At 48.9% G+C, this 106,937-nt stretch overlaps 1 protein-coding gene across 2 annotated transcripts; it reads left to right on the top strand.

Annotated features, from left to right (window-relative positions):
* Positions 1 to 44,060: 44,060 nt before the first annotated feature.
* LOC135559535 (A-kinase anchor protein 13-like) lies at positions 44,061 to 102,356 on the top strand. 2 transcript variants are annotated; one of them, XM_065015364.1, is made up of 10 exons: positions 44,061 to 44,253; positions 46,896 to 47,067; positions 52,692 to 52,759; positions 52,947 to 53,025; positions 58,468 to 58,615; positions 67,378 to 67,493; positions 71,121 to 71,267; positions 80,237 to 80,487; positions 101,474 to 101,599; positions 101,748 to 102,356. In XM_065015364.1, exons 1-10 carry the CDS (start codon positions 44,185 to 44,187, stop codon positions 101,904 to 101,906), a joined length of 1,335 nt encoding a protein of 444 aa, XP_064871436.1. In that variant the 5' UTR covers positions 44,061 to 44,184; the 3' UTR covers positions 101,907 to 102,356. The 2 variants fall into 2 exon arrangements, with proteins under 2 accessions (XP_064871436.1, XP_064871435.1); XM_065015363.1 differs by having other exon boundaries at positions 101,745 to 102,354.
* Positions 102,357 to 106,937: the final 4,581 nt, after the last annotated feature.

Raw genomic sequence — 106,937 nt, 5'->3', positions numbered from 1 at the left:
TGTGAGTTTCGTCCTACCCTCCTCCGTATCCCTCCTTCAGCCACCGGACGGACCAGACACAGGAGGAGAATCTCCTTCTCTTTCAACCTCTCTCATTCTCCCAAATCTAAATCGATCCTTTCTCTGGCCTCGTCATCTAGTGATGATGAGGACTCTTTAATGTAAGCACCCTTAGATATCTAGGGCGCTTATAGTAAGTACACTAGGATAGAGGGCTCTTCGAGTTAGTACACTGAGGTAGTTATCCCCAGTTGACTGCACCAGTACCCTCTTAGTATTGTAGCTACAGGATCCGTGTTAATCAACAGATGTCACCTAGAACTCTGGGATTGCGGTTGATGTAGTTGCTAACCAGCTGTGGGTCCTTCAGTGAGCTAGACAGCTGAAGTATAAAAAACCTGTTGTTGACCCATCCTCTTAGCAGGTCAGAGCTAGCATCCTAGGAATCAACCCCTGGATACTGTAGGTAATACTAAATAATATAGCATGGCTTTCCACTGGTAGAAACCATGTTGTTACTATAGCTGTTGATATACTGTCCTTCACCAGCTCTCCGTCTATATTTCGGTGTGAAAGCTCATTGACTGAGCTATATACAGTATTTAAGACCAACATTTATCCCTGATTGGGAGAAGACTTGGGGCTGTGTGATTATGAGAAGACCTGGTGGGTCTGTGTGATTGGGTGATTATGAGAAGACTTGGGTCTGTGTGATTATTATGAGAAGACTTGGGTCTGTGTGACTATTGGGTCTGTGTGATTATGAAGACTTGGGTCTGTGTGATTATGAGAAGACTTGGGGCTGTGTGATTATGAGAAGACTTGGGTCTGTGTGATTATGAGAAGACTTGGGTCTGTGTGATTATGAGAAGACTTGGGTCTGTGTGATTATGAGAAGACTTGGGGCTGTGTGATTATGAGAAGACTTGGGTCTGTGTGATTATGAGAAGACTTGGGTCTGTGTGATTATGAGAAGACTTGGGGCTGTGTGATTAGGTGAAGACTTGGGGCCGTGTGACTATGAGAAGACTTGGGTCTGTGTGATTTTGAGAAGACTTGGGTCTGTGTGATTATGAGAAGACTTGGGTCTGTGTGATTATGAGAAGACTTGACTTGGGACTTGGGTCTGTGTGATTTTGAGAAGACTTGGGTCTGTGTGATTATGAGAAGACTTGGGTCTGTGTGATTATGAGAAGACTTGGGGGCTGTGTGATTAGGATAAGACTTGGGTCTGTGTGATCAGTAGAAGACTTGGGTCTGTGTGATTAGGAGAAGACTTGGGGTTGAGTGCTGATTCAGGAAAATTGTAGCCTTTTAGATCATAATGAATTAGATTACATGGACAGGTGGGGACCTGAACCTAGACCCGATCCTAGATCACCACTCCTACCCTGAGACCTGATCCTAGACCTGATCCTAGACCACCACTCCTACCCTGAGACCTGATCCTAGACCACCACTCCTACCCTGAGACCTGATCCTAGACAACCACTCCTACCCTGAGACCTGATCCTAGATCACCACTCCTACCCTGAGACCTGATCCTAGATCACCACTCCTACCCTGAGACCTGATCCTAGACCACCACTCCTACCCTGAGCCCTGATCCTAGATCACCACTCCTACCCTGAGACCTGATTCTAGACCTGATCCTAGACCACCACTCCTACCCTGAGACCTGATCCTAGACCTGATCTTAGACCACCACTCCTACCCTGAGACCTGATCCTAGACCTGATCCTAGACCACCACTCCTACCCTGAGACCTGATCCTAGATCACCACTCCTACCCTGAGACCTGATCCTAGACCACCACTCCTACCCTGAGACCTGATCCTAGACCTGATCCTAGATCACCACTCCTACCCTGAGACCTGATCCTAGATCACCACTCCTACCCTGAGACCTGATCCTAGATCACCACTCCTACCCTGAGACCTGATCCTAGACCACCACTCCTATCCTGAGACCTGATCCTAGACCTGATCCTAGACCACCACTCCTACCCTGAGACCTGATCCTAGACCACCACTCCTACCCTGAGACCTGATCCTAGATCACCACTCCTACCCTGAGACCTGATCCTAGACCACCACTCCTACCCTGAGCCCTGATCCTAGATCACCACTCCTACCCTGAGACCTGATCCTAGACCACCACTCCTACCCTGAGACCTGATCCTAGACCTGATCCTAGATCACCACTCCTACCCTGAGACCTGATCCTAGACCTGATCCTAGACCACCACTCCTACCCTGAGACCTGATCCTAGACCTGAACCTAGACCACCACTCCTACCCTGAGACCTGATCCTAGATCACCACTCCTACCCTGAGACCTGATCCTAGACCACCACTCCTACCCTGAGACCTGATCCTAGACCTGATCCTAGATCACCACTCCTACCCTGAGACCTGATCCTAGATCACCACTCCTACCCTGAGACCTGATCCTAGATCACCACTCCTACCCTGAGACCTGATCCTAGACCACCACTTCTATCCTGAGACCTGATCCTAGACCTAGACCACCACCCTACCCTGAGACCTGATCCTAGACCACCACTCCTACCCTGAGACCTGATCCTAGACCACCACTCCTACCCTGAGACCTGATCCTAGATCACCACTCCTACCCTGAGCCCTGATCCTAGATCACCACTCCTACCCTGAGACCTGATCCTAGATCACCACTCCTACCCTGAGACCTGATCCTAGATCACCCTCCTGAGACCTGATCCTAGACCACCACTCCTATCCTGAGACCTGATCCTAGACCTGATCCTAGACCACCACTCCTACCCTGAGACCTGATCCTAAGACCACCACTCCTACCCCCCTGAGACCTGATCCTAGATCACCACTCCTACCCTGAGACCTGATCCTAGATCACCACTCCTACCCTGAGACCTGATCCTAGACCACCATCCCCTGAGCCCTGATCCTAGATCACCACTCCTACCCTGAGACCTGATCCTAAGACCACCACTCCTACCCCCTGATCCTGACCTGATCCTAGATCACCACTCCTACCCTGAGACCTGATCCTAGATCACCACCACTCCTACCCTGAGACCTGATCCTAGATCACCACTCCTACCCTGAGACCTGATCCTAGACCACCACCTAGACCTGACTCCTACCCTGAGACCTGATCCTAGACCTGATCCTAGATCACCACTCCTACCCTGATCCTAGACCCTGATCCTAGATCACCACTCCTACCCTGAGACCTGATCCTACCCTGAGACCTATCCCTAGACCCCCTGGATCCTAGACCACTCCTACCCTGAGACCTGATCCTAGACCTGAACCTAGACCACCACTCCTACCCTGAGACCTGATCCTAGATCACCACTCCTACCCTGAGACCTGATCCTAGATCACCACTCCTACCCTGAGACCTGATCCTAGACCTGATCCTAGATCACCACTCCTACCCTGAGACCTGATCCTAGATCACCTCCTCCCTGAGACCTGGATCACCACTCCTACCCTGAGACCTGATCCTAGACCTGATCCTAGACCACCACTCCTACCCTGAGACCTCCTAGATCCTAGACCACCACTCCTACCCTGAGACCTGATCCTAGACCTGATCCTAGACCACCACTCCTACCCTGAGACCTGATCCTAGACCTCCTACCCTGAGACCTGATCCTAGACCTGATACTAGATCACACTCCTACCCTGAGACCTGAGACCTCCTACCCTGAGACCTGATCCTAGACCACCACTCCTACCCTGAGACCTGATCCTAGACCCTACCACTCCTACCCTGAGACCTGATCCTAGACCTGATCCTAGATCACCACTCCTACCCTGAGACCTGATCCTAGACCACCACTCCTACCCTGAGACCTGATCCTGACCCACTCCTACCCTGATCAGACCTGACCTAGACCCTACCCTGAGACCTGATCCTAGACCTGATCCTAGACCACCACTCCTACCCTGAGACCTGATCCTAGACCTGATCCTAGACCACCACTCCTACCCTGAGACCCTGATCCTAGACCTGATCCTAGAGACCATCCACTCCTACCCTGAGACCTGATCCTAGACCACTCACCCTGACCTCCTACCCTGAGACCTGATCCTAGACCTGATCCTACCACCACTCCTACCCTGAGACCTGATCCTAGCACCACTCCTACCCTGAGACCTGATCCTAGATCACCACTCCTACCCTGAGACCTGATCCTCACCACTCCTACCCTGAGACCTGATCCCTGATCCTAGACCACCACTCCTACCCTGAGACCTGATCCTAGACCTGAGACCTCCTAGACCACCACTCCTACCCTGAGACCTGATCCTAGATCACCACTCCTACCCTGAGACCTGATCCCTTCCTAGATCACCACTCCTACCCTGAGACCTGATCCTAGACCTGATCCTAGACCACCACTCCTACCCTGAGACCTGATCCTGATCCTCCTACCCTGAGACCTGATCCTAGACCACCACTCCTACCCTGAGACCTGATCCTAGACCACCACCTCCTAGATCCTGGACCTGATCCTAGACCACCACTCCTACCCTGAGACCTGATCCTAGATCACCACTCCTACCCTGAGACCTGATCCTAGATCCACCACTCCTACCCTGAGACCTGATCCTAGATCACCACTCCTACCCTGAGACCTGATCCTAGACCACCACTCCTACCCTGAGACCTGATCTAGACCTAGATCACCACTCCTACCACTGAGACCTGATTCTAGACCTGATCCTAGACCACCACTCCTACCCTGAGACCTGATCCTAGATCACCACTCCTACCCTGAGACCTGATCCTAGACCACCACTCCTACCCTGAGAACCTGATCCTAGACCACCACTCCTACCCTGAGACCTGATTCTAGACCACCACTCCTACCCTGAGAGACCTGATCCTAGACCTGACCAGACCTACCCTGAGACCTGATCCTAGACCTGATCCTAGACCACCACTCCTACCCTGAGACCTGATCCTAGACCACCACTCCTACCCTGAGACCTGATCCTAGATCACCACTCCTACCCTGAGACCCACCACTCCTACCCTGATACCTAGACCACCACTCCTACCTGAGACCTGATCCTAGACCACCACTCCTACCCTGAGACCTGATCCTAGATCACCACTCCTACCCTGAGACCTGATCCTAGATCACCACTCCTACCCTGAGACCTGATCCTAGACCACCACTCCTACCCTGAGACCTGATCCTAGATCACCACTCCTACCCTGAGACCTGATCCTAGATCCTACCACTCCTACCCTGAGACCTGATCCTAGATCACCACTCCTACCCTGAGACCTGCCTGATCCTAGACCTGATCCTAGACCAACACTCCTACCCCTGAGACCTGATCCTAGACCTGATCCTAGATCACCACTCCTACCCTGAGACCTGATCCTAGATCACCACTCCTACCCTGAGACCTGATCCTAGATCACCACTCCTACCCTGAGACCTGATCCTAGACCACCACTCCTACTCTGAGACCTGATCCTAGACCTGATCCTAGATCACCACTCCTACCCTGAGACCTGATCTCACCACTCCTACCCTGAGATCCTGATCACCAACACTCCTACCCTGAGACCTGATCCTAGACCTGATCACCACTCCTACCCTGAGACCTGATCCTAGACCATCCACTCCTACTAGACCTGAGACCTGATCCTAGACCACCACTCCTACCCTGAGACCTGATCCTAGACCTGATCCTAGACCACCACTCCTACCCTGAGACCTGATCCTAGATCACCACTCCTACCCTGAGACCTGATCCTGGATCACCACTCCTACCCTGAGACCTGATCCTAGACCTGATCCTAGATCACCACTCCTACCCTGAGACCTGATCCTAGACCTCCTACCTGAGACCATCCTGGATCACCACTCCTACCCTGAGACCTGATCCTAGACCTGATCCTAGACCACCACTCCTACCCTGAGACCTGATCCTAGACCTGATCCTAGACCACCACTCCTACCCTGAGACCTGATCCTAGACCTGATCCTAGACCACCACTCCTACCCTGAGACCTGATCCTAGATCACCACTCCTACCCTGAGACCTGATCCTAGACCTGACCACCCTACCCTGAGACCTCAGCTCCTACCCTGAGACCTGATCCTAGACCACCACTCCTACCCTGAGACCTGAACCTTAGATCACCACTCCTACCCTGAGACCTGATCCTAGACCTGATCCTAGACCACCACTCCTACCCTGAGACCTGATCCTAGACCTGATCCTAGACCACCACTCCTACCCTGAGACCTGATCCTAGACCTGATCCTAGACCACCACTCCTACCCTGAGACCTGATCCTAGACCACCACTCCTACCCTGAGACCTGATCCTAGATCACCACTCCTACCCTGAGACCTGATCCTAGATCACCACTCCTACCCTGAGACCTGATCCTAGACCACCACTCCTACCCTGAGAACCTGAACCTAGATCACCACTCCTACCCTGAGACCTGATTCTAGACCTGATCCTAGACCACCACTCCTACCCTGAGACCTGATCCTAGATCACCACTCCTACCCTGAGACCTGATCCTAGACCACCACTCCTACCCTGAGAACCTGAACCTAGATCACCACTCCTACCCTGAGACCTGATTCTAGACCTGATCCTAGACCACCACTCCTACCCTGAGACCTGATCCTAGACCTGATCCTAGACCACCACTCCTACCCTGAGACCTGATCCTAGACCACCACTCCTACCCTGAGACCTGATCCTAGACCTCCTACCACCACTCCTACCCTGAGACCTGATCCTAGACCACCACTCCTACCCTGAGTCCTGATCCTGATCCTCCTACCCTGAGACCTGATACTAGACCACCACTCCTATCCTGAGACCTGATCCTAGACCTGATCCTAGACCACCACTCCTACCCTGAGACCTGATCCTAGACCACCACTCCTACCCTGAGACCTGATCCTAGATCACCACTCCTACCCTGAGACCTGATCCTAGATCACCACTCCTACCCTGAGACCTGATCCTAGACCACCACTCCTACCCTGAGACCTGATCCTAGATCACCACTCCTACCCTGAGACCTGATCCTAGATCACCACTCCTACCCTGAGACCTGAACCTAGATCACCACTCCTACCCTGAGACCTGATTCTAGACCTGATCCTAGACCACCACTCCTACCCTGAGACCTGATCCTAGACCTGATCCTAGACCACCACTCCTACCCTGAGACCTGATCCTAGACCACCACTCCTACCCTGAGACCTGATCCTAGATCACCACTCCTACCCTGAGACCTGATACTAGACCACCACTCCTACCCTGAGACCTGATCCTAGACCTGATCCTAGATCACCACTCCTACCATGAGACCTGATCCTAGATCACCACTCCTACCCTGAGACCTGATCCTAGATCACCACTCCTACCCTGAGACCTGATCCTAGACCACCACTCCTATCCTGAGACCTGATCCTAGACCTGATCCTAGACCACCACTCCTACCCTGAGACCTGATCCTAGACCACCACTCCTACCCTGAGACCTGATCCTAGATCACCACTCCTACCCTGAGACCTGATCCTAGATCACCACTCCTACCCTGAGACCTGATCCTAGACCACCACTCCTACCCTGAGACCTGATCCTAGATCACCACTCCTACCCTGAGACCTGATCCTAGATCACCACTCCTACCCTGAGACCTGATCCTAGACCACCACTCCTACCCTGAGACCTGATCCTGGATCACCACTCCTACCCTGAGACCTGATCCTAGACCTGATCCTAGACCACCACTCCTACCCTGAGACCTGATCCTAGACCTGATCCTAGACCACCACTCCTACCCTGAGACCTGATCCTAGACCTGATCCTAGACCACCACTCCTACCCTGAGACCTGATCCTAGATCACCACTCCTACCCTGAGACCTGATCCTAGACCTGATACTAGATCAGCACTCCTACCCTGAGACCTGAACCTAGATCACCACTCCTACCCTGAGACCTGATCCTAGACCTGATCCTAGACCACCACTCCTACCCTGAGACCTGATCCTAGACCTGATCCTAGACCACCACTCCTACCCTGAGACCTGATCCTAGACCACCACTCCTACCCTGAGACCTGATCCTAGACCTGATCCTAGACCACCACTCCTACCCTGAGACCTGATCCTAGACCTGATCCTAGACCACCACTCCTACCCTGAGACCTGATCCTAGACCTGCTCCTAGACCACCACTCCTACCCTGAGACCTGATCCTAGACCACCACTCCTACCCTGAGACCTGATCCTAGATCACCACTCCTACCCTGAGACCTGATCCTAGATCACCACTCCTACCCTGAGACCTGATCCTACACCACCACTCCTACCCTGAGACCTGAACCTAGATCACCACTCCTACCCTGAGACCTGATTCTAGACCTGATCCTAGACCACCACTCCTACCCTGAGACCTGATCCTAGACCTGATCCTAGACCACCACTCCTACCCTGAGACCTGATCCTAGACCACCACTCCTACCCTGAGACCTGATCCTAGATCACCACTCCTACCCTGAGACCTGATACTAGACCACCACTCCTACCCTGAGACCTGATCCTAGACCTGATCCTAGATCACCACTCCTACCATGAGACCTGATCCTAGATCACCACTCCTACCCTGAGACCTGATCCTAGATCACCACTCCTACCCTGAGACCTGATCCTAGACCACCACTCCTATCATGAGACCTGATCCTAGACCTGATCCTAGACCACCACTCCTACCCTGAGACCTGATCCTAGACCACCACTCCTACCCTGAGACCTGATCCTAGATCACCACTCCTACCCTGAGACCTGATCCTAGACCACCACTCCTACCCTGAGACCTGATCCTAGATCACCACTCCTACCCTGAGACCTGATCCTAGATCACCACTCCTACCCTGAGACCTGATCCTAGACCACCACTCCTACCCTGAGACCTGATCCTAGACCTGATCCTAGATCACCACTCCTACCCTGAGACCTGATCCTAGATCACCACTCCTACCCTGAGACCTGATCCTCAGATCACCACTCCTACCCTGAGACCTGATCCTAGACCTGATCCTAGACCAACACTCCTACCCTGAGACCTGATCCTAGACCTGATCCTAGATCACCACTCCTACCCTGAGACCTGATCCTAGACCACCACTCCTACCCTGAGACCTGATCCTAGACCACCACTCCTACTCTGAGACCTGATCCTAGACCTGATCCTAGAACACCACTCCTACTCTGAGACCTGATCCTAGACCTGAACCTAGACCACCACTCCCTACCCTGAGACCTGATCCTAGATCACCACTCCCTACCCTGAGACCTGATCCTAGACCACCACTCCTACCCTGAGACCTGATCCTAGACCTGATCCTAGATCACCACTCCTACCCTGAGACCTGATCCTAGATCACCAGTCCCTACCCTGAGACCTGATCCTAGACATGATCCTAGACCACCACTCCTACCCTGAGACCTGATCCTAGATCACCACTCCTACCCTGAGACCTGATCCTAGACATGATCCTAGATCACCACTCCTACTCTGAGACCTGATCCTAGACCTGATCCTAGATCACCACTCCTACTCTGAGACCTGATCCTAGACCTGATCCTAGACCACCACTCCTACCCTGAGACCTGATCCTAGATCACCACTCCTACCCTGAGACCTGATCCTAGATCACCACTCCTACCCTGAGACCTGATCCTAGACCTGATCCTAGACCACCACTCCCCTACCCTGAGACCTGATCCTACCCTGAGACCTCCTGACCACTCCTCCTACCCTGAGACCTGATCCTAGATCACCACTCCTACCCTGAGACCTGATCCTAGACCTGATCCTAGACCACCACTCCTACCATGAGACCTGATCCTAGATCACCACTCCTACCCTGAGACCTGATCCTAGATCACCACTCCTACCCTGAGACCTGATCCTGAGAGACCTGATCCTAGACCACCACTCCTATCCTGAGACCTGATCCTAGACCTGATCCTAGACCACCACTCCTACCCTGAGACCTGATCCTAGACCACCACTCCTACCCTGAGACCTGATCCTAGATCACCACTCCTACCCTGAGACCTGATCCTAGATCACCACTCCTACCCTGAGACCTGATCCTAGACCACCACTCCTACCCTGAGACCTGATCCTAGATCACCACTCCTACCCTGAGACCTGATCCTAGATCACCACTCCTACCCTGAGACCTGATCCTGAGACCACCACTCCTACCCTGAGACCTGATCCTGGATCACCACTCCTACCCTGAGACCTGATCCTAGACCTGATCCTAGACCACCACTCCTACCCTGAGACCTGATCCTAGACCTGATCCTAGACCACCACTCCTACCCCTGAGACCTGATCCTAGACCTGATCCTAGACCACCACTCCTACCCTGAGACCTGATCCTAGACCACCACTCCTACCCTGAGACCTGATCCTAGACCTGATACTAGATCACCACTCCTACCCTGAGACCTGATCCTCCACCACTCCTACCCTGAGACCTGAACCTAGATCACCACTCCTACCCTGAGACCTGATCCTAGACCTGATCCTAGACCACCACTCCTACCCTGAGACCTGATCCTAGACCTGATCCTAGACCACCACTCCTACCCTGAGACCTGATCCTAGACCACCACTCCTACCCTGAGACCTGATCCTAGACCTGATCCTGAGACCACCACTCCTACCCTGAGACCTGATCCTAGACCTGATCCTAGACCACCACTCCTACCCTGAGACCTGATCCTAGACCTGATCCTAGACCACCACTCCTACCCTGAGACCTGATCCTAGACCACCACTCCTACCCTGAGACCTGATCCTAGATCACCACTCCTACCCTGAGACCTGATCCTAGATCACCACTCCTACCCTGAGACCTGATCCTACACCACCACTCCTACCCTGAGACCTGAACCTAGATCACCACTCCTACCCTGAGACCTGATTCTAGACCTGATCCTAGACCACCACTCCTACCCTGAGACCTGATCCTAGACCTGATCCTAGACCACCACTCCTACCCTGAGACCTGATCCTAGACCACCACTCCTACCCTGAGACCTGATCCTAGATCACCACTCCTACCCTGAGACCTGATACTAGACCACCACTCCTACCCTGAGACCTGATCCTAGACCTGATCCTAGATCACCACTCCTACCATGAGACCTGATCCTAGATCACCACTCCTACCCTGAGACCTGATCCTAGATCACCACTCCTACCCTGAGACCTGATCCTAGACCACCACTCCTATCCTGAGACCTGATCCTAGACCTGATCCTAGACCACCACTCCTACCCTGAGACCTGATCCTAGACCACCACTCCTACCCTGAGACCTGATCCTAGATCACCACTCCTACCCTGAGACCTGATCCTAGATCACCACTCCTACCCTGAGACCTGATCCTAGACCACCACTCCTACCCTGAGACCTGATCCTAGATCACCACTCCTACCCTGAGACCTGATCCTAGATCACCACTCCTACCCTGAGACCTGATCCTAGACCACCACTCCTACCCTGAGACCTGATCCTAGACCTGATCCTAGATCACCACTCCTACCCTGAGACCTGATCCTAGATCACCACTCCTACCCTGAGACCTGATCCTCAGATCACCACTCCTACCCTGAGACCTGATCCTAGACCTGATCCTAGACCAACACTCCTACCCTGAGACCTGATCCTAGACCTGATCCTAGATCACCACTCCTACCCTGAGACCTGATCCTAGACCACCACTCCTACCCTGAGACCTGATCCTAGACCACCACTCCTACTCTGAGACCTGATCCTAGACCTGATCCTAGACCACCACTCCTACTCTGAGACCTGATCCTAGACCTGAACCTAGACCACCACTCCTACCCTGAGACCTGATCCTAGATCACCACTCCTACCCTGAGACCTGATCCTAGACCACCACTCCTACCCTGAGACCTGATCCTAGACCTGATCCTAGATCACCAGTCCTACCCTGAGACCTGATCCTAGATCACCAGTCCTACCCTGAGACCTGATCCTAGACATGATCCTAGACCACCACTCCTACCCTGAGACCTGATCCTAGATCACCACTCCTACCCTGAGACCTGATCCTAGACATGATCCTAGATCACCACTCCTACTCTGAGACCTGATCCTAGACCTGATCCTAGATCACCACTCCTACTCTGAGACCTGATCCTAGACCTGATCCTAGACCACCACTCCTACCCTGAGACCTGATCCTAGATCACCACTCCTACCCTGAGACCTGATCCTAGATCACCACTCCTACCCTGAGACCTGATCCTAGACCTGATCCTAGACCACCACTCCTACCCTGAGACCTGATCCTAGACCTGATCCTAGACCACCACTCCTACCCTGAGACCTGATCCTAGACCTGATCCTAGACCACCACTCCTACCCTGAGACCTGATCCTAGATCACCACTCCTACCCTGAGACCTGATCCTAGATCACCACTCCTACCCTGAGACCTGATCCTAGACCTGATCCTAGACCACCACTCCTACCCTGAGGCCTGATCCTAGACCTGATCCTAGACCACCACTCCTACCCTGAGACCTGATCCTAGACCTGATCCTAGACCAACACTCCTACCCTGAGACCTGATCCTAGACCTGATCCTAGATCACCACTCCTACCCTGAGACCTGATCCTAGATCACCACTCCTACCCTGAGACCTGATCCTAGATCACCACTCCTACCCTGAGACCTGATCCTAGACCTGATCCTAGATCACCACTCCTACCCTGATACCTGATCCTAGACCTGATCCTAGAACAACACTCCTACCCTGAGACCTGATCCTAGACCTGATCCTAGACCAACACTCCTACCCTGAGACCTGATCCTAGACCTGATCCTAGACCACCACTCCTACCCTGAGACCTGATCCTAGACCTGATCCTAGACCACCACTTCTACCCTGAGACCTGATCCTAGACCAACACTCCTACCCTGAGACCTGATCCTAGACCTGATCCTAGATCACCACTCCTACCCTGAGTTGCTAGATAGGTTGATCTAACTGACCCCTGGGGGTTATAACTGGTCCTTTCCATCTCCTCTTCCTCTTCAGGTACCAGGTCATTCTCCAGTACTTCTGGCTATCTGGCTTACAGGTGAGGAAGGACTACTGCATTACTCATTACAGAGTTACAGCACATGTGGTGTGTAGTGTGTTGTGTGTAGTGTGTAGTGTGTAGTGTGTAGTGTGTAGTGTGTAGTGTGTAGTGTGTGTGGCTTGTCGCATGCTTATATTACTATACTGGTGGTACCTGGAAATCCCCACAAGGACAGTAAAACAAGGACTTTAAGGGTTTAGGGTTAGGTGTTAGGTTTAGGGTTAGGTGTTAGGTTTAGGGTTGGGGTCAGGTTTAGGATCAGGGGTTATGGGTCAGGTTTTAGGATTAGGGGCTAGGTTTAGGGTTGGGGTTAGGATTTGAGTTGGGGTCAGGTTTAGGATTAGGGGTTATGGGTCAGGTTTAGGGTTGGGGTTAGGTGTTAGGGGTTAGGATTTCAGTTGGGGTCAGGTTTAGGATCAGGGGTTATGGGTCAGGTTTTAGGATTAGGGGCTAGGTTTAGGGTTGGGGTTAGAAGTTATGGCTAAAATAATAGAAATCAATTTTAGCTCCCCACAAGGACAGTAATACCAGATGTGTGTGTTTGTCTGTGTGTATGTATGTGTATATACAGTTGAAGTCGGAAGTTTACATACACTTAGGTTGGAGTCATTAAAACTCGTTTTTCAACCACTCCACACATTTCTTGTTAACAAACTATAGTTTTGGCAAGTCGGTGCCTTTAAACAGCATGGAAAAATCCAGAAAATCATGTCAAGCTTTAGAAGTGCATGTGCATTCATGCGGACGTGTGTGTGTAAGCATGTGTGTGTGTGTTTGTGTGTGTGTGTAAGCATGTGTGTGTGTGTGTGTGTGTGTGTGTGTGTGTGTGTGTGTGTGTGTGTGTGTGTGTGTGTGTTTGTGTGTGTGTGTATGCATGTGTGTGTGTGTGTAAGCATGTGTGTGTGTGTGTGTGTGTGTGTGTGTGTGTGTGTGTGTGTGTATGTGTGTGTGTGTGTGTGTGTGTGTGTGTGTGTGTGTGTGTGTGTGTGTGTTTGTGTGTGTGTGTGTGTTTGTGTGTGTGTGTGTGTGTGTGTGTGTGTGTGTGTGTGTGTGTGTGTGTGTGTGTGCGTGTATGAACCTCTCTGTCCTCTGTGTGTCAGTATATCTGAGGAGGACATAGCGGGTCCCCTGAGGACGGACTTTGATTACTATGGGAAGAGTGGAACCAAGGTTATTACCTAACCTTCAGCTACCTCAAGAACAAGATATACAAGAAGACCAGGGTGAGTACTACTACACTACTGCATTATTACTAAACTACTACTACATTACTATTACACTAACAATACATTACTACTACACTACTGCATTATTACTAAACTACTACTACATTACTATTACACTAACAATACATTACTACTACACTACTGCATTATTACTAAACTACTACTACATTACTATTACACTAACAATACACGACTACTACATTACTACTACACTAACAATACATTACTACTACACTACTGCATTATTACTAAACTACTACTACATTACTATTACACTAACAATACACGACTACTACATTACTACTACACTAACAATACATTACTACTACACTACTGCATTATTACTAAACTACTACTACATTACTATTACACTAACAATACACGACTACTACACTAACAATACATTACTACTGCATTACTACTACACTAATAATACACTACTACTACATTACTACCCTACTACTACATTACTACTACACTACTGCATTATTACTAAACTACTACTACATTACTACTACAGTACTGCATTATTACTAAACTAATACTACATTACTATTACACTAACAATACATGACTACTACATTACTACTACACTAACAATACATTACTACTACATTACTACTACACTAACAATACATTACTACTACACTAATAATACACTACTACTACATTACTACTGCATTACTACTACACTAATAATACACTACTACTACATTACTATCCTACTACTACATTACTACTACACTACTGCATTATTAATAAACTACTACTACATTACTACTACACTAACAATACATTACTACTACATTACTACTACACTAATAATACACTACTACTACATTACTACTACACTAATAATACACTACTACTACATTACTACCCTACTACTACATTACTACTACACTACTGCATTATTGCTAAACTACTACAGCATTACTATTACACCAACAATACATTGCTATTACATCACTACTACACTAACAATACATTACTACTACACTACTGCATTATTACTAAACTACTACTACATTACTATTACACTAACAATACATGACTACTACACTAACAATACATTACTACTACATTACTACTACACTAATAATACATTACTACTACATTACTACTGCACTAATAATACACTACTACTACATTACTACTACACTAATAATACACTACTACTACATTGCTACTGCACTAATAATACACTGCTACTACATTACTACTACACTAATATACTACTACTACATTACTACTGCACTAATAATGCACTGCTACTGCACTACTACTATTAATACACTAATACTACTACTATTACTACTACACTAATAATACACTACTACTGCATTACTACTACACTAATAATACACTACTACTACATTACTACTACACTAATAATACACTACTACTACATTACTACTACACTAATAATACACTACTACTACATTACTACTACACTACTGCATTATTGCTAAACTACTAGCTACATTACTACTACACTAACAATACACGACTACTACACTAACAATACATTACTACTACATTACTACTACACTAATAATACACTACTACTGCATTACTACCCTACTACATTACTACTACATTACTACTACACTACTGCATTATTGCTAAACTACTACTACATTACTACTACACTACTGCATTATTACTAAACTACTACTACATTACTACTACACTAATAATACACTACTACTACTTACTACTACACTACTGCATTATTACTAAACTACTACTACATTACTACTACACTAATAATACACTACTACTACATTACTACCCTACTACTACATTACTACTACACTACTGCATTATTGCTAAACTACTACTACATTACTACTACACTACTGCATTATTACTAAACTACTACTACATTACTACTACACTAATAATACACTACTACTACATTACTACCCTACTACTACATTACCACTACACTACTGCATTATTGCTAAACTACTACTACATTACTACTACACTACTGCATTATTGCTAAACTACTACTACATTACTACTACACTACTGCATTATTACTAAACTACTACTACATTACTACTACACTAACAATACATTACTACTACATTACTACTACACTAATAATACACTACTACTACATTACTACCCTACTACTACATTACTACTACACTACTGCATTATTGCTAAACTACTACAGCATTACTATTACACCAACAATACATTGCTATTACATCACTACTACACTAACAATACATTACTACTACACTACTGCATTATTACTAAACTACTACTACATTACTATTACACTAACAATACATGACTACTACACTAACAATACATTACTACTACATTACTACTACACTAATAATACACTACTACTACATTACTACTACACTAATAATACATTACTACTACACTACTGCATTATTACTAAACTACTACTACATTACTATTACACTAACAATACATGACTACTACATTACTACTACACTAACAATACATTACTACTACATTACTACTACACTAATAATATACTACTACTACATTACTACCCTACTACTACATTACTACTACATTACTACTACACTACTGCATTATTGCTAAACTACTACAGCATTACTATTACACCAACAATACATTACTACTACATCACTACTACACTAACAATACATTTCTACTACACTACTGCATTATTACTAACCTACTACAACCTTACTACTACACTAATAATACATTGCCACTGCATTACCACTAAACTACATTACTACTACACAAAAATACATTACACTACATTACTACTAAACTAGTACTAAACCACTATTATATCACTACTACTAAACTACTACTACAACACTACTACTACATTACTACTACTACAACACTACTACTAGTACATTACTACTACTTTAACTACTACTAGTACATTACTACTACTACACCATATTACCACTAAACCACTAATGGATTACTACTACACTACTACTAAACTACTACTACATTACTACTACATCACTACTAAACTACCACTACATTACTACTACAACTACAACACGATTACTACTAAACTACAACTAAACTACTACTAAACTACTGCTACATAACTACTAAACTGCTACTAGGTTACTACTACCACTACTGCTGCAACTACAACATTACTACTACATTACTACTAAACGACTACTACATTACTACTACATTAATGCTACATAACATTTTATTGCAGATTTCTTTTAGGGGGTAGTTCAGCTTTAATATTTAATGTAGAATGTAGCTTCCATCAATGTAATTGTCTGCATCACTTCCAATCCCCCATATATACATACACACATACACTACAGGTGAAACATTTTAGAACACCTGCTCATTCAAGGGTTTTTCTTTACTTTTGTTATTTTCGGCATTGTAGAATAATAGTGAAGACATCAAAACTAGGACATAACACATATGAAATCATGTTGTAACCAAACAAGTGTTAAACAAATCAAAATGTATTTTATTTTTGAGATTCTTCAAAGTAGCCACCCTTTGCCTTGATTACAGCTTTGCACAATTTTTGCATTCTCTCAACCAGCTTCACCTGGAGTGATTTTCGTCTTGTAGGAGTTCTCACATATGCTGAGCACTTGTTAGCTGCGTTTCCTTCACTCTGCGGTCCAACTCATTCCAAACCATCTCAATTTGGTTGAGTTTGGGTGATTGTGGAGGCCAGGTCATCTGATGCAGCATCTGATGCAGCACTCCATCACTCTCATTCTTGGTCAAATAGCCCTTACATAGCCTAGAGGTGTTTTGGGTCATTGTCCTGATGAAAAACAAATGATAGTCACACTAAGCGTAAACCAGATGGGATGGCATATCACTGCAGAATGCTGTGGTAGCCATGCTGGTTAAGTGTGCCTTGAATTCTCAATAAATCAAAGACAGTGTCACCAGTAAAGCATCCCCATACCATAACACCTCCTCCTCCATGCTTCACGGTGGGAAATATACATGCGGAGATCATCCATTCACCTACTCTGCTTCTCTCAAAGACACAGAGGATGGAACCAAAAATCTCAAATTTGGACTCCAGACCAAAGGACTGTTTTCCACCGGTCTAATGTCCATTGATCTTGTTTCTTGGCCCAAGCAAGTCTCTTCTTTTTATTGGTGTTCTTCAGTAGTTCTTTCTTTGCAGCAATTTGTCCATAAATGCCTGATTCACACGGTTTCCTCTGAACAGTTGATGTTGAGATGTGTCTCTTACTTGAATCAGTGAAGAATTGATTTGGAATGCAATTTCTGAGGCTGGTAACTTTCTTTAAAAAATGGTCTTTAGTTCAGGGCCCACAGACAAGTTCCTTACTTTTTCTCCCTTCCACTTTCCTCTTCCATTTTTGCTGCAATTAGTTGGTTGTATTTTGGGGATCAGACATTTCCATATGATTTTGTTAGCTGCATGTGCTATTTTTGATATCATTTTTGAAGACTTTCTTTAAAAAAGTAATGTTTTTTAAAAATCAATTAGTATATTTTCGCTGTATTATTTCTTCTTTCTTTTCTGGTGGGTTAAATTAAAATTGTTTCCAACTTTCCAAGGCTTGTTTTTAAAAATAGCGATATTTGGGAGATGATTTTCTTTACAACATCTCACTTTCAGTTATTTGTAATCTGAATAAAGGGAAAAGGTCATTCTTTAACATGGGGACATTCTTACTAATCTGCTAGAGAACCAGTTTGGATTTATGCATACGTTTTGTACGACTGATGCTTTTAGTGAGGGTCGAATGCTTTAATATTTAATCATTTCTACCCTACGAAATTCATATTCATTATATAAATAGGTGTCATGTTCTGACCTTAGTTCTTTTGTTTTGTCTTTGTTTTAGTATGGTCAGGGCGTGAGTTGGGCTGGGAAGTCTATGTTCTTTTTTTCTATGATTTGGGATTTCTGTGTTTGGCTGTCAATCGTTGTCCCCGATTGAGAACCATACTTAGGTAGCCTGTTTTCACCCTTGAGTTGTGGGTGATTATTTTCTGTTCTGTGTATTCACCATACAGGACTGTTTCGTTTAGTTCATTGTCAATATATATTTGTGTTCTTTAGTGTTCTGAGTTATAATAAATATCATGAACACTTACCCAGCTGCGCATTGGTCCTCCAATCCTTCCTACTACTAGCAAGACATCCGTTACAATAGGCCTTTCTGTCTCTCCCAGCGGTCCATGGTCTGGACAACGCGATCCATCATAGCACCAAGATGTTGTAACATGGTCGACTCCTCTAACCGAGGTGCCTGCTCCTGCTGACTCCATTGAAGGTGTGTAATTCTGTCAACGGGTGTATTGGTGGCGAAGTCAGGTGCAGGAGAGCAGATACAATGAACAGGCGCACTTTTATTATAGTTCCAAAAAACGAGAGCACTACATGAAACAAACGCAATCAAAAAACAGAACATAAAAGTAGACTAACACTACATAAACAATTACACACATGATGGGAAACACAGGGTTAAATACAAGTCGCTTAATTGGGGAAATGTAAACCAGGTGTGTGGAAACAAGACAAATGGAATTACGAAAAATGGAGCGGCGAAAAAAGCCGGTGACGTCAATCGCCGAACGAACAAGGAGAGGGGATGACTTCAGCAGAAGTCGTGACAGTTTTAGTCCGGAGAGGTTATAAAAAGTATCTAGATCCTCGTTGAGGCTGTGGAGGGATCCAAGTTGTGGATTTAAAAGAAAGGATTCAGATTGTGGATTTAAAAGAACATGAATCATCAGCCTACAGTGACAACTTTGTTTTTAAGCCCTGGATTTCTAATCCATTGATATTATTGTTGGATCTGATTTTAACAGCGAACATTTAGATGGCCATAATAAATAGATATGCTGATAGTGGACAACCTTGTTTTACTCCTCTTGACAATTTAAAACTTTCTGAGAAGTAGCCATTATTTACTATTTTACACCTATGGTTACTATACAGGATTTTAACCCATTTTATGAGAGATTCTCCAAAATTAAAATGTTCCTGGCCTGGTTTCCCAGATTTTTCATAGTGTTCTATTGTTTCAGTACTTCTCTTATATTGTCCATGTTAAAAAAAACTGTTTGATTAGGATGAATAACGTCAGACTAAACCTTTTTTTTTATTAGAATGAATAGTGTCAGACTAAACCTTTTTTTTGGTTAGAATGAATAGTGTCAGACTAAACCTTTTTAATTCTATATGCTATACATTTTATACGTCATTTTGCTAGAGTTTTTGCATCACTGAAGTGCAAGTGGCCTCCAAGTTGTTTTAATGAACTGGATCTTTATATTTACCACTTGGATCCTGTTTCAGGAATAATGAAATCAGACCTTCTTGTTGAGTGTCTGATAATCTACCATTTACATAGGAAACATTTATTTTAATTACATTTTTTATTACACCTTGATTTTAAACCTACACTACTTCAAATGCTACACTAATACTGAACACAAAAAAAAGATGTGTAAAAATGTAACATGTGTAAACATTTGTATGAACATAACAAGATTCAACAACTGAACTGAACAAGTTCCACAGCCATGTGACTGACAGAAATGGAATAATGTTGAACAAAGGGGAGATCAAAATCAAAATAAGTCCGTATCTGGTGTGGCCACCAGCTGCATTAAGTACTGCAGTGCATCTCCTTCTCATGGACTGCATCAGATTAGCCAGTTCTTGCTGTGAGATGTTACCCCATAGTTCCACCAAGGCAACTACAAGTTCACGGACATTTCTGGGGGGAATGTACCTAGCCCTCACCCTCCCAACCAACAGGTCCCAGATGTGCTCAATGGGATTGAGATTCAGGCTCTTCGCTGACCATGGCAGAACACTGACATTCCTGTCTTGCAGGAAATCAAGCACATAACGAGCAGTATGGTTGGTGGCGTTGACATGCTGGAGGGTCATGTCAGGATGAGCCTTGCGGTATGCTGTGACACACCGTCCCAGACCATGACGGACCCTCGACTTCCAAATCGATCCCGCTCCAGTGTACATGCGAATCCGACCATCACCCCTGGTGAAACAAAACCGTGACTCGTCAGTGAAGAGCACTTTTTGCCAGTCCTGTCTGGTCCAGCGACGGTAGGTTTGTGCCCATAGGCGACGTTGTTGCCGGTGATGTCTGGTGAGGACCTGACTTACAACATGTTTACAAGCCCTCAGTCCAGCCTCTCTCATTCTATTGTGGACAGTCTGAGCACTGATGGAGGGATTGTGCGTTACTGGTGTAACTCGGCAGTTGTTGTTGCCATCCTGTACCTGTCCCGCAGGTGTGATGTTCGGATGTACCAATCCTTTGCAGGTGTTTTTACACGTGGTCTGCCACTGCGAGGACAATCAGCTGTCCGTCCTGTCTCCCTGAAGCGCTGTCTTAGGCGTCTCACAGTACAGACATTGCAATTTATTGCCCGGGACACATCTGCAGTCCTCATGCCTCCTTGCAGCATGCCTAAGGCACGTTCATGCAGATGAGCAGGGACCCCGGGCATCTTTCTTTTGGTGTTTTTCAGAGTCAGTAGAAAGGCCTCCTTAGTGTCTTAAGCTTTCATAACTGTGACCTTAATTGCCTACCATCTGTAAGCTGTTAGTGTCTTACTGACCGTTCCACAGGTGCATATTCATATAAATTGTTTCTGGTTCATTGAACAAGCATGGGAAACAGTGTTTAAACCCTTTACAATGAAGATCTGTGAATTTTTATTTTATTTGTTTATAATCTTTGAAAGACAGGGTCCTGAAAAAGGGAAGTTTCTTTTTATGCTGAGTTTACTACTACTAATACCACTACTATTATAGGAGCAAGATGTACAAGAAGACCAGGGTGACCATTATCATCTACTACTACTACTAATACCACTACTATTATAGGAGCAAGATGTACAAGAAGACCAGGGTGACCATTATCATCCAATAATCTCATCATCATTAATCACAAGGTTAATTCTCAGGATTAACCAAAGCTGTTTGCAGTCCTCTGCTGAAATACAGATGTCATATCTTAATTTGATCATACTGTCGTTGATGGATTTTTCCTGTGTGTATAGTAGGTTTAAAAAGTTTGTAATTTCCCCATTTCAGACTTGATTTTCCCTCATGAAAAATGTATCAACCCCTACAAAAATATGTCCATTAATTATAATCCACATAACAATTCACATTTCCTGTTGCTGCAGGATTATTTTGCTGCCGTGTGAAACTGGCTCAAATGAAGATACGACATCTGTACTTGACATCTTACCATTGTCACAGTCACTGTTCAGAACCCCAATCTGTTTCCACAAATAAACATTTCAACTCTGAAAAACTTCAGTGAAGGTGATAAATCCCTTGCTATGGGTTTTAACCACGTTGACATATTATTATTAAGAGCTTCGGTGGTGTTACACCAAGAGGTCTGTTTTCACGTTTCACCGTGACATGACCCTAATTTGAACTGACTCAGTTGAGGACGTTTGTGATAATGATACAGTGTTGTGTTGCAGAGAGAAGAGATGAGAGATAGATACCAGAGAAACAGAATAGTATTAGTAGCGAAAGCAGCAGCGCTGAGCGGTAAGAGAAGTAGAACAGGAAGTGGACATTCTCTCTATGGACTCCAGCTCTCTCTCTCTGTCAACACAGCAGCTAGAAAGTCGCTTTAAAGGGCCAACAGCTTTAATGACAGACCTTAGCCACGACCAGCGGCTAAGACAGACCTCAGCCACGACAGACCTCAGCCACGACCAGCAGCCACGACAGACCTCAGCCACGACCAGCAGCTAAGACAGACCTCAGCCACGACCAGCAGCTAAGACAGACCTCAGCAACGACCAGCGGCTAAGACAGACCTCAGCCACGACCAGCAGCTAAGACAGACCTCAGCCACGACCAGCAGCTAAGACAGACCTCAGCCATGACCAGCAGCTAAGACAGACCTCAGCCACGACCAGCAGCTAAGACAGACCTCAGTCACGACCAGCAGCTAAGACAGACCTCAGCAACGACCAACTGCTAAGACAGACTTCAGCCACGAACAGCAGCTAAGACAGAACTCAGCCACGACCAGCAGCTAAGACAGACCTCAGCAACGACCAACTGCTAAGACAGACCTCAGCCACGAACAGCAGCAAGACAGACCTCAGCCAGACCAGCAGCTAAGACAGACCTCAGCCACGACCAGCAGCTAAGACAGACCTCAGCTACGACCAGCGGCTAAGACAGACCTCAGCCACGACAAGCAGCTAAGACAGACCTCAGTCACGACCAGCAGCTAAGACAGACCTCAGCAACGACCAGCTGCTAAGACAGACCTCAGCCACGAACAGCAGCTAAGACAGACCTCAGCCACGACCAGCAGCTAAGACAGACCTCAGCACGACCAGCAGCTAAGACAGACCTCAGCTACGACCAGCAGCTAAGACAGACCTCAGCTATGACCAGCAGCTAAGACAGACCTCAGCCACGACCAGCAGCTAAGACAGACCTCAGCCACGACCAGCGGCTAAGACAGACCTCAGCCACGACCAGCAGCTAAGACAGACCTCAGCCACGACAGACCTCAGACCAGCAGCTAAGACAGACCTCAGCCACGACAAGCAGCTAAGACAGACCTCAGCCACGACCAGCTGCTAAGACAGACCTCAGCCACGACCAGCAGCTAAGACAGACCTCAGTCACGACCAGCAGCTAAGACAGACCTCAGTCATGACCAGCAGCTAAGACAGACCTCAGCCACGACAGACCTCAGCAACGACTGACCTCAGCCACGACAAGCAGCTAAGACAGACCTCAGCCACGACCAGCTGCTAAGACAGACCTCAGCCACGACCAGCAGCTAAGACAGACCTCAGCCACGACCAGCAGCTAAGACAGACCTCACCAGCTCAGACCAGCCACGCCAGCTGCTAAGACAGACCTCAGCCACACCAGCGGCTAAGACAGACCTCAGCCACGACCAGCGGCTAAGACAGACCTCAGCCACGACCAGCAGCTAAGACAGACCTCAGACCAGCGACCAGCAGCTAAGACAGACCTCAGCCACGACCAGCACTACGAGAGACCTCAGCTACGACCAGCTGCTAAGACAGACCTCAGCCACGACCAGCGGCTAAGACAGACCTCAGCCACGACCAGCAGCTAAGACAGACCTCAGCCACGACCAGCAGCTAAGACAGACCTCAGCCACGACCAGCAGCTAAGACAGACCTCAGCCACGACCAACTGCTAAGACAGACCTCAGCCACGACCAGCAGCTAAGACAGACCTCAGTCACGACCAGCAGCTAAGACAGACCTCAGTCACGACCAGCAGCTAAGACAGACCTCAGCCACGACAAGCAGCTAAGACAGAACTCAGCCACGACCAGCAGCTAAGACAGACCTCAGCTACGACCAGCTGCTAAGACAGACCTCAGCCACGACCAGCGGCTAAGACAGACCTCAGCCACGACCAGCGGCTAAGACAGACCTCAGCCACGACCAGCGCTAAGACAGACCTCAGCCACGACCAGCTGCTAAGACAGACCTCAGCCACGACCAGCAGCTAAGACAGACCTCAGCCACGACCAACTGCTAAGACAGACCTCAGCCACGACCAGCAGCTAAGACAGACCTCAGTCACGACCAGCAGCTAAGATAGACCTCAGTCACGACCAGCAGCTAAGACAGACCTCAGCCACGACCAGCAGCTAAGACAGACCTCAGCCACGACCAGCAGCTAAGACAGACCTCAGCCACGACCAGCAGCTAAGACAGACCTCAGCCACGACCAGCAGCTAAGACAGACCTCAGCCACGACCAACTGCTAAGACAGACCTCAGCTACGACCAGCGGCTAAGACAGACCTCAGCCATGTCAGACTTCAGCCACAACAGACCTCAGCCATGAAAGACGCGCCACAACAGACCTCAGCCACGACAGACCTCAGCCACGACATACCTCAGCCACGACAGACCTCAGCCACGACAGACCTCAGCCACGCAGACCTCAGCCACGACAGACCTCAGCCACGACCAGCAGCTAAGACAGACCTCAGCAACGACAGACCTCAGCAACGACAGACCTCAGCAACGACAGACCTCAGTCACGACCAGCAGCTAAGACAGACCTCAGCCACGACCAGCAGCTAAGACAGACCTCAGCCACGACCAGCAGCTAAGACAGACCTCAGCCACGACCAACTGCTAAGACAGACCTCAGTCACGACCAGCGGCTAAGACAGACCTCAGCCACGACCAGCGGCTAAGACAGACCTCAGCAACGACAGACCTCAGCAACGACCAGCAGCTAAGACAGACCACGACAGACCTCAGCGACCAGCAGCTAAGACAGACCTCAGTCACGACCAGCCTAAGACAGACCTCAGTCTCGACCAGCAGCTAAGACAGACCTCAGCCACGACCAGCAGCTAAGACAGACCTCAGCCACGACCAGCGGCTAAGACAGACCTCAGCCACGACCAGCGGCTAAGACAGACCACAACCACGACCAGCTTCTAAGACAGACCTCAGCCACGACCAGCGGCTAAGACAGACCTCAGCCACGACCAGCGGCTACGACAGACCTCAGCCACGACCAGCGGCTAAGACAGTTCTCAGCCACGACCAGCGGCTAAGACAGACCTCAGCCAAGTCAGACTTCAGCCACAACAGACCTCAGCCATGAAAGACCTCAGCCACAACAGACCTCAGCCACGACAGACCTCAGCCACGACAGACCTCAGCCACGACCAGCAGCTAAGACAGACCTCAGCAACGACAGACCTGAGCAACGACAGACCTCAGCAACGACAGACCTCAGCAACGACAGACCTCAGCCACGACAGACCTCAGCCACGACCAGCAGCTAAGACAGACCTCAGCCACGACCAGCAGCTAAGACAGACCTCAGTCACGACCAGCAGCTAAGACAGACCTCAGCCACGACCAGCAGCTAAGACAGACCTCAGCCACGACCAGCAGCTAAGACAGACCTCAGCCACGACCAGCAGCTAAGACAGACCTCAGCCACGACCAGCAGCTAAGACAGACCTCAGTCCACGACCAGCAGCTAAGACAGACCTCAGCCACGACCAGCAGCTAAGACAGACCTCAGCCACGACCAGCAGCTAAGACAGACCTCAGCCACGACCAGCAGCTAAGACAGACCTCAGCCACGACCAGCAGCTAAGACAGACCTCAGCCACGACCAACTGCTAAGACACACCTCAGCTACGACCAGCGGCTAAGACAGACCTCAGCCATGTCAGACTTCAGCCACAACAGACCTCAGCCATGAAAGACCTCAGCCACAACAGACCTCAGCCACGACAGACCTCAGCCACGACAGACCTCAGCCACGACAGACCTCAGCCACGACAGACCTCAGCCACGACCAGCAGCTAAGACAGACCTCAGCAACGACAGACCTCAGCAACGACAGACCTCAGTCACGACCAGCAGCTAAGACAGACCTCAGCCACGACCAGCAGCTAAGACAGACCTCAGCCACGACCAGCAGCTAAGACAGACCTCAGCCATGACCAACTGCTAAGACAGACCTCAGCTACGACCAGCGGCTAAGACAGACCTCAGCCACGACCAGCGGCTAAGACAGACCTCAGCAACGACAGACCTCAGCAACGACCAGCAGCTAAGACAGACCTCAGCCACGACAGACCTCAGCAGCAGCTAAGACAGACCTCAGTCACGACCAGCAGCTAAGACAGACCTCAGTCTCGACCAGCAGCTAAGACAGACCTCAGCCACGACCAGCAGCTAAGACAGACCTCAGCCACGACCAGCGGCTAAGACAGACCTCAGCCACGACCAGCAGCTAAGACAGACCTCAGCCACGACCAGCTTCTAAGACAGACCTCAGCCACGACCAGCGGCTAAGACAGACCTCAGCCACGACCAGCGGCTAAGACAGACCTCAGCCACGACCAGCGGCTAAGACAGACCTCAGCCATGTCAGACTTCAGCCACAACAGACCTCAGCCATGAAAGACCTCAGCCACAACAGACCTCAGCCACGACAGACCTCAGCAGACCTCAGCCACGACAGACCAGCCACGACAGACCTCAGCCACGACCAGCAGCTAAGACAGACCTCAGCAACGACAGACCTCAGCAAGACAGACTTCAGCAGCGACAGACCTCAGCAACGACAGACCTCAGCAACGACAGACCTCAGCCTACAGACCTCAGCCACGACCAGCAGCTAAGACAGACCTCAGCCACGACCAGCGGCTAAGACAGACCTCAGTCACGACCAGCAGCTAAGACAGACCTCAGCCACGACCAGCAGCTAAGACTGACTTCAGCCATGAACAGCAGCTAAGACAGAACTCAGCCACGACCAGCAGCTAAGACAGACCTCAGCAACGACCAAATGCTAAGACAGACCTCAGCCACGAACAGCAGCTAAGACAGACCTCAGCCACGACCAGCAGCTAAGACAGACCTCAGCCACGACCAGCAGCTAAGACAGACCTCAGCTACGACCAGCGGCTAAGACAGACCTCAGCCACGACAAGCAGCTAAGACAGACCTCAGTCACGACCAGCAGCTAAGACAGACCTCAGCAACGACCAACTGCTAAGACAGACCTCAGCCACGAACAGCAGCTAAGACAGACCTCAGCCACGACCAGCAGCTAAGACAGACCTCAGCCACGACCAGCAGCTAAGACAGACCTCAGCTACGACCAGCAGCTAAGACAGACCTCAGCTATGACCAGCAGCTAAGACAGACCTCAGCCACGACCAGCAGCTAAGACAGACCTCAGCCACGACCAGCGGCTAAGACAGACCTCAGCCACGACCAGCAGCTAAGACAGACCTCAGCCACGACAGACCTCAGCAACGACCAGCAGCTAAGACAGACCTCAGCCACGACAAGCAGCTAAGACAGACCTCAGCCACGACCAGCTGCTAAGACAGACCTCAGCCACGACCAGCAGCTAAGACAGACCTCAGTCACGACCAGCAGCTAAGACAGACCTCAGTCATGACCAGCAGCTAAGACAGACCTCAGCCACGACAGACCTCAGCAACGACTGACCTCAGCCACGACAAGCAGCTAAGACAGACCTCAGCCACGACCAGCTGCTAAGACAGACCTCAGCCACGACAAGCAGCTAAGACAGAACTCAGCCACGACCAGCAGCTACGAGAGACCTCAGCTACGACCAGCTGCTAAGACAGACCTCAGCCACGACCAGCGGCTAAGACAGACCTCAGCCACGACCAGCGGCTAAGACAGACCTCAGCCACGACCAGCCGCTAAGACAGACCTCAGCCACGACCAGCCGCTAAGACAGACCTCAGCCACGACCAGCGGCTAAGACAGACCTCAGCCACGACCAGCGGCTAAGACAGACCACAACCACGACCAGCTTCTAAGACAGACCTCAGCCACGACCAGCGGCTAAGACAGACCTCAGCCACGACCAGCGGCTAAGACAGACCTCAGCCACGACCAGCGGCTAAGACAGACCTCAGCCATGTCAGACTTCAGCCACAACAGACCTCAGCCATGAAAGACCTCAGCCACAACAGACCTCAGCCACGACAGACCTCAGCCACGACAGACCTCAGCCACGACAGACCTCAGCCACGACAGACCTCAGCCACGACCAGCAGCTAAGACAGACCTCAGCAACGACAGACCTCAGCAACGACAGACTTCAGCAACGACAGACCTCAGCAACGACAGACCTCAGCAACGACAGACCTCAGCCACGACAGACCTCAGCAACGACCAGCAGCTAAGACAGACCTCAGCCACGACCAGCGGCTAAGACAGACCTCAGTCACGACCAGCAGCTAAGACAGACCTCAGCCACGACCAGCAGCTAAGACTGACTTCAGCCACGAACAGCAGCTAAGACAGAACTCAGCCACGACCAGCAGCTAAGACAGACCTCAGCAACGACCAAATGCTAAGACAGACCTCAGCCACGAACAGCAGCTAAGACAGACCTCAGCCACGACCAGCAGCTAAGACAGACCTCAGCCACGAACAGCAGCTAAGACAGACCTCAGCCACGACCAGCAGCTAAGACAGACCTCAGCCACGACCAGCAGCTAAGACAGACCTCAGCTACGACCAGCAGCTAAGACAGACCTCAGCTATGACCAGCAGCTAAGACAGACCTCAGCCACGACCAGCAGCTAAGACAGACCTCAGCCACGACCAGCGGCTAAGACAGACCTCAGCCACGACCAGCAGCTAAGACAGACCTCAGCCACGACAGACCTCAGCAACGACCAGCAGCTAAGACAGACCTCAGCCACGACAAGCAGCTAAGACAGACCTCAGCCACGACCAGCTGCTAAGACAGACCTCAGCCACGACCAGCAGCTAAGACAGACCTCAGTCACGACCAGCAGCTAAGACAGACCTCAGTCATGACCAGCAGCTAAGACAGACCTCAGCCACGACAGACCTCAGCAATGACTGACCTCAGCCACGACAAGCAGCTAAGACAGACCTCAGCCACGACCAGCTGCTAAGACAGACCTCAGCCACGACAAGCAGCTAAGACAGAACTCAGCCACGACCAGCAGCTACGAGAGACCTCAGCTACGACCAGCTGCTAAGACAGACTTCAGCCACGACCAGAGGCTAAGACAGACCTCAGCCACGACCAGCGGCTAAGACAGACCTCAGCCACGACCAGCCGCTAAGACAGACCTCAGCCACGACCAGCCGCTAAGACAGACCTCAGCCACGACCAGCAGCTAAGACAGACCTCAGCCACGACCAACTGCTAAGACAGACCTCAGCTACGACCAGCGGCTAAGACAGACCTCAGTCACGACCAGCAGCTAAGACAGACCTCAGTCACGACCAGCAGCTAAGACAGACCTCAGCCACGACAAGCAGCTAAGACAGAACTCAGCCACGACCAGCAGCTACGAGAGACCTCAGCTACGACCAGCTGCTAAGACAGACCTCAGCCACGACCAGCGGCTAAGACAGACCTCAGCCACGACCAGCGGCTAAGACAGACCTCAGCCACGACCAGCCGCTAAGACAGACCTCAGCCACGACCAGCCGCTAAGACAGACCTCAGCCACGACCAGCAGCTAAGACAGACCTCAGCCACGACCAACTGCTAAGACAGACCTCAGCTACGACCAGCGGCTAAGACAGACCTCAGTCACGACCAGCAGCTAAGACAGACCTCAGTCACGACCAGCAGCTAAGACAGACCTCAGCCACGACCAGCAGCTAAGACAGACCTCAGCCACGACCAGCAGCTAAGACAGACCTCAGCCACGACCAGCAGCTAAGACAGACCTCAGCCACGACCAGCAGCTAAGACAGACCTCAGCCACGACCAACTGCTAAGACACACCTCAGCTACGACCAGCGGCTAAGACAGACCTCAGCCATGTCAGACTTCAGCCACAACAGACCTCAGCCATGAAAGACGTCAGCCACAACAGACCTCAGCCACGACAGACCTCAGCCACGACATACCTCAGCCACGACAGACCTCAGCCACGACAGACCTCAGCCACGACAGACCTCAGCCACGACAGACCTCAGCCACGACCAGCAGCTAAGACAGACCTCAGCAACGACAGACCTCAGCAACGACAGACCTCAGCAACGACAGACCTCAGTCACGACCAGCAGCTAAGACAGACCTCAGCCACGACCAGCAGCTAAGACAGACCTCAGCCACGACCAGCAGCTAAGACAGACCTCAGCCACGACCAACTGCTAAGACAGACCTCAGCTACGACCAGCGGCTAAGACAGACCTCAGCCACGACCAACTGCTAAGACAGACCTCAGCTACGACCAGCGGCTAAGACAGACCTCAGTCACGACCAGCAGCTAAGACAGACCTCAGTCACGACCAGCAGCTAAGACAGACCTCAGCCACGACCAGCAGCTAAGACAGACCTCAGCCACGACCAGCAGCTAAGACAGACCTCAGCCACGACCAGCAGCTAAGACAGACCTCAGCCACGACCAACTGCTAAGACAGACCTCAGCTACGACCAGCGGCTAAGACAGACCTCAGCCACGACCAACTGCTAAGACAGACCTCAGCTACGACCAGCGGCTAAGACAGACCTCAGCCACGACCAGCGGCTAAGACAGACCTCAGCAACGACAGACCTCAGCAACGACCAGCAGCTAAGACAGACCTCAGCCACGACAGACCTCAGCAACGACCAGCAGCTAAGACAGACCTCAGTCACGACCAGCGGCTAAGACAGACCTCAGTCTCGACCAGCAGCTAAGACAGACCTCAGCCACGACCAGCAGCTAAGACAGACCTCAGCCACGACCAGCGGCTAAGACAGACCTCAGCCACGACCAGCGGCTAAGACAGACCACAACCACGACCAGCTTCTAAGACAGACCTCAGCCACGACCAGCGGCTAAGACAGACCTCAGCCACGACCAGCGGCTAAGACAGACCTCAGCCATGTCAGACTTCAGCCACAACAGACCTCAGCCATGAAAGACCTCAGCCACGACAGACCTCAGCCACGACAGACCTCAGCCACGACAGACCTCAGCCACGACAGACCTCAGCCACGACAGACCTCAGCCACGACCAGCAGCTAAGACAGACCTCAGCAACGACAGACCTCAGCAACGACAGACTTCAGCAACGACAGACCTCAGCAACGACAGACCTCAGCAACGACAGACCTCAGCAACGACAGACCTCAGCCACGACAGACCTCAGCCACGACCAGCAGCTAAGACAGACCTCAGCCACGACCAGCGGCTAAGACAGACCTCAGTCACGACCAGCAGCTAAGACAGACCTCAGCCACGACCAGCAGCTAAGACTGACTTCAGCCATGAACAGCAGCTAAGACAGAACTCAGCCACGACCAGCAGCTAAGACAGACCTCAGCAACGACCAAATGCTAAGACAGACCTCAGCCACGAACAGCAGCTAAGACAGACCTCAGCCACGACCAGCAGCTAAGACAGACCTCAGCCACGACCAGCAGCTAAGACAGACCTCAGCTACGACCAGCGGCTAAGACAGACCTCAGCCACGACAAGCAGCTAAGACAGACCTCAGTCACGACCAGCAGCTAAGACAGACCTCAGCAACGACCAACTGCTAAGACAGACCTCAGCCACGAACAGCAGCTAAGACAGACCTCAGCCACGACCAGCAGCTAAGACAGACCTCAGCCACGACCAGCAGCTAAGACAGACCTCAGCTATGACCAGCAGCTAAGACAGACCTCAGCCACGACCAGCAGCTAAGACAGACCTCAGCCACGACCAGCGGCTAAGACAGACCTCAGCCACGACCAGCAGCTAAGACAGACCTCAGCCACGACAGACCTCAGCAACGACCAGCAGCTAAGACAGACCTCAGCCACGACCAGCTGCTAAGACAGACCTCAGCCACGACCAGCAGCTAAGACAGACCTCAGTCACGACCAGCAGCTAAGACAGACCTCAGTCATGACCAGCAGCTAAGACAGACCTCAGTCATGACCAGCAGCTAAGACAGACCTCAGCCACGACAGACCTCAGCAACGACTGACCTCAGCCACGACAAGCAGCTAAGACAGACCTCAGCCACGACCAGCTGCTAAGACAGACCTCAGCCACGACAAGCAGCTAAGACAGAACTCAGCCACGACCAGCAGCTACGAGAGACCTCAGCTACGACCAGCTGCTAAGACAGACCTCAGCCACGACCAGCGGCTAAGACAGACCTCAGCCACGACCAGCGGCTAAGACAGACCTCAGCCACGACCAGCCGCTAAGACAGACCTCAGCCACGACCAGCCGCTAAGACAGACCTCAGCCACGACCAGCAGCTAAGACAGACCTCAGCCACGACCAACTGCTAAGACAGACCTCAGCTACGACCAGCGGCTAAGACAGACCTCAGTCACGACCAGCAGCTAAGACAGACCTCAGTCACGACCAGCAGCTAAGACAGACCTCAGCCACGACAAGCAGCTAAGACAGAACTCAGCCACGACCAGCAGCTACGAGAGACCTCAGCTACGACCAGCTGCTAAGACAGACCTCAGCCACGACCAGCGGCTAAGACAGACCTCAGCAACGACCAGCGGCTAAGACAGACCTCAGCCACGACCAGCCGCTAAGACAGACCTCAGCCACGACCAGCCGCTAAGACAGACCTCAGCCACGACCAGCGGCTAAGACAGACCTCAGCCACGACCAGCGGCTAAGACAGACCACAACCACGACCAGCTTCTAAGACAGACCTCAGCCACGACCAGCGGCTAAGACAGACCTCAGCCACGACCAGCGGCTAAGACAGACCTCAGCCACGACCAGCGGCTAAGACAGACCTCAGCCATGTCAGACTTCAGCCACAACAGACCTCAGCCATGAAAGACCTCAGCCACAACAGACCTCAGCCACGACAGACCTCAGCCACGACAGACCTCAGCCACGACAGACCTCAGCCACGACAGACCTCAGCCACGACCAGCAGCTAAGACAGACCTCAGCAACGACAGACCTCAGCAACGACAGACTTCAGCAACGACAGACCTCAGCAACGACAGACCTCAGCAACGACAGACCTCAGCCACGACAGACCTCAGCCACGACCAGCAGCTAAGACAGACCTCAGCCACGACCAGCGGCTAAGACAGACCTCAGTCACGACCAGCAGCTAAGACAGACCTCAGCCACGACCAGCAGCTAAGACTGACATCAGCCACGAACAGCAGCTAAGACAGAACTCAGCCACGACCAGCAGCTAAGACAGACCTCAGCAACGACCAAATGCTAAGACAGACCTCAGCCACGAACAGCAGCTAAGACAGACCTCAGCCACGACCAGCAGCTAAGACAGACCTCAGCCACGACCAGCAGCTAAGACAGACCTCAGCTACGACCAGCGGCTAAGACAGACCTCAGCCACGACAAGCAGCTAAGACAGACCTCAGTCACGACCAGCAGCTAAGACAGACCTCAGCAACGACCAACTGCTAAGACAGACCTCAGCCACGAACAGCAGCTAAGACAGACCTCAGCCACGACCAGCAGCTAAGACAGACCTCAGCCACGACCAGCAGCTAAGACAGACCTCAGCTACGACCAGCAGCTAAGACAGACCTCAGCTATGACCAGCAGCTAAGACAGACCTCAGCCACGACCAGCAGCTAAGACAGACCTCAGCCACGACCAGCGGCTAAGACAGACCTCAGCCACGACCAGCAGCTAAGACAGACCTCAGCCACGACAGACCTCAGCAACGACCAGCAGCTAAGACAGACCTCAGCCACGACAAGCAGCTAAGACAGACCTCAGCCACGACCAGCTGCTAAGACAGACCTCAGCCACGACCAGCAGCTAAGACAGACCTCAGTCACGACCAGCAGCTAAGACAGACCTCAGTCATGACCAGCAGCTAAGACAGACCTCAGCCACGACAGACCTCAGCAATGACTGACCTCAGCCACGACAAGCAGCTAAGACAGACCTCAGCCACGACCAGCTGCTAAGACAGACCTCAGCCACGACAAGCAGCTAAGACAGAACTCAGCCACGACCAGCAGCTACGAGAGACCTCAGCTACGACCAGCTGCTAAGACAGACCTCAGCCACGACCAGCGGCTAAGACAGACCTCAGCCACGACCAGCGGCTAAGACAGACCTCAGCCACGACCAGCCGCTAAGACAGACCTCAGCCACGACCAGCCGCTAAGACAGACCTCAGCCACGACCAGCAGCTAAGACAGACCTCAGCCACGACCAACTGCTAAGACAGACCTCAGCTACGACCAGCGGCTAAGACAGACCTCAGTCACGACCAGCAGCTAAGACAGACCTCAGTCACGACCAGCAGCTAAGACAGACCTCAGCCACGACAAGCAGCTAAGACAGAACTCAGCCACGACCAGCAGCTACGAGAGACCTCAGCTACGACCAGCTGCTAAGACAGACCTCAGCCACGACCAGCGGCTAAGACAGACCTCAGCCACGACCAGCGGCTAAGACAGACCTCAGCCACGACCAGCCGCTAAGACAGACCTCAGCCACGACCAGCCGCTAAGACAGACCTCAGCCACGACCAGCAGCTAAGACAGACCTCAGCCACGACCAACTGCTAAGACAGACCTCAGCTACGACCAGCGGCTAAGACAGACCTCAGCTACGACCAGCTGCTAAGACAGACCTCAGCCACGACCAGCGGCTAAGACAGACCTCAGCCACGACCAGCGGCTAAGACAGACCTCAGCCACGACCAGCCGCTAAGACAGACCTCAGCCACGACCAGCCGCTAAGACAGACCTCAGCCACGACCAGCCGCTAAGACAGACCTCAGCCACGACCAGCAGCTAAGACAGACCTCAGCCACGACCAGCTGCTAAGACAGACCTCAGCCACGACCAGCGGCTAAGACAGACCTCAGCCACGACCAGCAGCTAAGACAGACCTCAGTCACGACCAGCAGCTAAGACAGACCTCAGCCACGACCAGCAGCTAAGACAGACCTCAGCCACGACCAGCAGCTAAGACAGACCTCAGCCACGACCAGCAGCTAAGACAGACCTCAGCCACGACCAGCAGCTAAGACAGACCTCAGCCACGACCAACTGCTAAGACACACCTCAGCTACGACCAGCGGCTAAGACAGACCTCAGCCATGTCAGACTTCAGCCACAACAGACCTCAGCCATGAAAGACGTCAGCCACGACAGACCTCAGCCACGACATACCTCAGCCACGACAGACCTCAGCCACGACAGACCTCAGCCACGACAGACCTCAGCCACGACAGACCTCAGCCACGACCAGCAGCTAAGACAGACCTCAGCAACGACAGACCTCAGCAACGACAGACCTCAGCAACGACAGACCTCAGCAACGACAGACCTCAGTCACGACCAGCAGCTAAGACAGACCTCAGCCACGACCAGCAGCTAAGACAGACCTCAGCCACGACCAGCAGCTAAGACAGACCTCAGCCACGACCAACTGCTAAGACAGACCTCAGCTACGACCAGCGGCTAAGACAGACCTCAGCCACGACCAGCGGCTAAGACAGACCTCAGCCACGACAGACCTCAGCAACGACCAGCAGCTAAGACAGACCTCAGCCACGACAGACCTCAGCAACGACCAGCAGCTAAGACAGACCTCAGTCACGACCAGCGGCTAAGACAGACCTCAGTCTCGACCAGCAGCTAAGACAGACCTCAGCCACGACCAGCAGCTAAGACAGACCTCAGCCACGACCAGCGGCTAAGACAGACCTCAGCCACGACCAGCGGCTAAGACAGACCACAACCACGACCAGCTTCTAAGACAGACCTCAGCCACGACCAGCGGCTAAGACAGACCTCAGCCACGACCAGCGGCTACGACAGACCTCAGCCACGACCAGCGGCTAAGACAGACCTCAGCCACGACCAGCGGCTAAGACAGACCTCAGCCATGTCAGACTTCAGCCACAACAGACCTCAGCCATGAAAGACCTCAGCCACAACAGACCTCAGCCACGACAGACCTCAGCCACGACAGACCTCAGCCACGACCAGCAGCTAAGACAGACCTCAGCAACGACAGACCTGAGCAACGACAGACCTCAGCAACGACAGACCTCAGCAACGACAGACCTCAGCCACGACAGACCTCAGCCACGACCAGCAGCTAAGACAGACCTCAGCCACGACCAGCAGCTAAGACTGACCTCAGCCACGACCAGCAGCTAAGACAGACCTCAGCCACGACCAGCAGCTAAGACAGACATCAGTCACGACCAGCAGCTAAGACAGACCTCAGTCACGACCAGCAGCTAAGACAGACCTCAGCCACGACCAGCAGCTAAGACAGACCTCAGTCACGACCAGCAGCTAAGACAGACCTCAGTCACGACCAGCAGCTAAGACAGACCTCAGCCACGACCAGCAGCTAAGACAGACCTCAGCCACGACCAGCAGCTAAGACAGACCTCAGCCACGACCAGCAGCTAAGACAGACCTCAGCCACGACCAGTAGCTAAGACAGACCTCAGCCACGACCAACTGCAAAGACACACCTCAGCTACGACCAGCGGCTAAGACAGACCTCAGCCATGTCAGACCTCAGCCATGAAAGACCTCAGCCACGACAGACCTCAGCCACGACAGACCTCAGCCACGACAGACCTCAGCCACGACAGACCTCAGCCACGACAGACCTCAGCCACGACAGACCTCAGCCACGACCAGCAGCTAAGACAGACCTCAGCAACGACAGACCTCAGCAACGACAGAGCTCAGCAAGACAGACCTCAGTCACGACCAGCAGCTAAGACAGACCTCAGCCACGACCAGCAGCTAAGACAGACCTCAGCCACGACCAACTGCTAAGACAGACCTCAGCTACGACCAGCTGCTAAGACAGACCTCAGCCACGACCAGCGGCTAAGACAGACCTCAGCCACGACAGACCTCAGCAACGACCAGCAGCTAAGACAGACCTCAGCCACGACAGACCTCAGCAACGACCAGCAGCTAAGACAGACCTCAGTCACGACCAGCGGCTAAGACAGACCTCAGTCTCGACCAGCAGCTAAGACAGACCTCAGCCACGACCAGCAGCTAAGACAGACCTCAGCCACGACCAGCGGCTAAGACAGACCTCAGCCACGACCAGCGGCTAAGACAGACCACAACCACGACCAGCTTCTAAGACAGACCTCAGCCACGACCAGCGGCTAAGACAGACCTCAGCCACGACCAGCGGCTAAGACAGACCTCAGCCACGACCAGCGGCTAAGACAGACCTCAGCCATGTCAGACTTCAGCCACAACAGACCTCAGCCATGAAAGACCTCAGCCACAACAGACCTCAGCCACGACAGACCTCAGCCACGACAGACCTCAGCCACGACAGACCTCAGCCACGACAGACCTCAGCCACGACAGACCTCAGCCACGACCAGCAGCTAAGACAGACCTCAGCAACGACAGACCTCAGCAGACAGACTTCAGCAACGACAGACCTCAGCAACGACAGACCTTAGCAATGACAGACCTCAGCCAAGACAGACCTCAGCCACGACCAGCAGCTAAGACAGACCTCAGCCACGACCAGCGGCTAAGACAGACCTCAGTCACGACCAGCAGCTAAGACAGACCTCAGCCACGACCAGCAGCTAAGACTGACCTCAGCCACGACCAGCAGCTAAGACAGACCTCAGCCACGACCAGCAGCTAAGACAGACCTCAGTCACGACCAGCAGCTAAGACAGACCTCAGCCACGACCAGCAGCTAAGACAGACCTCAGCTTAAGACAGACCTCAGCCACGACCAGCAGCTAAGACAGACCTCAGCCACGACCAGCAGCTAAGACAGACCTCAGCCACGACCAGCAGCTAAGACAGACCTCAGTCACGACCAGCAGCTAAGACAGACCTCAGCCACGACCAGCAGCTAAGACAGACCTCAGCCATGTCAGACCTCAGCCATGAAAGACCTCAGCCACGACCAGCGGCTAAGACAGACCTCAGTCACGACCAGCAGCTAAGACAGACCTCAGCCACGACCAGCAGCTAAGACAGACCTCAGTCACGACCAGCAGCTAAGACAGACCTCAGCCACGACCAGCAGCTAAGACAGACCTCAGCCACGACCAGCAGCTAAGACAGACCTCAGCCACTACAGACCTCAGCCAAGACAGACCTCAGCCACGACAGACCTCAGCCACGACAGACCTCAGCCACGACAGACCTCAGCCACGACCAGCAGCTAAGACAGACCTCAGCAACGACAGACCTCAGCAACGACAGACCTCAGCAACGACAGACCTCAAGACAGACCTCAGCCACGACAGACCTCAGCCAGACCAGCAGCTAAGACAGACCTCAGCCACGACCAGCAGCTAAGACAGACCTCAGTCACGACCAGCAGCTAAGACAGACCTCAGCCACGACCAGCAGCTAAGACAGACCTCAGTCACGACCAGCAGCTAAGACAGACCTCAGCCACGACCAGCAGCTAAGACAGACCTCAGTCACGACCAGCAGCTAAGACAGACCTCAGCCACTACAGACCTCAGCCACGACAGACCTCAGCCACGACCAGCCACGACAGACCTCAGCCACGACAGACCTCAGCCACGACCAGCAGCTAAGACAGACCTCAGCAACGACAGACCTCAGCAACGACAGACCTCAGCAACGACAGACCTCAGCAACGACAGACCTCAGCCACGACAGACCTCAGCCACGACAGACCTCAGCCACGACCAGCAGCTAAGACAGACCTCAGCCACGACCAGCAGCTAAGACAGACCTCAGTCACGACCAGCAGCTAAGACAGACCTCAGCCACGACCAGCAGCTAAGACAGACCTCAGCCACGACCAGCAGCTAAGACAGACCTCAGTCACGACCAGCAGCTAAGACAGACCTCAGCTACGACCAGCAGCTAAGACAGACCTCAGCCACGACCAGCAGCTAAGACAAACCTCAACCACGACCAGCAGCTAAGACAGACTTCAGCCACGACCAGCAGCTAAGACAGACCTCAGTCCCGACCAGCAGCTAAGACAGACCTCAGCCACGACCAGCAGCTACGACAGATCTCAGCTACGACCAGCAGCTAAGACAGACCTCAGCCACGACCAGCAGCTAAGACAGACCTCAGCCATGACCAGCAGCTAAGACAGACCTCAGCCACGACCAGCAGCTAAGACAGACCTCAGCCACGACCAGCAGCTAAGACAGACCTCAGCCACGACCAGCAGCTAAGACAGACCTCAGCCACGACCAGTAGCTAAGACAGACCTCAGCCACGACCAACTGCAAAGACACACCTCAGCTACGACCAGCGGCTAAGACAGACCTCAGCCATGTCAGACTTCAGCCACAACAGACCTCAGCCATGAAAGACCTCAGCCACGACAGACCTCAGCCACGACAGACCTCAGCCACGACAGACCTCAGCCACGACAGACCTCAGCCACGACAGACCTCAGCCACGACCAGCAGCTAAGACAGACCTCAGCAACGACAGACCTCAGCAACGACAGAGCTCAGCAACGACAGACCTCAGTCACGACCAGCAGCTAAGACAGACCTCAGCCACGACCAGCAGCTAAGACAGACCTCAGCCACGACCAACTGCTAAGACAGACCTCAGCTACGACCAGCGGCTAAGACAGACCTCAGCCACGACCAGCGGCTAAGACAGACCTCAGCCACGACAGACCTCAGCAACGACCAGCAGCTAAGACAGACCTCAGCCACGACAGACCTCAGCAACGACCAGCAGCTAAGACAGACCTCAGTCACGACCAGCGGCTAAGACAGACCTCAGTCTCGACCAGCAGCTAAGACAGACCTCAGCCACGACCAGCAGCTAAGACAGACCTCAGCCACGACCAGCGGCTAAGACAGACCTCAGCCACGACCAGCGGCTAAGACAGACCACAACCACGACCAGCTTCTAAGACAGACCTCAGCCACGACCAGCGGCTAAGACAGACCTCAGCCACGACCAGCGGCTAAGACAGACCTCAGCCACGACCAGCGGCTAAGACAGACCTCAGCCATGTCAGACTTCAGCCACAACAGACCTCAGCCATGAAAGACCTCAGCCACAACAGACCTCAGCCACGACAGACCTCAGCCACGACAGACCTCAGCCACGACAGACCTCAGCCACGACAGACCTCAGCCACGACAGACCTCAGCCACGACCAGCAGCTAAGACAGACCTCAGCAACGACAGACCTCAGCAACGACAGACTTCAGCAACGACAGACCTCAGCAACGACAGACCTCAGCAATGACAGACCTCAGCCAAGACAGACCTCAGCCACGACCAGCAGCTAAGACAGACCTCAGCCACGACCAGCGGCTAAGACAGACCTCAGTCACGACCAGCAGCTAAGACAGACCTCAGCCACGACCAGCAGCTAAGACTGACCTCAGCCACGACCAGCAGCTAAGACAGACCTCAGCCACGACCAGCAGCTAAGACAGACCTCAGTCACGACCAGCAGCTAAGACAGACCTCAGTCACGACCAGCAGCTAAGACAGACCTCAGTCACGACCAGCAGCTAAGACAGACCTCAGCCACGACCAGCAGCTAAGACAGACCTCAGCCACGACCAGCAGCTAAGACAGACCTCAGCCACGACCAGCAGCTAAGACAGACCTCAGTCACGACCAGCAGCTAAGACAGACCTCAGCCACGACCAGCAGCTAAGACAGACCTCAGCCATGTCAGACCTCAGCCATGAAAGACCTCAGCCACGACCAGCGGGTAAGACAGACCTCAGTCACGACCAGCAGCTAAGACAGACCTCAGCCACGACCAGCAGCTAAGACAGACCTCAGTCACGACCAGCAGCTAAGACAGACCTCAGCCACGACCAGCAGCTAAGACAGACCTCAGTCACGACCAGCAGCTAAGACAGACCTCAGCCACTACAGACCTCAGCCACGACAGACCTCAGCCACGACAGACCTCAGCCACGACAGACCTCAGCCACGACAGACCTCAGCCACGACCAGCAGCTAAGACAGACCTCAGCAACGACAGACCTCAGCAACGACAGACCTCAGCAACGACAGACCTCAGCAACGACAGACCTCAGCCACGACAGACCTCAGCCACGACCAGCAGCTAAGACAGACCTCAGCCACGACCAGCAGCTAAGACAGACCTCAGTCACGACCAGCAGCTAAGACAGACCTCAGCCACGACCAGCAGCTAAGACAGACCTCAGCCACGACCAGCAGCTAAGACAGACCTCAGCCACGACCAGCAGCTAAGACAGACCTCAGCTACGACCAGCAGCTAAGACAGACCTCAGCCACTACAGACCAGCAGCTAAGACAGACCTCAGCCACGACCAGACCAGACCTCAGCCCGACCAGCAGACCTCAGCCAGACAGACCTCAGCCACGACCAGCAGCTAAGACAGACCTCAGCACGACCAGACCTCAGCAGACCTCAGCAAGCGACAGACCTCAGCCACGACGAGCAAGACAGACCTCAGCCACGACCAGAGCTAGACAGACCTCAGCCACGACCAGCAGCTAAGACAGACCTCAGCCACGACCAGCAGCTAAGACAGACCTCAGCCACGACCAGCAGCTAAGACAGACCTCAGCCACGACCAGCAGCTAAGACAGACCTCAGCCACGACCAGCAGCTAAGACAGACCTCAGCCACGACCAGCAGCTAAGACAGACCTCAGCCACGACCAGCAGCTAAGACAGACCTCAGCCACGACCAGCAGCTAAGACAGACCTCAGCCACGACCAGCAGCTAAGACAGACCTCAGCCACGACCAGCAGCTAAGACAGACCTCAGCCACGACCAGCTGCTAAGACAGACCTCAGCCACGACCAGCAGCTAAGACAGACCTCAGCCACGACCAGCAGCTAAGACAGACCTCAGCCACGACCAGCAGCTAAGACAGACCTCAGCCACGACCAGCAGCTAAGACAGACCTCAGCCACGACCAGCAGCTAAGACAGACCTCAGCCACGACCAGCAGCTAAGACAGACCTCAGCCACGACCAGCAGCTAAGACAGACCTCAGCCACGACCAGCAGCTAAGACAGACCTCAGCCACGACCAGCTGCTAAGACAGACCTCAGCCACGACCAGCAGCTAAGACAGACCTCAGCCACGACAGACCTCAGCCACGACCAGCAGCTAAGACAGACCTCAGCCACGACCAGCTGCTAAGACAGACCTCAGCCTCGACCAGCAGCTAAGACAGACCTCAGCCACGACCAGCAGCTAAGACAGACCTCAGCCACGACAGATCTCAGCCACAACCACCAGCTAAGACAGACCTCAGCCACGACCGGCAGCTAAGACAGACCTCAGCCACGACCAGCAGCTAAGACAGACCTCAGCCACGACCAGCAGCTAAGACAGACCTCAGCCACGACAGATCTCATCCACAACCACCAGCTAAGACAGACCTCAGCCACGACCGGCAGCTAAGACAGACCTCAGCCACAAACAGCAGCTAAGACAGACCTCAGCCATGACCAGCAGCTAAAACAGATCTCAGCCACAACCAGCAGCTAAGACAGACCTCAGCCACGACCAGCAGCTAAGACAGACCTCAGCCACAAACAGCAGCTAAGACAGACCTCAGCCACGACCAGCAGCTAAGACAGACCTCAGCCACGACCAGCAGCTAAGACAGACCTCAGCTACGACCAGCAGCTAAGACAGACCTCAGCCACGACCAGCAGCTAAGACAGACCTCAGCTACGACCAGCAGCTAAGACAGACCTCAGCCACGACCAGCAGCTAAGACAGACCTCAGCCACGACCAGCAGCTAAGACAGACCTCAGCTACGACCAGCAGCTAAGACAGACCTCAGCCACGACCAGCAGCTAAGACAGACCTCATCCACGACCAGCGGCTAAGACAGACCTCAGCCACGACCAGCGGCTAAGACAGAACTCAGCCACGACCAGCGGCTAAGACAGACCGCTAGAGTTCTATGTTATTCTATGAATACCCGTCTCTTACTACTGGAGATGGTGGATAAGTCAGAAACACTACCCCCTGTACACTGTTGCATCACTTCCTGGTGCTCTCTGTCTCTCTCCCTACTCTGATAGGAACTGGGCACCCCCTGTACACTGTTACATCACTTCCTGGTTCTCACTGTCTCATTCCCTACTCTGATAGGAATTAGTGTTGTGAAGTGCTGTGGTACTGTGGTGTTCAGTCAGTGGAGGCTGTGGTTTAGATGGTTGTAGCATTGTAAGGTTAGATATCAGCCTGTCTGGGGCTCACAGTCACTGAAAGTAACAGAGATGTTCTATCGAAGGTTCTTTGATGTCAAAGGTCTCTCCATGAAGTTAAAGTGTGGGCGAGGACTAGAGGTAGGTACAGTAGGAGGACCGGGGTAGATACAGTAGGAGGACAGGGGTAGATACAGTATGAGGACAGGGGTAGAGGACAGGGGTTGGTACAGTAGGAGGACAGGGGTAGATACAGTAGGAGGACAGGGGTAGAGGACAGGGGTAGGTACAGTAGGAGGACAGGGGTAGAGGACAGGGGTAGGTACCGCAGGAGGACAGGGGTAGAGTACAGGGGTAGTGGACAGTAGGGGACAGGGGTAGAGGACAGTTGGAAGACAGGGGTAGAGGACATGGGTAGAGGACAGGGGTAGGTACCGCAGGAGGACAGGGGTAGAGGACAGGGGTAGGTACCGCAGGAGGACAGGGGTAGAGGACAGTAGGATACAGATGGGTTTGGTAGGATACAGATGGGTTTGGTAGGATACAGGTGGGTTTGGTAGGATACAGATCGGTGTGGTAGGATACAGATCGGTGTGGTAGGATACAGATCGGTGTGGTAGGATACAGATGGGTTTGGTAGGATACAGATGGGTTTGATAGGATACAGATCGGTGTGGTAGGATACAGATGGGCTTGGTAGGATACAGATGGGTTTGGTAGGTCTGGGAGAAATGAACAGTGTGATTCTGGTCTTGTTAGCATCTCCATTTCCAATAGGTGTAAAATATATCCTGTTAATGTAGCCTGTTTTCAGCTGTTTATCTATTTTTGATATTGTGTTTAACCAATCAAAATGCCTCTGCATTGACAACATTCAGAGTTTCATTCAGTTTGTTTAAATAGCAGATTTGTCAGAGGATAACCCATGTATTGTGTGCTGACCTCTACCTCTACCTCTATTGACCAGGATCTGTTACTCTCTATGGTAGGCTACCCTGCCGCCCTCTACCCTGGGGTAGCCTAGTGGTTAGAGCGTTGGACTAGTAACCGGAAGGTTGCAAGTTCAAACCCCCGAGCTGACAAGGTACAAATCTGTCGTTCTGCCCTTGAACAGGCAGTTAACCCACTGTTCCTAGACCAGTTAACCCACTGTTCCTAGACCGGTTAACCCCACTGTTCCTAGACCAGTTAACCCACTGTTCCTAGGCCGTCATTGAAAATAAGAATTTGTTCTTAACTGACTTGCCTAGTTAAATAAAGGTAAAATAAAATAAAATATTCAGGTTGTATAAATAGCAGTAAATAACCCATGTATTGTGTGCTTAGTTTTGAGAACCAGCTACTGGAAGTGTTTTATGTTTTAAACACGCTTGACCTTGATTTTTTGAGAAAAGTTGTTGAGATGACCAAGTTGTTATTCTGTATTGGAGAGTTTTTATGCTGTTCAGCTGCGTGCAACTTCCTGAATGTAAGGGGAAGTGAGCGTAAAGGGGAAGAGGCGATGTAAGCTAGATTCCAACGTGGTCGGGAGGCGCTGTAGGGAGGGTGTGATGTAATACTGTCAAATTGTGTAACAACGTGGAGGGCTCCATATGACTCCACATTGAAGTGATTGGTCGACGGTAGGTGGGGGTGCGGGAAGTCTTGTGTAAACACAAATTCACTTCCTCGACAACTTCCTTGACAACAGCTCTGTGCATACTCTGCGAAACACAGGTTGTATGAATGGCCCTGACTTCTGCAGAGGAAGATGATTGAAACGCTGTACGGTCAACTCAGACGTCGGATTATATAAGGACTAGTTACCATGGAGATCCTGGTCAGTACAGGTCATCTGTGGTCTATATAAGGACTAGTTACCATGGAGATCCTGGTCAGTAGAGGTCATCTGTGGTCTATATAAGGACTAGTTTACCATGGAGATCCTGGTCAGTAGAGGTCATCTGTGGTCTATATAAGGACTAGTTACCATGGAGATCCTGGTCAGTAGAGGTCATCTGTGGTCTATATAAGGACTAGTAACCATACAGAGTAACAGATCCTGGTCAGTAGAGGTCATCTGTGGTCTATATAAGGACTAGTAACCATAAAGAGTAACAGATCCTGGTCAGTAGAGGTCATCTGTCGTCTATATAAGGACTATCATTCTGTTTCTAGGCAGGGAAAGGAGGAACGGAGAGAGAGGGTAGCTGTACTGTCTGACCTCATTCTGTTTTTAGGCAGGGAAAGGAGGAACGGAGTTTCTAGAGGGAAAGGGTAGCTGTACTGTCTATTCTGTTTCTGACCTCATTCTGTTTCTAGGCAGGGAAAGGAGGAACGGAGAGAGAGGGTAGCTGTCTGACTGTTTCTGGCAGGGAAAGGAGGAACGGAGAGAGAGGGTAGCTGTACTCATTCTGTTTCTAGGCAGGGAAAGGAGGAACGGAGAGAGAGGGTAGCTGTACTGTCTGACCTCATTCTGTTTCTAGGCAGGGAAAGGAGGAACGGAGAGAGAGGGTAGCTGTACTGTCTGACCTCATTCTGTTTCTACCTCATTCTGTTTCTAGGCAGGGAAAGGAGGAACGGAGAGAGAGGGTAGCTGTACTGTCTGACCTCATTCTGTTTCTAGGCAGGGAAAGGAGGAACGGAGAGAGAGGGTAGCTGTACTGTCTCACCTCATTCTGTTTATAGGCAGGGAAAGGAGGAACGGAGAGAGAGGGTAGCTGTCTGACCTCATTCTGTTTCTGGCAGGGAAAGGAGGAACCTCATTCTGTTTCTACTCCTAATCCCCCTTCTTCCACCTGCAGGAAAAGGATGGAGAGAAGAGTCGAGACAAAGACGAGAGGAGAGAGGCGAAGGCCAGAGAGAGATGTACGCTGAACGGACATCACTTCAGCATGGTCTCCTCCCAGACACAATCCTCCTCCTGCCACCAATGCAGCAAAACCATCAACACTAAGGATGCCTTTCTCTGCACCAGTAAGACATCATCAGTCAATACAACTGTAATAAAACCAACTATTAGCAGGTTTAGTAGATACACACCATATCGCTCAAGATGGCGCCGACAGAGAGGGCTGCCTTGCTTCTAATCCTTAGGATACATTTCAGTATTTTCATTTTATTTTGATGTATTATTTCTTACATTGTTAGCCCAGACAATCTTAAGTTTTATTACATGCAGCCGGGAAGAACTACTGGATATCAGAGCGATGTCAACTTACCAGCACTACGACCAGGAATACGACTTTCCCGAAGCGGATCCTTTGTCCGCAACACTCGGGGCAATTGAACTGATTCCAGAGGCCGATCCAAAACAACTCTGCCGGAGAAGAGGCAGACAGATCAGTCTTCTGGTCAGACTTCGGAGGTGCGCACACCACCCACCACTCCCAAGTATATTACTCGCCAATGTCCAGTCCCTAGATAACAAGGTCGATGAAATCAGGGCGAGGTTTGCTTTCCAGAGAGACATCAGGGATTGGAACATACTCTGTTTCACGGAACCATGGCTCTCTCGGGATATGCTGTCGGAGACGGTACAACTACCTGGTTTCTCAGTGCGTCGCGCCGACAGTAATAAACATCTCTTTGGGAAGAAGAAGGGCGGGGGTTTCATATTTAATGACTCATGGTGTAATTGTAACAACAGGAATTCAAGTATTTTTATTCACCTGACCTGGAATTCCTCATAATCAAATGCCGACCATATTATCTCCCAAGATAATTATCTTTTGTTATTGTCACAGCCATGTATATCCCCCCTCAAGTCGATACCACAATGGCCCTCAAGGAACTTCAATGGACTTTATGGAAACCTTAAATCCTGAGGCTGAATTTATTGTAGCTGGAGATTTTAACCAAGAAAATTTGAGGACAAGGCTACCTAAATTCTATCAGCATATCGACTGTAGCACTCGCACTGGAAAACCAACTGGATCATTGCTACTCTAACTTCTGCGATGCTTACAAGGCCCTCCTCCGCCCTTATTTCGTCAAATATGAACACATCTATTTTGCTCCTCCATTCCTATAGGCAGAAACTTAAACAGGAAGTACCCATGCTGAGGACTATTTAACGCCTGTCTGACCAATCGGGAATCCACATTTCAAGATTGTTTTGATTACAAGGACTGGGATATGTTCTGGGTCAGAGAATAATACGGACGACGCTGGGCCAATTGGGCTTTGCACAATTGGCTCAGCGTCGTCCGGGTTTGGCCGGGGTAGGCCGTTATTGTAAATAAGAATTTGATCTTAACTGACTTGCCTAGTTAAAGGTTAAAATAAATAAAAAGTTCAAATTAAATCAAATCATCCAAATGTCGACAAAGTGGAGTCGCAATTCAACGGCTCAGACACGAGAAGATTGTCTGCAGACAATCACGGACTGTAAAAGGTAAACCAGCCACGTTACGGACACCGACGTCTTGCTTCCAGGTAAACTAAACACGTTCTTTGCCCACTTTGAGGATAATACAGTGCCACTAACGTGGCCCGCTACCAAGGACTGTGGAATCTCCTTCTCCGTGGCTGACGGAGTTCCTCTGCGTACACATCACTGACAATCTGAAATGGTCCACCCAAACAGACAGTGTGGTGAAGAAGGTGCAACAACGCCTCTTCAACCTCAGGAGGCTGAAGAAATGTGGCTTGTCACCTAAAACCCTCACAAACTTTTACACATGCACAATCGAGAGCATCCTTTCGGGCTGTATCACCGCCCGGAACGGCAACTGCACCGCCCACAACTGCAAGGCTCTCCAGAGAGTAGTGCGGTCTGCACAACGCATCACCGGGGCAAACTACCTGCCCTCCAGGACACCTACACCACCCGATGTCACAGGAAGGCCATAAAGATCATCAAAGACAATAACCACCCGATCCACTGCCTGTTCACACCACTACCATCCAGAAAGCGAGCTCAGTACAGGTGCATCAAAGCCGACACTGAAACAGCTTCTATCTCTAGGCCATCAGACTGTTAATGGAAGCCTCTCAAACATAATCCAGGTAGAATCAGGAATTCCCCAGGGCAGCTGTTTAGGCCCCTTGCTTTTTCAACCTTTACTAACTGAATGCCACTGACTTTGAGTGAAGACAGAGTGTCTATGTATGTGGATGACTTACGGTTGAGTTGACGTTTTGACGTTAGACAACAATCTGAATGAGTTTGACGTTAGACAACAACCTGAATGAGTTGTGACGTTAGACAACAACAACCTGAATGAGTTGTGACGTTAGACAACAACCTGAATGAGTTGTGACGTTAGACAACAACCTGAATGAGTTGTGACGTTAGACAACAACCTGAATGAGTTGTGACGTTAGACAACAACCTGAATGAGTTGTGACGTTAGACAACAACCTGAATGAGTTGTGACGTTAGACAACAACCTGAATGAGTTGTGACGTTAGACAACAACCTGAATGAGTTGTGACGTTAGACAACAACCTGAATGAGTTGTGATGTTAGACAACAACCTGAATGAGTTGTGACGTTAGACAACAACCTGAATGAGTTGTGACGTTAGACAACAACCTGAATGAGTTGTGACGTTAGACAACAACCTGAATGAGTTGTGACGTTAGACAACAACCTGAATGAGTTTGAGTTATGGAATTGAAGTGGTATACAAGGTAACAATTTAGTTTTTCTTCAGTTGCTTTATGACTAAAAACTAATCAAAATAAACATATTTAAACCCAAATGAATATTCTATCAAGGAGATGGAGTTGACAGTTGATTGTTGTGACAATGGTGATTTCAATATTTTTTGTTTTCATCTATTAAAAGTAGGGAACTTTCCAGAGTGGTCTTCTTGTACTACATAGAATAAGGACATACAGAAGGGGTCCTTATGGTATAGCTGTCCCTGCTCATCCCTGATTCATTTAGGATTTAAGAGCAATCTGATGGAGTTCACCATATCTCCAGGCACATCTTTTAAGACTATTTCTCTTAAAGGCAGAGAGGGCTCTCACAAGAAACTACAACATATTTATTTTAAAACTATAAAAATATTATTGCCGGTTTATAGAATAAAACATATATAATTGGAGAGTTGAAACTGGTATAATTTGTTCCAGACAAGGGCATGTGTAGGCATAGAGCCAATATGAAAATGTATAAATAAAATATTTAGAAAATTACAAAAGCAAATCTTTCCTAAATAAAATTCCACTAAATGCAATTTAATCTGAATTAAAACAACAAAAGAAAAACAAATTGACTATAAATATAAAGTTTCCCAACAAGGATTGTCCCAACTTTCAAGAATCCCTGAAGGACTATGGTGTCATTCTGGATATACGCCAACTCTCTAGTTCTGTAGACCAGTCCAACTCTCTGGTTCTGTAGACCAGTCCAACTCTCTGGTTCTGTAGACCAGTCCACTTCTCTAGTTCTGTAGACCAGTCCAACTCTGTAGACCAGTCCATCTCTGTAGACCAGTCCACTTCTCTGGTTCTGTAGACCAGTCCAACTCTGTAGACCAGTCCACTTCTCTGGTTCTGTAGACCAGTCCAACTCTCTGGTTCTGTAGACCAGTCCAACTCTGTAGACCAGTCCACTTCTCTGGTTCTGTAGACCAGTCCAACTCTCTGGTTCTGTAGACCAGTCCAACTCTGTAGACCAGTCCACTTCTCTGGTTCTGTAGACCAGTCCAACTCTCTGGTTCTGTAGACCAGTCCACTTCTCTGGTTCTGTAGACCAGTCCACTTCTCTGGTTCTGTAGACCAGTCCAACTCTCTGGTTCTGTAGACCAGTCCAACTCTCTGGTTCTGTAGACCAGTCAAATCAAATCAAATGTATTTATATAGCCCTTCGTACATCAGCTGATATCTCAAAGTGCTATACAGAAACCCAGCCTAAAACCCCAAACAGCAAGCAATGCAGGTGTAGAAGCACGGTGGCTAGGAAAAACTCCCTAGAAAGGCCAAAACCTAGGAAGAAACCTAGAGAGGAACCAGGCTATGTGGGGTGGCCAGTCCTCTTCTGGCTGTGCCAGGTGGAGATTATAACAGAACATGGCCAAGATGTTCAAATGTTCATAAATGACCAGCATGGTCGAATAATAATAAGGCAGAACAGTTGAAACTGGAGCAGCAGCACGGTCAGGTGGAAGTTGAAACTGGAGCAGCAGCACGGCCAGGTGGACTGGGGACAGCAAGGAGTCATCATGTCAGGTAGTCCTGGGGCATGGTCCTAGGGCTCAGGTCAGTTGAAACTGGAGCAGCAGCACGGCCAGGTGGACTGGGGACAGAAAGGAGTTATCATGTCAGGTAGTCCTGGGGCATGGTCCTATGGCTCAGGTCCTCCGAGAGAGAGAAAGAAAGAGAGAAGGAGAGAATTAGAGAACGCACACTTAGATTCACACAGGACACCGAATAGGACAGGAGAAGTACTCCAGATATAACAAACTGACCCTAGCCCCCCGACACATAAACTACTGCAGCATAAATACTGGAGGCTGAGACAGGAGGGGTCAGGAGACACTGTGGCCCCATCTGAGGACACCCCCGGACAGGGCCAAACAGGAAGGATATAACCCCACCCACTTTGCCAAAGCAAAGCCCCCACACCACTAGAGGGATATCTTCAACCACCAACTTACCATCCTGAGACAAGGCTGAGTATAGCCCACAAAGATCTCCGCCATGGCACAACCCAAGGGGGGGCGCCAACCCAGACAGGATGACCACATCAGTGAATCAACCCACTCAGGTGACGCACCCCTTCCAGGGACGGCATGAGAGAGCCCCAGTAAGCCAGTGACTCAGCCCCTGTAATAGGGTTAGAGGCAGAGAATCCCAGTGGAAAGAGGGGAACCGGCCAGGCAGAGACAGCAAGGGCGGTTCGTTGTTCCAGTCCACTTCTCTGGTTCTGTAGACCAGTCCAACTCTCTGGTTCTGTAGACCAGTCCAACTCTCTGGTTCTGTAGACCAGTCCAACTCTCTGGTTCTGTAGACCAGTCTAACTCTTTGGTTCTGTAGACCAGTCCAACTCTGTAGACCAGTCCAACTCTCTTGTTCTGTAGACCAGTCCAACTCTGTAGACCAGTCCAACTCTCTGGTTCTGTAGACCAGTCCAACTCTGTAGACCAGTCCAACTCTCTTGTTCTGTAGACCAGTCCAACTCTCTGGTTCTGTAGACCAGTCCAACTCTCTGGTTCTGTAGACCAGTCCAACTCTCTGGTTCTGTAGACCAGTCCAACTCTCTGGTTCTGTAGACCAGTCTAACTCTTTGGTTCTGTAGACCAGTCCAACTCTGTAGACCAGTCCAACTCTCTTGTTCTGTAGACCAGTCCAACTCTGTAGACCAGTCCAACTCTCTGGTTCTGTAGACCAGTCCAACTCTGTAGACCAGTCCAACTCTCTTGTTCTGTAGACCAGTCCAACTCTCTGGTTCTGTAGACCAGTCCAACTCTCTGGTTCTGTAGACCAGTCCAACTCTCTGGTTCTGTAGACCAGTCTAACTCTTTGGTTCTGTAGACCAATCTCCCCAGTCACAGTTCATAACATGTGAAATAACCCCCCTGGAAGATTATTCTGTGGAAGTTTTTACTTTAAGATTTAGTTGCATTTTATTTTGTATTTTTCAGATTGTAATGCACATGTTCATAAGAGTTGTCGAGAAAGCCTGCCTGTCTGTGCCAAGGTGAAGATGAAGGTAAGGAAACATTGTATTTAAAACTATTTTCAGACCGTTTTGTCAGCCTATAAATTGAGTAGCCGACAAGGACATCATGTTTTTATGTACTAGATAATTTTGTCAGCCAATAGGATGAGTAGCCAACAGGACATCAAGGTCATGAACTTATTTACACTACTGAAGTCCTGGATTGTTTTCCCTCCAGACGCCCAGACAGCAGTTTGCAGTTCCAGATTCAGCCACCATTCCTGTTGTCACCCGGAGACCAAAACGAGGGTTAAACCGTGAGTCCATCTTAAATATACTCAATAGTCATACTGTTGGTGTTAACCAGAGCCACCACAGCCCTGTCCTGGTCCTAGATATGTTGGTGTTAACCAGAGCCACCACAGCCCTGTCCTGGTCCTAGATATGTTGGTGTTAACCAGAGCCACCACAGCCCTGTCCTGGTCCTAGATATGTTGGTGTTAACCAGAGCCACCACAGCCCTGTCCTGGTCCTAGATATGTTGGTGTTAACCAGAGCCACCACAGCCCTGTCCTGGTCCTAGATATGTTGGTGTTAACCAGAGCCACCACAGCCCTGTCCTGGTCCTAGATATGTTGGTGTTAACCAGAGCCACCACAGCCCTGTCCTGGTCCTAGATATGTTGGTGTTAACCAAGCCACCACAGCCCTGTCCTGGTCCTAGATATGCCACCACAGCCCTGTCCTGGTCCTAGATATGTTGGTGTTAACCAGAGCCACCACAGCCCTGTCCTGGTCCTAGATATGTTGGTGTTAACCAGTCAGAATACAATCCAAGTCTGCATGTCCTCTGGTCCCTATAGAGTCCTACAGGGCTGGATGTATCTGTTCCCTATAGAGTCCTACGGGGCTGGATGTATCTGTTCCCTATAGAGTCCTACAGGGCTGGATGTATCTGTTCCCTATAGAGTCCTACAGGGCTGGATGTATCTGTTCCCTATAGAGTCCTACAGGGCTTGATGTCTCTGTTCCCTATAGAGTCCTACAGGGCTGGATGTATCTGTTCCCTATAGAGTCCTACAGGGCTGGATGTATCTGTTCCCTATAGAGTCCTACGGGGCTGGATGTATCTGTTCCATATAGAGTCCTACGGGGCTGGATGTATGTGTTCCCTATAGAGTCCTACAGGGCTGGATGTATCTGTTCCATATAGAGTCCTACGGGGCTGCATGTATCTGTTCCCTATAGAGTCCTACAGGGCTGGATGTATCTGTTTCCTATAGAGTCCTACAGGGCTGGATGTATCTGTTCCCTATAGAGTCCTACAGGGCTGGATGTATCTGTTCCATATAGAGTCCTACGGGGCTGGATGTATCTGTTCCCTATAGAGTCCTACAGGGCTGGATGTATCTGTTCATTATAGAGTCCTACGGGACTGGATGTATCTGTTCCCTATAGAGTCCTACAGGGCTGGATGTTTCTGTTCCCTATAGAGTCCTACAGGGCTGCATGTTGTTTGTTCCCTATAGAGTCCTACGGGGCTGGATGTGTCTGTTCCATATAGAGTCCTACAGGGCTGGATGTATCTGTTCCCTATAGAGTCCTACAGGGCTGGATGTATCTGTTCCCTATAGAGTCCTACAGGGCTGCATGTTGTTTGTTCCCTATAGAGTCCTACGGGGCTGGATGTATCTGTTCCATATAGAGTCCTACAGGGCTGGATGTCTCTGTTCCCTATAGAGTCCTACAGGGCTGGATGTATCTGTTCCCTATAGAGTCCTACAGGGCTGGATGTATCTGTTCATTATAGAGTCCTACGGGACTGGATGTATCTGTTCCCTATAGAGTCCTACAGGGCTGGATGTATCTGTTCCCTATAGAGTCCTACAGGGCTGGATGTATCTGTTCCCTATAGAGTCCTACAGGGCTGGATGTTGTTTGTTCCCTATAGAGTCCTACGAAGCTGCATGTATCTGTTCCCTATAGAGTCCTACAGGGCTGCATGTATCTGTTCCCCATAGAGTCCTACAGGGCTGGATGTATCTGTTCCCTATAGAGTCCTACAGGGCTGGATGTATCTGTTCCCTATAGAGTCCTACAGGGCTGCATGTTGTCTGTTCCCTATAGAGTCCTACAGGGCTGGATGTATCTGAGTCCTACAGGGCTGGATGTTGTCTGTTCCCTATAGAGTCCTACAGGGCTGCATGTTGTTTGTTCCCTATAGAGTCCTACGGGGCTGGATGTATCTGTTCCATATAGAGTCCTACAGGGCTGGATGTATCTGTTCCCTATAGAGTCCTACAGGGCTGGATGTATCTGTTCCCTATAGAGTCCTACAGGGCTGCATGTTGTTTGTTCCCTATAGAGTCCTACGGGGCTGGATGTATCTGTTCCATATAGAGTCCTACAGGGCTGGATGTCTCTGTTCCCTATAGAGTCCTACAGGGCTGCATGTTGTTTGTTCCCTATAGAGTCCTACGGGGCTGGATGTATCTGTTCCATATAGAGTCCTACAGGGCTGGATGTATCTGTTCCCTATAGAGTCCTACAGGGCTGGATGTATCTGTTCCCTATAGAGTCCTACAGGGCTGCATGTTGTTTGTTCCCTATAGAGTCCTACGGGGCTGGATGTATCTGTTCCATATAGAGTCCTACAGGGCTGGATGTCTCTGTTCCCTATAGAATCCTACAGGGCTGGATGTATCTGTTCCCTATAGAGTCCTACAGGGCTGGATGTATCTGTTCATTATAGAGTCCTACGGGACTGGATGTATCTGTTCCCTATAGAGTCCTACAGGGCTGGATGTATCTGTTCCCTATAGAGTCCTACAGGGCTGGATGTATCTGTTCCCTATAGAGTCCTACAGGGCTGGATGTTGTTTGTTCCCTATAGAGTCCTACGAAGCTGCATGTATCTGTTCCCTATAGAGTCCTACAGGGCTGCATGTATCTGTTCCCCATAGAGTCCTACAGGGCTGGATGTATCTGTTCCCTATAGAGTCCTACAGGGCTGGATGTATCTGTTCCCTATAGAGTCCTACAGGGCTGCATGTTGTCTGTTCCCTATAGAGTCCTACAGGGCTGGATGTATCTGTTCCCTATAGAGTCCTACAGGGCTGGATGTTGTCTGTTCCCTATAGAGTCCTACAGGGCTGGATGTATCTGTTCCCTATAGATTCCTACAGGGCTGGATGTATCTGTTCCCTATAGAGTCCTACAGGGCTGGATGTATCTGTTCCCTATAGTGTCCTACAGGGCTGGATGTATCTGTTCCCTATAGATTCCTACGGGGCTGGATGTATCTGTTCCCTATAGAGTCCTACAGGGCTGGATGTATCTGTTCCCTATAGAGTCCTACAGGGCTGGATGTAACTGTTCCCTATAGAGTCCTACGGGGAATCATGTATCTGTTCCCTATAGAGTCCTACAGGGCTGGATGTATCTGTTCCCTATGGAGTCCTACAGGGCTGCATGTTGTCTGTTCCCTATACAGTCCTACAGGGCTGGATGTATCTGTTCCCTATAGAGTCCTACATGGCTGCATGTATCTGTTCCCTATAGAGTCCTACAGGGCTGCATGTATCTGTTCCCTATAGAGTCCTACAGGGCTGGATGTATCTGTTCCCTATACAGTTCTACGGGGCTGCATGTTGTCTGTTCCCTATAGAGTCCTATGGGGCTGGATGTATCTGTTCATTATAGAGTCCTACGGGACTGGATGTATCTGTTCCCTATAGAGTCCTACAGGGCTGGATGTTTCTGTTCCCTATAGAGTCCTACGGGGCTGGATGTATCTGTTCCCTATAGAGTCCTACAGGGCTGGATGTTGTTTGTTCCCTATAGAGTCCTACGAAGCTGCATGTATCTGTTCCCTATAGAGTCCTACAGGGCTGGATGTATCTGTTCATTATAGAGTCCTACGGGACTGGATGTATCTGTTCCCTATAGAGTCCTACAGGGCTGGATGTATCTGTTCCCTATAGAGTCCTACAGGGCTGGATGTATCTGTTCCCTATAGAGTCCTACAGGGCTGGATGTTGTTTGTTCCCTATAGAGTCCTACGAAGCTGCATGTATCTGTTCCCTATAGAGTCCTACAGGGCTGCATGTATCTGTTCCCCATAGAGTCCTACAGGGCTGGATGTATCTGTTCCCTATAGAGTCCTACAGGGCTGGATGTATCTGTTCCCTATAGAGTCCTACAGGGCTGCATGTTGTCTGTTCCCTATAGAGTCCTACAGGGCTGGATGTATCTGTTCCCTATAGAGTCCTACAGGGCTGGATGTTGTCTGTTCCCTATAGAGTCCTACAGGGCTGCATGTTGTTTGTTCCCTATAGAGTCCTACGGGGCTGGATGTATCTGTTCCATATAGAGTCCTACAGGGCTGGATGTATCTGTTCCCTATAGAGTCCTACAGGGCTGGATGTATCTGTTCCCTATAGAGTCCTACAGGGCTGCATGTTGTTTGTTCCCTATAGAGTCCTACGGGGCTGGATGTATCTGTTCCATATAGAGTCCTACAGGGCTGGATGTCTCTGTTCCCTATAGAGTCCTACAGGGCTGCATGTTGTTTGTTCCCTATAGAGTCCTACGGGGCTGGATGTATCTGTTCCATATAGAGTCCTACAGGGCTGGATGTATCTGTTCCCTATAGAGTCCTACAGGGCTGGATGTATCTGTTCCTATAGAGTCCTACAGGGCTGCATGTTGTTTGTTCCCTATAGAGTCCTACGGGGCTGGATGTATCTGTTCCATATAGAGTCCTACAGGGCTGGATGTCTCTGTTCCCTATAGAGTCCTACAGGGCTGGATGTATCTGTTCCCTATAGAGTCCTACAGGGCTGGATGTATCTGTTCATTATAGAGTCCTACGGGACTGGATGTATCTGTTCCCTATAGAGTCCTACAGGGCTGGATGTATCTGTTCCCTATAGAGTCCTACAGGGCTGGATGTATCTGTTCCCTATAGAGTCCTACGGGGAATCATGTATCTGTTCCCTATAGAGTCCTACAGGGCTGGATGTATCTGTTCCCTATGGAGTCCTACAGGGCTGCATGTTGTCTGTTCCCTATACAGTCCTACAGGGCTGGATGTATCTGTTCCCTATAGAGTCCTACATGGCTGCATGTATCTGTTCCCTATAGAGTCCTACAGGGCTGCATGTATCTGTTCCCTATAGAGTCCTACAGGGCTGGATGTATCTGTTCCCTATACAGTTCTACGGGGCTGCATGTTGTCTGTTCCCTATAGAGTCCTATGGGGCATCATGTATCTGTTCCCTATAGAGTCCTACAGGGCTGGATGTATCTGTTCCCTATAGAGTCCTACAGGGCTGGATGTATCTGTTCCCTATAGAGTCCTACAGGGCTGGATGTATCTGTTCCCTATAGAGTCCTACAGGGCTGGATGTATCTGTTCCCTGTAGAGTCCTACAGGGCTGGATGTATCTGTTCCCTATAGAGTCCTACAGGGCTGGATGTATCTGTTCCCTGTAGAGTCCTACAGGGCATCATGTATCTGTTCCCTATAGAGTCCTACAGGGCTGGATGTATCTGTTCCCTATAGAGTCCTACAGGGCTGGATGTATCTGTTCCCTATAGAGTCCTACAGGGCTGGATGTATCTGTTCCCTATAGAGTCCTACAGGGCTGCATGTCAACATGTGCACTTTGTAAGGATTAGGGTGCCATGTGGGACGCAACCCAATACCATCCTACCGCATTCCTCTGTTAACGCTGGCCCTCTCTTATGACATCACAGCGGGTGCATCGAGGGAGCGACCCTGGTCAGCCATCTTGTCTCCAGAAGACCACTCCTCATTGGTTGTTCCCTCCCGAAGACACACCTCCATCATACCCTTCCACGGCTCCAACCTGTCAAAGAGCATCTCCATATCCAACATCGCTGGGTGAGCAAACCAACCCAAACCTATCCCTAACCCTAACCCTGAGCCTGTTCTTAAACCTAAACCTATCCCTAACCATAATCCTAACTCTGACCCTGACCCTGTTCCTAACCATAACCCTGACTCAAACCCTGACCCTGTTCCTAACCATAACCATAACCCTGACCCTGGTCCTAACCATAACCCTGACTCAAACCCTGACCCTGTTCCTAACCATAACCCCAACCCTAACCCTGACCCTGTTCATAACCATAACCCTGACTCAAACCCTGACCCTGTTCCTAACCATAACCCTGACTCAAACCCTGACCCTGTTCCTAACCATAACCCTGACTCATACTCTGACCCTGTTCCTAACCATAACCCTGACTCATACCCTGACCCTGTTCATAACCATAACCCTGACTCAAACCCTGACCCTGTTCCTAACTATAACCATAACCCTGACCCTGGTCCCAACCCTGACTCTAACCCAAACCTAACCCAACCCTAACATCCCAGCCCTAACCTGACCCTAACCTGACCCTATCCTGACCCTGACTCTAACCCAACCCCAACCCTAACTCTAACCCAACCCTAACCCTGACTAACCTGACCCTAACCTAACCCTGACTCTAACCCTGACCCAACCCTAACCTGACTATGACCCTAACTTGACCCTAACCTGACCCTAACCCTGACCCAACCTGACCCTAACCTAACCCAACCCTGACTCTAACCCTGACCCAACCCTAACCTGACTATGACCCTAACCCTAATCTAACCTAACCCTGACCCTCACCTGACCCTAACCCTGACCCTGACCCTAACCTAAGCCTGACTCTACCTCCCAGAGCATCTCCATCTCCAACATGGAGTAGATTCAGCATCTCCATCTCCAATATGGAGTTGATTCAGCATCTCCGTATCTAACATGGAGTTGATTCAGCATCCCCAACATGGAGTTTATTCAGCATCTCCAACATGGAGTTGATTCAGCATCTCCAACATGGAGTTGATTCAGCATCTCCAACATGGAGTTGATTCAGCATCTCCAACATGGAGTTGATTCAGCATCTCCAACATGGAGTTGATTCAGCATCTCCAACATGAAGTTGATTCAGCATCCCCATCTCTAACATGGAGTTGATTCAGCATCCCCAACATGGAGTTGATTCAGCATCTCCAACATGGAGTTGATTCAGCATCTCCAACATGGAGTTGATTCAGCATCTCCAACATGGAGTTGATTCAGCATCTCCAACATGGAGTCGATTCAGCATCTCCAACATGGGGTTGATTCAGCATCTCCAACATGGGGTTGATTCAGCATCTCCAACATGGAGTTGATTCAGCATCTCCAACATGGAGTTGATTCAGCATCTCCAACATGGAGTTGATTCAGCATCCCCAACATGGAGTTGATTCAGCATCTCCGTATCCAACATGGAGTTGATTCAGCATCTCCAACATGGAGTTGATTCAGCATCTCCAACATGGAGTTGATTCAGCATCTCCAACATGGAGTTGATTCAGCATCTCCGTATCCAACATGGAGTTGATTCAGCATCTCCATATCCAACATGGAGTTGATTCAGCATCTCCATATCCAACATGGAGTTGATTCAGCATCTCCAACATGGAGTTGATTCAGCATCTCCGTATCCAACATGGAGTTGATTCAGAATCTCCGTATCCAACATGGAGTTGATTCAGCATCTCCAACATGGAGTGGATTCAGCATCCCCAACATGGAGTTGATTCAGCATCTCCATATCCAACATGGAGTTGATTCAGCATCTCCGTATCCAACATGGAGTTGATTCAGCATCTCCATATCCAACATGGAGTTGATTCAGCATCTCCATATCCAACATGGAGTTGATTCAGCATCTCCAACATGGGGTTGATTCAGCATCTCCGTATCCAACATGGAGTTGATTCAGCATCTCTAACATGGAGTTGATTCAGCATCTCCGTATTCAACATGGAGTTGATTCAGCATCTCCGTATCCAACATGGAGTTGATTCAGCATCTCTAACATGGAGTTGATTCAGCATCTCTAACATGGAGTTGATTCAGCATCTCCGTATCCAACATGGAGTTGATTCAGCATCTCTAACATGGAGTTGATTCAGCATCTCCGTATCCAACATGGAGTTGATTCAGCATCTCCGTATCCAACATGGAGTTGATTCAGCATCTCCAACATGGATTTGATTCAGCATCTCCGTATCCAACATGGAGTTGATTCAGCATCTCCAACATGGAGTTGATTCAGCATCTCCAACATGGAGTTGATTCAGCATCTCCAACATGGAGTTGATTCAGCATCTCCGTATCCAACATGGAGTTGATTCAGCATCTCCAACATGGAGTTGATTCAGCATCTCCAACATGGAGTTGATTCAGCATCTCCGTATCTAACATGGAGTTGATTCAGCATCTCCGTATCCAACATGGAGTTGATTCAGCATCTCCAACATAGAGTTGATTTTGCAGACATACTTGTTTCCTAATGGTCCTCTCTTTGTAGCCGTGATTTATTTTCACTGAGCCTCCGTCTCTGACACTGGCACCTCTACTTCTGTCTGAGCCTCCGTCTCTGACACTGGTACCTCTACTTCAGTCTGGGCCTCCGTCTCTGACACTGGCACCTCTACTTCAGTCTGGGTCTCCGTCTCTGACACTGGCACCTCTACTTCTGTCTGAGCCTCCGTCTCTGACACTGGCACCTCTACTTCAGTCTGGGCAAAGTGGTTTTCTTAGCCTTTTTTTAGGTTGTGCCGTTGTATTTCATGGTACGGCGTTGTATATTCCCACCAGATTTAAACGGCCGATGTTGACCATATATGGTTCATTAGGGGTTGAAATGCAAATAGTCAAAGTCATGGACGAGCACTGATGCTGAGAACAGTATTTACCAAGGGTTATTTCCTGTGGGTGTGAGTACGACGCTCGCAGGATTGTTACAAAAATCACACTTTTTATATGCGTACGAACATTCAAAGTTTCTGTTCTTAATAAGTTTTATATATATAAAAAATATATATATAGAATATAGTAGTATTTATATATATATATATATATATACAATTATATATATATATATATATATATATATATATATATATATATAAAAATTGTCTTTATATGTAGATATATATATACACTACCGTTCAACATTTTGGCGTCACTTAAAAATGTCTTTGTTTTCCATGAAAACATACATGAAATGAGTTGAAAATGAATAGGAAATATATAGGAAATATAGTGAAGACGTTGACAAGGTTATAAATAATGATTTTTCGTTTAAATAATAATTGTGTCCTTCAAACTTTGCTTTCGTCAAATAATCCTCCATTACAGCCTTGCAGACCTTTAGCCTTCGAGTCGTCAATTTGTTGAGGTAATCTGAAGAGATTTCACCACATGCTTCCTGAAGCACCTCCAAGAAATTGGATTGGCTTGATGGGCACTTCTTATGTACCATAAGGTCAAGCTGCTCCCATAACAGCTCAATAGGGTTAAGATCCGGTGACTGTGCTGGCCACTCCATTTCTAGACAGAATACCAGCTGACTGCTTCTTCCCTAAATAGTTCTTGCATAGTTTGGAGCTGTGCTTTGGGTCATTGTCCTGTTGTAGGAGGAAATTGGCTCCAATTAAGCGCCGTCCACAGGGTATGGCATGGTGTTGCAAAATGGAGTGATAGCCTTCCTTCTTCAAGATCCCTTTTACCCTGTACAAATCTCCCACTTTACCACCACCAAAGCATCCCCAGACCATCAGATTGCCTCCACCTCCCCCAGACCATCACATTGCCTCCACCTCCCCCAGACCATCACATTGCCTCCACCTCCCCCAGACCATCACATTGCCTCCACCTCCCCCAGACCATCACATTGCCTCCACCTCCCCCAGACCATCAGATTGCCTCCACCTCCCCCAGACCATCAGATTGCCTCCACCTCCCCCAGACCATCAGATTGCCTCCACCTCCCCCAGACCATCACAGTGCCTCCACCTCCCCCAGACCATCAGATTGCCTCCACCTCCCCCAGACCATCACATTGCCTCCACCTCCCCCAGACCATCACATTGCCTCCACCTCCCCCAGACCATCAGATTGCCTCCACCTCCCCCAGACCATCACATTGCCTCCACCTCCCCCAGACCATCACATTGCCTCCACCTCCCCAGACCATCACATTGCCTCCACCTCCCCCAGACCATCAGATTGCCTCCACCTCCCCCAGACCATCAGATTGCCTCCACCTCCCCCAGACCATCACATTGCCTCCACCTCCCCCAGACCATCACATTGCCTCCACCTCCCCCAGACCATCAGATTGCCTCCACCTCCCCCAGACCATCAGATTGCCTCCACCTCCCCAGACCATCACAGTGCCTCCACCTCCCCCAGACCATCAGATTGCCTCCACCTCCCCCAGACCATCAGATTGCCTCCACCTCCCCCAGACCATCAGATTGCCTCCACCTCCCCCAGACCATCACAGTGCCTCCACCTCCCCCAGACCATCACAGTGCCTCCACCTCCCCCAGACCATCAGATTGCCTCCACCTCCCCCAGACCATCAGATTGCCTCCACCATGCTTGAGAGATGGTTCACTCCTCAGGCATCTTTCTGCGTGTCACGAATGTTCTTCTTTATGATCCGAACACCTCAAACTTAGATTCATCCAAAACACTTTGTTCCAATCTTCCTCTGTCCGGTGTCTGTTATTTTACCCATCTTAATATTTTATGTTTATTGGCCAGTCTGAGATATGGCATTTTCTTTGCAACTCTGCCTAGAAGGCCAGCACTGCGGAGTCGCCTCTTCACTGTTGACGTTGAGACTGGTGTTTTGCGGGTACTATTTAATGAAGCTGCCAGTTGAGGACTCGTGAGGCGTCTGTTTCTCAAACTAGACACTCTAATGTACTTGTCCTCTTGCTCAGTTGTGCACCGGGGCCTCCCACACCTCTTTCTATTCTGGTTAGAGCCCGTTTGCGCTGTTCTGTGAAGGGAGTAGTACACATCGTTGTACCAGATCTTCAGTTTCTTGGCAATTTCTCACATGGAATAGCCTTCATTTCTCAGAACAAGAATAGACTGACGAGTTTCAGAAGAAAGTTCTTTGTTTCTGGACATTTTGAGCCTGTAATCTAACCCACGAATGCTGACCCTCCAGATACTCAACTAGTCTAAAGAAGGCCAGTTGTATTGCTTCTTTAATCAGAACAACAGTTTTCAGCTGTGCTAACATAAAGGGTTTTCTAATGATCAAGTAGCCTTTTAAAATGATAAACTTGGATTAGCAAACACAATGTGCCATTGGAAAACAGGAGTGATGGTTGCTGATAATGAACCTCTGTACGCCTATGTAGATATTCCATAAATCAGCCGTTTCAAGCTACAATAGTCATTTATAACATTAACAACGTCTACACTGTAATCCTGATCAATTTCATGTTATTTTAATGGAGGGAAAATGTGCTTTTCTTTCCACAACAAGGACATTTCTAAGTGACCCCAAACTTTTGAACGGCAGTCACGGAAAGTCAGACTTTTTCCACATTTGTTTACATTACAGCCTTACTATAAAATTGATCAAATAAAACATGTCCTTATCAATCTACACACAATACCCCATAATTAACACAAGATGGCGCCGACAGAGATGGGCACCTCTTTTCTCTTAGGAAACTATGCAGTATTTAGTTTTTTTTAAATATATTATTTCTTACATTGTTACCACAGCAAATCTTAAGTGTTATTACATACAGCCGGGAAGAACTATTGGATATAAGAGCAACGTCAACTTACCAACGACCAGAAATACAACATTTCCTGAATCGGATCTTCTGTTTGGACCTCCACCCAAAACAACGGCAGAAGGGGCAGACGAAGCGGCCACCTGGTCAGGCTCTGTAGATGTGCACATCGCCCACCGCTCCCGAGTATACTACTATCCAATGTCCAGTCTCTTGACAACAAGGAAGACGAAATTCGAGCAAAGGTTGCCTTCCATATAGACATCAAATCAAATGTATTTATATAGCCCTACTTACATCAGCTGATATCTCAAAGTGCTGTACAGAAACCCAGCCTAAAACCCCAAACAGCAAGCAATGCAGGTGTAGAAGCACGGTGGCTAGGAAAAACTCCCTAGAAAAGGCCAAAACCTAGGAAGAAACCTAGAGAGGAACCAGGCTATGAGGGGTGGCCAGTCCTCTTCTGGCTGTGCCAGGTGTAGATTATAACAGAACATGGCCAAGATGTTCAAATGTTCATAAATGCTAAGATAGACATCAGGGATTGTAACATTCTCTGCTTCACGGAAACATATATTGTTGGAATCGGTTCAGCCACAGGGCTTCTCCATGCATCGCGCCGATAGAGATGAACACCTGTCTGGCAAGAAGAAGGGTTTGGGTGTATTCTTTATGATTAACGACTCATTGTGTAATCATAACAACATTCAGGAACTCAAGTCCTTCTGCTCACCCAAATTCCTTACAATCAAATGCCGGCCATTTTACCTACCAAGAGAATTCTCTTCAGTTAGGTCACAGCTGTGTAGATTTCCCCTCAAGCAGACAGCAAGGCGGACATCACGGAACTATGTAAACTGGAAACCATATATCCTGAGGCTGCATTTATTGTAGCTGGGGATTTTAACAAAGCAAATTTGAGAACAAGTCTACCTAAATTCTTCCAACATATTGATTATGCTACATGCAAGGGCAAAACATCCGCAATGCTTACAAAGCCCTCCCCCGCCCTCCCTTCGGCAAAACCGACCACGACGCCATCTTGCTCCTATCGTCCTATAGGCAGAAACTCAAACAGGGTGTACCAGTGACGAGAACCATTCAACGCTGGTCTGACCAATCGGAAGCCACGCTTCAAGATTGTTTTGATCACCTGGACTGGAATATTTTCCGCTCAGCCGCAGAGAACAACATCGACCTATACGCTGACATTTATAAAGAAGTGCATTGGAGGTGTTGTACCCACTGTGACTATTAAAACCTACTCTAACCAGAAACCGTGGATGGAACCTCGGCATTTGCACAAACCTGAAAGCGTGATCCACCTTATTTAACCATGGAAAGAGGTCTGGAAATATGACTGAATATAAACAGTGTAGGTACTCCCTCCGCAAGGCAATCAAACAAGCGAAATGCCAGTACAGCAACAAGGTGGATTCTCAATTCAATGGCTCAGACACGAGAAGTATGTGGCAGGGTCTACAGGAAATCACGGACTACAAAAAGAAAACCAGCCACGTCACGGAAACCGACGTCACGCTTCCAGACAAACTAAACAACTTCTTTGCCCGCTTTGAGGATAATACAGTGCCACAATCCCGGCCCGCTAACAAGGACTGCGTCCCCCACCCCCTTTCCTTCTCCATGGCTGACGTGAGGAAAACATTTAAATGTGTTAACCCTCACAAGGCTGCTGGCCCAGACGGCATCCCTAGCCGCGTCCTCAGAGCATGTGTGGCTGGTGTGTTTACGGTGCGTTTACAGACATTTTCAACCGCTCCCTATCCCAGCCTATTGTCCCTACATGCTTCAAGATGGCTACCATTTGTTCCTGTACCCACAAAGGCAAAGATAACTGAACTAAATGACTACCGCCCCGGCACTCAATTCTGTCATCGATAAACACGAATCCGACCATCACCCCTGGTGAGACAAAACAGTGACTCGTCAGTGAAGAGCCAGTCCTGTCTGGTCCAGCGATGGTGGGTTTGTGCCCATAGGCGACGTTGTTGCCGGTGATGTCTGGTGAGGACCTGACTTACAACAGTCCTACAATCCCTCAGTCCAGCCTCTCTCAGCCTATTGCGGACAGTCTGAGCACTGATGGAGGGATTGTACATTCCTGGTGTAACTCGGGCAGTTGTTGTTGCCATCCTGTACCTGTCCCGCAGGTGTGATGTTTGGATGTACCAATCATGTACAGGTGTTGTTACACGTGGTCTGCCACTGCGAGGACGATCATCTGTCCATCCTGTCTCCCTGTAGCGCCGTCTTAGGTGTGTCTCAGTGCGGACATTGCAATGTATTGCCCTGGCCACATCTGCAGTCCTCATGCCTCCTTGCAGCATGCCTAAGGCACATTTACACAGATGAGCAGGGACCCAGGGCATCTTTCTTTTGGTGTTTTTCAGAGTCAGTAGAAAGGCCTCCTTAGTGTCCTAAGTTTTCATAACTGTGACCTTAATTGCCTACCATCTGTAAGCTGTTAGTGTCTTAACGACCGTTCCACAGGTGCATGTTCATTAATTGTTTATGGTTCATTGAAAAAGCATGGGAAACAGTGTTTAAATGCTTTACAACGAAGATCTGTGAAGTTAATTGGCGTTTACAATAGTATTATTTTTTAGAATAGCTTCTAGTATTAATAAATGAGCTCCCAGGTGTTTGATGACATGCCTATCAAGGGTATACAGTACCTGTCCCATTCTACTGACTCTCTGTCCTCTCTCTCTGTCCTCTCTCTCTGTTTCCTCTCTCCAGTCACCAGGTGTTTGAGGACATGCCTATCAAGGGTCTGCGGTACATGTCCCATTCTACTGACTCTCTGTCCTCTCTCTCTCTCTGTGTCCTCTCTCTCTGTGTCCTCTCTCTCTCTCTGTGTCCTCTCTCTCTATGTCCTCTCTCTCTCTGTCCTCTCTCTCTGTGTCCTCTCTCTCTCTCTGTGTCCTCTCTCTCTCTCTGTGTCCTCTCTCTCTATGTCCTCTCTCTCGGTTTCCTCTCTCCAGTCACCAGGTGTTTGATGACATGCCTATCAAGGGTCTGCGGTACCTGTCCCATTCTACTGACTCTCTGTGCAAGACCAACCTGGTCAATGAATCTACAGAGTCACTCACAGACGAAGGTTCGTAGGTTACTAATCTCTCTCAACAGCTATGGATAGAATGAACAACATGCTTTGTGTCTTTAAATGCATCTCAAATGGCACCCTTTTTCCTTTTTAGTTCCCTACTTTAGACCAGACCACTACTATAGACCAGACCACTACTATAGACCAGACCACTACTATAGACCAGACCACTACTATAGACCAGACCAGAACACTACTATAGACCAGACCACTACTATAGACCAGAACACTACTATAGACCAGACCACTACTATAGACCAGACCACTACTATAGACCAGACCACTACTATAGACCAGAACACTACTATAGACCAGACCACTACTATAGACCAGACCAGAACACTACTATAGACCAGACCAGACCACTACTATAGACCAGACCACTACTATAGACCAGACCACTACTATAGACCAGAACACTACTATAGACCAGAACACTACTATAGACCAGACCAGACCACTACTATAGACCAGAACACTACTATAGACCAGACCACTACTATAGACCAGACCACTACTATAGACCACTACCACTACTATAGACCAGAACACTAGACCAGACCACTACTATAGACCAGACCACTACTATAGACCAGACCACTACTATAGACCAGACCACTACTATAGACCAGAACACTACTATAGACCAGAACACTACTATAGACCAGACCAGAACACTACTATAGACCAGACCACTACTATAGACCAGACCACTACTATAGACCAGAACACTACTATAGACCAGAACACTACTATAGACCAGACCAGACCACTACTATAGACCAGACCAGACCACTACTATAGACCAGACCAGACCACTACTATAGACCAGACCACTACTATAGACCAGACCAGACCACTACTATAGACCAAAACACTACTATAGACCAGACCACTACTATAGACCAGACCACTACTATAGACCAGACCAGACCACTACTATAGACCAGACCAGACCACTACTATAGACCAGAACACTACTATAGACCAGACCACTACTATAGACCAGACCAGACCACTACTATAGACCAGACCAGAACACTACTATAGACCAGACCACTACTATAGACCAGACCACTACTATAGACCAGACCACTACTATAGACCAGAACACTACTATAGACCAGACCACTACTATAGACCAGACCACTACTATAGACCAGAACACTACTATAGACCAGAACACTACTATAGACCAGAACACTACTATAGACCAGACCAGACCACTACTATAGACCAGAACACTACTATAGACCAGACCACTACTATAGACCAGACCACTACTATAGACCAGACCAGACCACTACTATAGACCAGACCAGACCACTACTATAGACCAGACCACTACTATAGACCAGACCACTACTATAGACTAGACCAGACCACTACTATAGACCAGACCACTACTATAGACCAGACCACTACTATAGACCAGACCACTACTATAGACCAGAACACTACTATAGACCAGACCACTACTATAGACCAGACCAGAACACTACTATAGACCAGACCAGAACACTACTATAGACCAGACCACTACTATAGACCAGACCACTACTATAGACCAGACCACTACTATAGACCAGAACACTACTATAGACCAGAACACTACTATAGACCAGAACACTACTATAGACCAGACCAGACCACTACTATAGACCAGAACACTACTATAGACCAGACCACTACTATAGACCAGACCACTACTATAGACCAGACCACTACTATAGACCAGACCAGACCACTACTATAGACCAGACCAGACCACTACTATAGACCAGAACACTACTATAGACCAGACCACTACTATAGACCAGACCACTACTATAGACCAGACCACTACTATAGACCAGAACACTACTATAGACCAGACCACTACTATAGACCAGACCACTACTATAGACTAGACCAGACCACTACTATAGACCAGACCACTACTATAGACCAGACCAGACCACTACTATAGACCAGACCACTACTATAGACCAGAACACTACTATAGATCAGACCACTACTATAGACCAGACCAGACCACTACTATAGACCAGACCAGAACACTACTATAGACCAGACCACTACTATAGACCAGAACACTACTATAGACCAGACCACTACTATAGACCAGAACACTACTATAGACCAGACCACTACTATAGACCAGACCAGAACACTACTATAGACCAGACCACTACTATAGACCATCACCATCAGTCACCATCACAGTCACCATCACAGTCAGCACCATCACACAGTCACCATCACCATCACACAGAGACCATCACCATCAGTCACCATCACACAGTCACCATCACCATCACAGTCACCATCACACAGTCACCATCACCATCACACAGAGACCATCACCATCAGTCACCATCACACAGTCACCATCACACAGTCACCATCACAGTCACCATAACACAGTCACCAACACCATCACAGTCAGCATCACACAGTCACCAGCACCATCACACAGAGACCATCACCATCAGTCACCATCACACAGTCACCATCACACAGTCACCATCACCATCACACAGTTACCATCACAAAGTCACCTTCACCATCACACAGTTACCATCACACAGTCACCATCACACAGTCACCATCACCATCACACAGTCACCATCACCATCACACAGTCACCATCACCATCACACAGTCACCATCACCATCACACAGTCACCATCACCATCACCATCACACAGTCACCATCACAGTCACCACCACCATTACCATCACACAGTCACCATCACACAGTCACCATTACCATCACACAGTCACCATTACCATCACACAGTCACCATCACCATCACACAGTCACCATCACCATCACACAGTCACCATCACCATCACACAGTCACCATCACCATCACACAGTCACCATCACCATCACACAGTCACCATCGCCATCACACAGTCACCATCACCATCACACAGTCACCATCACTATCACACTCTCACCATCACACAGTCACCGTCACCATCACAGTAGCCATCACACAGTCGCCATCACACAGTTGCCATCACACAGTTGCCATCACACAGTCACCATCACCACACAGTCACCATCACCACACCATCACACATAGTAAACACACACTTTACCCAGTCACCATCACACAGTCACCATCACACAGTCGATAGTAAACACACGTTACCCCCAGACCCCAGTAAACACACTTTACACCCAGTAAACACACGTTACCCCCAGACCCCAGTAAACACACTTTACACCCAGTAAACACACGTTACCCCCAGCCCCCAGTAAACACACGTTACCCCCAGACCCCAGTAAACACACGTTACCCCAGACCCCAGTAAACACACGTTACCCCCAGCCCCCAGTAAACACACGTTACCCCCAGCCCCCAGTAAACACACGTTACCCCCAGACCCCAGTAAACACACGTTACCCCCAGCTCCCAATAAAGGTAAAGCGTCAGGTAGCCTAGAGGTTAGTGTTGTGTCAGTAACCGAAAGGTCGCTGGTTCGAATACCCGAGCTGAGCGAGGCACTTAATCCTAATTGCTCCGGTAAATGTGTCTGGATTACAGTGTCTACGATAATGTCTAGATAAATACCTGTGAATGCTGAGTGTTGTGTTTCATAATCTAGGCACAGAGATGATTGACAGTCAGCTGATGGGGGAGTTTGAGGAAGACCTGAAAGAGCTGGAAGCAGACTCCTGGAGCAACGTTATGGACAGCAACTTCCTCAAACATCTGAAGAAGGACGTCATCAAGAGACAGGAAGTCATCTACGGTACCTACCACTGCTACTGTACCTACCACTGCTACAGTACCTACCACTGCTACAGTACCTACCACTGCTACTGTACATACCACTGCTACAGTACCTACCACTGCTCAAGTACCTACCACTGCTACAGTACCTACCACTGCTACAGTACCTACCACTGCTACACTACCTACCACTGCTACTGTACCTACCACTGCACCTACCACTGCTACTGTACCTACCACTGCTACTGTACCTACCACTGCTCCAGTACCTACCACTGCTACAGTACCTACCACTGCTCCAGTACCTACCACTGCTACTGTACCTACCACTGCTACACTACCTACCACTGCTACAGTACCTACCACTGCTACTGTACCTACCACTGCTACAGTACCTACCACTGCTACAGTACCTACCACTGCTACTGTACCTACCACTGATACAGTACCTACCACTGCTACTGTACCTACCACTGCTACTGTACCTACCACTGCTACAGTACCTACCACTGCTACTGTACCTACCACTGCTACTGTACCTACCACTGCTACTGTACCTACCACTGCTACAGTACCTACCACTGCTACAGTACCTACCACTGCTACTGTACCTACCACTGCTACAGTACCTACCACTGCTACAGTACCAACCACTGCTACAGCGCCTACCACTGCTACAGTACCTACCACTGCTACAGTACCTACCACTGCTACAGTACCAACCACTGCTACAGCACCTACCACTGCTACAGTACCTACCACTGCTCCAGTACCTACCACTGCTACACTACCTACCACTGCTACTGTACCTACCACTGCTCCAGTACCTACCACTGCTACACTACCTACCACTGCTACTGTACCTACCACTGCTCCAGTACCTACCACTGCTACATTACCTACCACTGCTACCCTACCTACCACTGCTACTGTACCTACCACTGCTCCAGTACCTACCACTGCTACTGTACCTACCACTGCTACTGTACCTACCACTGCTACAGTACCTACCACTGCTACAGTACCAACCACTGCTACAGCACCTACCACTGCTACACTACCTTCCACTGCTACAGTACCTACCACTGCTCCAGTACCTACCACTGCTACACTACCTACCACTGCTACTGTACCTACCACTGCTACTGTACCTACCACTGTTACTGTACCTACCAATGCTACGGTACCTACCACTGCTACAGTACCTAGCACTGCTACAGTACCTACCACTGCTACACTACCTACCACTGCTACACTACCTACCACTGCTACTGTACCTACCACTGCTACTGTACCTACCACTGCTACTGTACCTACCACTGCTACAGTACCTACCACTGCTACTGTACCTACCACTGATACAGTACCTACCACTGCTACAGTACCTACCACTGCACCTACCACTGCTACTGTACCTACCACTGCTACTGTACCTACCACTGCTACAGTACCTACCACTGCTACTGTACCTACCAATGCTACTGTACCTACCACTGCTACTGTACCTACCACTGCTACTGTACCTACCACTGCTACTGCACCTACCACTGCTACACTACCTACCACTGCTACTGTACCTACCACTGCTACAGTACCTACCACTGCTACAGTACCTACCAATGCTACTGTACCTACCACTGCTACTGTACCTACCACTGCTACTGTACCTACCACTGCTACTGTACCTACCACTGCTACTGCACCTACCACTGCTACACTACCTACCACTGCTACTGTACCTACCACTGCTACTGTACCTACCACTGCTACAGTACCTACCACTGCTACAGTACCTAACACTGCTACTGTACCTACCACTGCTACAGTACCTACCACTGCTACAGTACCTACCACTGCTCCAGTACCTACCACTGCTCCAGTACCTACCACTGCTACAGTACCTACCACTGCTCCAGTACCTACCACTGCTACTGTACCTACCACTGCTACTGTACCTACCACTGCTACTGTACCTACCACTGCTACAGTACCTACCACTGCTACTGTACCTACCACTGCTACTGTACCTACCACTGCTACAGTACCTACCACTGCTACACTACCTACCACTGCTACTGTACCTACCACTGCTACTGTACCTACCACTGCACCTACCACTGCTACACTACCTACCACTGCTACTGTACCTACCACTGCTACTGTACCTACCACTGCTACAGTACCTACCACTGCTACAGTACCTACCACTGCTACAGTACCTACCACTGCTACTGTACCTACCACTGCTCCAGTACCTACCACTGCTGCTGTACCTACCACTGCTACTGCCTGCCACTGCTACTGTGCCTACCACTGATACAGTACCTACCACTGCTACTGTACCTACCACTGCTACTGTACCTACCACTGCTACAGTACCTACCACTGCTACTGTACCTACCACTGCTACTGTACCTACCACTGATACAGTACCTACCACTGCTACTGTACCTACCATGGCTACTGTACCTACCACTGCTACAGTACCTACCACTGCTACTGTACCTACCACTGCTACTGTACCTACCACTGCTACAGTACCTACCACTGCTACAGTACCTACCACTGCTACAGTACCTACCACTGCTACTGTACCTACCACTGCTACAGTACCTACCACTGCTACTGTACCTACCACTGCTACTGTACCTACCACTGCTACTGTACCTACCAATGCTACGGTACCTACCACTGCTACAGTACCTACCACTGCTACTGTACCTAACACTGCTACTGTACCTACCACTGCTACAGTACCTACCACTGCTACACATACCACTGCCACTGTACCTACCACTGCTACTGTACCTACCACTGCTACTGTACCTACCACTGCTACTGTACCCTACTCTACCTTGAATTATACCAGGCACTACTACCCCTCTATCTAGAGTTACAATACACTACTACCCCTCTATCTAGAGTTACAGCATACTACTACCCCTCTATCTAGAGTTACAATGCACTACTACCCCTCTATCTAGAGTTACAATGCACTACTACCCCTCTATCTATAGTTACAATGCACTACTACCCCTCTATCTAGAGTTACAATGCACTACCAGCCCTCTATCTAGAGTTACAACGCACTACTACCCCTCTATCTAGAGTTACAATGCACTACTACTCCTATCTAGAGTTACAGCATACTACTACCCCTCTATCTAGTTACAATGCACTACTACCCCTCTATCTAGAGTTACAGCATACTACTACCCCTCTATCTAGAGTTACAGCATAATACTACCCCTCTATCTAGAGTTACAATGCACTACCACCCCTCTATCTAGAGTTACAGCATACTACTACCCCTCTATCTAGAGTTACAATGCACTACTACCCCTCTATCTAGAGTTGCAGCATACTACTACCCCTCTATCTAGAGTTACAATGCACTACTACCTCTCTATCTAGAGTTACAATACACTACTACCTCTCTATCTAGAGTTACAATGCACTACCACCCCTCTATCTAGAGTTACAGCATACTACTACCCCTCTATCTAGAGTTACAATGTACTACTACCCCTCTATCTAGAGTTACAATGCACTACTACCCCTCTATCTAGAGTTACAGCGCACTACTACCCCTCTATCTAGAGTTACAATGCACTACTACCCCTCTATCTAGAGTTACCAGGAACTACTACCCCTCTGTCTAGAGTTACAATGCACTACTACCCCTCTATCTAGAGTTACAATGCACTACTACCCCTCTATCTAGAGTTACAGCGCACTACTACCCCTCTATCTAGAGTTACAATGCACTACTACCCCTCTATCTAGAGTTACCAGGAACTACTACCCCTCTATCTAGAGTTACAATGCACTACAACCCCTCTATCTAGAGTTACAGCACACTACCACCCCTCTATCTAGAGTTACAGCATACTACTACCCCTCCATCTAGAGTTACAATGCACTACTACCCCTCTATCTAGAGTTACAATACACTACTACCCCTCTATCTAGAGTTACAATGCACTACTATCCCTCTATCTAGAGTTACAGCATACTACTACCCCTCTATCTAGAGTTACAATGTACTACTACCCCTCTATCTAGAGTTACAATGCACCACTACCCCTCTATCTAGAGTTACAATGCACTACTACCCCTCTATCTAGAGTTACAATACACTACTACCCCTCTATCTAGAGTTACAATGCACTACTACCCCTCTATCTAGAGTTACAATGCACTACTATCCCTCTATCTAGAGTTACAGCATACTACTACCCCTCTATCTAGAGTTACAATGTACTACTAACCCTCTATCTAGAGTTACAATGCACCACTACCCCTCTATCTAGAGTTACCAGGCACTACTACCCCTCTATCTAGAGTTACAATGCACCACTACCCCTCTATCTAGAGTTACCAGGCACTACTACCCCTCTATCTAGAGTTACAATGCACCACTACCCCTCTATCTAGAGTTACAATGCACCACTACCCCTCTATCTAGAGTTACAATGCACCACTACCCCTCTATCTAGATGTAACAGTACTCTTCTGGCGTTGTGTACATCAGTCATCGACACGGAACTCCAATATGTAGCACCAGTCATGTAGCTGTATTCTGTTAGGAACGGCACAAAATTGCACGTCATGCAATGCACGTCTCACCATCCAACTCTGCACTCACGCACGCTGGTTTGGTGCTTGTTCACTGGGACGATTCTAACTGGAACATACCCCCTCGTAAGCAAGCTACGCAAACCAGGCAATAAGATGCCATGTTGAGTAGGTGAAGGCAAGACAAACTCAAACCAAAAACCCATTGGCTTAACAATAAAGTGGCAAGGGGAATCACCAATATAACCCTGTTACATAGAGTTACAGCATACTACTACCCCTCTATCTAGAGTTACAGCATACTACTACCCCTCTATCTAGAGTTACAATGCACTACCACCCCTCTATCTAGAGTTACAGCATACTACTACCCCTCTATCTAGAGTTACAATTCACTACTACCCTCTATCTAGAGTTACAGCATACTACTACCCCTCTATCTAGAGTTACAATGCACTACTACTCCTATCTAGAGTTACAATACACTACTACCCCTCTATCTAGAGTTACAGCATACTACCACCCCTCTATCTAGAGTTACAGCATACTACTACCCCTCTATCTAGAGTTACAATGCACTACTACCCCTCTATCTAGAGTTACAGCATACTACTACCCCTCTATCTAGAGTTACAATGCACTACTACCCCTCTATCTAGAGTTACAATGCACTACTACCACTCTATCTAGAGTTACAGCATACTACTACCCCTCTATATAGAGTTACAATGCACTACTACCCCTCTATCTAGAGTTACAATGCACTACTACCCCTCTATCTAGAGTTACAATGCACTACTACCCCTCTATCTAGAGCCCCCTCCTAACCTTTAACCCCTCCCTGTATCTCCCCCTCCTAACCTTTAACCCCTCCCTGTATCTCCCCCCCTGTATCTCCCCCTCCCTGTATCTCCCCCTCCTGTTTCTCCCCTCCTAACCTTTAACCCCTCCTGTATCTCCCCCTCCTAACCTTTAACCCCTCCCTGTATCTCCCCTCCCTGTATCTCCCCCTCCCTGTATCTCCCCCTCCCTGTTTCTCCCCCTCCTAACCTTTAACCCCTCCCTGTATCTCCCCCTGTATCTCCCCCTCCTAACCTTTAACCCTCCCTGTATCTCCCCCTCCCTGTATCTCCCCCTCCTAACCTTTAACCCCTCCCTGTATCTCCCCCTCCTAACCTTTAACCCCCTCCCTGTATCTCCCCCCTAACCTTAACCCCTCCCTGTATCTCCCCCTCCTGTATCTCCCCCTCCTAACCTTTAACCCTCCCTGTATCTCCCCCTCCTGTATCTCCCCCCCTGTATCTCCCCCTCCTAACCTTTAACCCCTCCCTGTATCTCCCCCTCCTAACCTTTAACCCCTCCTGTATCTCCCCCTCCTGTATCTCCCCTCCCTGTATCTCCCCCTCCCTGTATCTCCCTCCTAACCTTTAACCCCTCCCTGTATCTCCCCCTCCTAACCTTTAACCCCTCCCTGTATCTCCCCCTCCCTGTATCTCCCCCTCCTAACCTTTAACCCCTCCCTGTATCTCCCCCTCCATGTATCTCCCCCTCCCTGTATCTCCCTCCTAACCTTTAACCCCTCCCTGTATCTCCCCCTCCCTGTATATCCCCCTCCTAACCTTAACCCCTCCCTGTATCTCTCCTCCTAACCTTAACCCCTCCCTGTATCTCCCCCTCCTAACCTTTAACTCCTCCCTGTATCTCCCCCTCCTAACCTTTAACCCCTCCCTGTATCTCCCCCTCCTGTATCTTCCCCTCCTAACCTTTAAACCCTCCCTGTATCTCCCCCTCCTAACCTTTAACCCCTCCCTGTATCTCCCCGTCCCTGTATCTCCCCCTCCCTGTTCTCCCCCTCCTAACCTTAACCCCTCCCTGTATCTCCCCCTCCCTGTATCTCCCCCTCCCTGTATCTCCCCCTCCTAACCTTAACCCCTCCCTGTATCTCCCCCCCTGTATCTCCCCTCCTAACCTTTAACACCTCCCTGTATCTCCTCCCCTGTATCTCCCCTCCCTGTATCTCCCCCTCCCTGTATCTCCCCCCCTAACCTTTACCCCCCTGTATCTCCCCTCCCTGTATCTCCCCCTCCTAACCTTTAACCCCTCCCTGTATCTCCCCCTCCCTGTATCTCCCCCTCCTAACCTTTAACCCTCCTGTATCTCCCCCTCCCTGTATCTCCCCCCCTAACCTTAACCCCTCCCTGTATCTCCCCCTCCCTGTATCTCCCCCTCCTAACCTTTAACCCCCTCCTGTATCTCCCCTCCTAACCTTAACCCCTCCCTGTATCTCCCCCTCCCTGTATCTCCCCCTCCTAACCTTTAACCCCTCCCTGTATCTCCCCCTCCTAACCTTTAACCCCTCCCTGTATCTCCCCTCCTAACCTTTAACCCCTCCCTGTATCTCCCCTCCTAACCTTAACCCCTCCCTGTATCTCCCCTCCCTGTATCTCCCCCTCCTAACCTTTAACCCCTCCCTGTATCTCCCCTCCTGTATCTCCCCCTCCTAACCTTTAACCCCTCCCTGTATCTCCCCCTCCTAACCTTAACCCCTCCCTGTATCTCCCCCTCCTGTATCTCCCCCCCCTGTATCTCCCCCTCCTAACCTTTACCCCCCCTGTATCTCCCCCTCCCTGTATCTCCCCCTCCTAACCTTTAACCCCTCCCTGTATCTCCCCTCCCGGTTATCTCCCCCTCCTAACATTTAACCCCTCCCTGTATCTCCCCTCCCTGTATCTCCCCTCCTAACCTTTAACCCCTCCCTGTATCTCCCCCTTCTAACCTTTAACCCCTCCTGTATCTCCCCCTCCTAACGTTTAACCCCTCCCTGTATCTCCCCCTCCCTGTATCTCCCCCTCCTAACCTTTAACCCCTTCCTGTATCTCCCCATCCCTGTATCTCCCCCTCCTAACCTTTAACCCCTCCCTGTATCTCCCCCTCCCTGTATCTCCCCTCCTAACCTTTACCCCTCCCTGTATCTTCCCCTCCCCTGTATCCTCCCTCCCTGTATCTCCCCCTCCTAACCTTTAACCCCTCCCTATATCTCCCCCCCTCCTAACCTTTAACCCCTCCCTGTATCTCTCCTCCTAACCTTTAACCCCTCCCTGTATCTCCCCTCCTGTATCTCCCCCCTCCCTGTATCTCCCCATCCCTGTATCTCCTCCTCCTAACCTTTAACCCCTCCCTGTATCTCCCCTCCTAACCTTTAACCCCTCCCTGTATCTCCCCCTCCTAACCTTAACCCCTCCCTGTATCTCCCCTCCCTGTATCTCCCCTCCTAACCTTTAACCCCTCCCTGTATCTCCCCCTCCTAACCTTTAACCCCTCCTGTATCTCCCCCCCCCTCCCTGTATCTCCCCCTCCCTGTATCTCCCCTCCTAACCTTTAACCCCTCCCTGTATCTCCCCTCCTGTATCTCCCCCCCCTAACCTGTAACCCCTCCCTGTATCTCCCCTCCCTGTATCTCCCCTCCTAACCTTGAACCCCTCCCTGTATCTCCCCTCCTAACCTTAACCCCTCCCTGTATCTCCCCCTCCTAACCTTTAACCCCTCCCTGTATCTCCCCCTCCCTGTATCTCCCCCTCCTAACATTTAACCCCTCCTGTATCTCCCCCTCCTAACCTTTAACCCCTCCCTGTATCTCCCTCCTAACCTTTAACCCTCCCTGTATTTCCTCCTCCTGTATCTCCCCCTCCCTGTATCTCCTCCTCCCTGTATCTCCCCCTCCTAACCTTTAACCCCTCCCTGTATCTCCTCCTCCCTGTATCTCCCCCTCCTAACCTTTAACCCCTCCCTGTATCTCCTCCTCCTAACCTTTAACCCCTCCCTGTATCTCCCCCTCCTAACCTTAACCCCTCCCTGTATCTCCCCTCCTAACCTTTAACCCCTCCCTGTATCTCCCCCTCCTAACCTTTAACCCCTCCTGTATCTCCTCCTCCCTGTATTTCCCCCTCCTAACCTTTAACCCCTCCCCCTGTATCTCCCTCCTAACCTTAACCCCTCCCTGTATCTCCCCCTCCTAACCTTTAACCCCTCCCTGTATCTCCCCCCCTAACCTTTAACCCCTCCCTGTATCTCCTCCTCCTAACCTTTAACCCCTCCCTGTATGTCCCCCTCCTAACCTTTAACCCCTCCCTGTATCTCCCTCCTAACCTTAACCCTCCCTGTATCTCCCCCTCCCTGTATCTCCCCCTCCTAACCTTTAACCCCTCCCTGTATCTCCTCCTCCTGTATCTCCCCCTCCTAACCTTTAACCCCTCCCTGTATCTCCCCCTCCCTGTATCTCCCCTCCCTGTATCTCCCCCTCCCTGTATCTCCCCCTCCTAACCTTTAACCCCTCCCTGTATCTCCTCCTCCTAACCTTTAACCCCTCCCTGTATCTCCCCCTCCTAACCTTTAACCCCTCCCCTCCTCCAGAGTTGATGCAGACAGAGATGCACCACGTGAGGACCCTGCTGATCATGATGGAGGTGTACAGTAAGGGTCTGGTGAAGGAGCTGCAGCTGGAACCTCAAACAGTAGACAGGCTGTTCCCTGCCCTGGGGGAGCTCCTGGACCTTCACGCCTCCTTCCTGACACGTCTCCTGGAGAGGAAGAGAGAGAGCCAGCAGGAGGGAGAGGACAGAGGATTCATCATCAACAAGATAGGAGACATCCTGGAGACACAGGTTAGAGGAGGGAGAGAGCCCACACTACAGAACACCACACTACACCACAGAACACCACACTACAGAACACCACACTACAGAACATCACACTACACTACACTACAGAACACCACACTACAGAACATCACACTACACTACAGAACACCACACTACAGAACACCAAACTACAGAACACCACAGTACAGAACATCACACTACACTACACTACAGAACACCACACTACAGAACACCACACTACACTACAGAACACCACACTACAGAACATCACACTACACTACACTACAGAACACCACACTACAGAACACCACACTACACTACAGAACACCACACTACACTACAGAACACCACACTACAGAACACCAAACTACAGAACACCACACTACAGAACACCACACTACACTACAGAACACCACACTACAGAACACCACACTACAGAACACCACACTACACTACAGAACACCACACTACACTACAGAACACCACACTACACTACAGAACACCACACTACACCACAGAACACCACACTACACCACAGAACACCACACTACACCACAGAACACCACAGAACACCACACTACACCACAGAACACCACACTACAGAACACCACACTACAGAACATCACACTACACTACACTACAGAACACCACACTACAGAACACCACACTACACTACAGAACACCACACTACACTACAGAACACCACACTACAGAACACCACACTACAGAACACCACACTACAGAACACCACACTACACTACAGAACACCACACTACACACCACACTACAGAACACCACACTACACTACAGAACACCACACTACAGAACACCACACTAGAACACCACACTACAGAACACACTACACCACAGAACACCACACTACACCACAGAACACCACACTACACTAGAACACCACACTACACTACACCACACTACACCACAGAACACCACACTACACCACAGAACACCACACACACACAACAGAACACCACACTACAGAACACACACACACTACACTACAGAACACCACACAGAACACCACACTACAGAACACCACACTACAGAACACCACACTACACCACAGAACACCACACTACACCACAGAACACCACACTACAGAACACCACACTACAGAACACCACACTACAGAACACCACACTACACAGAACACCACACTACAGAACACCACACTACACTACAGAACACCACACTACACTACAGAACACCACACTACACTACAGAACCACACACACCACACTACAGAACACCACACACACTACAGAACACCACACACACTACAGAACACCACACTACACTACACCACACACCACACTACACCACAGAACACCACACTACACCACAGAACACCACACTACACTACAGAACACCACACTACACCACAGAACACCACACTACAGAACACCACACTACACTACAGAACACACTACACCACAGAACACCACACTACACTACAGAACACCACACACACTACACTACAGAACACCACACCACACCACACTACAGAACACCACACTACAGAACACACACTACAGAACACTACACTACAGAACACCACACTACACTACAGAACACCACACTACACTACAGAACACCACACTACACCACAGAACACCACACTACACTACAGAACACCACACTACACCACAGAACACCACACTACAGAACACCACACTACACCACAGAACACCACACTACACCACAGAACACCACACTACAGAACACCACACCACTACAGAACACCACACTACACTACAGAACACCACAGAACACCACACACCAGAACACCACACTACAGAACACCACACTACAGAACACCACCACAGAACACTACACTACAGAACACACACTACAGAACACCACACACAGAACACCACACTACACACCACACTACAGAACACCACACTACACTACAGAACACCACACTACAGAACACCACACTACAGAACACCACACACTACAGAACACCACACTACAGAACACCACACTACAGAACACCACACTACACTACAGAACACCACACTACAGAACACCACACTACACTACAGAACACCACACTACACTACAGAACACCACACTACAGAACACCACACTACAGAACACCACACTACAGAACACCACACTACAGAACACCACACTACAGAACACCACAGAACACCACACACTACAGAACACCACACCACACTACAGAACACCACACTACACAGAACACCACACTACACCACAGAACACCACACTACACCACACTACAGAACACCACACTACACCACAGAACACCACACTACAGAACACCACACTACACTACACACCACACTACAGAACACCACACTACACTACAGAACACCACACTACAGAACACCACACTACAGAACACCACACTACACCACACACACTACACTACAGAACACCACACTACACACACACAGAACACCACACTACAGAACACCACACTAGAACACCACACACACTACAGAACACCACACTACACTACAGAACACCACACTACACAGAACACCACACAGAACACCACTACAGAACACCACACTACACTACAGAACACCACACTACAGAACACACACTACAGAACAACACACACACACCACAGAACACTACACACAGAACACCACACTACAGAACACCACACTACACCAGAACACACACTACAGAACACCACACTACACCAGAACACACACACTACAGAACACCACACTACCACACTACACCACACTACACCAACACCACACTACAGAACACCACACTGCAGAACACCACACTACAGAACACCACACTAGAACACCACTACAGAACACCACACTGGAGACACCAGAACACCACACTACACACACACACACCACCACTACACCACACCACACACCACACTACAGAACACCACACTACACTACAGAACACCACACTACACTACAGAACACCACACTACAGAACACCACACCACAGAACACCACACTACAGAACACCACACTACACTACAGAACACCACAACTACACACTACAGAACACCACACTACACACCACACTACAGAACACCACACTACACACCACAGAACACCACACTACACCACAGAACACCACACTACAGAACACCACACTACAACACCACACCACACTACTACAGAACACCACACTACAGAACACCACACTACAGAACACCACACTACAGAACACCACACACAGAACACCACACTACACCACAGAACACCACACTACAGAACACCACACTACAGAACACCACACTACACACCACAGAACACCACACTACAGAACACTACACTACAGAACACCACACTACAGAACACCACCACACTACAGAACACCACACTAGAACACCACACTACACTACAGAACACCACACTACACTACAGAACACCACACACCACACCACAGAACAGAACACCACACTACACTACAGAACACCACACTACAGAACACCACACACCACACTACAGAACACCACACTACACAGAACACCACACTACAGAACACCACACTACAGAACACCACACTAGAACACAGAACACCACTACACTACAGAACAACACTACACTACAGAACACCACACTACAGAACACCACACTACACCACAACACCACACAGAACACCACACTAACACAGAACACCACACTACACCACAGAACACCACACTACACCACACTACAGAACACCACACTACAGAACACCACACTACAGAACACTACACTACAGAACACCACACTACAGAACACCACACTACAGAACACCACACTACAGAACACCACACTACACTACAGAACACCACACTAACAGAACACCACACTACACCACAGAACACCACAGACACCACAGAACACCACACTACAGAACACACACTACACCACACTACAGAACACCACACTACACCACAGAACACCACACTACACTACAGAACACCACACTACACCACAGAACACCACACTACAGAACACACAGAACACCAGAACACCACACTACAGAACACCACACTACAGAACACCACACTACAGAACACCACACTACACAGAACACCACACTACACACCACACTACAGAACACCACACTACAGAACACACACTACAGAACACCAGAACACACACTACAGAACACCACACTACAGAACACCACACACTACAGAACACCACACTACACTACAGAACACCACACTACAGAACACCACACTACAGAACACCACACTACACTACAGAACACCACACTACACTACAGAACACCACACTACACTACAGAACACCACACTACACTACAGAACACCACACTACAGAACACCACACTACAGAACACCACACTACACACCACAGAACACCACACTACACCACAGAACACCACACTACACCACAGAACACCACACTACAGAACACCACACTACAGAACACCACACTACAGAACACCACACTACAGAACACCACACTACAGAACACCACACTACAGAACACCACACTACAGAACACCACACTACAGAACACCACACTACACCACACTACAGAACACCACACTACACACAGAACACCACAGAACACCACACTACACCACAGAACACCACACTACAGAACACCACACTACACCACAGAACACCACACTACACCACAGAACACCACACCACACTACACTACACCACACTACACTACACCACACTACAGAACACCACACTACACTACACTACAGAACACCACACTACACTACACCACACTACAGAACACCACACTACACTACACCACACTACAGAACACCACACTACACCACAGAACACCACACTACAGAACACCACACTACAGAACACCACACCACACTACAGAACACCAGAACACCACACTACAGAACACCACACTACACTACAGAACACCACACTACAGAACACCACACTACACTACAGAACACCACACTACACTACAGAACACCACACTACAGAACACCACACACTACAGAACACCACACTACACTACAGAACACCACACTACACTACAGAACACCACACTACAGAACACCACACAGAACACCACACTACAGAACACCACACTACACTACAGAACACCACACTACAGAACACAGCAATACAGAACACCACACTACAGAACACCACACTACACTACAGAACACCACACTACACTACAGAACACCACACTACACCACAGAACACGACACTACACTACAGAACACCACACTACACTACAGAACACCACACTACAGAACACCAAACTACAGAACACCACACTACAGAACACCACACTACACTACAGAACACCACACTACACTAGAACACCACTACAGAACACCACACTACACTACAGAACACCACACTACACAGAACACCACACACAGAACACACCACAGAACACCACACTACACTACAGAACACCACACTACACCAGAACACCACACTACACTACAGAACACCACACTACACTACAGAACACCACACTACACCACAGAACACCACACTACACCACAGAACACCACACTACACTACACCACTACAGAACACCACACTACACACTCACACAACACTACAGAACACCACACTACAGAACACCACACTACAGAACACCACATACAGAACACAGAACACACTACAGAACACACACTACAGAACACCACACTACACTACAGAACACCACACTACACCACAGAACACCACACCACACAGAACACCACACTACAGAACACCACACTACAGAACACCACACTACAGAACACCACACTACACTACAGAACACCACACAGAACACCAGCACTACAGAACACACTGAGAACACCACACTACACAGAACACCACACTACAGAACACCACACTACACTACAGAACACCACACTACACTACAGAACACCACACTACACCACAGAACACCACACTACAGAACACCACAGAACACCACACTACACACCACAGAACACCACACTACACACACAGAACACCACACTCACACACCACACTACACCACAGAACACCACACTACACTACAGAACACCACACTACACCACAGAACACCACACTACACCACAGAACACCACACTACACTACAGAACACCACACTACACCACAGAACACCACACTACACCACAGAACACCACACTACAGAACACCACACTACAGAACACCACACTACAGAACACCACACTACAGAACACCACACCACACTACAGAACACCACACTACAGAACACCACACTACAGAACACCACACTACAGAACACCACACTACAGAACACCACACTACACCACAGAACACCACACTACACTACAGAACACCACACTACACAGAACACCACACCACAGAACACCACACTACAGAACAGAACACCACACTACACCACAGAACACCACACTACACCACAGAACACCACACCACACTACACTACACCACACTACACTACAGAACACCACACTACACTACACCACAGAACACCACACTACACTACCACACTACAGAACACCACACTACACAGAACACCACACTACAGAACACCACACTACAGAACACCACTACAGAACACCACACTACAGAACACCACACTACACTACAGAACACCACACTACACCACCACACTACACTACAGAACACCACACTACACAGAACACCACACTACACAGACCACTACACCACACACACTACACACCACACTACACTAGAACACCACACTACAGAACACCACACTACAGAACACCACACTACAGAACACCACACCACAGAACACCACACCACAGAACACCACACTACAGAACACCACACCACAGAACACCACACTACAGAACACTACACTACAGAACACTACACTACAGAACACCACACTACACCACAGAACACCACACTACACTACAGAACACCACACTACAGAACACCACACTACAGAACACCACACTACAGAACACCACACTACACTACAGAACACCACACTACAGAACACCACACTACAGAACACCACACTACAGAACACCACAGAACACCACACTACACTACACCTGAACACCACACTACACTACAGAACACCACACTACACACCACAGAACACCACACTACACACAGAACACCACACAGAACAGAACACACACTACACACTCACACTACAGAACACCACACTACAGAACACCACACTACACTACAGAACACCACACTACACTACAGAACACCACACTACAGAACACAGAACACACTACAGAACACCACACTACACCACAGAACACCACACTACAGAACACCACACTCACAGAACACCACACTAGAACACCACAGAACACCACACTACAGAACACCACACACACTACAGAACACCACACTACAGAACACCACACTACAGAACACCACACTACAGAACACCACACTACACTACAGAACACCACACTACAGAACACCAACACCACAGAACACCACACTACACAGAACACCACACTACACCACAGAACACCACACTACACAGAACACCACACTACACCACACAGAACACCACACTACACTACAGAACACCACACTACACTACAGAACACCACACTACACCACAGAACACACACTACAGAACACCACACTACACCCACACCACACTACACCACACTACACCACACCACACCACAGAACACCACACTACAGAACACCACACTACAGAACACCACACACAGAACACACTACACACCACACCACAGAACACCACACTACAGAACACCACACTACAGAACACCACACTACACAGAACACCACACTACAGAACACTACACCACACACACACTACAGAACACCACACTACACCACACAGAACACCACACTACTACAGAACACCACACAGAACACCACAGACACACCACACTACACCACAGAACACCACACTACACACCACACAGAACACCACACTACACTACAGAACACCACACTACACAGAACACACACTACAGAACACCCACTACACTACAGAACACCACACTACACTACAGAACACCACACTACAGAACACCACACTAGAACACACACTACACAGAACACCACACTACAGAACATACACTACAGAACACCACACTACAGAACACCACACTACACTGCAGAACACCACACTACACACCACACTACAGAACACAGAACACCACACTACACTACAGAACACCACACTACAGAACACCACACTGGAGAACACTACACCACACTACAGAACACCACACTACACTACAGAACACCACACTACAGACACCACAGAACACCACACTACACCACAGAACACCACACTACACCACAGAACACCACACCACACTACAGAACACCACTACACTACAGAACACCACACTACAGAACACCACACACCACAGAACACCACACCACACTACAACACCACACTACAGAACACACTACACTACACTACAGAACACCACACTACAGAACACCACACTACACTACAGAACACCACACTACACTACAGAACACCACACTACAGAACACCACACTACAGAACACCACACTACACTACAGAACACCACACTACAGAACACCACACTACACTACAGAACACCACACTACACTACAGAACACCACACTACACTACAGAACACCACACTACACAGAACACCACACTACAGAACACCACACTACAGAACACCACACTACAGAACACCACACTACAGAACACCACACTACACTACAGAACACCACACTACACAGACACCACTACACCACACTACACACTACACTACAGAACACCACACTACACTACAGAACACCACACTACACTACAGAACACCACACTACAGAACACCACACTACACTACAGAACACCACACTACACCACAGAACACCACACTACACCACAGAACACCACACTACAGAACACACACACCACAACACACTACACACCACACTACACAGAACACCACACTACAGAACACCACACTACAGAACACCACACTACAGAACACCACACTACACAGAACACCACACACTAACACCACACTACCACAGAACACAGAACACTACAGAACACCACACCACAGAACACCACACTACAGAACACCACACTACACACTACACTACAGAACACACTACAGAACCACACTACAGACACCACACTACAGAACACCACACTAACACCACACAGAACACCACACTACACTACACCACACTACACTACACCACACTACACTACACCACACTACAGAACACCACACTACACCACAGAACACCACACTACACCACAGAACACCACACTACAGAACACCACACTACACCACAGAACACCACACTACACCACAGAACACCACACTACACTACAGAACACCACTACACTACAGAACACCACACTACAGAACACCACACTACAGAACACACTACACACACACTACAGAACACCACACTACACTACACACCTACACTACAGAACACCACACTACAGAACACCACTACACACTACAGAACACCACACTACACACCACACTACAACACCACACTACAGAACACCACACTGAACACCACACTACAGAACACCACACTACAGAACACCACACCACACTACAGAACACCACACTACACAGAACACCACACTACAGAACACACACTGAACACCACACTACACCACAGAACACCACACTACAGACACACCACACTACACCACAGAACACCACACTACACCACAGAACACCACACCAGAACACCACACTACACTACACCACACTACAGAACACCACACTACAGAACTACTACAGAACACACACCACACTGCACTACACACCACACCACAGACACCACACTACACCACTACAGAACACCACACTACACCACAACACCACACTACAGAACACCACACTACAGAACACCACACTACAGAACACCACACTACACACAGAACAACACCACACTAACACCACAGAACACCACACTACAGAACACCACACTACACTACAGAACACCACACTACAGAACACCACACTACACACCACACACTACACACCACACTACAGAACAGAACACACAACACCACACTACAGAACACCACACTACAGAACACCACACTACAGAACACCACACTACACTACAGAACACCACACTACAGAACACCACACTACAGAACACCACACTACAGAACACCACACTACACTACAGAACACCACACTACACTACAGAACACCACACTACACTACAGAACACCACACTACACTACAGAACACCACACTACACCACAGAACACCACACTACAGAACACCACAGAACACCACACTACAGAACACCACACTACAGAACACCACACTACAGAACACCACACTACACTACACCACACTACACTACACCACACCACAGAACACCACACTACAGAACACCACACTACAGAACACCACACTACAGAACACCACACTACAGAACACCACACCACAGAACACCACACCACAGAACACTACACTACAGAACACCACACTACAGAACACCACACCACAGAACACCACACTACAGAACACCACACTACAGAACACCACTACAGAACACCACACTACCAGAACACCACACTACACCACAGAACACCACACTACAGAACACCACACTACAGAACACCACACAGAACACCACACTACACCACAGAACACCACACTACAGAACACCACACTACACACCACACTCACAGAACACCACACTACAGAACACCACACTGGAGAACACCACACACACAGAACACCACACTACAGAACACCACACACTACACACACCACACTACAGACACCACACCACACACCACACTACAGAACACTAAACTACAGAACACCACACTACACTACAGAACACCACACACCACACTACAGAACACCACACTACAGAACACCACACTACAGAACACCACACTACACTACAGAACACCACACTACAGAACACCACACTACAGAACACCACACTACAGAACACCACACTACACTACAGAACACCACACTACAGAACACCACACTACAGAACACCACACCACACTACAGAACACCACACTACAGAACACAGCACTACAGAACACCTCACCACACTACAGAACACCACACTACACAGAACACCACACTACACTACAGAACACCACACTACAACAGAACCACACTACACACCACACTACAGAACACCACACTACACACCACAGAACACCACACTACACTACAGAACACCACACTACAGAACACCACACACCACACCACAGAACACTACACTACACACACTACACTACACCACACTACACCACAGAACACCACACCACACCACAGAACACCACACTACAGAACACCACACTACAGAACACCACACTACACCACACCAGAACACCAACACTACACACCACAGAACACCACACTACACCACAGAACACCACACACTACAGAACACCACACTACACAGAACACCACACTACAGAACACCACACTACAGAACACTACACTACAGAACACACACTACAGAACACCACACTACAGAACACTACACCACAGAACACCACACTACACTACAGAACACCACACTACAGAACACCACACTACAGAACACCACACTACAGAACACCACACTACAGAACACCACACACCACAGAACACACACACTACAGAACACCACACTACAGAACACCACACCACACTACAGAACACCACACTACAGAACACCACACAGAACACCACAGAACACCACACTACAGAACACCACACTACAGAACACCACACCACACTACAGAACACCACACTACACTACAGAACACCACACTCACCACAGAACACCACACTACACCACAACACCACACCACACCACACAGAACACCACACTACAGAACACCACACTACAGAACACCACACTACAGAACACCACACTACAGAACACCACACTACACTACACCACACTACACTACACCACACTACAGAACACCACACTACACTACACCACACTACAGAACACCACACTACACCACAGAACACCACACTACACCACAGAACACCACACTACAGAACACCACACTACACACACAGAACCACACTACACCACAGAACACCACACCACACTACAGAACACCACACTACACTACACACCACACTACAGAACACCACACACCACACTACAGAACACCACACTACACCAACACCACACTACAGAACACCACACTACAGAACACCACACCACACCACACTAACACCACACCACACTACACTACAGAACACCACACTACACCACAGAACACCACACTACAGAACACCACACTACAGAACAGAACACCACACACTACACACCACACAGAACACCACACTACAGAACACCACACTACACACAGAACACCACACTACAGAACACCACACCACAGAACACCACACCACAGAACACCACACTACAGAACACCACACTACAGAACACCACACTACAGAACACCACACTACAGAACACCACACCACAGAACACCACACTACAGAACACCACACTACACAGAACACCACACTACAGAACACCACACTACAGAACACCACACCACAGAACACCACACACCACAGAACACCACACTACAGAACACCACACTACACCACACACACAGAACACCACACTACAGAACACCACACTACAGAACACCACACTACACACTACAGAACACCACACTACAGAACACCACACTACAGAACACACACTACACACCACACTACTACAGAACACCACACTACAGAACACCACACTACAGAACACCACACTACACTACAGAACACCACACTACAGAACACACAACACCACACTACAGAACACCACACTACAGAGAACACCACACTACACACTACAGAACACCACACCACACTACAGAACACCACTACACTACAGAACACTACAGAACACCACACTACACCACACACACAGAACACCACACTACAGAACACCACACTACAGAACACCACACTACACCACAGACACTACAGAACACCACACTACACTACAGAACACCACAGAACACCACACTACACCAGAACACCACACTACACCACAGAACACCACACTACACTACAGAACACCACTACACACACTAGAACACCACACCAGAACACCACACTACAGAACACCACACTACAGAACACCACACTACACTACAGAACACCACACTACAGAACACCACACAGAACACCACACTACAGAACACCACACCACAGAACACCACACTACAGAACACCACACTACAGAACACCACACACAGAACACCACACACCACAGAACACCACACTACAGAACACCACACTACACCACAGAACACCACACTACACCACAGAACACCACACTACACTACAGAACACCACACTACAGAACACCACACTACAGAACACCACACTACAGAACACCACACTACAGAACACCACACCACAGAACACCACACCACAGAACACCACACTACAGAACACCACACTACAGAACACCACACTACACTACAGAACACCACACTACAGAACACCACACTACAGAACACCACACTACACCACAGAACACCACACTACAGAACACCACACTACACTACAGAACACCACACTACAGAACACCACACTACAGAACACCACACTACAGAACACCACACTACAGAACACCACACTACACTACACCACAGAACACCACACTACAGAACACCACACTACAGAACACCACACTACAGAACACCACACCACAGAACACCACCACAGAACACCACAGAACACCACACTACAGAACACCACACCACAGAACACCACACTACAGAACACTACACTACACCACACTACAGAACACCACACTACACCACAGAACACCACACTACACACAGAACACCACACTACAGAACACCACACAGAACACCACACTACACACCACACTACAGAACACCACACCACCACTACAGAACACCACACTACAGAACACCACACTACAGAACACCACACTACAGAACACCACACCACACCACCACACTACAGAACACCACACTACAGAACACCACACTACAGAACACCACACTACAGAACACCACACTACAGAACACCACACTACACTACAGAACACCACACACTACAGAACACCACACTACACACACAGAACACTACAGAACACCACACTACAGAACACCACACTACACTACAGAACACACACACAGAACACCACACTACAGAACACCACACTACAGAACACCACACACAGAACACCACACTACAGAACACCACACTACAGAACACCACACTACACTACAGACACACCACAGAACACCACACACACTACACCACAGAACACCACACTACAGAACACCACACTACAGAACACCACACTACAGAACACCACACAGAACACCACACTACAGAACACCACACTACAGAACACCACACCACACTACAGAACACCACACTACAGAACACCACACTACACCAGAACACCACACCACACACACTACACCACAGAACACCTACAGAACACCACACTACAGAACACCACACTACAGAACACCACACTACACCACAGAACACCACACTACAGAACACCACACTACAGAACACCACACCACACTACAGAACACCACACTACAGAACACCACACTACAGAACACCACACTACAGAACACCACACTACACTACAGAACACCACACTACACTACAGAACACCACACTACAGAACACCACACTACAGAACACCACACTACAGAACACAGACTACACACCACACTACAGAACACCACACTACACACAGAACACCACACCACACACCACACTACAGAACACCACACTACAGAACACCACACACTACAGAACACCACACTACACACACAGAACACCACACTACACTACACACCACACTACAGAACACCAACACCACACTACAGAACACCACACTACACACTACAGAACACCACACTACAGAACACCACACTACAGAACACCACACTACAGAACACCACACCAGAACACTACACCACAGAACACCACACTACAGAACACCACACTACAGAACACCACTACAGAACACCACACTACAGAACACCACACTACACACCACACCACAGAACACCACACTACAGAACACCACACTACAGAACACCACACTACACTACACCACAACACCACACCACACCACAGAACACCACACTACAGAACACTACAGAACACCACACTACAGAACACCACACTACAGAACACTACAGAACACCACACCACAGAACACCACACTACAGAACACCACACTACACTACACACCACACTACACACAGAACACCACACCACAGAACACCACACCACAGAACACCACACTACAGAACACCACACTACAGAACACCACACTACAGAACACCACACACTACAGAACACCACACTACAGAACACCACACACACAGAACACCACACTACAGAACACCACACTACACTACAGAACACCACACCACACTACAGAACACCACACTACAGAACACCACACTACAGAACACCACACTACAGAACACCACACTACAGAACACCACACTACAGAACACCACACTACACAGAACACCACACTACAGAACACCACACTACACTACAGAACACCACACAGAACACACACACAGAACACCACACTACACCACAGAACACCACACCACACTACAGAACACCACACTACACCACAGAACACCACACTACAGAACACCACACTACACTACAGAACACCACACTACAGAACACCACACTACACTACACCACACTACACTACACCACACTACAGAACACCACACTACACTACACACACAGAACACCACACTACACCACAGAACACCACACTACAGAACACCACACCACAGAACACCACACTACACAGAACACCACACCACAGAACACCACACACACTACAGAACACCACACCACAGAACACCACACTACACAGAACACCACACTACAGAACACCACACTACACCACACTACAGAACACCACACTACACTACAGAACACCACACACTACAGAACACCACACTACAGAACACCACACCACAGAACACCACACACTACACTACAGAACACCACACTACAGAACACCACACTACAGAACACCACACACACACTACAACACCACACACAGAACACCACACCACACTAACACCACACCACAGAACACCACACTACAGAACACCACACTACACCACAGAACACCACACTACAGAACACCACACTACAGAACACCACACTACAGAACACCACACTACAGAACACCACACTACAGAACACCACACTACACCACAGAACACCACACTACAGAACACCACACTACACAGAACACCACACTACAGAACACAGAACACCACACCACAGAACACCACACTACAGAACACCACACTACAGAACACCACAGAACACCACACTACAGAACACAGACACCACACTACAGAACACCACACTACAGAACACCACACTACAGAACACCACACTACAGAACACCACACTACAGAACACCACACTACAGAACACCACACTACAGAACACCACACTACAGAACACCACACTACAGAACACCACACTACAGAACACACACTACAGAACACCACACTACAGAACACCACACTACAGACAGAACACCACACTACACCACACTACAGAACACCACACTACACTACAGAACACCACACTACACCACAGAACACCACACTACACCACAGACTACAGAACACACTACAGAACACCACACTACAGAACACCACACTACAGAACACCACACTACAGAACACCACACTACAGACACTACAGAACACCACACTACAGAACACCACACTACAGAACACCACACTACACTAGAACACCACACTACACCACAGAACACCACACTACACCACAGAACACCACACTACACCACAGAACACCACACTACAGAACACCACACTACACTACAGAACACCACACTACACTACAGAACACCACACTACAGAACACCACACTACAGAACACCACACTACAGAACACACACACTACAGAACACCACACTACAGAACACCACACTACAGAACACCACACACAGAACACCACACAGAACACCACACTACAGAACACCACACTACAGAACACCACACTACAGAACACCACAGAACACCACACCACAGAACACCACACTACACTACAGAACACCACACTACAGAACACCACACTACACTACAGAACACCACACTACAGAACACCACACTACACAGAACACCACACTACACCACAGAACACCACACTACACCACAGAACACCACACTACACCACAGAACACCACACTACAGAACACCACACTACAGAACACCACACTACACAGAACACCACACTACAGAACACCACACTACAGAACACCACACTACAGAACACCACACAGAACACCACACTACAGAACACCACACTACACACCACACTACAGAACAACACCACACACCACACTACAGAACACACCACTACAGAACACCACACTACACTACACCACAGAACACCACACTACAGAACACCACACTACAGAACACCACACTACAGAACACCACACTACAGAACACCACACTACAGAACACCACACCACAGAACACCACACTACAGAACACCACACTACACACCACAGAACACCCACACTACAGAACACCACACACCACAGAACACCACACCACAGAACACCACACCAGAACACCACACTACAGAACACCACACACTACAGAACACCACACTACAGAACACCACCACCACAGAACACCACACTACAGAACACCACACTACAGAACACCACACACCACACTACAGAACACCACACTACAGAACACCACACTACAGAACACCACACCACAGAACACCACACTACACAGAACACCACACTACAGAACACCACACTACAGAACACCACACTACAGAACACCACACTACAGAACACCACAGAACACCACACTAGAACACCACACTACAGAACACCACACCACAGAACACCACACTACAGAACACCACACTACAGAACACCACACACCTACAGAACACCACACTACAGAACACCACACCACACTACAGAACACCACACTACACAGAACACCACACCACAGAACACCACACTACAGAACACCACAGAACACCACACTACAGAACACCAGAACACTACTACAGAACACCACACTACAGAACACCACACTACAGAACACCACACTACAGAACACCACACCACAGAACACCACACCACAGAACACCACACTACAGAACACCACACACCACAGAACACCACACTACAGAACACCACACTACAGAACACCACACAACACCACACACACAGAACACCACACTACAGAACACCACACTACACCACAGAACACCACACTACAGAACACCACACCACAGAACACCCACAGAACACAGAACACCACACTACAGAACACCACACCACAGAACAGAACACCACACTACAGAACACCACACTACAGAACACCACACACAGAACACCACACTACAGAACACCACACTACAGAACACCACACCACCACACTACAGAACACCACACCACAGAACACCACACTACAGAACACCACACTACAGAACACCACACCACAGAACACCACACTACAGAACACCACACTACAGAACACCACACTACAGAACACCACACAGAACACCACACTACAGAACACCACACTACAGAACACCACACTACACCACACAACACCACACTACACCACACTACAGAACACCACACTACAGAACACCACACTACAGAACACCACACTACAGAACACAACACAGAACACCACAACACCACCACCACAGAACACCACACTACAGAACACCACACCTACAGAACACCACACTACAGAACACCACACCACAGAACACCACACTACAGAACACCACACTACAGAACACCACACCACAGAACACCACACCACAGAACACCTACACTACAGAACACCACACTACAGAACACTACACACAGAACACACACTACAGAACACCACACTACAGAACACCACACTACAGAACACCACACACATACAGAACACCACACACACACACACCACACCACAGAACACCACACACAGAACACACACACTACAGCACACACAGAACACCACACTACAGAACACCACACTACAGAACACCACTACAGAACACCACACTACAGAACACACCACACTACAGAACACCACACTACAGAACACCACACTACAGAACACCACACTACAGAACACCACACTACAGAACACCACACTACAGAACACAGCACATACAACTTATACCAACACTACAAACCCACACACAGAACACATACAAACACCACCCTACAACCACACAGCACATACAACTTATACCCCCAGCTACAACCACACAGCACATACAACTTATACCCTACAACCACACAGCACATACAACTTATACCCTACAACCACACAGCACATACAACTTATACAACCCTACAACCACACAGCACATACAACTTATACCAACCCTACAACCACACAGCACATACAACTTATACCCTACAACCACACAGCAGCACATACAACTTATACCCTACAACCACACAGCACATACAACTTATACCAACCCTACAACCACACAGCACATACAACTTATACCCTACAACCACACAGCACATACAACTTATACCAACCCTACAACCACACAGCACATACAACTTATACCCTACAACCACACAGCACATACAACTTATACCCTACAACCACACAGCACATACAACTTATACCAACCCTACAACCAACACAGCACATACAACTTATACCCTACAACCACACAGCACATACAACTTATACCAACCCTACAACCAACACAGCACATACAACTTATACCCTACAACCACACAGCACATACAACTTATACCCTACAACCAACACAGCACATACAACTTATACCCTACAACCAACACAGCACATACAACTTATACCAACCCTACAACCAACACAGCACATACAACTTATACCAACCCTACAACAACACAGCACATACAACTTATACCAACCCTACAACAGCAGCACATACAACTTATACCCTACAACCAACACAGCACATACAACTTATACCAACCCTACAACCACACAGCACATACAACTTATACCCTACAACCACACAGCACATACAACTTATACCAACCCTACAACCACACAGCACATACAACTTATACCAACCCTACAACCACACAGCACATACAACTTATACCCTACAACCACACAGCACATACAACTTATACCCTACAACCAACACAGCACATACAACTTATACCCTACAACCACACAGCACATACAACTTATACCAACCCTACAACCACACAGCACATACAACTTATACCAACCCTACAACCACACAGCACATACAACTTATACCAACCCTACAACCACACAGCACATACAACTTATACCCTACAACCACACAGCACATACAACTTATACCAACCCTACAACCACACAGCACATACAACTTATACCAACCCTACAACCACACAGCACATACAACTTATACCAACCCTACAACCACACAGCACATACAACTTATACCAACCCTACAACCACACAGCACATACAACTTATACCCTACAACCACACAGCACATACAACTTATACCAACCCTACAACCAACACAGCACATACAACTTATACCCTACAACCACACAGCACATACAACTTATACCCTACAACCACACAGCACATACAACTTATACCAACCCTACAACCACACAGCACATACAACTTATACCAACCCTACAACCACACAGCACATACAACTTATACCAACCCTACAACCAACACAGCACATACAACTTATACCCTACAACCAACACAGCACATACAACTTATACCCTACAACCAACACAACACATACGAAGAAGCTCTCTTTTCCTAACAAAGGAACACTGGCTTTTAAAGCTAATTGAAGACAACTGTATCCCCTGACGAGAGGGCGGGGTCAGAGGGCCACTTAGCAATGGGGCCGACCAATCAGCTGCTTGGAATCCAAGGAAGCCCTTTCCTGAAACACACACACACAAACCCACAGCACAGAAACAGAGGAAACGTAACACATATCATGTGTTTTTCAGTTCTCAGGGACCAAAGCAGCGATAATGAAGAGAGTTTACGGGAAGTTCTGCAGCCGTCACAACGAGGCCGTAAACATCTACAAGGAGCTGCACTCCAGAGACAAACGCTTCCAGGCCTTCATCAGGGTGAGCACTTTACCGTGCACTACTCATTTACAGCATCCGTTATCATTAGACATCAGCTAAACCAACATCACATATCATCTCTGTGTCTAGTCATCTAACTGTTGCATCATCATCAATTCTGTCTTCCTGTCATGTGACTTTTAAGAAGAAGATGAGTAGCAGTATCGTCCGGAGGCTAGGTATCCCAGAGTGCATTCTGTTAGTCACCCAGAGGATCACCAAGTATCCCGTCCTGATGCAGAGAATACTACATCACACCAAAGGTTTGTCTGCTGTCCCCCAGTTCTGCCCTCTGCTGGACAGATAAGGTGGTCTCTGTATACACACGAACACACACACACACACACACACACACACACACACACACACACACACACAGACTGGTCAAGGCACACATCAACTTCATCATCCCGGACACCCAGGACTCCAACTTGAACACCTCCCTCTGCAACTGGATCCAGGACCTCCTGACGGGCCGCACCCCCAGATGGTAAGGGTGGGTAACAACACATATGTCACCCTGATCCTCAACACGGGGGCCCCTCATGACCATGTAGACAGGTAACAACACATATGTCACCCTGATCCTCAACACGGGGGCCCCTCACGACCATGTAGACAGGTAACAACACATATGTCACCCTGATCCTCAACACGGGGGCCCCTCACGACCATGTAGATAGGTAACAACACATATGTCACCCTGATCCTCAACACGGGGGCCCCTCACGACCATGTAGACAGGTAACAACACATATGCCACCCTGATCCTCAACACAATGGCCCCTCAGAGAACTGACATGTAGACACGCACGACTCGAACTCCATCATCAAGTTTGCTGACGACACGACGGAGGTTGGCCAGATCACCGACGACAATGAGACAGCTTATAGGGAGGAGGTCAGAGAACTGACAGTGTGGTGCCATGACAACAACCTCTCTCTCAACGTCAACAAGACCAAGGAGCTGGTCCTGGACTACAGGGAGGAGGTCAGAACCTGGCAGTGTGGTGCCATGACAACAACCTCTCTCTCAACGTCAACAAGACCAAGGAGCTGGTCCTGGACTACAGGGAGGAGGTCAGAACCCTGGCAGTGTGGTGCCATGACAACAACCTCTCTCTCAACGTCAACAAGACCAAGGAGCTGGTCCTGGACTACAGGGAGGAGGTCAGAACCCTGGCAGTGTGGTGCCATGACAACAACCTCTCTCTCAACGTCCAACAAGACCAAGGAGCTGGTCCTGGACTACAGGGAGGAGTTCAGAACCCTGGCAGTGTGGTGCCATGACAACAACCTCTCTCTCAACGTCAACAAGACCAAGGAGCTGGTCCTGGACTACAGGGAGGAGGTCAGAACCCTGGCAGTGTGGTGCCATGACACAACCTCTCTCTCAACGTCAACAAGATCAAGGAGCTGGTCCTGGACTACAGGGAGGAGGTCAGAACTCTGGCAGTGTGGTGCCATGACGACAACCTCTCTCTCAACGTCAACAAGACCAAGGAGCGGATCGTGGAGTACAGGTAACAGGGGTGGGTGCACACCCTCACCCCCATCCATACCCTCACCCCCACCCCCATCCACAAGGACGCAGTGGAGAGGGTCAAGAGCTTTAAGTTCCTCGGTGTCCACATCACTGAGGATTTCACATTGTCCTCTCACACATTTTATTACATTACAGCCTTATTCGGGGTGGCAGGGTAGCCTAGTGGTTAGAGCATTGGACTAGAAACCGGAAGGTTGCAAGTTCAAACCCCTGAGCTGACAAGGTACAAATCTGTCGTTCTGCCCCTGAACAGGCAGTTAACCCACTGTTCCTAGGCCGCCATTGAAAATAAGAATTTGTTCTTAACTGACTTGCCCGGTTAAACATTTTTTTTTAAATCTAAAATATATATTGTTCCTCATCAATCTACACACAATACCCCATAATGAAAATGCAATAACAGGTTTTTAGAAATGTATTTAAATTTTTTAAAACATAAATAATTTATTTACATAAGTATGCATCCTGTTTCCATTGATCATCCTTGAGATGTTTCTACAACTTGATTGGACTCTACCTGTGGTAAATTCAGTTGATTGGACTCTACCTGTGGTAAATTCAGTTGATTGGACTCTACCTGTGGTCAATTCAGTTGATTGGACTCTACCTGTGGTCAATTCAGTTGATTGGACTCTACCTGTGGTCAATTCAGTTGATTGGACTCTACCTGTGGTCAATTCAGTTGATTGGACTCTACCTGTGGTCAATTCAGTTGATTGGACTCTACCTGTGGTAAATTCAGTTGATTGGACTCTACCTGTGGTCAATTCAGTTGATTGGACTCTACCTGTGGTCAATTCAGTTGATTGGACTCTACCTGTGGTCAATTCAGTTGATTGGACTCTACCTGTGGTCAATTCAGTTGATTGGACTCTACCTGTGGTAAATTCAGTTGATTGGACTCTACCTGAGGTAAATTCAGTTGATTGGACTCTACCTGTGGTAAATTCAGTTGATTGGACTCTACCTGTGGTAAATTCAGTTGATTGGACTCTACCTGTGGTAAATTCAGTTGATTGGACTCTACCTGTGGTAAATTCAGTTGATTGGACTCTACCTGTGGTAAATTCAGTTGATTGGACTCTACCTGTGGTAAATTCAGTTGATTGGTAAATTCAGTTGATTGGACTCTACCTGTGGTAAATTCAGTTGATTGGACTCTACCTGTGGTAAATTCAGTTGATTGGACTCTACCTGTGGTAAATTCAGTTGATTGGACTCTACCTGTGGTAAATTCAGTTGATTGGACTCTACCTGTGGTAAATTCAGTTGATTGGACTCTACCTGTGGTAAATTCAGTTGATTGGACTCTACCTGTGGTAAATTCAGTTGATTGGACTCTACCTGTGGTAAATTCAGTTGATTGTTGATTGGACTCTACCTGTGGTAAATTCAGTTGATTGACTCTACCTGTGGTAAATTCAGTTGATTGGACTCTACCTGTGGTAAATTCAGTTGATTGGACTCTACCTGTGGTAAATTCAGTTGATTGGACTCTACCTGTGGTAAATTCAGTTGATTGGACTCTACCTGAGGTAAATTCAGTTGATTGGACTCTACCTGTGGTCAATTCAGTTGATTGGACTCTACCTGTGGTCAATTCAGTTGATTGGACTCTACCTGTGGTCAATTCAGTTGATTGGACTCTACCTGTGGTCAATTCAGTTGATTGGACTCTACCTGTGGTCAATTCAGTTGATTGGACTCTACCTGTGGTCAATTCAGTTGATTGGACTCTACCTGTGGTATTGGAATTCAATTCAGTTGATTGGACTCTACCTGTGGTAAATTCAGTTGATTGGACTCTACCTGTGGTCAATTCAGTTGATTGGACTCTACCTGTGGTCAATTCAGTTGATTGGACTCTACCTGTGGTAAATTCAGTTGATTGGACTCTACCTGTGGTAAATTCAGTTGATTGGTCTAAATTCAGTTGATTGGACTCTACCTGTGGTAAATTCAGTTGATTGGACTCTACCTGTGGTAAATTCAGTTGATTGGACTCTACCTGTGGTCAATTCAGTTGATTGGACTCTACCTGTGGTAAATTCAGTTGATTGGACTCTACCTGTGGTAAATTCAGTTGATTGGACTCTACCTGTGGTAAATTCAGTTGATTGGACTCTACCTGTGGTAAATTCAGTTGATTGGACTCTACCTGTGGTAAATTCAGTTGATTGGACTCTACCTGTGGTAAATTCAGTTGATTGGACTCTACCTGTGGTAAATTCAGTTGATTGGACTCTACCTGTGGTAAATTCAGTTGATTGGACTCTACCTGTGGTAAATTCAGTTGATTGGACTCTACCTGTGGTAAATTCAGTTGATTGGACTCTACCTGTGGTAAATTCAGTTGATTGGACTCTACCTGTGGTAAATTCAGTTGATTGGACTCTACCTGTGGTAAATTCAGTTGATTGGACTCTACCTGTGGTAAATTCAGTTGATTGGACTCTACCTGTGGTAAATTCAGTTGATTGGACTCTACCTGTAAATTCAGTTGATTGGAACCTTCAGTTGATTGGACTCTACCTGTGGTAAATTCAGTTGATTGGACTCTACCTGTGGTAAATTCAGTTGATTGGACTCTACCTGTGGTAAATTCAGTTGATTGGACTCTACCTGTGGTAAATTCAGTTGATTGGACTCTACCTGTGGTAAATTCAGTTGATTGGACTCTACCTGTGGTAAATTCAGTTGATTGGACTCTACCTGTGGTAAATTCAGTTGATTGGACTCTACCTGTGGTAAATTCAGTTGATTGGACTCTACCTGTGGTAAATTCAGTTGATTGGACTCTACCTGTGGTAAATTCAGTTGATTGGACTCTACCTGTGGTAAATTCAGTTGATTGGACTCTACCTGTGGTAAATTCAGTTGATTGGACTCTGCCTGTGGTAAATTCAGTTGATTGACTCTACCTGTGGTAAATTCAGTTGATTGGACTCTACCTGTGGTCAATTCAGTTGATTGGACTCTACCTGTGGTAAATTCAGTTGATTGGACTCTACCTGTGGTAAATTCAGTTGATTGGACTCTACCTGTGGTAAATTCAGTTTGATCTGTGGTAAATTCAGTTGATTGGACTACCTGTGGTCAATTCAGTTGATTGGACTCTACCTGTGGTAAATTCAGTTGATTGGACTCTACCTGTGGTCAATTCAGTTGATTGGACTCTACCTGTGGTCAATTCAGTTGATTGGACTCTACCTGTGGTCAATTCAGTTGATTGGACTCTACCTGTGGTAAATTCAGTTGATTGACTCTACCTGTGGTCAAATTGATTGGACAGTTGTTGATTGACTCTACCTGTGGTAAAGTTCAGTTGATTGGACTCTACCTGTGGTAAATTCAGTTGATTGGACTCTACCTGTGGTAAATTCAGTTGATTGGACTCTACCTGTGGTAAATTCAGTTGATTGGACTCTACCTGTGGTAAATTCAGTTGATTGGACTCTACCTGAGGTAAATTCAGTTGATTGACTCTACCTGAGGTAAATTCAGTTGATTGACTCTCTACCTGTGGTAAATTCAGTTGATTGGACTCTACCTGTGGTAAATTCAGTTGATTGGACTCTACCTGTGGTAAATTCAGTTGATTGGACTCTACCTGTGGTAAATTCAGTTGATTGGACTCTACCTGCTGGTAAATTCAGTTGATTGGACTCTACCTGTGGTAAAGTTGATTGGACTCTAGCTGATTGGACTCTACCTGAGGTAAATTCAGTTGATTGGACTCTACCTGTGGTAAATTCAGTTGATTGGACTCTACCTGTGGTAAATTCAGTTGAT

Source organism: Oncorhynchus nerka, unplaced genomic scaffold (genome assembly GCF_034236695.1).
Source record: "Oncorhynchus nerka isolate Pitt River unplaced genomic scaffold, Oner_Uvic_2.0 unplaced_scaffold_1482, whole genome shotgun sequence".
Taxonomy (NCBI): Eukaryota; Metazoa; Chordata; class Actinopteri; order Salmoniformes; family Salmonidae; genus Oncorhynchus; species Oncorhynchus nerka.
This window is presented reverse-complemented; position numbering and strand designations above follow the sequence as displayed.

What these genes read in the sequence shown, in the direction of transcription:
- LOC135559535 (XM_065015363.1), top strand. Translation starts at nt 44,185, where the DNA reads ATGTTCTATCGAAGGTTCTTTGATGTCAAAGGTCTCTCCATGAAGTTA. An exon ending in GGATGCCTTTCTCTGCACCA is followed by an intron (nt 47,068 to 52,691) that starts GTAAGACATCAT and finishes TGTATTTTTCAG; the next exon opens with ATTGTAATGCACATGTTCAT. An exon ending in ACCAAAACGAGGGTTAAACC is followed by an intron (nt 53,026 to 58,467) that starts GTGAGTCCATCT and finishes ATGACATCACAG; the next exon opens with CGGGTGCATCGAGGGAGCGA.